General features: G+C 49.2%; 1 protein-coding gene and 1 long non-coding RNA gene across 5 annotated transcripts; both read left to right on the forward strand.

Annotated features, from left to right (window-relative positions):
- The first annotated feature begins 20841 nt into the window (after positions 1-20841).
- LOC140410526 (uncharacterized) lies at positions 20842-21843 on the forward strand. The gene is made up of 2 exons (XR_011940680.1): positions 20842-21017; positions 21405-21843. It is a non-coding gene; the product is annotated as an uncharacterized lncRNA (long non-coding RNA).
- A 32475-nt stretch (positions 21844-54318) lies between these two features.
- Positions 54319-120476, forward strand: LOC140410525 (uncharacterized). Of its 4 annotated transcripts, none has more exons than XM_072498736.1 (12): positions 54319-54390; positions 55522-55590; positions 58613-58787; positions 60662-60774; positions 65136-65224; positions 65927-66089; positions 73351-73402; positions 76816-77220; positions 87090-87437; positions 92402-92761; positions 95372-95519; positions 120074-120476. In XM_072498736.1, exons 4-12 carry the CDS (start codon positions 60712-60714, stop codon positions 120345-120347), a joined length of 1902 nt encoding a protein of 633 aa, XP_072354837.1. In that variant the 5' UTR covers positions 54319-54390; positions 55522-55590; positions 58613-58787; positions 60662-60711; the 3' UTR covers positions 120348-120476. The 4 variants fall into 4 exon arrangements, with proteins under 4 accessions (XP_072354837.1, XP_072354840.1, XP_072354839.1 ...); XM_072498739.1 differs by lacking the exon at positions 120074-120476 and adding an exon at positions 101239-102473 and having other exon boundaries at positions 54322-54390; XM_072498738.1 differs by lacking the exons at positions 54319-54390; positions 55522-55590; positions 58613-58787; positions 60662-60774; positions 65136-65224 and adding an exon at positions 65674-65714.
- The last annotated feature ends 10385 nt before the right edge of the window (positions 120477-130861 follow it).

Here is a 130861-nt window from a genome sequence, read left to right on the forward strand (position 1 = left end):
GCAGCAGGGATGGATGCCAGGACCGGGGGCACCGGCGGTGATGGGGTGCGGGTGTGCGAGACATGCGTGGCTGGGGTGTGCGGTGACAACCGGGGCCACCGTGTAGCCCATGGTACCTGGTTATGCATGGGTGTATACACCATGATGACATGTTTTCCCCTTACCCCCTGCAGATTATCATGTTTGGTCACCAACCAGCGATGTTGGCCGCTATTGAGGCGGCCGCTGCCCTGCATTCAGCCCTGTGGCAACGTCAGCGGGAGTGGCTCAGAGAGGCAGCAGAGGCTGCAGCAGAGGGGGGGCTGCAGAGTCGCAGGTGGCAGCCGCTCAGGCTGCAGAGCCGGCAGCCCAACAGGATGAGGGGGAGGAAGAGGAGGACCAGGTCAACCAGCGGGCTTCGCTGCCGTCGACGGGATGGTCCCGGGGGTCATCGATGGGGTGCATGTTGTTGCTAACTTTTGGTTGGCTCTCACAGGGTGCACTTGACGGGGGTGAGGTTGAGTAGGTTCTTTGGGGTAGAGGACAGATGTGGAAGGTGTTCAGGGAGTCCGGCGAACCATGTCCATATGTTTTGGTCATGCCCGGCATTGGAGGGGTTCTGGAGAGGAGTGTCGGGAGCAATATTACGGGTATTATACAAGTATTATACAAGTATTACGGGTAAGGCAGATGAACTTAGAGCTTGGATTAGTACTTGGAACTATGATGTTGTTGCCATTACAGAGACCTGGTTGAGGGAAGGGCAGGATTGGCAGCTAAACGTTCCAGGATTTAGATGTTTCAGGCGGGATAGAGGGGGATGTAAAAGGGGAGGCGGAGTTGCGCTACTGGTTCGGGAGAATATCACAGCTGTACTGCGAGAGGACACCTCAGAGGGCAGTGAGGCTATATGGGTAGAGATCAGGAATAAGAAGGGTGCAGTCACAATGTTGGGAGTTTACTACAGGCCTCCCAACAGCCAGCGGGAGATAGAGGAGCAGATAGGTAGACAGATTTTGGAAAAGAGTAAAAACAACAGGGTTGTGGTGATGGGAGACTTCAACTTCCCCAATATTGACTGGGACTCACTTAGTGCCAGGGGCTTCGACGGGGCGGAATTTGTAAGGAGCATCCAGGAGGGCTTCTTAAAACAATATGTAGACAGTCCAACTAGGGAAGGGGCGGTACTGGACCTGGTATTGGGGAATGAGCCCGGCCAGGTGGTAGATGTTTCAGTAGGGGAGCATTTCGGTAACAGTGACCACAATTCAGTAAGTTTTAAAGTACTGGTGTACAAGGATAAGAGTGGTCCTAGGATGAATGTGCTAAATTGGGGGAAGGCTAATTATAACAATATTAGGCGGGAACTGAAGAACATAGATTGGGGGCGGATGTTTGAGGGCAAATCAACATCTGACATGTGGGAGGCTTTCAAGTGGCAGTTGAAAGGAATTCAGGACCGGCATGTTCCTGTGAGGAAGAAGGATAAATACGGCAATTTTCGGGAACCTTGGATGACGAGAGATATTGTAGGCCTCGTCAAAAAGAAAAAGGAGGCATTTGTCAGGGCTAAAAGGCTGGGAACAGATGAAGCCTGCGTGGAATATAAGGAAAGTAGGAAGGAACTTAAGCAAGGAGTCAGGAGGGCTAGAAGGGGTCACGAAAAGTCATTGGCAAATAGGGTTAAGGAAAATCCCAAGACTTTTTACACGTACATAAAAAGCAAGAGGGTAGCCAGGGAAAGGGTTGGCCCACTGAAGGATAGGCAAGGGAATCTATGTGTGGAGCCAGAGGAAATGGGCGAGGTACTAAATGAATATTTTGCATCAGTATTCACCAAAGAGAAGAAATTGGTGGATGTTGAGTCTGGAGAAGGGTGTGTAGATAGCCTGGGTCACATTGAGATCCAAAAAGACGAGGTGTTGGGTGTCTTAAAAAATATTAAGGTAGATAAGTCCCCGGGGCCTGATGGGATCTACCCCAGAATACTGAAGGAGGCTGGAGAGGAAATTGCTGAGGCCTTGACAGAAATCTTTGGATCCTCGCTGTCTTCAGGGGATGTCCCGGAGGACTGGAGAATAGCCAATGTTGTTCCTCTGTTTAAGAAGGGTAGCAAGGATAATCCCGGGAACTACAGGCCGGTGAGCCTTACTTCAGTGGTAGGGAAATTACTGGAGAGAATTCTTCGAGACAGGATCTACTCCCATTTGGAAGCAAATGGACATATTAGTGAGAGGCAGCACGGTTTTGTGAAGGGGAGGTCGTGTCTCACTAACTTGATAGAGTTTTTCGAGGAGGTCACGATGATTGATGCAGGTAGGGCAGTGGATGTTGTCTATATGGACTTCAGTAAGGCCTTTGACAAGGTCCGTCATGGTAGACTAGTACAAAAGGTGAAGTCACACGGGATCAGGGGTGAGCTGGCAAGGTGGATACAGAACTGGCTAGGCCATAGAAGGCAGAGAGTAGCAATGGAAGGATGCTTTTCTCATTGGAGGGCTGTGACCAGTGGTGTTCCACAGGGATCAGTGCTGGGACCTTTGCTCTTTGTAGTATATATAAATGATTTGGAGGAAAATGTAACTGGTCTGATTAGTAAGTTTGCAGACGACACAAAGGTTGGTGGAATTGCGGATAGCGATGAGGACTGTCGGAGGATACAGCAGGATTTAGATTGTTTGGAGACTTGGGCGGAGAGATGGCAGATGGTGTTTAATCCGGACAAATGTGAGGTAATGCATTTTGGAAGGTCTAATGCAGGTAGGGAATATACAGTGAATGGTAGAACCCTCAAGAGTATTGAAAGTCAAAGAGATCTAGGAGTACAGGTCCACAGGTCATTGAAAGGGGCAACACAGGTGGAGAAGGTAGTCAAGAAGGCATACGGCATGCTTGCCTTCATTGGCCGGGGCATTGAGTATAAGAATTGGCAAGTCATGTTGCAGCTGTATAGAACCTTAGTTAGGCCACACTTGGAGTAAAGTGTTCAATTCTGGTCGCCGCACTACCAGAAGGATGTGGAGGCTTTAGAGAGGGTGCAGAAGAGATTTACCAGAATGTTGCCTGGTATGGAGGACATTAGCTATGAGGAGCGGTTGAATAAACTCGGTTTGTTCTCACTGGAACGAAGGAGGTTGAGGGGAGACCTGATAGAAGTATACAAAATTATGAGGGGCATAGACAGAGTGGATAGTCAGAGGCTTTTCCCCAGGGTAGAGGGGTCAATTACTAGGGGGCATAGGTTTAAGGTGAGAGGGGCAAGGTTTAGAGTAGATGTACGAGGCAAGTTTTTTACGCAGAGGGTAGTAGGTGCCTGGAACTCGCTACCGGAGGAGGTGGTGGAAGCAGGGACGATAGTGACATTTAAGGGGCATCTTGACAAATACATGAATAGGATGGGAATAGAGGGATACGGACCCAGGAAGTGTAGAAGATTGTAGTTTAGTCGGGCAGCATGGTCGGCACGGGCTTGGAGGGCCGAAGGGCCTGTTCCTGTGCTGTACATTTCTTTGTTCTTTGTTCTTTGTTCTAATATCTCAGGTGGTGAAAGTCCGGGTCAAGCCAAGCTGGGGGCTAGCAATATTCGGAGTAGTGGATGAGCCGGGAGTGCAGGAGGCGAAAGAGGCCGGAATTCTGGCCTTTGCGTCCCTAGTAGCCCGGCGAAGGACCTTGTTATTGTGGAAGGAGGCGAAGCCCCCTAGCCTGGAGGCCTGGATAAACGACATGGCCGGGTTCATTAAGTTGGAAAGGATTAAGTTTGCCTTGAGAGGGTCTGCGCAGGGGTTCTACAGGCGGTGGAAACCGTTCCCAGACTGCCTCACTCAGCCTTAGAGGAAGGCCGGTCAGCAGCAGCAGCAACCCTGGGGGAGGGGGGGGGAACGAGAGACTGTTTGAGGGGAATGGATGAGCGGGAGATAACATGGAGGGTGGGGGAAACTGGCACGTGCGGGCGAGAGCCAGTGTATAAAGCTATGTAAATATACCATCTTGCCATGTATATATCTTGCTCAATGCGATTTTATGTTATTTTGTTACGGGGGGTTATTGTTTGTAAGGGGAAAAATTGTGTTGTCAAAAAATCTTAATAAATATATATTTTTAAAAAACTTTTGGTTGGCTCTTAATTTGTAATTTGCTCTGTCTGTTTAACCTTTGTTCTAGAGTCGCCAGGTATCTTTGTGATACTGCCACGAGGTTCAAGTTCAAGTAATGATCAATAACTCAACACACCAATTAGTAAGATTCAAATCAAAACACATTTATTATATACAGTAAGTCACTACTTATGCATATAACTCTACTTTCTAGACTATTTCTATCACTAAAAGGTCTATACTTAGCTTCGGAATTGTCCCACCAGGTCAGGGGAACAAATCGCCTTTCGTTCAGGTGCTGAGTCTGCAGGATTCAAAAGCTGGTATGGACTTATAGCTAGGAGCGCCTATCTCGTAGCGCGCATTGACTTGAGACTTACTTGGTTGGTGCGGCAGCTGGCAGTTCGCTCTCGGGGGTTGATTCGCGTTGTTGAGTGACCCTGCCAAGAAGGACGATTTGAACTTGGTGGCTTTACTTTATAGTCCCCAGGGGCTTCCCACCTTTCAGGGCGGACCCTGTACCTGGTTCCAAGTGATTGGACTGCAAGTGATTGGAAGGGCAGCACCGTAGCATTGTGGATAGCACAATTGCTTCACAGCTCCAGGGTCCCAGGTTCGATTTCGGCTTGGGTCACTGTCTGTGTGGAGTCTGCACATCCTCCCCGTGTGTGCGTGGGTTTCCTCCGGGTGCTCCGGTTTCCTCCCACAGTCCAAAGATGTGCAGGTTAGGTGGATTGGCCATGATAAATTGCCCTTAGTGTCCAAAATTGCCCTTAGTGTTGGGTGAGGTTACTGGGTTATGGGGATAGAATGGAGATGTTGACCTTGGGTAGGGTGCTCTTTCCAAGAGCCGGAGCAAACTCGATGGGCCGAATGGCCTCCTTCTGCACTGTAAATTCTATGATAATCTATGATTCCGATCACTTGGATCGATTTCTCCAATACTGGAGTTGTTCCCTGATCGTTGGGCGGTCCCTAAATGTCCGTTGGCCTTCCTCTGTCTTGACTCCTGCTGGCGCCGAGGAGTCTGGCTTGGCCTTATTCACCTTAAGTGTATCTATTGTGCCTTGGAATTGCTCATTACTATGCAGATGGCTGCTGGTTTCAGTGCTGTCTGGTTTTTGCAAGTTCCAATACATAGGATTTCTGCACTTGCTCCTTTTTGCCTGTGTTGGCTAAATTTCCCTTTAGTCTTTGCGGTTCTCCATTTTAAGTCGGGAAGTGGCCAACCCAGGTGGCTACAATGTCGCCCTGCGGCCACCAGCGGATAACAGGCAGCTGTTCACGAACAGGAAGGGGTACCACTCCATGAACGTTCAGGTGACCACCAGATGAGGGTCCTGCATGTCTGCGCCCGATTTCCGGGCAGTGTGCATGACTCGTTCGTGTTGGCACAATCTGTGATCCCCGATATGTTCGAGGGACACCCCGCCAGCTGAGGGTCTGGTTGCTGGGAGACAGGGGTTACCCGTTGCGGTCGTGGCTGATGATGCCTAGAAGGAAGTCACAGGCTGACGCGGAGACCCGCTACAATGATGCCCATTGAGCAACCAGGGATGTTGTCGAGAGGTGCTTTGAGGTCCCGAAGATGCGTTTCAGGTGCCTGGACCACTCTGGAGGGGCCCTCCAGTGTGAGGCAAGGAGGGTCGGACGCATCGTTGTGGTCTGCTACGTCCTCCACAATATAGCCCAGCAGAGGGGCGATGTGCTGGAGGAGGATGAGGAGCAAGGGCAGGCCTCGTCAGACGAGGAGGATGAGGGGCAGGGAGATAATGAGCGGGACATGGGAGCTGGCCGGGCACGGGAGGCCACACAATGCTACTGGCAGGGACAGCGAGCATGGGACACATTAGGCAACACACAGTTCACCAACTAGGAGTGAGGGGGGTTGCTGGGCAGGGGCCACACCCCCGACCACCCTCACATCCACACCACCAAACTACCCGCATGCACACCCCCTCCGTTTTATATATACCTGTGGCACAATGAGCTGGGGCACTGAGTTGGCAGTGACAGCGGGTCTGGTCCATGGTATGGAGGATGATTATAGCCCGCTCTGCGATGAGCTCCATGCTCCACATCGTTAGACAATGATTGACTCATGCTAACGGTAGCACCTTCCACCTGTGTGATCCCTGCAGGCGAGCTGGCCAGTCCGTCACACGGCCCTGTCGAATACCTGGGGACGGGGTGATGTGGATGATCGGGGGAGGGGGCTACACAGTCCACCCACTGGGCCTCACTCATCCAGCACCCCTCACTCCCAGTGGCCATCACTGACCGCCCCACCCACCACACCCATCAGACAGAGCACAGAGGCAAGTTTCAACGGTGTTAACATGAGTTTAATGTGAAGAGGTATATACAGTCTGTGCCCGAACCCCTATATCTAAGCTGTGCCCTGCACCTGTGCCAACTTAACCGGTGTCTAACTTCCTTGCCTTGCGAGCCCTACCACTACGCCTTTGTGGTTCTCCAGACGGTACAGCAGGAGTGGAGGCAGCCTGCTGTGACTCCTGCCCTGCGACGAGGGTCCCCGTTGGCGCATGTCTCCTGGGGCGGCCCGGCCTGGATGGGCCCGGCTGCTCCTCGATCGTCCCGGGGTGTGTGGTGCTGCCCTGTTCTGCCCGCTGCCCACCAGGTGCACCAGGGACAGAATTGGGGGGGGGGGGGGTCCGAGGTGCTGCGGTGTACCAGGACGTCCCCTGCAGGAATCACCGGCACGGGCCTCCAGCACCTCCTCCTCCCTCGGGGTGCCCGATGGTGCCTGGCGTCACCTTAGGATGGGGGTGCGAAAGGAGCCAACCCCCAAGGCGCCCCTCCCGACACCTGGCACTGCCCGTTCTGGTATCGACAAGAGTCTGAAGGTTAGCGGCCATGGAGCACAGGGTGCGCCACCTCCCTCTGAGACTGGACCACCTCCCTCTGAGACTGGACCACCTCCCTCTGAGACTGGACCACCTCCCTCTGTGTCTGTGCGACACGGCCAGCACCTGGGCAATGCCTCCGATGCTCTCGTGGTGGGACAGAGTGTGCAATGGCCTGCTGAGACTGGGCCATCACTTGGGCAATGCCTCCGATGCTCTCAGCAATAGCCTGCTGAGACTTGGCCATACTGAGGAGCGCCGCTGCAATCTCCAGGTAGCTCTGGCACTTGGTTGCCTGTAAGTGGGCAGCCCTGTCCTGGGCCACGGCCCCGCCTGCACAGAATGAACCAGGCCTTGCACACTCTGTCCCATGACCAAAACCGTCACACCCATTACCTCCACTGTGGACGCCACCCGTGCGGTTTCGGCCTGGATCGCACGCATGACCAGCCCCACTCCCTACTCCTGCAGGCGGATGGACTCCTCCACCTGCACCTGGAAGCCGGCCGTCATTTCCTCCTCTAGTCCCTGGGTCTCTGACTGCACCTGTACCATGTGTGGGACTGGGTGTTCCAGGAGCCCGGGGCCCGCCTGGGCGGCAGCTGGTTGCTGGGGCCAGCCTGCCCTCCGACCGTACAGCCCCTCGGCTGCTCCTACTTGCACCTGCTGTACCGGATGTGATGTGTGGTGCGCACCAGTGAGTGTCCCAGAAGCCTCTCCACTAATTTGTCCAACCGAGGTGATAGTCTCTGAAATGGTGGAGGGAGTTGGAGACAGAAGAGACGGAAAGTCAGTGTCCTCATCCAACCCAAACTCCGGGGTCTCCTGGGTCGTGGCGTCCTGGGCCGTGGTGTCCTGGGTCGTGGTGTCCTGGGTCGTGGTGTCCTGGGTCGTGGTGTCCTGTGCCGCGGTGTCCTGGGTCGTGGTGTCCTGTGCCGTGGTGTCCTGGGTCGTGGTGTCCTGTGTCGTGGTGTCCTGTGTCGTGGTGTCCTGTGTCCTGTGTCGTGGTGTCCTGTGTCGTGGTGTCCTGGGTTGTGGTGTCCTGTGTCGTGGTGTCCTGGGTTGTGGTGTCCTGGGTTGTGGTGTCCTTGGTCGTGGTGTCCTGGGTCGTGGTGTCCTGTGCCGTGGTGTCCTGTGTCGTGGTGTCCTTGGTCGTGGTGTCCTGGGTCGTGGTGTCCTGTGCCGTGGTGTCCTGTGTCGTGGTGTCCTGTGTCGTGGTGTCCAGTGTCGTGGTGTCCTGTGTCGTGGTGTCCTTGGTCGTGGTGCCCTGGGTTGTGGTGTCCTTGGTCGTGGTGTCCTGTGCCGTGGTGTCCTGGGTCGTGGTGTCCTGTGTCGTAGTGTCCTGTGCCGTGGTGTCCTGGGTCGTGGTGTCCTGTGTCGTAGTGTCCTTGGTCGTGGTGTCCTGGGTCGTGGTGTCCTGTGCCGTGGTGTCCTGGGTCGTGGTGTCCTGGGTCGTGGTGTCCTGGGTCGTGGTGTCCTGGGTTGTGGTGTCCTTGGTCGTGGTGTCCTGTGCCGTGGTGTCCTGAGTCGTGGTGTCCTGTGTCGTAGTGTCCTTGGTCGTGGTGTCCTGGGTCGTGGTGCCCTGGGTTGTGGTGTCCTGTGTCGTGGTGTCCTGGGTCGTGGTGTCCTGTGTCGTGGTGTCCTGGGTCGTGGTGTCCTGGGTCGTGGTGTCCTGTGTCGTGGTGTCCTGTGCCGTGGTGTCCTGGGTCGTGGTGTCCTGGGTCGTGGTGTCCTGGGTCGTCTCGGGCAGAGGGCTGGTGTTCTGGCTGCTCTCCCTGTCGGTGCTTGGACGCCTTGGGGCACCGGCTCTGGCACTTGCTGGGGGCGGGTTAGGGTGCTTGGTCCAGAGGCACAGTGCTGAGTACTCACGCTGGCCGTCCTGAGGAGGTTGTGCCGTTTCTTCCTGCACTGGTCTGCAGTCGGGGCCACCACCCTGACCGTGCCTGCCACCTCTGCCCAGGCACGGCGAACGATGGCGCCTACTGGCCTCCGTCCCGGCCTGGGTATAGTATCCTCCACGGAGTCAAGGAGGGTCTCCAGTTCGGCGTGCCGGAATCGCAGCGCTGCTCTCCTTGTGGCCATCTTGGCTGTGACGCTTGTGTGTGGGAGGGGCAGAATGAGTTATGTGCAGCCGCTGCGTCGCGTCAATCACGGAACCGGCGAATCGGCCGCCCGTCCGTTAATATATTGATGAGTTTCACAATCCGCCCGATCTAGACCTTTGGAAGCGGTTGAATCGCTGCAGCTGGGGCCTCGATCACGCCGTCGCGAAACTCCACCGTTTTCACGACGGCGTCAACACTTAGTCTCAGGAACGGAGAATCCAGCCCGAGGTTTTTGAGATCTCATGAGATGATAAATCAAGGCCCCAACGTCCTTTCAGGTTGATGTAAAATAATCCATGGAACTACTTTGAAGGTGAGCATGGCAGTTATCCCAACGTCCTGACAAACATTTATACTTCAACCAACATTGAAAGCTCCTGGATAATCTAGCCATTATCAGTGTTTTTGATTGGAGTTTGCTGTGCACAAATTGGCAATTACAACAAAACTTCTGCTACACTTCAGAAAAATACTTAATTGGCTGTAAAGTGGTTTGGGACATCTTGAAAGGTGCTATATAAATGCATGTTTTCCTTCTTCCTTAAATCTCACAACTAAAGAGGTCCTTACTGAGTTAGATAATTGCCCTTTGTGCAACAAGCATATTCATGTTAACCACACAAATACAATCATTTCTTGAAGCTCATGAGATAGTTAACAGCAAGTTCCTACTTTCATGGAGTTAATGGCAAGCGCAACATATCATCCAGAATTCTGTGGAAAATTATGATTCGCATCATATCTCTTTCCCTGCCACAAATTCCTGGGTTATTTCAAAATTTAAACCTGTGAAATCATTTATCTCACCATTTCATTCCCAGCAAATCCGGGACCATTAGTTCATGTTTGTTGACAATTAGATGCTTGTACTCTAATGTTCCATAAACTCAAGCCCATTCCAACGTCCCTCTCTGTATACAAACTCACAATCGCGGCTGAGGCGCTCAGCTTTGAACCTCCCTGCATAAATCTCTCTGTCACTTTCCTCCTTTAAGATGCTCTTTGAAATCGATCTCTTTGACCCATCTTTTGGTCTTCTGGTTTAATATTTTGTTGACAAATTTTATTTAAAATCCCACCTGTAAAGCACCTTGGGACATTTAACTATAAGTGTGGATTATTATTTATTTAGCATGCAGGAAAGTTGTACATTGTGTGAGATGTTTGGCATCAAGTCAATTTTACTTCCACTGTTAGCAACCTGAGTTTCAAGTGTTTGGGCATTACTATGTCATCTAACTTGTTTTATTTTTAAATGTATTTTATTACAAACATGTATTAAAACAGGTTACAACAAATAAACACCCCGGGAAACATACACCTCCGCAATCAACTATACAGTCTGTACAAAATGTTCTCACCCCTCCACCCCCCCCCCCCCCCCCGCAATGATCAGCCCCTCAAACACGGTCACAAACATCCCCCACCTTTCCTTACTCCCCTCTGCAGAACCCCTTAACCCATGCTTTATCTTCTCCAACTGTAGGAAGTCACATAGGTCACCCAACCAAGCCGCTACCCCCGGTGCCGATGCCGACCACCACTCCAATAGAATTCGCCGCCGTGCAATCAGAGAGGCGAAGGCCACGACATCGGCCTTCCTCCTCTCCATGAGCTCCGACTTCTCTGAAACCCCAAATATTGCCACCAAAGGGTCCGGGTCCACCTCCTCCTCCACTATTCTCGCTAAGACCACAAACACTTCTGCCCAGAATCTTCCCAATTTTTCGCAACCCCAAAACATGTGCGTGTGATTCGCTGGTTCCCACCCACACCTCTCACACTCATCTATGGCAGGGATCAGTTCTGGGTCCTCTGCTGTTTGTGATTTTCATTAATGACTTGGATGAGGGAGTTGAAGGGTGGGTCAGTAAATTTGCAGACGATACGAAGATTGGTGGAGTTGTGGATAGTAAGGAGGGCTGTTGTCGGCTGCAAAGAGACATAGATAGGATGCAGAGCTGGGCTGAGAAGTGGCAGATGGAGTTTAACCCTGAAAAGTGTGAGGTTGTCCATTTTGGAAGGACAAATATGAATGCGGAATACAGGGTTAACGGTAGAGTTCTTGGCATTGTGGAGGAGCAGAGAGACCTTGGGGTCTATGTTCATACATCTTTGAAAGTTGCCACTCAAGTGGATAGAGCTGTGAAGAAGGCCTATGGTGTGCTCGCGTTCATTAACAGAGGGATTGAATTTAAGAGCCATGAGGTAATGATGCAGCTGTACAAAACCTTGGTAAGGCCACATTTAGGAGTACTGTGTACAGTTCTGGTCGCCTCATTTTAGGAAGGATGTGGAAGCTCTGGAAAAGGTGCAAAGAAGATTTACCAGGATGTTGCCTGAAATGGAGAGTAGGTCTTACGAGGAAAGGTTGAGGGTGCTAGGCCTTTTCTCATTAGAGCGGAGAAGGATGAGGGGCGACTTGATAGAGGTTTATAAGATGATCAGGGGAATAGATAGAGTAGACAGTCAGAGACTTTTTCCCCAGGTGGAACACACCATTACAAGGGGACATAAATTTAAGGTGAAAGGTGGAAGATATAGGAGGGATATCAGAGGTAGGTTCTTTACCCAGAGAGTAGTGGGGGCATGGAATGCACTGCCTGTGGAAGTAGTTGAGTCGGAAACATTAGGGACCTTCAAGCAGCTGTTGGATAGGTACATGGATTACGGGAAAATGATATAGTGTAGATTTATTTGTTCTTAAGGGCAGCACGGTAGCATTGTGGGTAGCACAATTGCTTCACAGATCCATGGTCCCAGGTTCGATTCCAGCTTGGGTCATTGTCTGTGCGGAGTCTGCACGTCCTCCCCGTGTCTGCGTGGGTTTCCTCCGGGTGCTCCGGTTTCCTCCCACAGTCCAAAGATGTGCGGGTTAGGTGAATTGGCCAATGATAAATTGCCCTTAATGTCCAAATTGCCCTTGGTGGTGGGTGGAGGTGTTGAGTTTGGGTAGGGTGCTCTTTCCAAGAGCTGGTGCAGACTCAAGGGGCCGAATGGCCACCTTCTGCACTGTAAATTCAATGATAATCTATGATTAATCTAGGACAAAGGTTCGGCACAACATCGTGGGCCGAAGGGCCTGTTCTGTGCTGTATTTTCTATATGTTCTATGATCTACAATCCCCTGAAAGAACTCACTCATTCTTGCCCCACTCATTCACCCTGTGCACCACCTGAAACTGTATCAGACTCATCCTTGCACAAGAGGAGGTCCCGTCTACCCTACGCAGTGCCTCACTCCATACTCCCTAATTAATCTTCCCTTCCAACTCCCCTTCCCATTTCTCCTTGATCTTCACCACCCACTCGCCTCCCTGCTCCCCATCCCAAATTCTTCCCTATCCTTCCACATCCGGAAGCAGCAGCCGCTGCAGCAGGAGGGTGTACCCAGGTAACTTAGGGAACCCCTTCCAGACCTTTCGCGCAAACTCCCTAACCGGCAGATACCTGAACTCACTCCCCCTCGGCAGCTCTACCCTCTCCCTTAGCTCCTCCAGACTGGCAAACCCTTCCTCCAAATACAGATCCCTCATCTTGGCCAGCCCCACTTCCCCTCCCGCCTTCTGTATACACTATCCACCACACCCCCCCCCCCCCCCCCCGCCCCCCGGCTCAATGGTTCTTGCACAGCGGCGTTAACACTACCATCCCTTCTACTCTAACATGCTGCCTCAACTGATTCCATATCTTCACCATTGATTGCACCACCGGGCTCCCTGAATACCTATCGGAACCAGTCATCTCACTTGTTTACTACTTTTTCTTTATTATTGTCACCAGTACAAGGTGTGCCATGGTGGTCATAGAAACATAGAAAGTAGGAACAGGAGGAGGCCATTCAATCCTTACAGCCTGCTCTGCCATTCATTATGATCATGGCTGATCATCCAACTCAATAGCCTAATCTCGCCTTCCCACCATATCCTTTGATGCCCTTCGCCCCAAGTGCTATATCTAATTGCTTCTTGAAAGCATATAATTCTTTGGCCTCAATTACTTTCTATCGTCATGATTTCCACAGGCTTACCACTCTCTGCCTGTAGAAATTTCTCCTCATCTCTGTCTTAAGTAGTTTACCCAGTATCCTCAGACTGTGATCCCTGGTTCTGGACACCCCTACCATTGGAAACATCTTTCTTGCATCTTGATCTATTTGTCAATTATCTGAAATATTCACTGTCATTTAACAAGTCTTCGACTTTTCCTACCCAAGCAGATAGTAAGCTATAAATTATGCAGGCATTGTTCAAGTTACAGACACCCCCCTCCATAAATCCTGATTGTTAATACGCAGATGTTTAATCGTTTATTAGACTAGATGTCTTATGCACAGTATGCGGTGGAGGGTATAAATGTTGGTTGCCCACTTTTGATTTATACTGACAAAAGCATGCTCATTTCTTCAAGCCAAACAGCGCTTTCAAGGCCAATGCAGGCCATTGCCCACCATGTCTCATAGGTAAGCCTTGTTACTACTGTCATGAACTGTTTGAATACATGGACGCTGTGGGTGATGATTCACAGGAGATCAGGAATTCCCACAAATGAGATGCAGCTCATTCAAAACCAACTTTTACAGTAGCAGCAAATGAAATTATGCAGGAGCCAACAGTTGGTTCGATGAGTAAGAGGAAAGGTCAGGGCTGGGCCACCATGGATTGGTGTAAATGATTGATCGTCAGGGATAAAAAGGGAGCAATCAACACTTCACAGTATTTGTTGCACTTTGAAGCATTTTTGGAGTACGCTTTTACTTAAAAATATTGGCCATCTTGGATTCTGGATTGAAATAAGGATTTACTGTTAGAAATTAGATTTATGTCACAATAAAGGCGGAAAATTATAACATTTTCAGGACAAAGTTTGATCTTTCACTAATCAAATTTGCATTTAAAATGTCTGTAACAATGTTTTCCATTGGAGGCATGTGCTTACATGAGAAACATCAGACTGGAGTTACCTGCCACACACACACCCTGCCATCTCCAACACCCACCCCTCCAGCCTTTCAACAGTGTAATCTTTGATAAATAGTGAAACATGCTCTAGAAGAACTGCTCATTGGTTCTTAATGAACAATGTCTCTGCAAGATATTCTTTTCATAAGTGATTGAAGCACAAAATATGCTGTAGAAATTTAGAAAGCATATGAAAAGTAGTGAAAAATGTTTTTCCACAACTGAAATATCTGTTATGAGCTATTTTCATCATTGCCCCCCGTTAATTTATTTTAATCCACCCTCAATGTTTTGAACTGTGCCTTTATTAAAGTCACGGGCTTTTGATTTGACCGTTATTGATGCATATTGCCAGTTAATCTTAAATTTAATCATATTGTGGTCACTAATCCCCAAAGGCTCCACTACTTGTAGATTATGAATGTAATCACTCATAAAATAGATCTAGAAGGGAATTATACATAGCTCTGCAACTAGGTCAGAAACCAATCCAATAGTAAGAAATTATTTGTTCATCAAGAGATATAGTTATTAAAATAATTTTGTGAATCAAATTTCAATCCTTGCTAAAATTAGCAAAAAAGACAAAAAGATTAACCTACTTTTTCATTAAAATGATCAAACACAAAATTTACTCCTCCCCCACCCAGTGTGTCATGATAGTGGGAGGGATGCATTTTATTGTTCATCAACAGTTGCTAAGAAATATGATACATAGTTGTTTGTTTAAGGGTTATCTTTTAAACACCGGATAATTAACGAACCTTAGCCTATTTGTTTTGGACTAACTCAGTAGTCCAAAGAGTAACTGACGTGTAATACAGGGCCACAGAATTTTAGTCCCTGGGAAAAGGATGAATAACATAGTGACAGTGTTCCAACATTTTATGTTGAAAGATTGGAGCAGAAGTTGAACTATGCATGTCTTGAGCGGAATTATACAAATCTCTGAACTCTAGAACTTAAATGACTGAAATTGGCTTTTGGAACTCATTTTCAGCCAGTTAGGGGCAGTTTGCATGATATGGTCCAATTCCAAAATAAATAAGAGACTCCACATATATTTTTGCATTTGAAAGCATAGGGATCCCAGAGGCTGAACAATGGAACAATAAAGGTGTTTATTTGCATTTAAAATGTCTGTAACAATGTTTTCCATTGGAGGCATGTGCTTACATGAGAAACATCAGACTGGAGTTACCTGCCCCACACACACCCTGCCATCTCCAACACCCACGCCTACAGTCTTTCAACATTATAATTTTTTTAAAGTGTGCCAAACATTTTAGGGGAGCTAGCAATTAATCCATTAGGATGGAGAAGAAGGGGAAAAGGGATTGTCATAATCTTTACAGCAACAACTTGAACTGAGAATTATGTTTATGAAAGAGAAATGGACAGTGTTTAAGTAAAAAGACCTGTCAACAAATTTGGTGAGCTGAAACTGAGGAAGTGAAAGTCATTTGCATTTAAATAACATAGTAAGCAGTCTTACAACACCAGGTTAAAGTCCAATAGGTTTGTTTTGAATCACTAGCTTTCGGAGCACAGCTCCTTCATCACTACAAAAGCGAGTAATTCAAAACAAACCTGTTGGACTTGAACCGGGTGTTGAAAGACTTCTTACTGTGTCCAGCCCAGTACAATGCTGGCATCCCCACATCATGGCTTTAAATAACATGTTTGACTTAGTAACTGTCCCAAAATGCTTCACAGAGGTTTAATTAAAAAATTAATGTTAAGCAAATAAAGGAGCTGCTTGGAGGGTTGGCTCTGGTTCCCATGCCTCCCAGACTGTACAGAAGCTCCAGGAATGGAAGAGTGATTGTAGACCTTCTTATACAGAAAGGTTTGTGAAATATTACGGTTTTATTCATTGAGAAAAGTTGAATGCCTGTACCACTAAAAGGTAACATTACCATCCCAGCTTCCGGATCACTGTCATCATATATTGAAGTGCAGCAACTGCATGCAATCTATTAGAAAATTGGTAACTTTAAGACCAATTTTGCCAAACTTGCTGGGCCTTTTTGAGAAGCACTGCCCACCCTAATTGCCAATCCCTGCAGAGTTGGAACTGTCGTGGTTAAGATTTTACTTAATTTAACTCCATTATTAAGACCTTTTAAAGGACAGTGCCTGGGCTGTCTTGGGTGAACATGGCTCCACCTCCTACAATGAAGACCACAACATAGACTGTAACCAGCAACAGCACCCATTTTATAACCTTCTTCCATCCCTCCTTTTTTCTCTCGGTTTCTCTTTCCCATTATTTGGTTTTCCTGTTTATTGCTATTGTAATCCTCAGATGGCGTGGAAGGGAGCAGACCACGATCATTCCCATTCTAAGGGAATGGTGGTCATTCCTTTCATTTTGCTGCCCTTCTGTGCAGCCAGCGGCAGTCTTTGATCTGGGAATTAAGGAGCGGTGTGCCTCGCCTGACCTCAATGCCAATTCCATCTTTGCCGGTGGCAAGGTCTGTAAAAAAAAACATGTGGCAGTGGCTGACTCTGCTGCTACTACTGCTCCAGTAGCCCTGTCACCATTTAACCAGATAACCAAAAAGCTTGGAGTGAAGAGCTACACCCACCCCCACCATGATAATTGAGGCATGTGTGAAATCCATGGCGGAGGCTGTCAACCCCTCAGCCATTGCTGCTGCTTCAAAAATGCATGAGAAGCAGTGTTCTTTCTGGAAACTAAGAGGTTAATACACCTAGCCTTTGAGAGGAGACTCGCTGTGAACTGAACACTCCTGTCAGTGGATGCTTTCGAGGCAAACTATATGTCATAATTTCCAATGTCCTGCCCTTTGTTCTGGATGAGTTCTTCCTTCCCATCTTTGTTAACTGGGGTAGCATTGATCTTGTTCGACTTTAGGAAGGAGACAAGCATTGGCACCTGTTCTCTTTCTGTCGCCAGGTTTTCTACTGGGGTGGGGATTGTTCTCCATTGAGCACCAGAGGCCCGCCAATCATCTCTTCAGGACAATAGACGGTGTGTTGTGCCACACACTTAAGGAAATGGGGCATGTTTGAAAAAACTCCCCTGCCTTCCAAGGCTACCAAAACTACCCAGGCAGCCAAGGCTGGCACTGTCACACCTCTCCCACTCTCCCATCACAGCCCTCAGGTGTGAAGTCAGTGATGGCAGCCAATATCAGCTGCCAGCAGGGAGAGGAAATTGTCCATGCAGAAGGAAGGTCTAGCATAAATCCAAAAACATTTGAGGTCTGTCCCTGAGAAAATACTGGCTGGGCTACCGGTGAGCCCATGTGAGCTGTAAGGGGTGCTGTCCACCTCAGGAGGGTGAGACTCCCAAGGCTGCACCTCTTGGCCTTGCGAGGGATCTCCTACTTAACTATGGGGTGGAGGGTCCACCCAGATGTCATGGTCATTATAACCACCCAGATCACCCGTCTGGGAGGCTGAGATGGGCAAGGTCCTTGAGGCTCAACTTGTCCAGCAACATGTTGACATCCCCAGGGACCTACATGACCTGGCCAAAGACCATACTGAAACTGCTCTATACTCTGGGTCACTGTGCAGTGGTCAGGGAGGGAAGAGTCCCCTTTCTCTGACTTTGGTCATAAAGTGCATTGGTATTGGAAATGGAACTCTTCCCCAGACATCTTGTGAGCCGGAGCAAGACCCCCAGAATACCCAGTGAGCCCTCGGAGGACCTTTCAATCCTAGGAGTGAGATGGAGATGGGGCCTTCTGGCACGACCTGGCCGCCCACTGCACTTGCAGGAGGATGGTGGTGTGGTGGAGGACACTGGGGATGATTTGGAGTTCACTGCCAGTGAGGTAGTGATTACCCTCGTGCCCCCTACCCGGTCTCCCCCATCCCCTTGGGAGTTCTGGGAATTCCAGGCTGATAAGGTTCAGCTGGCCTTCCATAGTTGGCTAGAGCTGGTGCTGCTCCTCATCGGGTTTGTCCGCCATCCCCTGACGATCAGGACCATGAGTAAGGCTGGCTCAGCCTTATGGGGGATCAAAAGCGTCTCCGTGTCTCTATACAGTAAAGTGTTGATGAATATCGAACTCTTGTCATGAAGACAATCATCGCCAGTCTCAAAACTTCACAACTTCTCATTCCTTAGTGAAGGGAAGATTGTCGTGTGCTTTCAGCAGGAATCCCACACAATTCCGGAAGACAAAGCTATGTGGTTCCTGGAGTTGCAGGAATGGGTCTACTTGATTCCCCTTTTAATAACCAAATGATCACCTGTCAGTACTAAATTCACACAATAATGACAGAAGTTATTTATCCTGTTTCATTGGTGCCAAACGCAAGGGAGGGGAGCGCTAATTTCAGCATATCTGAGCATAGCACTCCCTTGCGTTCATTACCAACAAAAACACCTACAATACTTCGGTTTTCCAGTACAATATAGCGACTGAGCAGCAGAGAGCAGTAACAGCAACATTTTCTAAAAGTCCTGTATCTGTTAATTCATCAAACACATCTCCGTAATTTTTGACACACGGAAGGAAACACAGCATTACAACCAATGTGTTAATATATAGTCCTGGAATCAAAGCGAAATAAAGCTTTACTAAGTATATTTTCTAAGGGTCTTTTTATATTTACAAGTGACTACAAGTTCTGTAAATCTACAAATCAACGTAGTTGAATTCTATGAATTTATGAAAGTAATTCTGATGATAATAAAGGGCATTTTTTAAAAAAGACTATGTTTCACTGTGTCAACCAGGCTGCACTGCAACGTCTATTCACAGGCGCGATCCGACTACTGATAGGCACGGGGGCTTTGACCTGCTCCGTTTCCGACCTGGGCCGATTCACCCCTCTTTACACGACCTGGTGATCCCGGATTCCTCCGGGGACACCATATCGATGCCCAGCTTAGCGAGGACACCTGATCGGCATAGTCCGCAGCAGCCCAGAACTCCTGATCTCAAGCAATCCGATAGCCTCAGCCTCCGAGTCGCCGGATTACAGGCGCGCGCCACCGCGCCCGGCGAGGATTCCACTCACTAAAAGGAGACTTCAACCTAACGTCACAGAAGCTGTGCGTATGATGTAAGTACGTTTGCCGGAGAGTCACTGGAGGGGGCGGAGCTCCGGCGGTGACGTTTATTAATATTAATGCAGGGGCGGAGCTTCAGCGGTAGACGCGCGTTCTGCTCATCAATATTAGTATAGGTGGCAGCAGAGCTGGGGAACTTGCAGAAGTCAGTGCTGCGGGGTTGGGCGCGCAGTAGAATGTTTTAATTTTTACCTTGACATTTCTTTATAGATTTTAAATATTCACTGTAGTAAAATGAATGTCGTATATTGCAATATTTGAAATTGTGAAACTAGACCTGGGTTTTCCTATGGAATAAAGAATGTGTGTGGTGTGGTGGGGCGGGATGGATATTGGTGGATTCATTTTACTGCTGTTGGAGGCTGCAAATAGGCAGTTGTCACTAATGCACATCAGCTTTCGGGATGGTGTCAGATTTTATCCTTGCAGCACTTGCATATCCACGTTGCTGCCAAGGTGGCAGATCTTAGAACCCTCCCAGCTCATCTCTGCTCAAATTGTTTAAAGGCTGTAGAAAATCTGATACAGAGACATAACATGCTTAGATACTCAGCAGGTTGGGAGCATCATAAGGGGTAGCAAATTTAAAACAGCTGAGAAGAAACTACTTCTCCCAAAGGGTTGTGAATCTGTAGGATTCGCTACCCCAGAGTGCGGTGGATGCTGGGGCAGTGAGTAAATTTAAGGAGGAGTTAGACAGATTTTAACTTGGTAATGGGTTGAAGGATTTTGGAGAACGTGTAGGACAACACAGTTAAGGCCAAGATGAGATCAGACTTGAGCGAATGGCAGAGCAGACCTGATGGGCCAAATGGCCTAATTCTGCAGCTATATCAAATAAACTTATCTGTGGAGTGAAGGGACCCGGGTTTGATTCTCAGCTTGGGTAACTGTGCGGAGTCTGCACATTCTACCCGTGTCTGCGTGTGTTTCCTCCGGGTGCTCCAGTTTCCTCTCGTAAGTCCTGAAAGATGTGCTTGTTAGGTGAATTGGACATTATGAATTCTCCCTCAGTGTACCCGAACAGGTGCCGGAATGGCGACTAGGGGATTTTCACAGTAACTTCATTGCAGTGTTAATGTAAGCCTACTTGTGACACTGATAAAGATTATTATTATTACAACAGCCTCAGATCTGTGTTTCAGCTTCTGATAAAAGGTCATTTCAAAATTCTGGGAAAACTCAACAGTTCAGGCAGCATCAATGGAGAAAACATTTCAGGCCAATCGCCTTTCAGCGTTTCTGATGAAATGTTGTCAACGTTTCCCTTCTAACATAATTTTGACAGGTGGAAAGGTTTAAATGTTGGATTGATGGTGTTTTCTCCTAGCCATCATTCCACCACCACTCCAGGCATGCTTCCTCCTTGGACTCTTTTCAGTTTAGTCCTGAAAGGTTCTCTCTTCAAAGATTCTGCACAGAGAAAAGCAAGTATAAACCTGGTTGTTAACTTTATTCATCAGTGGTATTTGAAATATGTTGGTTTGCTTAATTGGAATTAGTAGCAGGTTTCGGATACAAGTTTTTTTTTAACTTAAGAACTGTTGTAACTGTTAGTAAAGCTATTTCTTTGTTGCTTCTGTAGTTATTTATTTAAATTAAAGTTTATTTCAATATAAAAATAGCTATGGATCAGTTTTATCACTTCTGTGGTGCAGTAACCTTTCCTCACAGTTTTACAAATTGCAACTAGCTGGGTTCTCATCTGGGGTCCTAACAGTGATGATAACTGAAGTCTATTTTTGACACTTTCCTCTTCTAGCATGCTTAAAACATAAACCCAGCCCACTAAAAGAGCAAAGGAAGTGAAATTTTGTTTGGAATATTATATTGTGTTTAGATGTGAATGTGCCCATGTCCCATTTGAATCAAAATGGCAGGGAGTGAATTACACCAGAAAGTCAGCTGGAAAGATCATGGAAACATCTGATGCTAATGAGTGTATCGCCTGAATGGTAAGTGCTTCCTAGCCTCAGTATGTCCCGAATGACAGATGGTATATTGTACTGATGGTTCGTTCAGTGCACTCTACTTTTGCATTTGGCGATCTGTGTTCAGATCTTGCTGAAAAAGATCCAATGAACACCTCCTATCTAGGTTATAATGGTGAAAGTGTTTGAAATTAGTTTTTTTGCTATTTTTAATCCATTTGATTCAACACTGCTCATAATTTAGACAGTTTTACACAGAGAAGTCACATGAGCAGCTGGCCTGGGAAATAGCGATAAATACAGTGTATAATCTCTCTGGTAACTGGTGAACACATAATGGACATATCACATGAGTAGGCATGTTTGAGTTAATGAGTTCTGTATATTTAATATTGAATTTATTTTATTCAGTGCAGATATTCCAGTGCTTATTGATTGAAGGGGAGAATGCTAGAAAAGAAGCCCTGAGACATGCAGAAACATTTATTATCAGCAGCGAAGCCCTTCGGAGATTTTTGGTGAGGCATAAAGAGATCAAGTGCCTCATGCCTGAATCGAATTAAAAGGTAAAATGTTGTAGGAATAGAAACAGAACTTGGAGTCCCACTTGAGTAGCGAAATTAGTTGAGGGAAGCTTCTTGAGCTTTGCTTTACATTTATGCTCACCAGCCATCAGCCTCCACCTTCTGCGAAAAGTGATTTGTTTACTGCATAATCTACTGTCATAGGTTTAGCTTTGTTCTTCACCACTGGCAGCGAGCAGTGGACCTGACGCAATATGTGACAGTTACAGTCACATCTGGGACCTGAGTCCATCATTTTGATGTCAATAAAAAAACCTCTAACTCTGTGGTCTGGATAGTCTCTTTTCATTTAAAACTAGAAAAATGTACAAAGTGGGACTCCTCCAATGAACCCTGCCTAGAATGACAACAATTCACATGAGTGCTGCCATTGTGAGGTCCCAACATAGATATAAAAGCACCTCAAGTTCAAAGAACAAGGGAATCAATTTGACGCTAAAGCTACTTGCACAGATTCCCATCTAGAAACAGGATAAGATTATCTAATCAATTTGTTTAAGGTTCTCCTGGCTGACGAAAAGAGCACCCCACTTTATAAGCTGGACTTCAGTTAACACACAAACCCATTGTGTCAATCGTCATTTATTATAGGACTTCATACCCGCACAGCTGGTAAACATGTATATGCATTTGTTTCAAATGTCAACTGGGCCAAGTTTTCTGACCACTAAGTGTGAGAAGCACAAATTAATTTAAGCTCCAGACTGAAACTCATAAACCATGCCCTATCAAAATAATTATTGATTTTGTTTTGTCTGAATGAGAGGTGTAAAAAATAATGCGACACTGTTCAGAGCAAAGTTCCCTGAAGTGTTCTATTTTATGTGGACTTTCATATTCTGTCACTTCTTTTAACTTCCCATACTTTGCCCCGGGTACAAACTCTAAGTAGGTTTTGCTTGTCACTGGCTGTAAAAAACATGCTTGCCAGGAGCTGATGTTGCTATCACAACCAATGGCCCCCAGGAGGGGGCGCATGCGGTCGGGGTTGGGCCCAAGGACTTTGTGTTCCACGATGTAGCTGAGGATAGCCAGGCGGGTTGTGCGAAAGACGCATTTCTCTCTATTATAAGTGAGGTTCAGGAGTTTTGCGGTGTGGAGGAAACACCGGAGGTTCTCGTCATGGTCCTGCTGGTCACGGCCGCAGATGGTGACGTTGTCTAGGTACGGGAACGTGGCCCACAGCCTGTACTTGTCAACCATTCGTCCATTTCCCTTTGGAAGACCGAGACCCCGTTGGTGACGCCGCAGGGAACCCTGAGGAAGTGATGGAGGCTGCCGTCTGCCTCGAAGGCAGTGTATTGGTGGTCCTCCGGGCGGATAGGGGTGGTACACAGACTTCAAGTCGACTGTAGAGAAGACTCGATACTGCACAATCTGATTGACCATGTCAGATATGCGGGGAAGGGGGTACGCATCGAGCTGCGTGTACCGGTTGATGGTCTGGCTATAATCGATGACCATCCGGTGCTTCACCCCAGTCTTGACGACCACCACTTGGGCTCTCCAGGGGCTATTACTAGCCTCAATGATCACCTCTCGCAGGAGTCGCTGGACCTCTGACCTGACGAAGGCCCTGTCCTGGGAACTACCGTCTGCTTCTGGTAGCGACGGGCTTACAGTCCGGGGTGAGATTTGCGAAGAGGGAGGGTGGAGCGACCTTAAGGGTCGCGAGGCTACAGACGGTGAGGGAGGGCAGGGGTCCGTTGAACTTTACGGTAAGGTTCTGGAGGTGGCACTGGAAGTCGAGCCCCAGTAATAGGGCAGCGCAGAGATGGGGGAGGGCGTAGAGCCTAAAGTTGGTGTACTCTACACCTTGCACAGTGAGGGTCATGACACAGTACCCCTGGATCTCCACTGCGTGGGATCCGGAAGTCGGAGATTTTCTGGGTTGCGGGTAGGATGGGGAGGGAGCAGCGCCTTACCGTATCTGGGTGCATGAAGCTGTCCGTGCTCCCGGAGTTGAAAGGCAGGCCGTCTTGAGCCCATTGATCCGGACGGTCATTGTAGACTTTGCGAGGTGGTGCAGCCAGGATGGGTCCAGTGTGATGGAGGCGAGTGTCGGAAAAAGGTCGGCGGACCGGTCGCCGGTACCAGCGGCCAGCGTATGGTTGGGCGAACTGGGTTCCCGGGAGGCACCAAGATGGCGGCCCCCATGAGACGCACGTGGCGGACGAGGTGCAAGAAGGCGTCCAAAATGGCGGCCCCCGTGGGTCGCACGTGTCGGCTGAGATTAAAGATGGCGTCGCCCACGGGTCGCACAAGGCGAGTGGCGCGGCAGCTGGGGGTGGCCCCGACCGGCAGCAGGCAGCACTGCTGGGCCTAGAAGATTTAGGGGGGGGTCGGGCCTAGCAGGCTTTTGCGAAGTGGCCCTTCTTCCCACAGCCGTTACAAGTAGCGTTCCGTGCTGGGCAGCGTTGTCAGGGGTGAGTACCCTGGCAGCAGAGTAGCACTTCGGGCCTCCGGCATTGACGGGCCGCTGCGAGGCGCAGGCTTGCGTCGCGCCCAGGTCGGTTCATGGCTGTGCCCACGAGGCCCACGAGGGTGCCGCGCAGTCAGGGGTGTAGGCCCCCATGTCCTGGGAGGCCACCTCCAGTGAGTTGGAGAGCTGGACTGTCTCTGGGAGGCCGAGTGTCCCCCTTCTAATAAACGCTGGCAGATATAGTTTGAGTGCATGCCCTTGACATAGGCTTCCCTGATCAGCAGCTCCGCGTGCTGGGTAGCCGATATCGCCCGGCAGTCACAAGGCACACAGGAATTCCATGAGTGATTCCCCAGGGCGTTGGCGTCTCGTGGCGAGGAGGTGCCTAGCATATACCTGGTTGGCGGATTTCATATAATGTCCTTTTAGCAGCATTATCGCCTCCACGTACGAGGGGGCGTCCCTGATGAGGTTAAAGACTCTTGGGCTCACCTGTGCGTGGAGGACCTGCTTCTTCTGGAGGTCCGTGAAGTCTTCGTTGAAAGATGCGAGGTAGGCCTCGAAGCAGCTTAGCCAGTGTTCAAAAGTCTCTATAGCGTCAGCTGCTTGTGGGTCCAGGTGCAATCGATCAGGCTTGAGTGAGGAGTTCATCTTGAGTGAAGCGTCCACCTTTCGAAGTTTAGTGTATTAAATTGATACACCATCAATAATAGCCGACGAGTGATAAACACAACTGAGGCTTTAATACACTAAACAGCAAGCCTCCTGCCTCTGGACCCGAACTGGGTCCGGAGGCGGAGACTTACCACTTTTATACAGAAGCCCCGAGGGGAGGAGGCACAGGCGGAGCCAGCATGGACAAGCCCAGGCATGTACAACACAGCACAGTGAATATAATACAATAAACACAATAACGTGGTTTACCACACACTGATATGATTAGTATTCCATCTAATGATATGGTTCTGACTGCTGTCTGATCTAATATGCTTTGAGGAGGACCATTTTGAATTTCAGTTAATATACATGATTATGATATAACTCTGACACTAACGAGATCAAGGCCAAGGCGTTGCAGTACCAGCGGCGGATCAGGTTTGGGGTGCTCGACCCGGCAAAAGTATGGGTGACGTTCGGAGGCGGGGAGTATTATTTCGAGACCCGAGAAGCGGCCAACGACTTCATTGCGGAGCATAAACTGGGGGAAGAACTGAGTTGACAATGCTTGGTATCCGGGGTGCTCGCACTTCATAATGGTTGGGAACATGTTCGAAGTGGGGGTAAGGATTGGGGGATTTTCGTCCCCTCCAGTTTGGAGGGGGTCCTTCTTTGGTTTTGCTGTTTATTGTTGGGATTGTAAGGGAGGTAGGGGTGAAAGGTTTATGGGAGGATGGATGTTTCCATATCCCCCTCCTGTATTATGGGACTGTTTGTGTTTAGCATTTGTTTGTTTGCTTTTGGGGGAGGCAGTCTGGGATTCGGCAGAAGTCTTTGTTTGGATGGGGAGGGTAAGGTTAGCAGGCAGCCTTCTTTCTTGAGCTGAGGAGTAGGCGGAGGGGAGGTAATTGGGAGGTGCCTTTGGGCAGGGGCTGTCACGCCAGCAGGTGATGCTGGTGAACGGAAGTGAGTTGGTGGGGGAGAAGGCCGAGAAGAATGGCTGGTGGGGGAGGGGGGGAGGTGGAGGTTGTTGCATATGTGACAGGGATGAGAGATGATATGGTCAGGGGCGGAGAAGGGGCCACCTGGGAGGGCTAGGTATAGAGAGAAATTAAGGGGCGAGAGTTAAGTGGGGAAGATGATGGACGGTAGAGGGGATTGAAGGCGTAAGCCTCCGGTAAGGCTGGTCACGTGGAATGTCCGGGGACTGAGTGGGCCGGTTAAAAGGTCCCGGGTGTTCGTGCACCGCAGGAGCTTGAAAGCGGGGGTGGTCTTTCTGCAGGAGATGCACCTTCGTGTGAAGGACCAGGTTAGGTTAAGGAAGGGCAGGTTTTCCATTCAGGGTTTGATTCGAAATCGAGGAGTGGTGATTTTAATGAACAAAATAATGGGATTTGAGTGCGAAGAAGGTGAAGGATCCAGGTGGGAGATATGTGATTTTGAGTGGGGTATTGGAAGGGGAGCAGATGGTGTTGGTCAATGTGTACGCCCCAATTGTGATGATGTGGATTTTATGAGGGGGTTGTTGGCAGCGATCCCGGATTTGGCCACGCACCAGTTGATCATGGGAGGAGATTTTAACCGAGGGTGGATAGGTCAGCCCCAGGTCGATGGGTGATGCGACCATCAATTCACTCGAAGACACGTGGAGAAGTAAACCGTGGTTTTAATCAGCTTAGAACTGAGCCTGCCTGTGACCGGTACAATACTGAAGGCGGCCCCGCAGGTCGGCAGCTCTTATACTTCCTGTAAAGGGGATGGAGCCATGGGCGGAGCCCGTCCATGCTCCAACACACCCCCTGTGGGTGAAGCCACACAATGGCCCATAGGTAGAGCCCAAAGGGTTAATCACATAACACAGTGCACTGGTGAATTATCAGTAATTATACATTCACCACATTTACCCCCTGATTAAAAAATGAAGTCCAGCGGGGGTGACAGGCTCATAGATTCAGTCGGTCCGGTGGCCGGATCGTACGTTGCGACCGCCGAAGCACTGGTGTTGCAGCCACTTCAGGTGGCTGTTGAAGTGGGTCCGGAGCAGGCACAGGCGTGGACTCCGGGAGCAGCTCTACCGGAGCTTCATCCCTGTGGACCGGTGCGGCGGGTGGGAGGGAGCGCGGGAACCATATAGGGGTGGGGGCGCTGAACATGGGAGGTTGGACGGGACATAGTGTGGGGGATGCAGTAGTGGGAGTAGTGTTGGAGCCTGCGGGCGCCAGGTCCCGGAGGGAGACGGTATCTTGCCGGCCATCGGGGTGTTCGACGTACGCATAGTGTGGGTTGGAGTGCAGGGGCTGGACCCTCTCTACCAGGGGGTCGGTCTTTTGGCTCCGAACGTGTTTTCGGAGGACGACTGGACCCGGTGTCATCAGCCAGGGTGGAAGCGAGGCCCCTGAGATAGCTCCCCTAGGGAAAACAAACAAACGGTCATGAGGGGTCTGGTTTGTGGCCATGGAAAGGAGGGACCTAATAGAGTGGAGCGCATCGGGGAGGACCTCCTGCCAGTGAGAAACCAGGAGATTCCTGGACCGTAGGGTCCGTAGGGTCAGTAGGACGGTCTTCCAGACCGTCGCGTTCTCCCTCTCCTGCCCGTTTCCCCTGGGGTTATAACTGGTCGTCCTGCTCGAGGCGATGCCCTTACTGAGCAGGTACTGACGCAGTTCGTCACTCATGAATGACGAGCCCCTGTCGCTGTGGACATAACTGGGGAAACCAAACAGGGTGAAGACACTATGCAGGGCTTTAATGACAGTGGGGGTGGTCATATCAGGGCAGGCGATGGCAAACGGGAAGCGGGGGAACTCATCTATGATGTTAAGGAAGTACGTGTTGCGGTTATTGGGGGGGAAGGGGCCCTTTGAAATCGATACTGAGGCGCTCAAAGGGCCAGGATGCCTTTACCAGGTGGGCCTTATCCGGTCGATAGAAGTGCGGTTTACACTCCGCACAGATTTGGCAGTCTCTGATTATAGCTCTGACCTCCTCGGTGGAGTAAGGCAGGTTGCGGGCCTTGATGTAATGGGCGAGCTGGGTGACCACCGAGTGGCAGAGGTCATCGTGGATAGCCCGTAGTCGGTCATCTTGCGCGCTGGCGCATGTGCCGCGATCTGGGGGCTCGTTGAGCTTCCCAGGACGATAAACTATATCGTAGTTATAGGTGGAGAGTTCGATTCTCCACCTCAAGAACCTATCATTCTTGACCTTGCCCCGCTGCGTATTGTCAAACATGAAGGCAACCGACCGTTGATCGGTGATGAGGGTAAACCTCCTACCAGCGAGGTAGTGCCTCCAGTGCCACACGGCTTGGCTTCCACGATGGCTTGGGCTTCTTTTTCGACTGAGTGTCGGATTTCGGAGGTGGTGATGGTGCGTGAAAAAAACGCCACCGGTCTGCCTGCTTGGTTGAGGGTGACGGCGAGAGCGACCTCTGAAGCGTCGCTCTCCACCTGGAAGGGGACGGACTCGTCCACATCGCAGCTTTGGCGATGTCCGCCTTGATGCAGTTGAAGGCCTGGCGGGCCTCGGCTGCCAGTGGAAAGAGGGTGGCCTTAAATAGTGGGCGGGCTTTGTCCGCATACTGGGGGACCCACTGGGCGAAATAGGAGAACAATCCAAGGCACCTCTTCAGGGCCTTGGGACAGTGAGGGAGAGGGAGTTGTAGGAGGGGGCGCATACGGTCAGGGTCGGGCCCTCGGACCCCGTTTTCCACGACGTAGCCGAGGATGGCTAGCCTGGTTGTGCGGAAAACGCATTTCTCCTTGTTGTAGGTGAGGTTGAATTTTTGGGCGGTTTGGAGAAATCGGTGGAGTTTGGCGTTGTGGTCCTGCTGATCATGGCCGCAGATGGTGACATTGTCCAAGTACGGAAACGTGGCCCGCAGCCCGTACTAGTCCACCATTCGGTCCATCGCTCATTGGAACACCAAAACCCCATTTGTGACATCAAAGGGGACCCAGAGGAAATGAAAAAGGCGGCTGTCTGCCTCAAACGCCGTGTAGTGGCGGTCCTCCGGGCGGATTGGGAGCTGGTGGCATGCAGACTTCAGATCCACCGTGGAGAACACGCGGTAGTGCGCGATCTGATTTACCGTGTCTGCAATCCGTGGAAGGGGGTACGCATCGAGTTGCGCAAACCGGCTAATGGTCTGGCTGTAATCAACCACCATCCGGAATTTTCCCCGGTCTTGACGACCACCACCTGAGCTCTCCAGGGGTTATTGCTGGCCTCTATGACCCCCTCCCGCAAGAGACGCTGGACCTCGGACCTAATGAACGTCCTGTCCTGCATGCTATACCGCCTGCTTCTGGTGGCTACTGGCTTGCAATCCAGGTGAGGTTTGCGAAGGGGGGGGGGTCGATTTTTAGGGTCGCGAGGCTGCATATGGTGAGCGGGGGCAGGGGCCCCCCGAACTTAAGAGTGAGGCTCTTGAGGTTGCACGGGAAGTCGAGTCCCAATAGGAGAGGAGCGCAGAGGTCTGGGAGCACATATAGTTGAAAATTAGCGTCCTCAGCTCCCTGTATCGCTAGGGTTGCAGTAGTGCACCCTTGGATTTGCACCGAGTGTGACCCAGAGGCGAGGAATACGGTTTGTTGCGTCAGGAATATTGGGAGCGAGCAGCGTCTTACCATGTCCGGGTGAATGGAGCTCTCCATACTCCCGGAGTCGAAAAGGCAAGGTGTCTCATACCCGTTAACCCGGACGGCTATCATGGTCGCGACTAGTCCAGGGTGACCACACTGAGGTGTGGATAGCTGGCGGCGTGATCGGAGATGCTGGGGCGGCCCCGCGATGGCTGTCCGTGTAGGTCGTACGCGTCGAGCGGCGCGGCAGATGGCGGCCAAGGTGGCGGTCAAGATGGCTAGTTGGTCGAGCGTGGCGGGCGGTGAGGAATATGGCGTCCAAGGTGGCAGCCCCCATGGATCGCACGTGGCCACCCGCGTGGGGGAGGATGACCAAGATGGCGGCCCCCATGAGTCGCACTTGTTATGCGGAGGCGGAGTCGGCAGACATGCTGCCACCTTGCAGGGTCTGCGGGTCTATGAGTCTGTGGGTTGGGTCTGTGAGTTCGAGTTCTTAGATCTGGCCAGGCAGACCTTGGCGAAGTGTCCTTTTCGCCCGCAGCTGCTGCAGTTTGCGTTGCGGGCCGGGCAGTGCAGTCAGGGGTGTTGGGACTGGCCACAAAAGTAACAGGGTAGCCCCCCATGATGGGCGGGCGGCTGCGCGGCACAGACCTGGGGTAGTCGCGTGATCGGCCGGGGCGCAGTATGGCTCTGAAAAGCGGCCTCCAGAGAGGTAGCCAGTTTTACCGTGTCTACAAGGTGTATTGAAGGATTGATTACTTTGTAGTGAGTCGGGAGGTGTTGGTTGGGGTAGAGGGGGCAGAGTATGTAGGGATAGTTATCTTGGACCATGCTGGCTGGAGATTCAGTTTAGAGCTAGACTAGAGCAGCGGCCGGGTTGGAGGTGACTTGGGGTTGTTGGTGGATGGAGGTTTTTGTGATAAGGTGCGAGCGGCGATTAAGGAGTATGTGGAGTTGAATCAGAATGGGGAGGTGTCGGTGGCCATTTTCTGGGAAGCACTGAAGGCTTCTGGGGGGAAATTATTTCATTTAAGACTCGTGCGGAGAGGGAAAGGAGGGAGGAACATGACCGTCTAGTGAGCAGGATAGAGGAGATGGACAGGGAGTATTCGAGGGTGCCGACGGCAGAGGGACTAGCGAGGGGGAAAAAGTTGCAGGAGCAGTTTGACAGGTTGTTAACGGGGAGGGCAATGACGTAGGGCAAGAGGGGTGCAATACATGTATGGGGAGAAAGTGAGCCGCATGCTGGCACACCAGCTGCAGAGGCAGGCCGCGTCCAGGGAAATATTGCAGATACGGACTGGTGCTGAGGATGTGGTTTCAGAGCCGGGGAAGATAACGGAGGCGTTTAGGGAGTACTACCAGGGACTGTACGAGGTGAACCCGGCGGAGAGAGAGGAGGGCGACATGGGGTTTCTGGACGAGCTGGAATTTCTCCAGGTGGAGGAAGCAAAGAGGCAGGCGTTGGAGGAGCCCCTGGGGCTGAGGGAGGTGCTGGATAGTATCAGGGGCTGAAATCAGGAAGGCCCCAGAGCCAGATGGGTACCTGGAGGAATTTTATAAGGAATTTGCGACAGACCTGGCACCACATCTGTTGGGGGCGTTAAATGAAGCGCTAGTTAAGGGGGAGCTACCGGAGATGATGACGCAGACAGTGATCACAATAATCCCGAAAAAGGTGAAGGACCCGGTGGAATGTGGGTTGTATAGGCCCATATCAGTATTGAACATGTATGTGAAAGTATTGGCTAAGATGTTGGTGGGGAGAATGGAGGATTGTGTCCCGGGGGTGGTTGCTGAAGATCAAATAGACTTCACGAAGGACAGGCAGCTAGCGAGTAATATCGGCTGATGAATGTAGTGATGAATCCGTCGGGGGCTCTGGTACCGGAGGTGGTGGTGTTCATGGATGCGGAGAAGGTATTTGATCGGGTGGAGTGGCGGTACCTGTTCGCGTATTTGGGAAGGTTTGGGTTTGGGCCGTGATTTGTGGCATGGGTGCGGTTGCTGTATGTGGCACCAAAGGCGAGTGTGAGGATGAATAATATGAGTTCGCAAAGCTTTGACACACAGGGGTACAAGGCAGGGGTGCTGTTATAACCTGCCTGCTTACCATTGGCTGGGGACTAATGACAATCCCACAATCCTGTGGGAGTATGAGCTTCCCCAATGAGGGGGGCGGAGAAATCATTAGCAGACTCCCTGTATAAATAAAGCTGGCCAGTTTGGAACCAGCAGAAAGGAGTAAGCAGCAAGCAAGGTTGCTGCTGTTGTGTATATATATGTTATTGTAAATAAATGTTATTTCTTTGTATCTTTGAAATTCGTGCTGGATCCTTCGTAGCCCTCACAAAACTGGCGACGAGGGTTAAAGTGAATAGCTGTCGACACTGCTGAAGCCACCTCCCTGGATTTTTGTTGGATACATGTTGGAAGTTGTTTTCTATTACACCATGCCTCTGGACAGACGTTTGGATGTTTTTGATGCTGTGCTGGAACCAGTACGCACAACGGATGCGTTACTATTTCCGGGCAAACAATATCACCGAAAACGAGCGCCAGGTGGTCATACTGCTCACCGCCTGCGGCCCGTATACATTTGGGGTGATTAGGAGCCTTAGGTACCCAGCTGCGCCGGACACCAAATCGTTTGATGAACTTGTGAATTTAGTGGGGCAACATTTTAACCCAACCCCGTCCACGATAGTCCAACGTTACCGGTTTAATACCGCTGAGAGGACCCCAGGAGAATCCCTTGCCGACTTTCTATCCAGGCTACGCAGGATTGCGGAGTAGTATGACTATGGTGAGACCTTGTCAGAAATGTTACGCGACCGTTTGGTTTGCGGTATTAACAATGTGGCCACCCAGAGAAAGTTGTTAACTGAGCCAACATTGACTTTTCAACAGGCCATTCAAATAGTATTGTCCCGAGAGAGCGCAGAGTGAGGAGTACAGGAGCTACAGGGAATGGAAATGCATGCTTCGGGGCGCAACCCTTTCCGTCCGAAAACGTCCCCCCGCACTCCTGTGGTACCTTGGGCGAGACGACGTCCGGATCGACGGCAGTGGCCATTGGACATTCCTCCCCGAAGGGATCCTTCTCCAGAACCAATGGATGAGGAGTTCCTCCCCAATCTGGCAACTACGCTGGCCCCTTTGCACCTTCTGCTAAAGAAAAATCACACCTGGGTTTGGGGTCAGCCGCAAGAAACCGCTTTCCGGCGGGTAAAGCAACAATTGTCGTCGTCTGGGTTACTACCCACTATGATCCTGGAAAGCCTTTGCTCGTCACATGTGATGCATCCCCGTATGGTATTGGGGCCGTCCTGTCCCACAAGATGGAGAACGGGGCCGAGCGGCCGATAGCTTTCGCCTCCCGCACATTGACTGCAGCGGAAAAAAAGTACTCGCAGATCGAGAAGGAGGGCCTGGCGGTGGTCTTTGCGGTCAAACGTTTCTACTAGTACGTGTATGGCCGCCACTTCACTATCGTGACTGATCATAAGCCTCTGCTGGGACTTTTCAGAGAGGATAAGCCAATACCGCCCATTGCTTCCACACGGATCCAGATCTGGGCTTTGTTGCTCGCTGCATACGAGTATTCTCTGGAGCACAACCCAGGAACGCAGATAGCGAATGCCAACGCACTGAGCCGATTACCTTTATCGACCGGCCCCATGTCGACCCCCCACGACCGGTGAGGTGTTTGCAACCCTAAATTTTATGGACACCTTGCCTGTTACGGCATCACAGATCCGTGAATGGACCCAGACGGAGCCAGTCCTGTCAAAGGTTCGACACATAGTCCTGTATCGTGGGCAGCATAGAGAGCTCCGAGGCGAGTTACGGGCATTTTCCTCCAAGCTGCCAGAATTCAGCGTGGAAGACGGCATCCTCTTGTGGGGGACGCGTGTGATTGTCCCGGAAAAAGGACAGGAGCTGATACTAAGAGACTTGCACAATGGGCATCCAGGTGTGACCAAAATGAAAATGTTGGCCCGGAGTTATGTCTGGTGGCCAGGCCTCGACACCGACATTGTGAAGGTGGCCCAAAACTGCTCCATTTGTCAGGAGCATCAGAAGCTTCCGCCGGCCGCGCCCCTACATCACTGGGAATGGCCAGGGCGGCCTTGGGCGCGCTTGCATGCGGATTTCGCCGGCCCTTTTCAAGGATCCATTTTCCTTTTATTAATCAACGCCCAGTCTAAATGGCTAGAGGTGCATAAGATGCTAGGCACAACATCCTGCGCAACAATTGAGAAGATGCGTTTGTTCTTTAGTACACACTGCCTCCCCGAGGTGCTAGTCACGGATAACGGCACTCCATTCACCAGTGAGGAGTTTGCGAGGTTCATGAAGATGAACGGCATACGCCTTATCCGCACTGCCCCTTACCACTCAGCTTCAAATGGGTTGGCGGAGCGCGCAGTGCAGACATTCAAACGAGGCCTAAAGAAGCAGTCTTCCGGGTCAATGGGCACAAGACTGGCTCGTTTTTGTTTTCGTATAGGACCACCCCTCATGCGGTGACTGGAGTAGCTCCCGCAGAACTCCTAATGGGCCGGAGACTTCGCACCTGCCCTAGTATGGTTTTCCCGGACATTGGCGCAAAAGTACGCCGCACACAAGAACGGCAGGGACAGGATTTTTCTCGGCATCGGCCGATTCGACAGTTTGCGCCCGGTGACCCAGTGTTCGTTTGCAATTTTGCTGATGGTGCCCAGTGGGTCCCTGGCATAATCGTTCGCCAAATGAGCCCTATATCTTACTAGGTGCAAGCCGAGGGTCGTCTCCAGCGCAAACATGTAGACCACGTTCGGTCCAGAAGACTATCCCTTCCAAAGATTCCCCGCCCCCCGGAGCTCAGTTCTACAGCCGCAGAGACCAGAGACAATGGAAACTAGTCCTCACAATCTTCCTCTGGTGCCTCACTCAAAGCCTGCGCAGGTCGTTACAGAACCGCGCGGAGATAGAGACGCCGAGATGACAGAGGCAGCAGACTCTGACTCCGAGATGGAGACACAGGACGCATCAGAGGGGGAATCCTCGGGCCCACGGGCCGTGGATGTACAACCGTTACGCCGTTCATCACGGAAGCGCCGGTCTCTGTCTCGTTACACGCCGCCCGATCCAGGGCCTCTTGCAAATGGTGTCCGGCCTGCGACAAAACGAGTCCGACGCCCTCCTTCGCCAGGGTCTTCGGTGGATTCCTTGGACTTTGCGGGGCGGGGGGGGAGGGATGTTATAATCTGCCTGCTTACCATTGGCTGGGGACTAATGACAATCCCACAATCCTGTGGGAGTATGAGCTTCCCCAATGAGGGGGGTGGAGAAATCATTCGCAGACTCCCTGTATTAAATAAAGCTGGCCAGTTTGGAACCAGCAGGAAGGAGTAAGCAGCAAGCGAGGTTGCTGCTGTTGTGTATATATATGTTATTGTAAATAAATGTTATTTCTTTGTATCCTTGAAACTCGTGCTGGATTCTTTGTGGCCCTCACAAAAGGTGCCCACTGTCGCCATTGATGTTTGCACTGGCCATTGGCAATGGCTCTCGGGGTCGGCGGAGTGGCACGGGATTATGAGGGGACAGAGGGAGCATTGGATGTCACCCTATGCCGGTGACCTGTTGCTGTATGTTTCGGATCCGTTGGAGAATATGGGAAGGATTATGGGCCTGCTTGGAGGTTTGGGGGTTTTCGCGGTATAATCTGAAGGTAGCGAAAAGCGAGGTTTTCCCGGTGAATGAGCTGGGATGGTGGGCAGATTTGGGGGGAATGCCGTTGAAGTAGGAAATGGTTCAGAAGGGCACTTGGCACAGAAGATGGCTGCCTGACACACAAGATGGAGACACAGAGAATAAAGCAGACATAACTGATGCCTGGAGCCCAGCGGGGTGCCAGTAGGACAGATAGATCCAGGACAAAGGGAGCCAGACAGGAAGATTAAGAAATACATAAATGCGGGACACCACTTGAATAAAGCTGACTTCAGCCAAGGTGTACACAATGATATGCTAATACGAATGTCTTGGGCCATTTCCTAAAACAAAGGGACAATCGATACTGCTTTCCTGCTGCTGCCTGTAACCTGTAAAACCTCTTTAACTATAACCATGTGTAAATGGCAAACCGCTTACAAATAGCGATGTACAATCTATAAAATGTTTAAAGATAACAAAGTGATAATTGTTTTGTATCTGGGCCCATTGTGAACCCAAAGTATAAAATGAATGACTGCCATTCAAACCGGGAGAAAGGCTGGCTACTGTACCACGGGGTACGTACGCTTTCTCCTGAAGCTTCGTGTAACAATAAACTGCACTGATTGAACACAGCAAGTCTGACTCCTGAAGTGGTTGATTTTTCCCACAACATATTGGTGTAGCCGGCAGGATCTTACTTCTGGTGAGTTCCGATCGAAGGCCTCGATCGGAAAGCCGGGGTAAAGATCGTTTCGAATCTGCAGGAATCAGACAGGTCAAAAAGTGCAGTTTAAAATAAGGTACCTATAGTGATACGCATAGTGATATACGTCTTGACTGTATAGTGACATGATAATAGATCAGGTTTGGTACTAACTGCTGATAGTATGAAGGATTTGTGGCTTGTGCTGATCAACAAATGGACAAGGTAGTGCTGCCCCAAACGCACAGACTTAGACTGGCTGTCAAGAGGAGGAATCTCCCACGCGAAGGTCAGGATTTGAAGTGGGTATTGAGGCACCAAAGGCACTAAGGATTGTGAAGCAGAAGTGGCAGAAATCGGCTAACCCCGAACTCTGTAGTGGCGAACAAACGCAGAGTTCTTGTATGAAAGCAGAGCATAAGTTGGGTACTGGGCTGTCCAATGTCTTATTAGCGGTGAGGAAAAGGAGCTGATCAACTCTGACCTAGAGCCGAACTCCGGTGGAGAAGCACGTTGCCGAGGTGGTAATAGTGGACACCGTGAGTATAAGTCAAACCCTGAGAGACGGTAGCGATAGCGCGGCGCTGGAATAGTAATAGTGGCTGGGGGGTAGTGAAGTCCCTTCAGTAGAGAGCACACTTTGCTAGGAGGCAGCTGCGGCCGTACAGACGGTGTTAGGGTAGTAATAGTGGCTGGGGGGTAGTGAAGTCCCTCCAGTAGAGAGCACCACTACTCATAGTAACCGGGGGTATTGAAGTCTGCGAGATGGCAGGCACTAATATAAAAAGGGGATCTGCAGGTTCTCTTATCGAGACATATATGACAGACAGACAAGAGTTGATAAAAAAAGATGAAGAATGACGGCTGGGACACTTCCCAGACCTTAGAACAACAGAGGGGTTGGATAGACAAAGAGAAGAGAAACAAGACTAAAAAGATAGGGATAATGTTAGTACATCAGTTAGCAGGACTAATTGAACAAGTAGGCACCTCTACTGAAAAGTGGAAGGAAGACAAAGAGAAGATCAGGGAATTAGAATCCAGAGTAAGGGAACTGGAGAAACACAACCACGTGTTGAGAGAACAACAAGGGAGGGGGGAAACTGATCCCCTACCCCCTTACGAGCCCACACAGCAGGGGCCAACCGCCCCTCCGGCAGGGTGGGGTGCGTTAGAATACAATTTAGCGCCAGTAACCCGAGGGGGAACAGATGCGCAGCCAAAAGCGAATTATAAACCCTTTACCCCAGGTGAGAGACAGCAGATAATGGCTTCCCTGGGCAAATTACAACCTAGAAGCGCAAACACCAAATTCTGGGAAGAATTAGACACAATCTGGGTAGGACACCAGTTACACCTAAGAGACGTACACCAGCTGGTCAGGGCAGCCTGTCCAGCAGATAAGTGGAGGCAGGTAGCTGGCGGACCCGCCACTCATGCAGCCCAGGATTATAACGGGGGACGGTGGACACATGCCGTCGCTTTAACAGCAGAGATAGATGCACAGCAGGACCCCTTCGCCCAATTTAAAATGGAAATCCAGAGAGTGTTAGGGAACGCTCCCACTAACTGGAGCAAGATCACTACCACAAGTCAGCAGAAAGGGGAAGGAGCTTCTGAACATGGGGAACGATTGTTCCACGTGTACCAAGAGTGCTCAGGGCAAGGGAACCCATGCCGTGGGGATCGGGCGTTCATCCAAGCTTTTAAAGATTGTCTCTCTAGTGCCCACCAGGCTATCCTAAAAATGGGAGTGATTATGTCCCAGGATTATGATGAGTTGGTAGAGTGGGCTAGCGGTGTACAGATAGAGGAGACATCCCAAGTCAGAGCAAGACCAGAAAGAGTAGCAACCCCCAGTAACGGGAACTGGGCCAAGCCGAAACTGACCTGCCACAATTGTGGCCGGCAAGGGCACCATGCGAGGGATTGCGGGGCCCCACAGAAAGGAGACAGACCAGGAGTCAGTGGGAAGCATTGCAGCCACTGTAGTAAGTATGGACACTCAGAGGCAGTGTGTTGGGAGAAGCATGGGAGACCCCCGACCCGATCCAGGACCACCACAGAACCGGAGGGATCACGGAACCTCCGACGTCAGCAGGACTGACTGTCTGCAGCCCCCACTCACAAGGGTAAAAAGGAGGGAAGAATTTATGTGTCTGCACTAGTAGGGGGGCAGACAATGTGAGATGCTAGTGGACACAGGAGCGTCCATATCTGTTACCAACCTACCCTTACCCCATACAAACAAAATGATTCACCTAACCGGGATAGGTGGGAACAAAACACCCGCCTACCTGAGCGAAATCACGCTAGTAGAAATAAATAATTTGTATATACCCATGAGATTCTATGTATGTCAAAATAACAAGGGTACAATAATGGGAAATGATTTAATGAAGGAATATAAAGTGTTAATAGATTGTGGAAAGGGAGAATTGATTTGACCAAGACAGGACGGTCGGAAAACTAAAATATGGAAACTTACAAATCACTTGGAAACCATTAAGGTGGCCACAGTCACCGCCAGAAATTGGGAATTGGAGACGGGGGGTTCGGAGCCATCTGTGCTTCCATCCCCAGAGTGTGGGCGGAGACAATATTAGATACTGGACTGACTAAAACGGACCCGATAAGGGTACCAGGACCAGAGCATAAGCCCCACCGACAGTATCCAATTAAGCCAGAGGCAGAAAAGGCCGTAGTAGAAATAGTCAAAGGGTTAGTGGAGAAGTGAATCCTAAGGGAGACCACAAGCACCAGTAACTCCCCAACCTGGCCAGTAATCAAGCTTGATGGGAGCTATAGGCTCACGATAGACTATACCGGACTTAATAAAGTCACGCCCAAATTGCACCCCTTTGTAGCAAACCCCTCGACAATCCTGAACGGACTGTCGCAGGAACATAAAATATTCACAGTATTGGACATAGCCAATGGATTCTGGTCCCTACCATTGGATCCAGAATCCCAGGACAAATTTGCCTTTACAGTAGGGGACAGACAATACACGTGGACTCGCCTACCACAGGGATTCCACAACAGCCCTGCTATCTTCCATCGGGTAATGAGTGACATCCTGAGTAGGGTAGAACTACCAGAGGGCAGCACGGCCCTACAGTATGTAGGCGATATCCTAATCGCTTCAGGGTCCAAGTCGGGACACCAGGAAGCACTGTACCTAATCCAACACGAGTTAGAAACTGCAGGGTTAAAGGTAAGCCCCAAGAAGGCACAAATCGGGAAGGCACAGGTCCTATATCTAGGACACCTTATATCCCAAGGACTTAAAGAAATACCAGCAGATCGGAAGCAGGCAATTCAACAAATGCCGCGACCCGTCACCATAAGAGGGGTCAGGAAGGTGTTAGGGTTATTCAACTATAGCCGAAGTTTTATCCCGGGGTTCGCAAAATTGGCCGAACCAATACAGGGACTAGTCAAAGGGGGAAAACCAGCGTTAGAGCCCGTAAAATGGGGACCGGAGCAGGAAGAGGCTTACAGTAAACTAAAAACAGAACTAATATCAGCCCCTCGACTGGGGTTACCAGATTTGAATAAAGACTTTCATATCCATTGTAGCAATGAGGGAGGATTCTATTCCGCAGTAGTGACACAGGACCATGGCGACAAGAGGAGACCCATCGGGTACTATTCGACTGCAGAGGGACCGACAGTCACCGGGTTGCCAAGATGCATAGCCGCTTTAGATTGTGCCGCCTGGGCCGTAAGAATTAGCGAACCAGTAGTGATGGCAGGGAACATAATCCTCCACACCAAGCACACCTTGGTGGAAATGTTAAATACGGGGAAATTGAGGTCAGTCTCGAACATAAGGAGGGCCAAGTGGGAAGCTGTCCTCCTACCCCCAAGCAAGTCCGTAGTAATAAGAGATATAGGAGAGATTCCAGCAGAAGGGATTTTAGATACAGGAGAGCCACACACCTGTGGAGATGTAGAAAGAGATGAAGGAGAAGGTAGAATAAAAGACACATCATTAACAACAGCTGAGGAGACCCTCTTTGTAGATGGGTCACGAAAATATGTGGAAGGATAACCCCGGACAGGGTGGGCAGTAGTGAATGATAAGTTAGAAACCATAAGGTCAGGACGGATTGACAGAGGTCAATCCGCGCAAGTAGCTGAGCTAGTGGCGCTCACACAGGCACCAGAGTTATCTGAGGGAAAAACCGTGAACATATACACGGATAGCCGCTATGCATTTGGAATTATACATGATTACATGACAACATGGGGAAGGAGAGGGTTCATAACCACTGGCGGAACCCCTATCAAGCATCAGCAAAGAATTAAGACGCTATTAAAAGCCAGTGAGAACCCCCGAGAAGCCGCAGTAATCTAAATTAAAGCGCACCAGAAGGAGCCAGGAAGAGACAACCCGGATTGGTTGAATTTCAAAGGAAACCAAGCAGCTGATGCAGCAGCACAACTGCCTCCAGAACAAAAAACAATTAGCGAGCTACCAATAGCAGCTATAGAACCAGTAGAAGAAGATATAGATATTAGGGAATTACAGGAGAACACCCCAAGTGAGGAGAGAGATGGGAAGCACAAGGTGCAGCCAAAGGAGCTGATAATGTTTGGAGACGAGAGGATAAGGTGATAGCACCGGAATGCATACAGAACACCCTATTGGAATTACACCATGGGCTCTCGCATGTGGGTAGAGAGGCCATGATAACCAGCTTAGGAAGAGAATGGTGGTGGAAAGGGATGGGAAGAGACGTAGCCCGACACTGCCACCGATGTGTGATATGTGCACAACACAACCCTGGTAAACCCATAAAAATTAAAATGGGACACCAATCCAGACCCAAGGGACCCTGGGAACACTTGCAAATGGATTTCACAGGGCCACTACCACAATCCCATGGAAAAACTTATTGTCTGGTCATTATAGACCAATTCACCCGGTGGGTAGAAGCATTCCCTACCAGAAATTGTGCTGCTACCATGGTAGCCAGAATATTGGCAGAGGAAGTAATCCCTAGATGGGGAGTGCCCCTACAAATTGATTCGGACCAGGGGACACACTTCACTGGGAAAGTGATGAAAACAGTATGTAAGCTGATGGGGATAAAACAAAAATTCCATATCCCCTATCATCCACAGAATTCTGGGATGGTGGAACGTATGAATAGAACACTTAAGAATACATTAGCTAAAGCCATGCAAACATCGGGAAAAATGTGGACAGAGGTGTTGCCCACTATACTAATGAGGCTAAGAGCTACCACAAACCGGACAACCGGATTAACCCCTTATGAGCTAATGACAGGACGGGCGATGCAATTACCAGAAAGCATCATAACAGGTGGGACCGATGTAGGTCCGCTAAAAGACAGAATCAGGAGATATGTTTCGGAACTGAGCACCCAACTAAAAGGGATGCGCAAATTCGTAAAAGACAATCAGGAACAAAAAGACACACAAACGGAGCTTGAAATATTCCCTGATGTCCCAGCAGCGGGAAGTCACGTCCTAATAAAAACACTATCTGTTAAGCCAGGATTTGCCCCAAAATGGAATGGGCCACATGAAGTCATAATTAGTGGAGACACCTGTGCCTATATTGACATAAGAGGGAAGGGAACAAGGAAACACGACCCAGCTAAAATTGTATAAACCTGAACATGAATGAACTAATCCGATTGCTTTCCCCCAAACACAGGAGGAGACCGCGAGCGAAGGACCAGTGTGCTCGGAAAGTGTAGAACAATTCTGCAACCAAGCAGACAGACAGATTATAAACTATAGTGTTAGAATTGATACTTGCTCGTTGTAAAAATGTGTGTAACCACGGGTATGATTATGATACTTTGCGTTGTCGTGACTGTAAATTTGACTGGGCTAGAGGATAATCTATTTCACAAAGCCCACATAAACTTACATGGGAATCGAACTGTATGCTACCCATTAGCACAGTCGGTAGAAGCCCTATTTGTAGCCACCCCTGGGTGGATCCCGAGCAATTTATATACAGTTGATACATCAGGTGCACCCTGTAAGGGAGAAATTGGAAAGTATAAAAAGGAGATTCAGGGGAGATGTGTGAAACTTGTAAATCCCACCAACTCTGGAGGTGGGGAGCTCCAAAAGGAGGGAGGGAAAGCTGGTCAAGATACAGCAAGCTATCCGCTTTGTTTCACAGGGCAGGGATGGGGATGTGCCTATGCCCTGGTCCCCACAAATAATTCCTGCATACAGACGCAGTGCATCCGCCAGCATTGTCGGGTTTATAAAGGACAGTTTACTTGCACCTGCAATGAACTGAAATGCATGAACATAACCGCAGGAAGACAGCTCATGTGTGGGCAGTGCAATGGGACTCACGTAAGCTCAACCACATGGACATACCCATTTGATACTTACCATGTGGTGGAATCCAGGCCTTTTGTTCCTGATTGTCTTTTACGAATTTGCGCATCCCTTTTAGCTGGGTGCTCAGTTCCGAAACATATCTCCTGATTCTGTCTTTCATTCAGGGGAACCGAGAAATTGGGAATGCAGGCAGACTCTTAACCAGGGCACTACATGCTACCGGGCAAAGGAGGGATACGTGTTCCTCTTCAATGGAACGTACGCGACAGAAACACTAGATCTCCCAGGCCTTTTTGCAGTGGGAACCATAGGACCACTCACCGTACCATGCCCTCAGAAGGGACATATTCGGAGAAGAATAGTGACTCGGGCTATCAGCAAGGTATTCTGTGCTGATTGGGAAACCCCGGGCACATTAGGATCATCCCTGGGGTACGGGTTCCTCGGGACTCTATCTCTGGGGGGAGCAGCAGGAGTGATTAGTGCTAAGAACAGAAATGTAATTGTTTGTGGATTAGCAATCTTGGAAAACAGTACCTCAAAATCGCTAGAGGCTGTCAACCAAGAAATGGCTGAACTCAGATTATATGCACAACAGACACGGTATGCAGTAGACTACCAGTTAGCCCAACAAGGGGGAGTGTGTACAATCATAGGAGATAAATGCATAACCCATGTCATAGACAAACCCTATAATATTACAGAGGCCATTCACAATATCAGGGAACAACTGGATAACTTCAGACAGGGACCCACATAAGGGAGTAGCTGGCTAGAGTGGCTAGTGGGAAATATCTGGGGACCCTATTTAATCCACGGACTGGTCATGTTCATATCGGTCACACTGGTGTGCTGCCTTAGCTTTGGGTGTCTAAAAATCTGCTGTAATACTGTAACAAAGGTTGTGTCAGGAGCCAGTGTCACCCTTAACGAAACCACGATATTCCCCGAAGACTCCAGGAGATGCGGAGAAAGACGGGAAGTTGTTGACCTGTACCTATGAGAGGTACCGTTGTGTTGGTCTATGGGGCTGTTGGGGCGACAACAGCCCGGACCAAAAGGAGGGGTTGGAGTGGGAAATGGTTCAGAAGGGCACTTGGCACAGAAGATGGCTGCCTGACACACAAGGTGGAGACACAGAGAATAAAGCAGACATAACTGATGCCTGGAGTCCAGCGGGGTGCCAGTGGGACAGATAGGAACAGATCCAGGACAAAGGGAGCCAGACTGGAAGATTAAGAAATACATAAATGCGGGACACCACTTGAATAAAGCTGACTTCAGCCAAGGTGTACACAATGATATGCTAATACGAATGTCTTGGGCCATTTCCTAAAACAAAGGGACAATCGATACTGCTTTCCTGTTGCCGCCTGTAACCTGTAAAACCTCTTTGACTGTGGCCATGTGTAAATGGCAAAACGCTTACAAATAGCGATGTACAATCTATAAAATGTTTAAAGATAACAAAGTGATAATTGTTTTGTATCTGGGCTCATTGTGAACCCAAAGTATAAAATGAATGACTGCCATTCAAACCGGGAGAAAGACTGGCTACTGTACCGCGGGGTACGTACGCTTTCTCCCGAAGCTTCGTGTAACAATAAACTGCACTGATTTGAACACAGCAAGTCTGACTCCTGAAGTGGTTGATTTTTCCCACAACATATTGGTGTAGCCGGCAGGATGTTACTTCTGGTGAGTTCCGATCGAAGGCCATTTACGGTCGCAAGGGATAGGTTTAGGTATGTGGGGATTTAGGTAGCAAGGGAATGGGCGGGGCACCATAAGTGGAACTTAACAAAGCTAGTGGAGAAAGACGGGGAAGATCTTAAGAGGCGATATACACTGCTGTTATACGGTGACACGGTAGCACAGTGGTTAACACTGTTGCTTCACAGGTCCAATTGTCTGTGCGGAGTCTGCACGTTCTCCCTGTGTCTGCGTTTTCCTCCCACAAGTCCTGAAAGACGTGTTTTTTTTAATAAACATTTTATTGAGGTATTTATGGTTTTACAACAACAATATAAACAATGTACATGAATTGATAAACATAGTGCAAAAGCCATCTTCCTCCCTTATAGGTCCCACCTTTATTAACTCCCTACTCTAAACTAAGCTAACCCACAGACCCCTCCCCCCCCCCCCTCTGCTGACGGTGAATTTTCCGCAAAGAAGTCGACGAACGGCTGCCACATCCAGGCGAACCGTAACATTGACCCTCGCAAGGCAAACTTGATTTTCTCCAAACAGAGAAGGCTAGCCATGTCAGTTAGTCAGGTCTCCGTCGTCAGGGGCTTTGGGTCCTGCCCAGCTAATAGAATCCATGTGGTAGTCGGTATTAGAGGTATTATGGTACCCTGTAATGCTGTAAGACCATTGGTGTAGGAGGTACTGTTTTCATTGGTTGAGCCTGCCTGCTGGTTCCACCCAGTAAGGCGGAGTATAAGAGCCCGTGTCTCCCCAGCAGTTGCCTTCTGTACCTGCGCTGCTGGGGGAAACAACTAGTGTAATAAAGCCTTCAATTGTCTCCAATCTCGCTTCTGGGATTATTGATCGAGCATCAATTTATTACACTAGATTTTAAAGAATGGAGCTCCGAATCAAGCCGGAGTGTCTGCAACTCAGCCCACACGCGGAAAACTCAGCGGCAACCTTCAAGCACTGGCTGGCATGTTTCAATGGATATCTCAGGACGGCCACAATTACACCCACAGAGGACCAGGAAATGCAAGTTCTGCACTCGAGGGTGAGCCCAGAGATCCACACTCTCATCGAGGACGCGGACGATTTTGAGGCCGCAATAAATCTGCTGAAAGGACACTAAATTTTCCCTGTAAACCAGGTCTACGCTCAACATCTACTAGCGACGAGGCGACAAATCCCTGGGAAATCGCTGGAGGAGTTCTACCGTGCGCTCCTGGTATTGGGGAAGAACTGTAACTGCCCGCAAGTTTCGGCCAGTGGCCACACATAATTTTTGACACGGGACGCATTTGTTGCAGGTATGCTGTCCTCCCAAATCCGCCAGCGATTGCTGGAGAAAGAGACACTAGGCCTCAAGGAGGCACGGGCCCTTGCTAGCTCCCTGGATATGGTCTCCCGAAATGCCCACGCTTACGTCCCCGACAGCGCGGCAGCCCCTTGGGCAGCGTGGAATCCCCCCTCGACATACTCCGATGCATCCCCCATCCCCCCACAAGCTTGTGCTGCGAGACTGCCAGGCAACCCCGGGGGGCCCCGCTGCTATTTGTGCGGGCAAGCCAAGCACCCCCGGTAGCACTGTCCGACCCGCTCATCCCTCTGCAAAGGATGCGGCAAAAAGGGCCACTTTGTGGCGGTATGCCAGGCTCGGGCAGTCGCTGCAGTCTCCGGAGGCGAATCGGGACCACCACCACAACCCACTCCAAGGGCCACGTGCGGCCAGCGGGCGCCGCCATCTTCCTCCTTCAGGGCCACGTGTGGCCTCCTGGCACCGCCATCTTGTCTCTCGGACACCACATGTGATGGGCACCCCCAGCCATGTGCGACCAGTGGGCGTCGCCATCTTAGCTGGACTCTCAGGACCCCGACTCGGATGACCACATACCGCCCGATGAGAACATCCAACTTCTGCCACGACTAGCCTCAGTGACCGTGGACCAGTCTTGGCCCCGAACACTCTCGACTGCAACGACGACCGTGCTCATCAATGGGCATGAAACATCCTGTCTGATCGACTCTGGGAGCACGGAGTGCTTCATACACCCCAACACGGTAAGGCGCTGTTCTCTCCCCATTCACCCAGTTAACCAAAAAATCTCCCTGGCCTCCGGGTCTCATTCAGTGGAGATCAAGGGGTTCTACATAGCGAACCTCACGGTCCAGGAAGGAAGTTTAAAAATTACCGGCTCTACGTCCTTCCCCACCTCCTAGGGTTAGATTTTCAATGCAACCTCCAAAGCTTAACCTTCAAATTCGGCGGCCCTACACCCCCCCTCACTGTCTGCAGCCTCGCGACCCTCAAGGTCGATTCGCCTTCCCTGTTTGCGAACCTCACCCCGGATTGCAAACCCGTCGCCACCAGGAGCAGACGGTACAGTGCCCAGGATCGGACATTTATTAGGTCAGAGGTCCAAAGGCTACTGAGTGAAGGTGTCATTGAGGCTAGCAACAGTCCCTGGAGAGCTCAAGTAGTCGTTGTAAAGACTGGGGAGAAGCATAGGATGGTCATCGATTATAGGCAGACCATCAACAGGTATACACAGCTTGACGCGTACCCTCTCCCCGCATATCCGATCTGGTTAACAGGATCGCACAATACAAGGTCTTTTCCACAATCTAAAGTCCGCCTATCACCAGCTCCCCATCCGCCCAAGCGACTGCTTTCGAAGCAGATGGGCGGCTCTACCACTTCCTAAGGGTTCCCTTCGGTGTCACTACTGGAGTCTCGGTCTTCCAACGGGAGATGGACCGAATGGTTGACCGGTACGGCTTGCGGGCCACGTTTCCGTACCTCGATAATGCAACCATCTGCGGCCACGACCAGCAGGACCATGACCCCAACCGCAAATTCCTCCAGACCGCAAAAATCCTTAATCTCACATATAACAAGGATAAATGCGTGTTAAGCACCGACCGTCTAGCCATCCTCGGCTACGTAGTGCATGATGGAGTTATATGCCAAGACCCTGAACGCAGGCGCCCCCACATGGAGTTCCCCCTCCCTCACTGCTCCAAGGCCCTGAAACGCTGCCTGGGATTTTTCTCTTATTATGCCCAGTGGGTCCCCAACTATGCGGACAACTATGCCCGCTAATCCAATCCACTGTTTTTCCCCCGTCGACAGAGGCCCGCCAGGCCTTCAGCCGCATCAAAGCGGACATCGCTAAGGCCACGATGCACGCCATCGACGAGCCCCTCCCCTTCCAAGTCGAGAGCAATGCGTCCGACGTAGCTCTGGCGGCCACCCTCAACCAAGCGGGCAGACCCGTGGCCTTCTTCTCACGCACCCTCCACGCTTCAGAAATCTGCCATTCCTCAGTTGAAAAGGAGGCCCAGGCCACAGTAGAAGCTGTGCAACATTGGAGGCATTACCTGGCCGGTAGGAGATTCACTCTCCTCACTGACCAACGGTCGGTGGCTTTCATGTTCGATAATGCACAGCGGGGCAAGATAAAGAACGGCAAGATCTTACGGTGGAGGATCAAACTCTCCATCTACAACTATGAGATCTTATATCGTCCAGCGAAGCTAAACGAGCCTCCTGATGCCCTATCAAGCGACACATGTGCCAACGCACAAGTGAACCGCCTCCGAGCCCTCCACAAGGACCTCTGCCACCCGGGTGTCACTCGATTCTTCCATTTCATCAAGACGCGCAACCTGCCCTACTCCATCGAGGAGGTCAGGACCGCCACCAGGAACTGCCAAATCTGTGCGGAGTGCAAACCGCACTTCTACCGGCCAGAGAAAGCGCACCTGATAAAGGCTTCCCGTTCCTTTGAACGCCTCAGTATGGACTTCAAAGGGCCCCTCCCCTCCACCGACCGCAACACATACTTCCTGAACGTGATTGACGAGTACTCCCGGTTCCCATTCGCCATCCCCTGCCCCGACAAGACCGCAGCCACCGTCATAAAAGCCCTCCACAGTATCTTTACGCTGTTCGGTTTCCCCGCCTATATACACAGCGATAGGGGGTCCTCCTTTATAAGCGACGAACTGCGTCAATTCCTGCTCAGCAAGGGCATTGCCTCGAGCAGGACGACCAGTTACAACCCCCGGGGAAACGGACAGGTAGAGAGGGAGAACGGAACAGTCTGGAAGACCGTCCTACTGGCCTTACGGTCCAGGAATCTCCCAGTCTCCCGCTGGCAGGAGGTCCTCCTGGATGCCCTCCACTCCATCTGGTCACTGCTGTGTACCATGACCAACCAAGCACCTCACGAACGTCTCCTTGTCTTCCCTAGGAAGTCCTCCTCTGGGACCTCGCTCCCAACCTGGCTGGCAGCTCCTGGACCCATCCTGCTCCGCAAACACATACGGGCACACAAGTCGGACCCATTGGTCGAGAGGGTCTATCTCCTCCACGCTAACCCTCAGTACGCCTACGTGGCGTACCCTGACGGCCGACAGGATACGGTCTCCCTACGGGACCTGGCACCCACTGGATCCCCACTCACACCCCCACCACCAATCCCACCCTCCCTCCCACCGGTGCACCCCACAGCCACCCCCTTCCCAGGTGGATCGGTCCTCCCACCGGTCCCATCTAGGGGTGATGAAGCTGCCGAAGAAGCCGAAGCCACGCTCCCGGAGACACAGATGTCCGTGCAGGCGCCTGCATCACCACCGAAGCTACGACGATCGCAGAGGACGACCAGGGCCCCCGATCAACTAATTGCTTCATTCTGAACTGTAAATAAATTTAGTAAATAGTTGCAATGTAACGAGTCAAAACCACTGTACTGATGTATACCGGGTACCTCCATAACCTTAACCTCTACCACTGTGTAATGCGAGGCCACCACCCCCGCCAGATTCTTTTTTTAACAGGGGGTGAATGTGGTAGTCGGTATTAGAGGTATTACAGTGCCTGTAAGACCATTGGTGTAGGAGGTACTGTTTTCATTGGTTAAGCCTGCTTGCTGGTTCGTCCCAGTAAAGCGGAGTATAAGAGCCCGATCTCCCCAGCAGCTGCCTTCTGTACCTGTGCTGCTAGGGGAAACATCTAGTGTAAAAAAGCCTTCAATTGTCTCCAATCTCGCAAATCTGGGGTTATTGATCGAGCATCAATCTGTCTCCGGGCTACCAGGGAAGCAAAGGCTAGAACGTCTGCCTCTTTCTCCTCCTGGATGCCCTGATCTTCCGATACTCCGAAAATCGGCACCTCTGGACTCAGTGCCACCCTTGTTTTTAACACTTTGGACATGAAGTCCGCAAACCTCAGCCAAAATCCCCTAAGCTTCGGGCATGCCCAGAACATATGGACCTGGTTCGCTGGCCCTCCCGCACACCTTGCCCACCTATCTTCTACCCCAAAGAACCTGCTCATCCGGGCCACTGTCATGTGGGCCCGGTGAACGACCTTAAATTGTATCAGGCTGAGCCTGGCACATGCTGTGGACGCGTTGACTCTACTCAATGCATCCGCCCATAGACCATCCTCTTCCTCTCCTCCCAACTCCTCTTCCTACTTGCGCTTCAGCTCCTCGGTCTGCGTCTCCTCTGACCCCAGGAGTTCCTTCTAAATGTCAAAAACCCTCCCTTCTCCCACCCACACTCTAGAAACTACCCTGTCCTGTATCCCCCTTGGTGGTAGGAGCTGGAAGGTTGAGACGGGAGATTTAGGCAGGTACCTAAATTCATTTGACCTCGCCAATCCAAATTTCTCCTCCAGCTCCCTCAGGCTAGAAAAATTCCCCTCTATAAACATATCCTCCATCCTCTCAATTCCTGCCCTCTGCTATCTCCGGAACCCTCCATCCAGCCTTCCCGGGGCAAACCGGTGATTATTACTAATTGGAGACCACACCAATGCTCCATCCGCTCCCACATTTCTCCTCCATTGCCCCCAGACCCTCAGGGCCGCCACCACCACGGGCCTGGTGGAGTACCGTGTCGGCGGGAACGGCAGAGGTGCCGTTACCAATGTCCCCAAACTGGTGCCCTTGCATGAAGCCGCCTCCACACTCCCATACAGACCCCCCTCCCCTCCACCACCCACTTCCTAATCATGGCTATATTCGCCGCCCAGTAATAATGACTAAAGTTTGGCAGCGCCAGCCCGCCCTCTCCCCGGCTCCGCTGAAGCATCCTCTTTTTTACTCAGGGGGTCTTACACGCCCATACAAAGCCAGTGATCACCTTATTGACCCGTTTAAAGAAGGACCGTGGAATAAAGATGGGGAGACACTGAAACACAAACAGGAATCTCGGGAGGACGGTCATTTTCACTGTCTGCACCCCCCCAGCTAGTGACAACGGAAACGCGTCCCATCTCCAAAAATCGAAGACGCGTTTGTTAGGGTGAATTGAACCTTCTGAATTCTCCCTCTGTGTACCCGAATAGGCGCCGGAGTGTGGGACTAGGGGATTTTTACAGTAACTTCATTGCAGTGCTGATGTAAGCCTACTTGTGACGCTAATTAAAAATATTGTTGTATTATTATTATGTTGGCGGGGAGGATTCAAGTGGTGAAAATGAATATTCTGCCGAGGTTCTTGTTTATTTTTACCAAAGGCCTTTTTTCAGAAATTGGACACGATCATTTCGGACTTTTTATGGGCGGGGAAAGTCCCGAGGGTGGGGAGGACCCTGCTACAGAGGCTGTGGCAGCAGCAGGGGTTGGCATTACCGAACCTGCTTCATTATTATTGGGCGGCGAATGTGGACAAGGTGCGGTGGTGGTGGGAAGGAGAAGGGGTAGAGTGGGTTAGGATGGAGGAGGAATCTTATAAGGGGTCTAGTTTGAGGACTATGGTGATGGCAGCGTTGCCAATGGCTCCGAGTAAGAGTTCAGGGAGCCCGGTGGTGCTGTTCATGGTGAAGATATAGAATCAGTTGAGGAGGTATTTTAGGATGTCGGTGCTAACGCCGCTGTGCGAGAATCATGGGTTTGAGCCGGGGGGGATGGATAGTGTATACAGGAGGTGGAGGGAAGTGGGGCTGGTTAAGGTAAGGGATCTGTATTTGGAGGAAGGGTTCGTCAGTCTGGAGGAGCTAAGGAAGAGGGTAGAGCTGCCGAGGTGGAGTGAGCTCAGGTATCTGCAGGTTAGGGACTTTGAGCAAAAGGTCTGGAGGGGGTTCCCTAGGTTACCGGGATACACCCTGCTGGAGCAACTTCCGGATGTGGAGGAAGAGGGAAGAATTAGGGATATATACAAATGGCTAGGTGGGCAGGGAGTCGAGCAGGTGGTGAAGATCATGGAGAAATGCGAAGAGGTGTTGGGAGAGGAGGTCAATTGGGGAGTATGGAGTGAAGCACTGCATAGGGTAAATGGGACCGCCTCCTGTGCAAGGATGAGCATGATACAGTTTAAAGTAGTGCATAGGGTGCATATGACTCGGGCGAGAATGAGTGGGTTCTTTCAAGGGATAGCAGATGAGTGTGAGGGGTGTGGGCGGGGGCCAGCGAATCACGCACACATGTTTTGGGGTTGCGAAAAATTGGAAAGATTCTGGCCGGGAGTGTTCACGGTCTTAGCCAGGATAGTGGAGGAGGAGGTGAATCTGGACCCTTTGGTGGCACTATTTGGGGTTTCAGGTGTTGCCAATTCGCACCGGAGACGCCAATAATGTTGCTCTTTTTAACTGGATACTGATATGACGGTTATTAATGATGATATTGCTTTTCAGTGTCGCCAGGTATCAAATGATACCAACACAAGGTTTTACCAAATATCGATCAAAGACCAAACAACCAGGTAGTTAGTTCAAGTTCAATGATAGTTTATTTACACACAAGAATTACTTCGACATGCAACATAAAACACTACAAGTTAAATTACACCTAACACTACAACAACCTGTACTTAACTTCAGGCACCCGGCTTTATGCAGAGGAACAAGGCCTTTGTTCGGATCTTGCGTGGCTGGGTCTGGACAAGTGACTTTGTTTCTGCTGGGCTCATCCATCTAGCAGCGATCGTTGGTCTTGAACTTGTCTTCTGGTCGTGATGCTACACTTGGTTAGGCATAGGTTGGGGCCAAGAGAGACCGAGCGCCGGGGCCAAGAGAGACTGAACACATGGCAGTGTCTCTCTTTATCTTTCTGGGGTTTTGCGCTCTTTTGGGCGGTCCTTAGCTTTGGACCCAATAATTCGGCAGGCTTCGATTACTGCCTTTGATTTTGGCCTTGATGGTGGGGCGTGTCCTGAGCGGTCATTGACCTTGGCTTTTTGGGCTCCCTGAGCAAAGGGAGTGGCGCCGATGAGTCTGTTTCTGTATCTGTTAACTGAGTACAGGTCTTTTGTTCTGGGGAAATGGGCCAATAGAATGCAAAGGAGCTGGGGATTTCGATAGAGTCTAGTTATCTGAGTTGCGAATATACATAAGCTCTGAGCGCCTGAGTCCTGGGTTGACCATATTTCCCATGGTCCTTTGCAGGTGCCCATATTTCCCGGGATCCTTTATAAGTGACCATCCCAGATGGCTACACAGGGAAGCCAGAGCTCATGGAGAGGAGGAAGGCTGATGTCATGGCCTTCGCCTCTCTGATTGCACAGCGGTGAATTTTGCTGGAGTGGGGGTTGGCATCCGCACCGGGGGTAGCGGCTTAGTTGAGTGACCTATGCGACTTCCTGTAGTTGGAGAAGATGAAATATGAGTTAAGGGGCTCAGCGGGGGGTTTGGGAAAAGGTGGGGGATGTTTTTGACTGTGGTTGAGGAGCTGTTCGTCGCAGGGGGGTGGGGGGAGGGATGGGGGAGGGGGGAGAGTGCAAAAGGGGGGAAAATTTGTACAGACTGCATAGTTGATTGCTGGGAAGTATGTTTCCTGGGGTGTTTGTGTTGTAACCTGTTTTGATACATGTTTGTAATAAAATACATTAAAAAAAAATAAAGGAGGAAGAAGTACGAATAAAATTGGAAGGGTTATATGCTGGGCGGCCAGTAGTAGTGGTTAGCCCTGTTTCTTCACAGCACCAGGGACCCAGGTTCGTTTCCCGGCTTGGGTGTGTTTGTGTGGAGTCTGCGCGTTCCCTGTGTCTGCGTGGGTTTCCTTTGGGTGCTCCGGTGTCCTCCTATAAGTCCTGAAAGATGTGCTTGATATGTGAATTGGACATTCTGAATTCTCCCTCAGTGTACCCGAACAGGCGCCAGAGTGTGGCGGCTTGGGGATTTTCACAATAACTTCATTGTTCGAAAAGTCTGAAATAGTAATTTTAAGGACAGCACGGTGGCGCAGTGGTTAGCCCTGCTGCCTCATGGCGTCGAGGTCCCAGGTGCGATCCCGGCTCTGGGTCACTGTCCGTGTGGATTGTTTGCACATTCTCCCCATGTTTGCGCGGGTTTTGCCCCCATAACCCAAAGATGTGCAATTGGCCACGCTAAATTGCCCCTTAATTGGAAAAAATGAATTGCGTACTCTAAATTTATTTTAAAATTTATTTTTAACATAGTAATTCTAAAATGGAGTACAAAGGGAAGCTTGTAGAAAGTCTAACAACAAAATTTAGGGAGTTAGAAGCAATTGCCTTCTATATGTATATATCGGGCATATGATTTGGTGGGACGGGAAGTATGGAAGATGAATTTTGCCACAATTTCATTTGGAGTTGTAACTGCTGGGGCTTGGGCTACTCCCAGCTGAAGGTGTGACTATAGGATGTGGAAGGGAGCAAAGTCACAGCCTTTGCAATGAAGCAATGGGCTTGTTCCTTATAAACAGCTGCTGAAAAGCTGGGTTAATCGGACAAAAGCAACATACTACACATGCTGGAGATCTGAAATAAAAACAGAAAATGTTGGAAAAATCTGTTTCTGTGGCAAAAGAAAAAATAGCAAGTGTTTTGGGTCAATGATCTTTTCACAAAATGTTGTTTTTACTGCGTGTATTAAGTCACATTTTGGCTTAAATATAAATTATAACTGTACCAATATGGGGCCAGTTTTGGAATATTAAACAGATAACATTTTGCCACCACTGGTGGCCACTAGGGATAATGAAAGATTACATTAATGAGCTTCTGCCTAATGTGAATTTTAATCATTTCACAACACATTAACGCTAGAGACAACATAGCATAATCAGGCTATGTTTAGGACTATTTTATTTGCTTCCTCTTACTGAGAGACACACACTGTTCACACAGCCTTGTAATAATGAAAGGTTACTTAACTGAAATATTGAGGTCCTTCACAGAATTTGGATGTAAAAAGTATTTCATTAGAGCACCACGTTCACAGTGGTTAGCACTGCTGCCTCCGGTGCTGAGGACCCGGGTTCGAATCCCGGCCCTGGGTCACTATCGGTGTGGAGTTTGCACATTCTCCTGGTGTCTGCGTGGGTTTCACCCACAGAACCCAAAGATGTGCAGGTTAGGTGGATTGGCCATGCTAAATTGCCCCTTAATTGGAAAGAATAATAATTGGGTACTCTAAATTTCTATAAAAAATAATTTATTTCATTGACGTACTGATTTTTCTACAAGTTTGAGTAAAAGAAAATGCCATGAGTGAGGTACAATGATGCCTGTATCATCAAGATTATGTCATCCCATTGTCAGATGTATCATCATATTTACCTCTGCTTATGTAACAAATGCATTGTTTTGCAAGGCAGTTTGTCAAATGAGAAGGCTTTTTTTTTCAATGTGCATCTATCTGACTAAATGTAGTTGATGTAAAAAAATGGTATTTCTGGTGAATCAAACACTTTCCCATCTCATTCAAGGCGTCGCCATCAAGCAGCCCCAGGTCAGGTATACCATATCTGTACCCCGGAAATATTGCTGTGGGAGAGCTCTGCTTAATGATCTTTCCATTTATGGCATCACCACGGTTTCAAAAATTGTTAAACTGGTTTAGAATTTCATTGTGGAAAACACCGATGAGCAGCAGAGGGAAGATCCTATCATCAGAGACAGGTTCAAGACTATAGATCCTAGGTGTTCCAATTTATGTAATGTACTTCTCAAGAAAAAGATATCTCACCTCAGAAAAATTTGAACTCAAATTCAAATCTCTTATTTGATTTAATTATGCATGTTAAAGTAAGATTTTTTTCAGGAACAGCTTGCTGTTCTCTTGTGAGAATGATATTAGACAGGGAATATGATGTGATATGTGTGTCTGTCGATTTATACACATATGCTGTCATTTTCCTTTATGACATCAGAAAAAAAATCATATAATATTATAACCCAGAAACAGGCTATTCACAGCCCCTCAAGTCCACGCTGACGATCTTTTCCATCTAAAGCAACCCCTTAATATAATCCTACTCTTCTGTCTGTTCCCCATGCCGTTTGATATTTTTGCCAAGTGGCTGTTGAATTCTCTTTTAGCACATTTTACGAGCTCTGCTTTGGCAATGGTTTGATGTAGAGAATTCACAAACTAATTTTTTTGGTCCCTTTCATTCTTTTTGCAGTTGAACTAGTTCTTTTCAATATGTACCTTGATCTTTTTTATGCTTTCACTACAGCAGAAGATGCTATGGTTTGAGATGAGCCTAGTTGATCATAAAGCATGTTCATTCCACTGGCTACTCTACAATTGTGTTAAACATAAGTGCTCTGCAGCTAATTTTTATAGATAATTACCTTTCTATACAAACTTCATTTTGAGAAACGCTAATGCTTAAACGTCTGAATATATCATGGCTGGAATTCCCTCGCCGTTGCGATTCATTTTTCCCGCCGCCATCAGATCCCCGCTCATGGGTTTCCTGACGACGCGGGTTGGTGGCTTCAATGGGAAATCCCATTGACGTGGCGGGATCCACCAGCGAATGGCGGGCCGCTGAGAACCCGGGGCTGGGGGAGCGGAGAATCGAGCCCCCTGTGAAGACTGTCATCTTATATTTCTTTGAATTTTTCATAATAGGCCCAATCCAAAAGACCAGCCAAGAAGTAAACAGAATGGGGCTTGCCTGTTTTTCAGAATATTCAACTGGTAAGCAGTCTATTACCATTGTAGATGCATAACTGCTGTCCTAAATATAATGCAGCTTGTGTTATGAAGATTGGTTGGTGATATGACGAGTGCCCTGTTGTCTGGTTCAGTTATTTAACCACAATTAACTCAGTTTGTTTTTCTGAAGTGTCTTTTTTCCATAATGGGCATCCTTTACAGGAACGAGCCTTGCAGCCCTAAGAGGGAGGCTGTCATCTCTTCCTGATGCTAGCCACTCTGCCATTGCAGTTCCAGCTGCTCTTGGACGACCGGTCCCAGGGGTAGGTTTTCGGACAGGTGTTCGCAATGTCCTGGGCTTTGGTATCCCTCCGCATGCTGAATCCCTGGGACATCACTGCCTCCGCCTGCTGCGGATCTTCAGGTGTGAGGTGCTCACCAGTGAGTGACTCAGAAGCCTGTCTACCAGTTATTCCCACTGAGGTGTGAATATCTGCGCTGGTGGAGGGGACGGGTGACAGATGTGCCACCTTCTCGATGCTTGTATCTGAGTTGTCTCCCTTGGAGCTACATGGGTCTGTGGTGTCCAGAAGGCAGGGCAGTGGTCTAGTTTGGTCGACTGATTAACCTACAAGGAAAGTGAGATGGCATTAGTGCATCACAGGGGCATTCTGATTGGAGAACATTGATGCTTGAGCTATGACTCTTGCGCAGCACAGTGACACAGTGGTTAGCACTACTGCCTCACAATGCCAGGGACCCAGGTTCAATTCCAACCTTGGGTGACTGTGTGGAGTTTGCACTTTCTCCCCATGTCTGCATGGGTTTCCTCCGGGTGCCCCGGTTTCATCCCACAGTCCAAAGATGTGCAGGTTAGTTTATGGGGCTACGGAGATAGGGCTGGTTGGGGGTGGAGTGGTCCTAAATAGGGTGTTCTTCCAGAGGGTTGCTGCAGAGTCACTGAGTTGAATGGCCCCCTTCTGCACTGTAAGGGTTCTATGATTCTATGAGGCTTCTCACTTTTGTCTGCTGCCCCCACTTTGCCCTCAGCGCAGGTGCGGTCCTGCTCCTTGGTGGGTAACTCAAGGGCTCTTTCCTCAAAGGGCATGAGGCATCTGAGCTTAGGCATGACTCCAGCTGGCTGTGCCCGTTCACATTGGTTATGCTTGAGTTCATGCTGCAATGAGACAGACGGGGGGGGGGGGGGGGGGGGGGGGGGGGGGGGATTCTCCAATCCCGCGGCAGAGTGTCCGCGTTATTGTAAACGCCGTCACGTTTTACGACGGTGTGAACGGGCCGCTCCCATGTCTAATTCTGGCCCCTACAGGCGGCCAGCACGCCGCTGGAGCAGTTCGCGCCGCGGGATCCGCGGATGCGCAGTTGTGCCGGCGCCAACGAGAACATATGCAGTGGCGCCGGCGCCGACACGAGCATGCGCAGCGGCCTCAATGTGCCGGCCCCGACGCAACATGGCCGGGCTACAGGCCGGCGCGAAGGAAGGAGGGCCCCAGCCACAGAGGCCGGCCTGCCGATCGGTGGGTCCCGATCGCGGGCCAGGTCACATCGGAGGCCCCCCCACCCCCGGGATCGGAACCCCCCCCCCCCACAGGCCGCCACCCGACCCTTACACGCCGAGGTCGCGCCGGCCCAGGGCAGGTTAGAATGGCGCCGGCGGGACTCGGCTCTTTTCCTACGGAGAATCGGCAAGCCGGCCGCGTAGAGCTGCCCGTGACCGGTGCCGCGCCAACCACCCTGGCGCCAATGGCGCCAATTCTACGCAAAATGTGGAGACAGGACGAGGGAACACTAACGGACAGTGACATGTACACGGATGACAGAAAAGCGTAGCGACCCTGGGGGAACTCACGGACAGGTTACAACTACCAAAAGAGTTTGAAATGAGACATACACAGATCAAACACTTCCTCCATAAGGAAATGACAACATAGCCCAGATACCAGGACATCCGCTAATTTTTTAAAAATACATTTGGGGTATTTGGAGTATCCAATTAAGGGGCAATTTAGCCTTACAAGTGAGGGTGATGCCAAGTCCAGAGGTGGCGATCTTTGCTGTGTCAGAAGACCCGGGAGCCCATGGGGTGAGAGAGGCCGATGTCCTGGCCTTTGCCTCCCTGGTGACCCGGAGACGGATCTTACTAGGATGGAGGGACTCGGAACCCCTGAAGTCGGGGGTGAGGGTTAACGACATGGTGGGAGAAAATTTAATTCGCCTTGAGGGGTTCGTTGCAGGGGTTTGCTCGGAGGTGGCAGCCGTTCATCAACTTCTTTGAGAAAATTTAAGCTGTCAGCAGGGAGGGAAGGGGAGGCATGGAAGAGCCGAGTAAGGACAGGAGAACCAACGGAGGGGTAGTTGGGGAAGGTGACACTGTTTGTGTCAGTCATGTTGGCTGGGGTTTGTGCTCAGAGGGTTTGTTGGTTATATTGTTGTGTTTTTGTTGAATTTTGACGTTTAAAATTGTTAAAATGATAAATGCGTCAATAAAATATTTTCTAAAAAGAGGGTATGGATCCATAAATGCCTTTACCAAAATGGTGTCCTGTACACTTCCTGTCTGAATCATCTTGAATCCCAATTTCAATCCTTGCTCAGTGTCTAAATAATGGGTGCTGCATGGCTTAATTTAGCCTCCTGCTGTACCCAATGTGCATAAATTATTATATGAAAATAATTTTGAAAGAGGGGTTTAAAGAAGGAATGTTTATATTGATTTTTACTTGTTTTTTCATTCTGGCATTTTCTAATGAGATTCTCTCGAGAGCTTGGTGTAACTCGCCAGTTATGTTGTTTCAGAAAGTATGGGCTCGTGTGGAATCTCATTGTAATGGATTTTCGACGTGTAAAAGATGCATCTCGGATTTGGTGCAGATTTATCAGCATTAAACCTTTCAACATAGATTCTTGAATCAGTTTATTTGAAAGTTGGGCTTTATTCTGTTTGTAGGCCTTACTGAGGAGCTGAAGTATTTCCGATAAAATGTTTCTTCCCATAATCACTTAATATTAAAGTGAATATAACTTGCTGCCTTTTTTTGACTTTTAGGAACACTTTAAACCTGACCTTAAACCTGCTGCCCAGTTTATATTCCCAGCCATTGCTTTCACGTGGGGCTGATTTTGAAGATCTCTCCACTCCAGTGACCTGTGCAGTTCCAAAGTTGGAAGGTAAAGGATGTGAACCACAGGAAGAGATGTTCACAGAAGAAATGCCTGTGCAGGTAGGTTGAAGCACCTTTCTTCTGTGTAGGCAGCCCGCATTAGGCTTAGTATCAGATCTTGGTACATGTGCTTTGAACTGTGAGTGCAATTGCAGGATGGTGAAGGGCCGAACGGAACACCCTGGTTGCTTCAAAGTCTTCAGTGTTGAAGCTACCTGCACTTTCTGTGGATTCGTCCAAAAGGTTCCAATAGCACAGAAAAAATAATTCAGGCCCAGTCCAGAGTGCACGTAAGCCTATAAATGAGAGGGACTGTAATAGGGTATCCAATATAGGATTTGCAACAAGTGTCTTTTTTTCCCAGGTCTCCGTCTTTTCATTTTAAAAATAAATTTATTGAAACTAATTATTATTTTTTCCGATTAAGGGCCAATTTAGCGTGGCCAATCCACCTACCCTGCACATCTTTGGGTTGTGGGGGTGAGACCCATGCAGATACGGGGAGAATGTGCAAACTCCACATGGACAGTGACCCGGGGCTGGGATTGAACCTGGATCCTCGGTGCTGTGAGGCAGCAGTGCTAACACTGTGCCACCATGCCGCCGGTCTCCTTTTCACATTGGCTATTGCATGCACAGTAAATGTAGGCGTGACCACAACATTTATGCTTCTGATTCAGTTAAGTTTCTGAGTAATGGTGAACTCTAGGAGGTTGAAGATGGCGGAACACCAACCCTCCAAGTTACACGCAAACCTGACCTGGAAATTTATCACAGTTCTCATCAGTGATTCAAAATCCTGAAACTCCCTACCTTACAGTACCGTGAGTGTACCTACACTACACGATTACAGTGGTTCAGGAAGATAGCTCATCACCATCATCTCAAGGGAAATTAGGGATGGGAAATGGACACCATGGCTGGGATTTTCTGCAATACCTCCCTACGCACCCCCCGCCCTAGGTGGCGGGTTTTCCGACGGCAGAGGTGGATTGCCATTGGCCGCTGGTGGGACTGGAATCAATGGCTACTTGCTTTGCTCACTGGCCACGCCACGGGGAAACCCGTCGTGAAGGTTACCTTCAGTGGGACTGGAAGATCACGCTGGCGGGAAAGTCTGAATAAACCCACCCCATGTCTTGTAGTGATGCTCACAGCTCATGAACGAATGAATTTTTTAAAAACCAAATGATCCACCTCTGCTGCTGTGGCACCTGGAATTGTTGGTAAACCTGGAGCCTGTCGGCGAGATATTTGGTTTCACTTCACATTTTGTTTATTGAATTTTCTAGTCTGTTCCCATCCCTGGGTTCTTTTCCATGGAGAGACAGATTTCATGACCCTCGGATCTGCTACACCGCCAGCCTGCAGGGAGTGAGGTGGCTCCTGTTGGATCACAGTGCCTGGGAAATCACACCCCAATGGGAGGGATTTGTGTCCTGCAGACCCCTGTCCAGGAACACCGCACCATATGTTGCAAGGGGTCCATCAGCACTCATCAGTATCCGATATCAGTGAACGAGATGTGCTTTTACCTGGTGCAGGTCCCAGCTTATGTCTACTCGGGAGTTCTTTACCTAACATCCACACTGGCCGAGGAACTGCTTCATTCCAGAGCTAGAGATGTTTCTCTGCTGCTGAGGATACTGGGAAAAGAGTTTGCCATTTGTTTCATCAGCTGCCACCTCACCATAACCTCCATGCCTTCCGTCTTAAGCTGCAAAGAGATTTGGTGCATTTTAGCATGTCCATGGTTTGAAATTTGAGAGTGTTAAAGGTTCAAGGTGCAGCTTGAATTTGTTGCAACGTCAGTTATTTGGTGTGGTCAATAAACATTCTCTCTTCACTGGTGTCTGTTTGTGCAGGACTCGATATCTGCTGTCTTTCTTTTCAAAGCTCACCAAGTTTCCACTCCAAGTTGTTGCTTTCACTAGGTGCCCAATTTCAAGATCTGTCAATCCCAGTGACCCATGCAGTTCAGCAGATGGTGGAAATTAAAGAATGTGAACAACAGAAAGAGGAGCCGGTGGAGGAAATGCCTGTGCAGGTAAGCTGGAGTCGTTGTATGCAGCCAGTGTTCGGGTAAGGTTTTGGTTGAAGGGATTTGAAGTGTGGAAGTGATGGCAGTATGGTACAGGACAGGATAAAGCATCATGGTTGTTTGAAAGATTTTAACGTCGAGACATTTTGCACTTTTCTGGGGATTTTTCAAGTACATACCCATATCCCAGAAATGCTCCTTCAGGCACTGGGTGACGGGAGATGTATAAAAATATTGGTCTGATTCCTTTCTCTCTACTGGCTAGGCTTCAGAGAGAAACAAGCTGGCAGCAAAGTTAAGATAGCTAAACAAATCGAGCTGCCTGCTTGCTGCTCAAGTTCTGCCAATTCCAAATTTTCTCAGGACCTCAGTTTAAGTTGGAATGGGCGACGCCTCATTTTTATTCGCAAAATGAACTCCAAGGACATTGTCAGGACCTCGGTGCCATTTTCATCCTCATCTGCATTGCTGCCACCCTCAACCCACCCGCAAACACTGGCCGCTACAAGTCTAGAGAACGAACCTTCGCTTCAGTTAGGGAAAGATGAAAGTCGGTCTGCTCTTTATTTTTACTGTTGGTCACTCTCATGTTTTGAACCTTAACAGCTTCCAATATGTCCCCTCCTTGTTGGCAGGATTGGAAACATTTCCCTGCTGCTGTAAACTGCTGCCTCATTTCACTCCCCGGCACTTTCACCCGTCCCCTCTGAGGTGCTGCACTCGGCTGATTTCTGATCAGCTGCCCCATCAGATTCCCCACCCTCCCAATCATCGAGCTGCTGATGAACACGGTGATTAGTGCTGGCAGCTCAGCTATTCAGTGTAAATGAGGCCTGACCACAAACATTGACTGGGTGAAGCAGCTGGACCCGCCCACAGCCCACCCAATATGGAAGTGGCCCCGAATTTACCTTTGAACTTTGTGTTTGAATCCAGTTTCTGATGGGGTGAGAAACTTCTTATGCTGCATCCTATATGCAATTCATTTGCACAGTTTTAACATGATTCCTGGTGAATGAGAGCCCAGAGCATCAGGTTGGCCATCTTGGAAAAAACGCAGGGACATTGGGCCAGAATTTCAAAGTGGGACCGGTAACCCAATTTGTGGATAAATTCTAAATCCTGATCTCACACCTCAGGTACGTTGCTAACGTGATCCTATTTTGAAGTGCAAATGCTCCAATTGGGCAGAAGGGGAGCTCATCACCCAATCAGGCCGCTGTATTGCCACTGAGATCAGCCAGCTCCTCAGCGTACCAGTAGCATTAACGGGAAGAAGAGTGACCATAAGGCCGAAATGGAGGTAGTGGACATGTCCCAGCTCAAGACTGCCATCAATGGACACTTTTTATCCAGTTAAAAAAGAACTTTCTGATCACCACACTCTGAATCTGACAGTTGAGAACTAATGTGCACCAGACTGTTCAGGTTCACCAAAATCCCTTTTGAAATTTTCCCTTCCTGGCTCCTTCGCAAACTCCGAAAGGAGGTTAATGGACTGCTGTTTGGAGGCGAGGGGGTTCCTGTTCCTTCCCATTCCCCTCCTCCCCCAGCACTTTAATAATTGTCTCGGGAGCATTGGAATCCAGAGACGATCTCTGGGCCTCTGACCTTGTGCACCAGGTGCCGACCTCCCAGCGTTTGAAAATTTGGCCCAGAGAAAAAAATTAAAATGCTGCACTGGCATAAACCAGGATTCTGTTTTGAAGTTCAGGGGACCTGTAAGTGTTTCATGTGCTGATTGGTTCAGTGATAATATGTGTGTTCCATCTCTCACCAATAGAGTAATCTTCCTTCCACCTTATTTTGCATGAGGAAGGCTGTAACGTCAGTCTTCATCTGGCACTGCATAGGGACATCCCTCTCAAATACATTCTGAAATTCTGACATTGCAATGTAAGAAACATAAATACTCTGCCATATGGGAGCTTGTTAAAGAATTCGACCAAGTTAGTCAGACTGGGTTTTTCCTTAACGAGTTCATGCTAACTTTCCTTGATTAATCTGTGCCTTTCAATATAATGATTTACAGTGACTCTTAAAAATCTTTCCACTAATTTGGTCTTCAATCGAGGTTAGGTTGACTGGCCTGCAATTACTTTGGCTATACCTTCCTCCATTTTTTGAACAACAGTACAACATTAGTAGTCCTCCTGTACTTTGGCGCCACACAAGTCGTCATAACGTATTGGAATATGGTAGTCAGAGCTTTTGCAGCCTGGGATATTTTTCATTATAAAGGTAAATGACCACTTGGATGATCATAGTCAGCATGGATTTACAAATCGAAAATCATGTTTGTTGGGATTTTTGAGGATGTTACTAACAAAATTGATAAAGGAGAGTTGGTGGACATAGTATATTTCGATTTTCAGAAGGCTTTTGGATAAAGTCCCCACAGGAAGTTGATGAGCAAATTAAAAGTACATGGGATAGGAGGTGGTATACTGGCATTGATAATAGGATTGACTAACAGGCAGAAAACAGAAAGTAGGAATAAACGGGCCATTCTTGTGTTGGCAGGCTGTGGCTTGTGGGGTACGGCAACGATCATTACTAAGGCCCCAGCCATTCACAATATCGATCAATGATTTGGATGTAGGGACCAAATGTAATATTTTGAAGTTCACAGATGATACGAAAGTAGGTTGGAATGTATATTATGTGGAAAGTGCAAAACGACTACAGGAGGATTTGGAGAGACTTGGTGAGTGGGCAAGAACATGGTAGATGGAAGGTATTGTGGAAAAATGTGAGGTAATGCACTTCGGTGGAAGGAGCAGATGTGCAGAGTACTTCCGAAATGGTAGGAAATTAGGAAGTGTCGATGTACAAAGGGACCTTATGTCCTTGTCCATAAGCCACTGAAGTCTAGCATGCAGGTGAAGTAGGCTATTAGGAAGACAAATGGAATATTAGCCTTTATTGCAAGAGGATTTGCGTACATGGCTAGTGAAGCCTTGCTTCAATTGTATAGAAGCTTGTTAGACAGCACCTAGAATACTGTGTTCAGTTTTGGTCCCCTTACCTCAGAAAATATATTATTGCCATAGAGGGAGTGCAGCAAAGTTCGCCAGACTTGTTCCGGAGATGGCGGGACTACCTTATGAAGAGAGATTTGCCAAACTAGGCCTGTATTCCCTAGAGTTTTGATGAATGAGAGGTGATTTAATTGAAACCTACAAAATACTGAAATGAAAAGAAAGGGTAGATGCAGGTAAGATGGTTCTCTTGGTTCGGGAGTCTAGAACCAGGGAGCATGATGTCAAAGTCAGGGGGAAGCCACTAAGGACCGAGATGAGGAGAAAGTTCTTTACCCATAGGGTTATGAATCTTTGGAATTCTCTACACCAGAAGACTGTGGAAGCTCAGTCATTGAGCATGTTAACGGTAGAGATGGATAGATTTCTGATGAACAATAACGTTAAGGGTTATGGGTATTGAAGTTTCCGATCAGCCATGATTGTGTTGAATGGTGGAGATGGCTCCACGGGCTGAATGGCCTACTCATATTCCTATGGGTGGGATTCTCCGGTCTCCCAAATGCGTGTTTCTAGGCAGCACCTGTTCACTGGTCGGTGGATTCTCTGCTCCCACCGCAGTCAATGGGAATTCCCATTGAAGCCACCCACGCCCCTGGGAAACCAGGGATGCGCTGCTGACGGGACTACAGGATCCCACCGCCAGAGAATGGATGGAGAATTTCGGCCTATTTGGACTTGGTGACATATCCACTTCCAAGGATGCTAAACACCTTCACATTTCCTCCCTCATTATATTTATCACATTCAATATTTCACACTCCTCCTTAACAACAATGTTTGTTTCATCGCTCCCACTTTAGGCGGCACAGTAGCACAGTGGTTTGCACTGTTGCTTAACAGTGCCAGGGACCCGGGTTCGATTCCCGGCTTGGATCACTGTCTGTGTGGAGTCTGCACATTCTCCCCATGCCTGCGTGGGTTTCCTTCGGGTGCTCTGGTTTTCTCCCACAAGTCCTGAAAGACGTGCTTGTTAGGTGAATTGGACATTCTGAATTATCCCTCAGTGTACCCGAACAGGCGCCGGAATGTGGCGACTGAGGGATTTTCACAGTAACTTCATTGCAATGTTAATGTAACCCTACTTGTGACAATAATAAATATTCTTATTATTGTGAAAAAAGCCGCAAAACAGTGCTTCACGGCCATGCTCACATCTTCTGACTCCACAAATTAGTTATCTTTTTAGTCTTTAATTGACTCTACTCTTAGTTATCTTCTTGCTCTTTGGGTTTCCCTTGTTTGCATTGCTGTTTTTTTGCTGGAGTGTAAATCGCACAGCAGTGCAGAGAGAATCAAATCAACTCTACGTCTGTTTATTTGCAGGATCCAGCGGCCTCCACTTGTGTTTCAATTGATAAAGTGCCCCGCAAGCGATTGGCTGAAACACCAATCAATGAAATTGCACCTAAAAGGTTTTCTACTGCCTTTCATTTCTCGTTTTGAGTAACATTTAATAATTAACAACTGCTGAAAGGTTAAGTTAATAAAGGAACATGTTCATTTGGAGACTTTCCATTAGTAGCTTGTTAAAAACATGTATTTTCATTATGTCCAATGCTTTTGTATTACCATAAAAGCATTTATTTAATGAGAATGTGGTAAATTGCTGAATAATAAGGACGCTCTGTGAATGAATATAACTCCACTTTATATTCCATCTGATCGTAGGTCACTCTGGAATGTTACATCAACTTTGTAACAGAGTTGGAAAATTACACTTCCACCGCTCTGTGTCCTGGTTTCCACCCTGTTCTCTGTTCAACTTTGGATATGCTCCTTCTGTCAACTACTAATGAAGCTGTCACTGTTTAATTCTGTTTAACATCACTTATGCCACTTCTAAATTCATATTTATTGCAGAGTATATTAATGTCCTAAATCTAATGGTAATCATATGACCAGGTATTCTTGAATTCTTTTTTAACTGCAGTAAAGCTTTTTGCAGCTGTTTTTGCATGAGCTGAAGTGCTGATTGCGAACATTTCTTGTCACACACAATGGCCAAATTATCATTGTATACAGATTGCAGACTTGTGAAAATGAATGTAAAAGTTTCAAAGGTTTTATGATACGCTACAATAATTATACTCATTTCGGCTGTTACTATTTTACAGAGAACTAAGTTGCTCAACCTCTTGTTCCAAAGTACAATCAGTACACACTCTCAGGACAGGCTGTAAAGACGTGATAAAGAAGAGCCCTCGACCAAATAGGATCAGCACTGGTCACTTCACAGCATGGGGTGTCGAAGATAATGAAGTCCTATACTACATGCTGGTAACCTAGATAATGGCTGCTGAATCAGCAATCCACCCTGTCATGGGTTAAAAGCCTTAATTTAATAGAAGTTTTTGTTTTCTATGCTCCTGTGTTCCAAACCACAAGCTGGTAATTGATTTTTGCAAAACATTTATTTTAGTTGGAAAATCTAGTTCCTGAGCCCATATTGCTGATGATTCAAAGCTAGGTAAGGAAAGTTAGCTGTGAAGAGGACAGAGGGCTCCACAGAGGGGTAGAGGTAGGTTAATTGAGTAAGCAGACGTTTGGCAGATAGTGTATCTCTGCTTTTTCAAGAAGAATAGGGAAGCAGCATATTATTTGAATAGGGATAAAGTGCAGAGGGCTCTGGGTGTCCTGGGTCATGGATCACAGAAATTCAATGTGCAGGTACAGCAAGTAATTAGGAAGGCGAATGGAATGTTGTTTATTGCAAGGGAAATGTAATATGAAAGTACTACCGTTTTACTACAGCTGCACAGGGCACTGGTGAGAGACCTGGGGCGGGATTCTCCCCTACCCGGCGGGGCGGGGGGTCCCGACGGGATGGAGTGGCGTGAACCACTCCGGCGTCGGGCCGCCCCAAAGGTGGGGATTCCTCCGCACCTTTAGGGGCCAAGCCCGCACCAGGGAGTGGTTGGTGCCCCGCCGGCCGGTGGACGACCTTTGGCGCCACGCCAGCTGGGGCCAAAGTGACTCCGCCGGCCAGCGGGAGCCCACGCATGCGCGGGAGCGTCAGCGGCTGCTGCCGTCATCCCGGCGCATGCGCATGGGGGGGTCACTTACGCGCCGGCCATCGCGGAGACCTACACGGCCGACGCGTGGTAAAAGAGTGCCCCCACGGCACAGGCCCGCCCGCGGATCGGTGGGCGGGCCAGGCCACCGTGGGGGCACCCCCCGGGGCCAGATCGCCCCGCGCGCCCCCCCCCCCCCGGGGCTCCAGGTGGGGGGGTTGGAGAATCCCGCCCCACATATGGAGTACTGTGCACACTTCTCTTTTCCTTATTTAAGAAAGTAGTTTAGAGAAGGTTCACTTGACTGATTCTTGGGATGAAGGTTTGTCTTATGAGGAAAGGTTGGAGTTTATAAGAATGAAAGTAGATCTAATTGAAATATTTCAGATTCCGAGGGGGCTTGACAGACTGGAAACTGAGCGGATACGCCCCCTTGTGGGAAAGACCGGAACTGAGGGGATGCAGTTTAATAAATAAGGGCCAGGATTCTCTGAACGCGCCGTCTTGGAGAATCGGTGTTGACGCCGAGAACACCGCGATGCTGGTCCGATATCGGGACGCGATTCTCCGGCAACCAGAGAAACGCTTCCAGCCGCGCGCGTGCGGTCGTCGCAGCGCCGGCCGGGGGCCGTTGAAAGAGTCCCCCGCTGCGATTCTCCGCGTTCGACCGGCCGCGTTCCTGTTGAGTTCCGCTTGCGTGGTTCCCCTATGGTTCCACCCAGCGGGAGCTCGGACCCGCGGCCGCAGTGGCCGTCCTGGTGGGGCAGCGTGGGGGGGATTAGAATCTGGGGTGGGCCTCCATGATGGCCAGGCCCGCGATCGGGGGGGGGGGGGCTACCTCCTTCCGCGCCAGCCCGCTGTGTGGCTCGGCCATGTTGCCCGGTGCTCGGACCCGCGGCCGCTGTCGCATGTGCGGAACAGCCGCGCGCATACGCGAACCCCCGGCGAGCAGTGCAGGGCCGCGTACGGCAGCTGGAGCAGCGCAGAGCACTCCAGCGCCTTGCTGCCCCCCTGTGAGCAACAGAATCGCTGAGCCAAGAGGTCCATTGATGCCGGCGAGAACACTTAGCCGCATTTTCAGAGAATCCCGGCCACGGGGTCTCCCATTTAAGATGGGGATGAGGACCACTTTTCTCTCTCAGTGGGTCGTAAGTCTGTGGAAATCTCTTCCCCAGAGGGTGGTAGGGGCAGGGTCATTGAACATTTTTAAGGCAGTGGTAGATAGATTCTCGGGAAACAAAGGAGTTAAAGGTTATTGGGGGAAGTGGAGTTGAGGTCACAATCAGATCAGTCATGATTTTATTCAATGGCGGAGTAGGCTCAGGGCGGCCGAATGCCCTACACCTGCTCCTAATTTGTTTGTTTGATGTACGTATGGATGTTCATATTGAAGAGTATACCAATTACTATCCCGACGGCAGCTTGTTTCTGAGAAAGAAGCACTCTCATATTAAGTCAACCATCTGCGTTGACTTAACTAGTCTGAGCAAATGCAGAAGTGGTGCTCCCGCAATTGACCTCTGCAAGCAAAATAGGTCAGCATTCCCATTTCTAATCATGGGACAGCCAAGCTGACGTGATGTGGATGCTGAAGGATGTCAAGCGAGGACTGGGTCAGGCAGAACTGTGCTGTCCTCTACAATTCCATAGCTATCTGGTGCTTACCGTTGAGCAGGGTGTCACGCAAGAGTGAAGTGTAGTTGAGCAAAGTGTCGGAGAATCTCAACTGTTCACCAGTGATGGTTTCAAAATATTTATATATATATTTTTAAAGTTATAAGCATCCTTTCAATATACATAAAGCGTTGTTCCTAAACTTTCAAATTCTAGCTTGAGTATAGATGTTTTAAATTCCATACTGTTTAAATATTCATTAATTCAAATTCTTGTTGTTCGTCGGAATTCAATGCGGGCACCACATTGCTTGTTCATTGAAAATCACATGCAAATGAGTAATTAACAATGGACAAGAAAAATAACATCTTCACAAAAAACTGCCTCTGATTAGATATATCTTTCAGATATTTCAGAGTGTTTAAAATAATCGATGAGGCAATGAAGCCAGAAAAATCACATAAATTGAACCGATGTCCATCAAAATTTTCCAAGATTCCTTTAGGTGTGATTCTCCGACCGCATTGCGCTTTAGCGAGAGCACAACGCGTCTGGAGAATATGGGAGAGACCTGCAATGAGCAGCTCGACAAGCTCCGCGCCTTGCGAGATTCTCTTAAGATGCAACAATGGCACCGAGGAGACCGGCCCCAAGATTCGGGGATGCTGACCTGAGGAGGCTACTGGATGCCGGTGGAGGCCAGGAGGGATGTCCTGTTCCCCCGAGAGTCCCAGGGGGTGTGCCACAAGGCAGCCAGTGCTGCCTGGGAGGAGGTGGCGGCAGCTGTCAGCTCGGGCAGTCTGACCAGGAGCACTGGCCTCCAGTGTCGGAAGAAGGTCAATGACCTACACCGGGCAGCACGAGTGAGCTGACACCATTGGGGGAGTGGGGACCTGTATTGAACAATAAAGACCCTTGTGCACAATCAGTAGGAAGCCTCTGTCACTCTCTTCCACAATGCATCACCGCATGCAGGAGATGGGTGTGAGCGAGCACTCAGCAGACAGGCAGGCTGTGGCCTAGATTGAGGAGCACCAGCGCCCAGCTCTCTGCGGGTTATCATCACCCCCCTGCCCTCGACAGTGACCCACGGTCAGTGCCGACACAGTCCCAGCACCCTGAAGTGATGTGACACATACCCTGGGAGGGTGGGAAATGGGGGTGGGTGGGTAAGAAAGCAACGATGGTCCAGGCCATGTCCTTGGTGAATCGGGTCAGTATGAGGGCCTCCGTGGCCCTCTGAGCTTGCCAGACCCTCACTGCCGCCTGTCCTGCAGCCTCCGGCTGGGCCTCAGGTTCTTCCCCGTGTCACACACGTGCATTATCTTCATCTGGTGGTGGCAGACGAGTTGAATGTTGAGGGAGTGGAACCCCTTTCTGTTGATATAGGGCACCCCCAGATGGCCCGGTGACCGCAGGGCAATATGTGTGGCTTCTATGATCCCCTGGACCTGGGGCATTCCGGCGATGGCAGAGAATCACCAGACATCCCGGGCATCCTCCTGGGCTTGGTCCATGTCTAACACGGTGTAGTCTTCTGCCCGGGCATACAGGGCATTCGTTACCTGCCGGATGCACCTGTGGGCTGTGGCCTGTGAGATCCACACAGGTCCCCGCCCGAGCCCGAGGCATAAATGTTCAGGGCTGCGATGACCTTGACAGCCACCGGGAGCGGGTATCGTCTTCCGCCACGTGCCGCCAAGTCTGTGAGGACATGGCACAGGTGTCACACCATCTCCTTGTTGTGGCGGAGCCTCCTGCACCACGCGCTGTCCATCATTTGTTCAAAGGACCAGCAGCACCTGTACACCCTGGGCCGTCGCGGGACTCCATCTCTGGGTCCCTCCCTGGCCTGATGGGCGGCTGGGTCCTCAGGGTGTGGGGCGGGGTCCGGCACATGAGCTGCCGCCTCGAGCATCTGTAGACGCTGCTGCCGCCGGTTTCTCCTGCATAGGCCGCATCGCGTAACACCAGCACCACTAGGGCAACCTCTGTGTCCAACATCCCTGCCATAGTGTTCAAAATCGGTAAAGAAGTGGGAGAGGGTGTTAGACCGACAAACAGTGGTGGCTTCCACCCCGGGACCCTCCATTCCCCCCACTGATCCCCCAAGCCCCCCCCCTACCCAGAATGCCCTGCCCACGCCCACCCAGCAACAGTGGGCATCCCTCTCTGGACTCTAGACCCTGTACCCCAGACACCCGCATATGTCAACCGGATTGGGCGCTGGTCCCCTCCCCTTGACACTCACCCACCCTCCGGCTCTGGACATGTCCCCTGGAGCTGTGTCCAATCCCTGCGTGTTTAGATGTTGGATGTTGCTTGTGTGGTGTTGCCCCTCCGCAGTATTAAAATACAGCGTCCAGGCATCAAAGTGTGGTTGGGATGCTAGGCAATGACTCCCACATGCTACATGGCCCGCTCACCCATGGGAATCAACTTGGCATCTGTGAAGTGCTCACTTAACCACGGTTGCCAATTCCCTATTAGCAATAGCCTTCAATCGCACATCCAGAGGCCTCGGCAGTCGATGGGGGTTATGGGTGATCGGTGGGTCAGACGGGTAGGAACAAGGGTTGCCCCAGGAACGGGTACACACGATCCAGGGATTGGCATGGTGGTGCAGCGAGTGGTTGCCCCATGTTTGCCCCCCCACCCCACGCCCTCCCACCTTCCATGGCCGCCCACCACTGCAGAGGGTCCCCCATCCCCTGCCGAGCATTTGATAATGAGTAGCTCTCGATAATTCAATGGAAATGGGGCTTAAGGGTGATAATTGGATTCTCGCCACTCTCTGGCGAGATCCCGATTTCATCTATGGAAGCGGACCGGTTGCATCACGAGTTGTTTGGCGCCTGGTGTGGATCTTGTTTTCGGCCTCTCCACCTTGCAGATGGTACACACGGCTGTCACTGTTCATCGGTGGTGGAGGGTTTGAATGTTTGTGGAAGGGAGAGAAATCAAGCGGACTGCTCTGTTCTGGATGGTGTCAAGTTTCTTGAGTGTTGTTGGAGCTGCACTCATCTAGGCAAGTGGAGAGTGTTCCGTTACACTCCTGACTTGTGCCTTGTAGATGGTGGGTAGGCTTTGGAGGATCAGGAGATGCGTTACTCGCTATAGGATTCCTAGCCTTGAACCTGTCCTGGTAGCCACAGTATTAATGTGGCTAGTCCAGTTCAGTTTCTGATCAATGGTAACCTCAAGACGTTGATTGTGGGGTTTTCAGCAATGGTAATGCCATTGAATGTCAAGGGGTGGTGATTAGATCCTCTCTTATATGGGATGATCATTGCCTGGCACTTGTGTGGCATGAATGTAACTTGCCAATTGTCAGCCCAAGCCTGGATATTGTCCAGGTCTTGCTGCATTTGGACATGTACTGCTTCAGCAGTTCAAATCTGCTTCATGGACTTGCGCAAGTGTAATAGGCAACAAGCCCCAGGACAATAAGTCATTAAACATGTCTAAAATTAGAGGGACTAACTGTTCTGCAAGCTTCTTTTAAAATTCAATGGGGAAAACATCAGGGCAGAAACTTTACCTGCCTGCATCAACCTGATATAATTGTTCTCACTGGAACGAAGGAGGTTGAGGGGCGACCTGATAGAGGTATACAAAATTATGAGGGGCATAGACAGAGTGGATAGTCAGAGGCTTTTCCCCAGGGTAGAGGGGTCAATTACTAGGGGGCATAGGTTTAAGGTGAGAGGGGCAAAGTTTAGAGTAGATGTACGAGGCAAGTTTTTTACGCAGAGGGTAGTGGGTGCCTGGAACTCACTACCGGAGGAGGTAGTGGAGGCAGGGACGATAGGGACATTTAAGGGGCATCTTGACAAATATATGAATAGGATGGGAATAGAAGGATACGGACCCAGGAAGTGTAGAAGATTGTAGTTTAGTCGGGCAGTATGGTCGGCACGGGCTTGGAGGGCCGAAGGGCCTGTTCCTGTGCTGTACATTTCTTTGTTCTTTGTTCTTTGTTCTTTGTTAATTCCTAATGTCCTCTGGGTCCAACACGGATTCCACATCTTCACACCTCTCTATCTCCACCACTGGGATGGATAGCTCATCCAAAACATCTGTCATGACCGAACTCCCCGCTGGGGACACCGATAAAATGTTTCAAAAGCTGCATTGACCTGAGATGGGGCAGAAACAAGGCTGCCACTCGAATCCTGTATCTGCACGATCTCCCAGGAAGCCGCCTGAAGCCCCAGCTGGTGAACCAAAAAGCGACTGGCCCTCTCTCCGTGTTCAGTCTTGTTTCCCCCTGGTTCTTCTGGGCATTTCTCACAAGTGGATTTTTAAACAAAAATAACCTCTGAAACTAGATGAAAAAGGCTGAAAGAACAGTACCCTATTGGGAGCTCCTGCGTGCACACCTTCCCCCTGCATAACGCCACAGGAAGGCTCTCGCAGTGTCTTAGTCATTCACATACTCTGGCAAATGTTAATATAAGATCCTAGTTTAGAGATGTACTCGGTAATGTGAGCAAGGATCCTGTTGGTATTGGAAAATGTTTGGTGCCATGAAATAATAGTCAGGTATGAAGGAAATTCATTCATGTGTATTCTTCCTGAAGACAGCACATTGTCTATTGATGCTTAACTTTCTGAGCCGTTTGTTTGGCAGTTTTTCTGTCAGTGGTGTTTCACCATTGCCTTCCATTCTCAGGGGCAGAGTGAGGAGGCAGTCCCAAGTCTACCTCAGCTAGAACAGGAATTGAATCTATGCTGCCGATGTTGTTCTGAACCACATGTTGGCCATCTAAGCTAACCAGCCCCCACTATGGCGAATACCAGTATAACCGGGAACTTTCACAATGATGATCTGAAGGCAACTCTTAACAGCTGAAGTAGCCTGGATCTGACTGAGAGCCAGTCATTTCATTCTGTCTCTTCTTCTTTAACAGAAAGATGGTCAATCTGTGGGTACTGCATTTGTTCCAACATCTTGTGAAGAAGGTAAACATTACTAAAAACTTTGTGAAAATTCTGATTATTTATCAGCTGTATCTTATTCCTTAAACTTAATGGAGATAAGTGTATGTATTTGATTTCCGCATGCTTGCCTGGACCACAGGTGAACTGTTTTGGGTTGTTGTCTTTAAGGTAAATTTATTACGAGATGAATTTGTAAATTGTCTTGAAGCGTGGATTGGCCAGCAGGGACAGTGATGGAGTGACTTTAACAATTTGTCTGCAACTCTGGTGCTTTAAAAAATGTAATAGGTTTTATCAACCAGTCGTGGTCAAGGAGAAGCCACAGGTAGGACAAGGAGGCGGATACCAATTCCACCCCAGCTGGAACAAGGATTGAAGCCCATGCTATTGGCATTAATCTTGTTCACACCGGCTGCCCAGCCAACTGAGCGAACCAGCCCCAAAAAGGAATGCCTATAAATGAAAGTCAGCACGGATTTGTAAAAAGCAAATTATGTTTGATTAAGTTTACCAAGTTCTATGATGGAGTAATTGAGAGAGTTAATGTGGGTAGTATGGTTATTATCGTCAAAAACTCTTTGACAAAATATTGCACCTTGTTTGCAAAATTAAAACCCATGAGATTAAAGGAGCAATGACAGGATGGATATAAAATTGGTGAAGGGACAGAAAGCAGCAACTAGTGGTGAATGGTAGCTATTCAGAAAGTATACTATGGTGTTCCCCAAGTTTCAATATTGGGATCACTGCTCCTTTTAATATATTAATTATCTGGACAATACATAGGGTCTAACTTCAAAGTTTGTAAATGACACAATGTTCAGAAGTGCAGTAAACAATGGAGAGAATAGTAACAAACTTCGAGGGTACAGTCTGGTGAAATTTAAAGACATGGTAGATTAGATTTAATACCAAGAGGTGTGAAGTGAAACATTCTTGTTGGAAGAAAGAGAGACAATGTGATCCAATTTGTGCAATCTCCAAGGTGGGGCTGGTGGGGTAGTGGGTGCAAGAACACAGAGACCCTGGGGTGTATGTATATACAAGAAGACAAGAAATAGCAGGAGGAGGCCAAACGGCCTGTCGAGCCTGCTCCGCTACTCAATACAACCATGGCTGATCTTGGCCTTCAACTCCACCTTCCTGCCTGATTCCTTTATCCTTTGGTGAGACCAAAAATGTGGCTATCATAGATTCACGACAGTGCAGAAGGGGGCCATTCAGCCCATTGAGTCTGCACCAAATCTCCGGAAGAGCACCCGATCTAGGCCTATGCCCTCATCATGGGCAGGATTCTCTGATCCTGAGGCTAAGTGTTGACGCCGTCGTAAACGCCGTCGCGTTTCACGATGGCGTCAACATGCCCTCAGGAGCAGCGATTCTGACCCCTACAGGGGGCCAGCATGGCACTGGAGCAACCCACGCCGCTCCAGCTGCCGGTGCCGGCCTCAGATGGGCACCGTGGGTCTGCGAATGCGCAGTGGGACCGGTGCCAATGTGGAGGCCCCCCACAACCAGGCAGCCCCCGGATGCATTCACGCCAAGTTCCGCCGAGTAAGACCACACGTGGAGCAGCCCCTGACCGGCGCCGCGTCGACCCCACCAGTGCCAATGGCACCGATTCTCCGCTCTCCAGAGAATCGGCGGACCGGCGTCGGGGAGGCGTCGCATGATTCGCGCCCGTCCCGGTGATTCTCCAGTCCGGCCTGGGCTGAGAGAATCCCGCCTCCTATCTCCGTAACCCCAACTAATATTTTGGACACTACGGGGCAATTTAGTATGGCCAACCACCTAACCGGCATATCTTTGGACATGAAGGTGCAATTTATCATGGCCAATCCATCTAACCTTCACATCTTTGGACTGTGGGAGGAAACCAGAGCACCCGGAGGAAACCCACGCACACACAGGGAGAATGTGTATAGTCCACACATACAGTGACACAAGGCTGGAATTAAACCGGGTCCTGGCGCTGTGAGGCAGCAGTGCTAATCACCGTGCCATTGTGCTGCCCTCATCCAGCCATTAGTATAGTCAGCCATGGATCATCCACAACCCTCTGGGGCAGAGATTCCCAAGACTCACAACTCTTTGAGTGAAGAAATTTCTCTTCATCTCAGTCCTGAATGATCGACCCTTTACCCTGAGACTGTACCCCTGTGGCATAAATCTTTGAAGTTGACATGACTGTTGGAAATGCATAAGGGAAAAGCAGGGAAGCTATGCTAAACTGTTCTAAAATCCAGGTTAGGCCTCAGCTGAAGTGTTGTGTTCAGCTCGAGGCACCACACTTTAGTAAGGATGCTAAGGCCTTGGAGAAGATGCAGAAGAACTTTACTGAAATGGTACCAGCGATGAGGCATTTTCATGGATGAACTGGAGCAACTGGAGTTGTTGTTCTTCGAGCAGAGAAGGATAAGGGGAGATTTCACAGAGATGTTCAAAACCATGAATGTTTTTGATAGAGTGAATAAGGAGGAACTTTTTCCAATGGCAAACGCAATCACAGGACGCAGATTTAAGATGATCAGTCAGTCGCATGCTAAACAAACCAGAGGCACCATGAGAAAGCACTGGTCCTGATCTTCCGGTCTCTGCTACCCCTAAACATACATGCAGGACTCATCAGAAGTCACAACGTAAGCACATCCCCAGTAGTATATGGGAAGTTTAAACTTCCAATTGATGGTTTTACACTGCCCAGATTACCCCATGATTGGCCAGAACCACATAGACTTCAGTTGCTCTCCTTATTTTCACCCTGGATTTTGCATGGATTTACTTAACTTAATAGTGATAAAACCAACAAAACTCTGAGTAAATTAACTAGAGTGTTAAAGCTCACAGCAATGTTTATCCTTCCCACATAGTACTCACTCCCACTCCCCAACTACCCACCACCCCCAACTCATCACCCGACACCCCCACGCCCTGACAACCCTCCTGAGCACCCGACCCCCCCAACTCCCCAATCCCCAACTACTATTGCCTGAGCACCCAACCCCCCAACCCTGACTACCTCCTAAGCACCGACACCCCCAACCCCAGACTAACCCCTTGAGCTCTTGACACCCTAAGCATCTGACCGCCCCCCCCCCCCCTACCTGCCCATAAATGTCAGGACCATTGTAATGATTTAAAGTTATTCATGCCTTTGCTTCCATAACCTTTTAGAGTTGAGGACAATCAATGTTTTGGATTAATGAGGTGTTTGCGATAACCCATTTTGCTTTACTTTTCCAACAGCTTTTAAAAGTTTTGTGTGGTTTGCACTGTGGTAGTTAAATTTGCTGTAACGCTCTTTGGGTTGTGAAAGGTGAAATATAAATCAGTGACAGTATTAAAATAGTAAAATTAACATCTATGATTGACCACTGCAGCTCGCTTTGAATAGAGGCAGTTTTGATGCCTACCATTTTCTGTTCGTTTATTAGGGCCCAAGTCCTCGCAAAGGTTACAGAATTACAACAACAACTGTAGAAATGAAGAAGAGAGATATACCATCTCCCCATTTAGAGCGATTCAGACCAAAGTAAAGCGTAAGCACTTTGCAACTTGGATGACTTCTGACTCAAGGACAAACCCCAAAACGTTGTTTTATTCTCACTTTAGTGAAAAACCAGTCAATAAGTCAGTGACCAGCTTTTCCAAAGCATCCAGTAAGTGCGTTGAGAGAAACTCTCCCAATTCATTAGGTGTATGGATTTGCGACACTTGTTCAATCAACAATGCAGCTCCTGCAGTGAGATGTAGAGGCTGTGAAGTACTGAAATGTGGAATAGCACTACAAAGACAATGGACTCCTGCAGCTGATGAGAGTAAAGGGACCCAAACAAATGGTAAATATTAATACAAAAAAATAGTTCTACAAGTTCAAATAGTTTTCTCAATATGGTGGAGTTAATAGAGATGCCCGCTTTAATGTTGCTAAGTACTCAGCCTTATAAACCATGTTTAAATTGGACCAGGCTGTGCCCATTTTTATGAATTATGCATGAGACTAAATAAAGTTCAAAAATGAGGTCCAAGATACAGGTGCACACTTGTGATGGGAATGTGCAGACAGGACCTTGTTGGAGGTTTGCATGCTGTGCCTAACCAGTAAGAGCATGCAAAAATGTTAAAGTGATGGCATGAAATTTGAAATCACCACTTGCGTTTTTGAAATTTAGTCAACAACCTATCTTATTCTTGGGCAGATGAACACAGTATTAAAAAGAGTGCATCCATCACTACCGCACCATGAGGTACATTGAGGTTTTTGTTGGAATATGTCTTCTGGTTGCTGATACAATCAGCATTTTTGGAGATTTCTTACTCGGTCAAATGCAACCTTGCGGGTTAATTTTACAGTGTGGGGGTTACGAATTACTTCCAAACTGATTGGCTTTAAAAAGGTCTGAACCTGCAGTGATATTATGTTGTGGGTAGCTTTACGCCCTAACAAGCAGAGAGTGGGAGTTCTGCTGTTCAGTGGTAAGAAGCCTGGCCCTTGAGAATTTCTGGACAATTTGATTGGTCAACAGCTCATGCAGTCCTAATGACACCAGAAGAGATTAGTAGATACTGGGCACTGCCGGGACTTCAAGGAGGTCCGTGAAGAAGATCGATGGCAACCAGACCCAGGTAAATCCCAGTTTCTTTTGAGTGAGGGAGGTATTGGGCATCACGGGGCACAAAGTGGGGGGGTTGTGGCGTGGGGGAGCAGTATGATCTTAGTGGGAGCTACACCATGTGTACAGGGAACCCCACAAAGGATGTACCTTTCCTCTTCCCTCCTGCCCATTCACCAGCCTTCGTGAGAAGAATGGCCTTTCTCCTCTTGCCCGCTTTCCACTGACGAGTGTCTCATTGCAGTGGAGGTGCATCAAGGTCCTTCCATGGCCATTAATTGTTTTATGGAGGCTGTGTTGTGGCTGGCTGAGAAGGAGGTGGGCTAGCAATGGACCTACTTTGCATCCAATCATTCATCTTCACTGGAAAGAAGCCAGTTGACGTGGTGGGGTTTGTAAAATCCAGCATCAAGGGCAGTTACTTTCACTTCACTTCTGGAATATGGTGTTTTGCCCAAGTTTGTACCAATGCTGTCGTGATGCCTAAAGCTGACAGAACCCAAACTAGAATAAAAACAGAAAATGCTGGGGAAATTCAACAGGTCTGGGAGCATCATTTTTGCTGAGTATGTTTGGCTTGATAGGACTGTTGATGACACCTTCCATTACTTTGCTGATGTTGGAGAGTAAAATAATGGGGTGATAACTGGGCAGATTGGGTTTGTCTCACTTTTTGTGGGCAGGACATTCCGTTCTGTCAGGTAGAGAAGTTTGCAGAGCAGTGCTGTAGGTCACAAATGCTCTATACACCCAGAGAAACAGTTTAATCTAATTTCTTCTTGTCATGGAGTGAGCACAAGGACTGGTTTCCCCGGGTGCATGGTGCTATTGACTTGATCCTTGCACATCATGTTATCCTGGTCATTTTCATGTACCAAAAGTAATTCTGTTCCCTGTGCAGCTGGTGTGTGACCATGGGGAGCATATCATAAGGTTGTTATCATAGCAGCAGTCATCAGTGGCGTGCAAGGTACAAGAGGGACGGTTAGCTTTGTTGGCTGGGCACTGGTTTGTGATGCAGAGTGATGCCAACAGTGTGCGTTCATTTCCCGTACCTGCTGAGGTTGTCCATGAAAGCCCTGCCTTCTCAACCTTGCCCCTCACCTGAGGTGTGGTAACCCTCAGGTTAAACCATCACCAGTCTGCTCTCTCTCAAAGGGGGGAGCAGCCTTTGGGACTGTGGTGACATTATTCTTACATTTACATTTGCAAGATAATTGCATGCTGCAGCCCCTTGGCCCAATTGTTAAGGTTATACCATTTAATGCTTGTTATGGCTATGTTTGGACTATTGTATGCAACTCTGCTTGCTGTTCTATGACAAGGCAACTCAGAAAAGAGCAATCAAATGGAGCCAGGTTAAAATATATGAACCATGAGAAGCAGGAAGAATTTGGTATTGTTAGAGGAAAGAGGTCCCTTCTGAGGTATTCAAGATCCTTAAGGACGCAGGTAATTTGAACTCGAGCAAGATGGTCACGGTTTCCATAACCCCTGGAACTGTGAACTTGGGGCCTCAAACCTAGAAGAAGAAAGGTGCACAAACAATTTAGACTTAACTATTTTACATAGTGGGCAAATTGAAGCTTAAAATTGATTTTGATTGTATTTATTGTGCTGGTCAATAAAATATAGATGGTGCTTTTTATGTTTGGATCAATATTTAGTAGTTGTGGTTAAATCAGCATTCTTCCACATTCCCTCAGGAACACCAAACAATAGGAAAACATGGGAAATTATTTGATGTATTGGAATTGAGCACTTATATTAAATTGACAATTTATTTTAAGGGGACACCAAATAAATATCTAATGTTATGGGCCAGGGTTTAGAGAACCCCAAAGTGTATCATGGAGTTCACCTGACTCACAACTTTTAATAGATTGTAGTATGGGGAGCACACGGCCCACTCTAGGGCAGCACAGTAGCATTGTGGATAGCACAACTGCTTCACAGCTCCAGGGACCCAGGTTCGATTCCCAGCTTGGGTCACTGTCTGTGCGGAGTCTGCACGTTCTCCCCGTGTGTGCGTGGGTTTTCTCCGGGTGCTCCGGTTTCCTCCCACAGTCCAAAGATGTGCGGGTTAGGTGGATTGGTCATGCTAAATTACTCTTAGTGTCCAAAATTGCCCTTAGTGTTGGGTGGGGTTATTGGGTTATGGGGATCGGGTGGAGGTGTGGACCTTGGGTAGGGTGCTCTTTCCAAGAGCCGGTGCAGACTTGATGGGCTGAATGGCCTCCTTCTGCACTGTAAATTCTATGTTCTACGGGTGTGGTACAGCAGAAATGGAAAAGTATTTTTTTAAAGCAAAAGAATGATTATTCTATGAACTCAAGTTAACCTTTTTAAAACATACAGTGAATATCTTAGCAACCATTAATTCAAATACAACCCCCAAAGAATACAACACTAAGTAATCCTTTAACTTTCCTTTAAACATCCATAAGACTTAAAGCAAAACCTTTAAAGAAGCACATCAGGTTAAAGTCACTACTGAGAGCAGTTATTTGTTTTAAATCACCAAAGTATCGATTTACAGTTTTTAGATTACAGAGAGAGAGACTCATGCACCTTCTGGCTGTGACTGCAGCTATCCAGGTCTGAAAACAAAGCTAAAACACACCCTGCAGCAAACAGCCTAAAACAAAAGTAAAAAGCTGACAGACAGCCCAGCTCCACCCACACTCTGACATCACTGATAAACACCCATTTCTTTTTCTTTTTTTAAATAATTTTTATTCAAATGTTCACAATATATCAGCAACAAAATACAGAAAGAAAAGACAACCCCCCCTCCCCCCCATATACATAAATAATAAAAAACTAACAGCCTTTATCCACACAAAGGCAAAAATACATGCCCATTCAAGAAAAAACGAAAAACGAACCAACCCCCCCCCCCCCCCCCGGTTGCTGCCGCTGACCATTTTCTAACGTTCTGCCAGGAAGTCCAAGAACGGTTGCCACCGCCTGAAGAACCCTTGTACCGATCCCCTTAAGGCGAATTTCACCCTCTCCAATTTAATAAATCCCGCCATATCGCTGATCCAGGATTCCACGCTTGGGGGCCTCGCATCCTTCCACTGAAGAAGAATCCTTCACCGGGCTACCAGGGACGCAAAGGCCAGAATACCGGCCTCTTTCGCCTCCTGCACTCCCGGCTCCTCTGGCACCCCAAATATTGCGAGCCACCAGCCCGGCTTGACCCTGGAACCTACCACCTCCGACACCGTCCTCGCTGCATCCTTCCAAAAGTCCTCCACGCTGGGCAGGCCCAGAACATGTGGGTGTGATTTTCTGGGCTCCCTGATCACCGAACACACCTGTCCTCGCACCCAAAGAACCGGCTTATCCTTGCCCTGGTCATGTGAGCCCTATGCAGCACCTTAAATTGTATGAGGCTAAGCCTCGCGCAAGAGGAGGAAGAGTTCACCCTCCCTAGGGCATCCGCCCACATCCCCTCGTCAATCTCCTCACCCAACTCCTCCTCCCACTTACCCTTTAGCTCCTCCACCGAGTCCTCCTCCTCCTCCTGCATCACCTGATACGTTGCCGAGATCCTTCCCTCTCCAACCCACACCCCCGACAGCACCCTGTCCTGGACCCTGCTTGGCGGCAGCCGTGGGAACTCCACCACCTGCCGCCGAACAAACGCCCTTACCTGCATATATCTGAAGGTGTTCCCCGGGGGGAGCCCAAACTTCTCCTCCAGCTCACCCAGACTAGCGAACTTCCCGCTCACAAACAGGTCCCCCATCCTTCTAATACCTACCCTGTGCCAGCTCAGAAACCCTCCGTCCATCCTCCCCGGGACAAACCGATGGTTCCCCCGAATCAGGGACCACACCGAGGCCCCCACCTCCCCCTGTGATGTCTCCATTGCCCCCAAATTTTGAGGGTAGGCGCCACCACCGGGCTCGCGGTGTACCTCGTTGGAGGAAGCGGCAGCGGCGCCGTCACCAGCGCCTTCAGGCTCGTGCCCACACAGGACGCAATCTCCAGCCTCTTCCACGCCGCCTCATCCCCCTCCATCACCCACTTACGCACCATCGCCATGTCGGCGGCCCAATAATTCCCACAGAGGTTAGGCAGCGCCACCCCCCCCCCCCCCCCCATCCCTGCACCGCTCCAGGAACACCCTTCTCACCCTCGGGGTCCTCTGCACCCATACAAGCCCCATAACGCGCCTGTTAACCCGCCTGAAGAAGGCCCTAGAGATCAGGATGGGGAGGCACTGGAACAGGAACAAAAACCTTGGGAGCACCGGCATTTTAACTGACTGCACTCTACCCGCCAGGGAGAGTGGCAGCACGTCCCACCTCTTAAACTCCTCCTCCATCTGCTCCACCAACCTCGTGAAGTTAAGCTTATGCAAGGCCCCCCAGCTCCTTGCCACCTGGACCCCCAGGTACCTGAAACTCCTCTCCGCCCTTTTTAGTGGAGCTCACCAATCTCCCTCTCCTGGTCCCCCGGGTGCACTACGAACAACTCACTCTTCCCCATATTAAGCTTGTACCCGGATAAATCTCCAAACTCCCTAAGGATCCTCATCACCTTCGGCATTCCCCCCCCGGGGTCCGCCACATATAGCAGCAAATCATCCGCATAGAGCGACACCCGTTGCTCCTCCCCACCCCGCACCAGCCCCCTCCAGTTCCTCGACTCCCTCAACGCTATGGCCAGGGGTTCAATCGCCAGTGCAAAGAGCAGGGGGGACAGGGGACACCCCTGCCTCGTCCCCCGGTGTAGCCGGAAATACTCTGACCTCCTTCTGTTCGTGGCCACACTCGCCACTGGAGCCTCATACAGCAGCCTCACCCACCTGACGAACCCCTCCCCGAACCCGAACCTTTTCAACACCTCCCACAGGTACCCCCACTCCACCCTATCAAAGGCCTTCTCCGCATCCATCGCCAGCACTATCTCTGCCTCCCCTTCCATCACTGGCATCATTATAACATTCAAGAGCCTCCGTACATTGGTGTTCAACTTCCTCCCCTTCACAAACCCCGTCTGATCCTTGTGTATGACCTGTGGCACACAGTCCTCTATCCTCATGGCCAAGATCTTTGCCAGCAACTTTGCGTCTACATTTAAGAGTGAGATCGGCCTGGATGACCCACACTGTAGGGGATCCTTGTCCCGCTTCAGGATCACGGAAATCAGCACTCCAGACATCGTCAGGGGCAGAGCCCCCCCTTCCCTTGCCTCGTTAAAGGTCCTTACCAACAGCGGGCCCAGCAGGTCCGCATATTTCTTGCAGAATTCAACCGGGAACCCATCCGGCCCCAGTGCCTTCCCCGCCTGCATGTACCCTATCCCTTTGACCAACTCCTTCAACCCAACCGGCGCCCCCAACTCCGCCACCTGCCCCTCCTCCACCCTCGGAAACCTCAGCTGATCCAGGAAACGACCCATCCGTCCCTCTTCCAGTGGGGGCTCAGACCGGTACAGTTCCTCGTAGAAGTCCCTGAAGACACCATTGATACCCACCGCACTTCGCACCGTGTTCCCTCCTCCATCCCTAACTCCCCCAATCTCCCTAGCTGCCTCTCGCTTCCAAAGCTGGTGCGCCAGCAGATGGCTCACCTTTTCTCCGTATTCATATACCGCCCCCTGCGCCTTCCTCCACTGCGCCTCCGCCTTCCTGGTGGTCAACAAATCGAACTCTGCCTGGAGGCTACTCTGCTCCCTAAGCAATCCCTCCTCTGGGGCCTCCGCGTACCTCCTATCCACCCTCACCATCTCCTCCACCAACCTCTCCCTCTCTCTCCTCTCCCCCCTCTCCTTGTCTGCCCTAATGGAGATCAGCTCTCCTCTGACCACCGCCTTCAGCGCCTCCCAGACCACCCCTACTTGCACCTCCCCATTGTCATTAGCCTCCAGGTACCTCTCTATACACTTCTGGATCCGCCAGCTCACCTCCTCGTCCGCCAGCAACCCCATCTCTAAGCGCCACAACGGGCGCTGGTCCCTCTCCTCCCTCAACTCGAGGTCCACCCAGTGTGGAGCATGATCAAAAATGGCTATCGCCGAGTACTCTGTATCCTCCACCCTCGGAATCAGCGCCTTGCTCATGACAAAAAAGTCAATCCGGGAGTAGGCCTTGTGAACATGGGAGAAGAATGAGAATTCCCTAGCTCCCGGCCTTGCAAACCTCCATGGATCCACCCCTCCCTTCTGGTCCATGAACCCCCTCAGCACCTTGGCCGCCGCCGGCCTCCTGCCCGTCCTAGACCTGGAGCGATCCAGTGCCGGGTCCAACACCGTGTTAAAGTCTCCCCTCATTATCAGGCCCCCTGTCTCCAGGTCCGGAATCCAGCCCAGCATACGCCGCATGAACCCCGCATCGTCCCAATTCGGGGCATATACATTGACCGACACCACCCGCTTCCCCTGCAGCTTGCCACTTACCATCACATACCAACCGCCATTGTCTGCCACAATGCTCGACGCCTCGAACGACACTCTCTTCCCCACCAAGATCGCCACCCCCCGATTTTTTGCATCCAAACCCGAATGAAACACCTGCCCTACCCACCCCTTTCCCAACCTTACCTGATCCGCCACCCTCAGGTGCGTCTCCTGAAGCATGGCCACATCCGCCTTCAGCCCCTTCAGGTGCGCGAACACCCGGGCCCGCTTGACCGGCTCATTCAGTCCCCTTACATTCCAGGTTACCAGTCGGATCAGGGGGCTACTCACCCCTCTCCCCCGCCAACTAGCCATATCCCTTCCTAGGCCAGTCACGTGCCCACGCCCCCCGCACAGCCCATTCCCCACAGCGGCAGCCCCCCGCCCCGACCTCCTCTACGAACTCCAGCTCTCCCTTGGTCATTCCAGCAGCAACCCGGCCCCCCCCCCCCTGCCCCAGCTGGGTCCCCCCCTAGCTGCATTGCTCCCCCCATTGCACTCCCGTAAGTCAGCTGGCTCCTGCTGACCCCGGCCACTCCCGCCGCTCCATCGACCCCCCCCCCTCCAGTGTGGAACTTCCCCTCCCCCCCCCTGTCCACCAGCGGGTTCTCATTCATTCCACTCCCAGCGCGGGAGAAAAAGCCCGCGCTTCCCAGCTCCGGCCCCGCCCCTTCAGCCCTAAACACGGGGAAAAAAGCCCGCGCTTTCCACTCGCTTTGCCCCGCCTCCCCTGGCACAGCACCCGGTCCCACTACCCCTAACTCAGGCCTCTCCCCCCCCCCCCGCGGAGCCCCATCTCCCCTACCGACCATCAACCCCTCCAAGCAGTTTACCTACCCGCCCCCCCCCAACGAGCCCGCCCAGCAGACCTAATTAAAACAATGCCCAATCAACCCCAAAAAACAAAGAACCCCCCCCTCAAAACACAACCCAACAATCCCCAACCATCCCTCCATCGTGACCCCTCATCCCCAACCCTTAGTCTGAGTCCAGTTTTTCGGCCTGAACAAAGGCCCACACCTCCTCCGGGGACTCAAAATAGTAGTGTCGATCCTTATAGGTGACCCACAGATGCGCCGGCTGCAGCATACCGAACTTCACCCCCTTCCTGTGCAGCACTGCCTTCGCCCGGTTGTAGCCGGCCCTCTTCTTCTCCACCTCCGCACTCCAATCCTGGTAGATCCGGACCTCCGCGTTCTCCCACCTGCTGCTCCGCTCCTTCTTGGCCCACCTTAACACACACTCTCGATCAGCAAACCAGTGGAACCGCATCAGCAACGCCCGCGGCGGCTCGCTGTGCTTGGGCCTCCTCGCCAGCACTTGGTGGGCCCCCTCCAGCTCCAAGGGCCCCTGAAAGGCCCCCGCTCCCATCAGTGAATTCAGCATGGTGACCACGTAGGCCCCCACGTCCGGTCCCTCCGGGAGACCAAGGATCCGCAGGTTTTTCCGCCTCGACCGGTTCTCCATCTCCTCGAACCTCGCCTGCCATTTCTTGTGGAGCGCCTCGTGCGCCTCCACCTTCACCGCCAGGCCCAGGATCTCGTCCTTATTCTCCGAGTCCTTCTGCCGGACCTCCCGGATCACCGCCCCTTGGGCTGTCTGGGTCTCCAGCAGCTTATCGATTGAAGCCTTCATTGGCTCCAGCAGCTCTGCTTTCAGTTCCTTAAAACAGTGCTGGAGAAGCTCCTGCTGCTCTTGGGCCCACTGCCTCCACGCTGCCTGGTCTCCGCCCGCCGCCATCTTGGTCCTCCTCCCTCGCACCTTTCTTTGCTTCAATGCCACTTTTTAAATCGCCCCACTCCTGGTCCACTCCATACACTATCGGGGGAATGTTGCTGTCCCCTTCCCACACCGGGAAACGTCGAACAAGTGCCGTTACGGGCCCTAAAAAGAGCCCAAAAGTATGTTTTTAACGGGACCTGCCGAACGTGCGACTTAACTCCGCATAGCCGCAACCGGAAGTCATAAACACCCATTTCTTAAAGGTACATTTCTTAAACCCTCATTCCTTAAAGCTATTCTCACTACAGATATTTATATACACATCCATTTATAAACACCCATTTCTTAAAGGTACTCTCACATGACTCTAAGTTAGACATGACATCTATTGTGTATACAAGTGGTATAAAGTTTGTGCAGTTCATTTAAAATCAGATGCGTCAATTTTACATTATTACTTCAAACATCATTTAGAGGCAGGTGGATGGATCTTTGTCACACTTTGCAATGTAATCTTGCGCAACATCTGTGCATCCACATTTTTAATACACAATTCTGCCATGGTGCCATTTGGTGGATCCTCACAGTGGCATTCTAATGTAGTTGAAAGGTGGAGCATCTATAACTTCGACATAAACCAATGTTGGATTGATTTGGATTTGTTTATTGTCACAGGTACCGAGGTCTGCAGTCCAGGCCAATCATTCCATACATGAAAAGAAAACATAGGGCATACATAAATGCACAACGTAAATACATAGATAAATAGTGTTTGGCCAAAGAGTGAATGATAAAAAATAATAGAATCCATCCTTTAAATCAGGACAAATCTTACTGAAAGGCAGACTTTAGCACATGGAATTGAAAATTTGTACATAGTTGAAATGCTAAAGCCTTACATGTTTGTAGAAATCATCGTCACTCTTCTGAGAAAAACTACTGTGACTTCTTATTTACAGAAATGAACACCCAGGCACAAAGTAGCGACATATGCGTAGTAACAATCCCTCAGAATATTGATGTAACAGAGATGCTTGCACCCTTGGCAACCTCCTCCTGTTCTCACATAACTGAAGTAATTTGTCCTGTCCCACAAACGGTCGCTTCAGCTAACACGTCAAGCATCAGCATAGTTGAACTTCTTCCAGCTGGCTCAGAGTGTGTAAACGTCCTGTTACCCACTGAAGTAAACCCTACTGCCTGCTTGCTCGCTGCGTCTGCTGGGTCAGGACATGATGAAAATCTCCCCCGAGGAAAGCGGAAACAACAGAAAAGTGTACAAAAGGATAGAAATTCCCTCACTCCAGGTTTGTGACATTGTTTCATGGCTCAGTTGAATTTCATTTAAAAAAAAATCTTTCATGCGATGTGGACATCACCGTTTCCCACCCCAAATTGCCCTTGAAATCCAATTGCTTGCCAGGCCGTTTCAGAGGGCAGTTAAGAGTCGACCGCATTTCTGGGGATCTGGAGTCACATGCAGGCCAGACCAGGTGAGATGGCAGTGAAATTTCCTGCCTTACAGGACATTAGTGAAACAGATGGAGTTTTTTTTAAGACAATGACCATCGCCATTACTGAAATTAGCTTTCAATTCCAGACATTTTTTTAAAATTTAAATTCCGTCAGCTGGTGAGATTTGAACCCGTGTCCCCCGAGCATTAGCCTGGGCCTTTGGGTTACTAGTCCAGTGACATCACAACTGTGACACCATCTCCCAAATGATGATAAAGCGTAATAATTTATTTTGTCAATTTTGTAAGAGTTTTCCATTAAATAATCATTCAGCAGTTCCCCCCCCCTTAAAGCGCTATTGTTGGCTGGCTGGATAAAGTGAAAGAGGAGAAGTATGGGCGGCACAGTAGCATAGTGGTTAGCACAATTGCTTCACAGCTCCTGGGTCCCAGGTTCGATTCCCGGCTGGGTCACAGTCTGTGCGGAGTCTGCACGTTCTCCCCGTGTGTGCGTGGGTTTCCTCCGGGTGCTCTGGTTTCCTCCCACAGTCCAAAGATGTGTGAGTTAGGTCGATTGGCCATGCTAAATTGCCCTTAGTGTCCACAAAATGTTAAGTGGGGGTTACTGGGTTACAGGGATAGGGTGGATACATGGGCTTCAGTAGGGTGCTCTTTGCAAGGGGCGGTGCAGACTCGATGGGCTGAATGGCCTCCTTCTGCACTGTAAATTCTATGAAATCTATGAATGTATTGATAAGAGTTAGAGATGACCTGCATCTATCTTTCCAAGATCCCCATGTCCACTGGGATATCCCATTAACATTCATTCACAATTGAGATTGTACTGTATTCACTTAAAACTTACATCTTTTCCTTGTCTAATCTATCACAAAACATGTTTGTTAAAATAAGCAAAATACTGGAATCTGAAACAAGAACAGAGGATGCTGGAAAAGCCCAGCAGCATCTGTAAGGAGAGAGAAACAGAGTTGACGCTTGAGTCCTTTTGGCTCTTTGTCAGAACTGAAGGGAGGGAAAATGTGTTAGATATTAAAGTGGTGCTTTAAGAGAGATTGCAACAAAATGTAGCAACTTTAAGAACAAAAGTCGTTTGCATTGAGGCAACACATGTATGGGATATTTTAAAAAGGACATTTAAAAAACATCCTTGTCGACTTGTTTCAGTGAATTCTATCAGCTGGCATCTCAGTGTTGAGCAATTTTTCTAAACACTGAAGTTCTGTTTTGGGTTATAAATGCTCTCAACATTTGCAATTTACACTCCCAATTTTGACACCACTACCACAAATTATCTCCTGAGTTTTGGGTTATGATGTAGGTGCTTACTACAGCCAGATGAGGATTTCATAAAACTGCAAAAGCTGGGAACCTATGAAGCAATTGGGACATGGATGCAATTGGGAATGAACAGCATCTTGTTTTGGGCGTATATACAGGGTGTTTCTCGGCACCGCGAACAACACTGCTATCAAACGGGACTCTTTTCTTTTTAACCTCGCAGAGGTCGCACTTAACTCACTTCCTGCACTGTCGAGCTCATCAGTGCAGGAAGAGATTGGGGCGCCATTTTTAAATGCCGCCCCGATCTCTTGGTCTCCCTCGGATGCCCCACCACAGCCTCTGGATTCCCTCCCCATCACCCAGGGCCAAATCACTGGCATGAGCAACCTGGCACCTTGGTACTGCCAGCCTGACGTCCTTACAGTGCTACCTGGGCACCCTGGCCCTGCCAGGATGGCACTGCCAAGGTGCCTAGGTGCCAGCAGCAATGTCAGGATACCACCCTTCTCAGAGCCCGACCACCCTTGGGGGACCTCCAATGGCCTAGGAGATCCCCCAAGATGCCGATACACCTGGTCCATGTTTGTGTGGACCAGTGCTAAACAGCGGTGAGATCTCCCAGGCATGGGTGTTCATTCCCGGGACCCAGGAGAGTCGGGAGGCAACATATTTAAATTAGCCTTTTGGCTCACTTAAATATGTAAATCTGGATCTCGTCCAGCGAGGGCGAGGTCCAGATCTCGACAGGTTCCGAGCATCGCAAATCTTGCGAGAGGGCTCTCGCCAGGCCTCGTTGAGTCACCAAGTTGGGCGTAACGAGGCCATTCGATCGCATGCATTGTAACTGATAATGGCATTATATCAATGATTGCCAAAACCTCCAATTAATAATATTAATAATATTAATCACTCCTGGTGCAAAGTGACTTTGCCTGCATCGGAATTAAATGCACTGCTAAAAAAGGCACTGGTCCATGGCAATTAAAGCTGGCGGCAAAGAGGGTTTGTGGTATCATAGATTATCAGAGAATTTACAGTGCAGAAGGAGGCCATTCGGCCCATCGAGTCTGCACCAGTTCTTGGAAAGAGCACCCTACCCAGGTCAACACCTCCACCCTATCCCCAGAACCCAGTAACCCCACCCAACAATAAGGGCAATTTTGGACATTAAGGGCAATTTATCATGGCCAATCCACCTAACCTGCACATCTTTGGACTGTGGGAGGAAACCGGAGCACCCGGAGAAAACCCACGCACATACGGGGAGGATGTGCAGACTCCGCACAGACAGTGACCCAAGCCGGAATCGAACCTGGGACCCTGGAGCTGTGAAGCAATTGTGCTTTCCACAATGCTACCGTGCTATAAAGAGGTCCAAGAATTAAATTTCCTCATGTTATATTCAATTATGGTTTCCATGTGGAGTAGGATAGTTCCTTTTTTTTTCAATTCATTTTCCGGGAAGTGAGCATTGCTGACTGGTCCAACATTTATTGCTATCCCTATCTGCCCTCCATTTCAGAGGGTATTTGAGAGTCAACCAACCACATTACTGTTGATACATGTTCACACTGTGCTGAGTATCACCTTTCGAGTAATTTAAGGGTGTGTTTCTCACTCACTTTGCAATATAATAATTCAAGATCTACAGGGAAACCTTGGGTCTTACCTACACCCACAGACTGCAACATCCTCCCAAGTCAAATACTCCGTTGCCACTCACTGCCTTGTCTCGCAAAGAACAGTTAATTCAGTAAAACATTGGCATTAGTAATGTAACAAAGAGCCATTGCTAGCAGACAAACATTGGCGGGAATAAGAATGGAAAATAAATGAGAAATTTCTACATGTTGCACATTGAAGACAGCTTGGAAGTGTATGTTATATATTGCCGGTTTCACCTTTCGAGTTCCTATGCAGCTTTATGCAATGAGAGTGCTTGTCAATGATTTTCACCCATTAATTTAAGTGTTCAAATCTCTTTGGCCCAGACATTTGTCACGACAGACAGTTTCTGTCATGGGACAATCCCGGAAATGGCCAGAAATTCCTGCACCGAAATGGCCAGAAATTCCTGCACCGAAATCGGCATGTTCCATTTTTGCATAGGCGAGAGTGGAGTCTGGCCAGGGATAACACATGTGCAGTACACAGAGACAGCTGGCCATTTAAATCACCAGCCGCCTCCATAAATGGCATTTTGGTGGAGATTAGACCAGGTAAAAGGAGGTGTGAACTTGGTAGAGGGGCTTAGGGAATATGGGGGCCATGTAGAGTTTGTTGGAGTCTAGGGGTGGCATATGGTCGTATAGGTAGATCATGGGGAGTGTGGGGGGAGCTGAATAATGGTTCGGCGTGAGGGCTGGAGGGATTTTTTTGTTTACATTTTTAAAAAATGTAATTCAACAGTGGCAGTGGCATAGTGGTATTGTCACTGGACTAGTAATGCAGAAACCCAGAGTAATGCTCTGGGGACCTGGGTTCGAATCCCGCCATGGCAGATGGTGAAATTTGAATTCAATAAAAAAAATCTGGAATTAAAGTCTAAAGATAACCATGAAACCATTATCGATTGTCTAAAAAAACCATCTGGTTCACTAATGTCCTTTAGGGAAAGAAATCTGTCATCCTTACCTGATCTGGCCTACATGTATCTCCAGATCCACAGCAATGTGGTTGTCTCTTAAATGCCCTCAAGGATGGGCAATAAGTGCTGGTCAACGAACAAATTTAAAAAAAAACATTGCTGGAGCACAGAGGCATGCCTTCTGCCCCCACTACCACACCCGACAGCCTCCATTCTATCCAACCTGCTCCCCTGAATAAAAATCCCACCCTGGCCATTTTTAAAGGTTGCATACACAGACCAGGAATTCACATTTTGACCGACTGTACACCTAACCCAGGAGCCGAAATCTGGGCCTTTCTACAGTTGAAAACTGTTGTGCATCTAACTCTATGTTGGTTAAGCAAATTAAAAAAGAATTGGCCATCTTTTTAAAGAAAGGGGAGGAACAGATGAGAATCAAATCAGTATCTCTAACTAAAATTAAACTATTTGACACAAGCCACTAAAAGAGAAAATAAGTAGTGTAACAATTGACTGTTCAGATTGCAACTGAGGTAATATTGTGAAGCAACTAGTATCTAAATTTGCAACTTTGTCACCCTCTCTCATTTTGTCATTCTTGATAAGCTTTGAAAATATGTATTTTCTTTCCATGAGTAATTTCTTCGGGATTTCCTAAAGATGGATTCTCTCATTGTGCTGATGAATCACCTTCTGAGTAATTCCAGGGGATTTTTATTACTCACTTTTCAATATGATAATTCAAAATCTACATGGAAACTCTGGTGCTCCCTGCCTTAGGCTTACCAACACCCACAGATTTCACCTTCCTCCCAAGTCAAATATCCTGCTCGCACTCAATGTCTTGCCCCACAAATGAACAGTCAATTGGGAAAAACGTTGTCAATTTATTGAAAATAATGTGAATTTTCCTATTTGTTTGCAGATAAATCTGACACAAGAAAGTCCTGCAACATCCAAGAATCATCGATCTCCATATCTTTCCCGCGTGTTTTTGGCCCACCATCTAACTACACGACAAATAGTTGTACAGGACTATCAATGGTTGCTTGCCCTGCGTCATCCAAGTCAGACATGACCACAACAGCGGTTGCTAGCACATCGTTTCAGGTCCCAACTTTTATCTTTGGATGCTCTAACGAAGCAGGCAGAAACAATATTAATTCTGAAACATTTGCATCCTCTGTCACCTTCCCTTCTGTCTTTGGCCAGACATGCTCAACATTGACTAGTGGAGTGGTTAATGCTGGTCTCACTGACAATCCTTCATCAGCTCAATTTACTGGTATGCTCTGCGCTGTGAAAGTTTTGAATGTTTTGCGGCAATTAGCTTTTCTTTTTAAAAAAATATATATTTATTATAGTTTTTTAACCAACACAATTTTTTCCCCTTACAAACAATAACTACCCCCCCCCCCCCCCCCCACCACCCCGTAACAAAATAACACAAAAACGCACTGAGCAAGATATATACATGGCAAAATGGTATATTTGCATAGCTTTATACACTAGCTCTCACTAGCTCTCCCGCACGTGCCAGTATCCCCCACCCTTCATGTTATCTCCTGTTCCTCCAACCCCCCAAGCAATCCCCACCCCCCCCCCCCCCACCCCACCCCCCCCCCCCCCCACCCCCCCGGGTTGCTGCTGCTGCTGACCGGCCTTCCTCTAACGCTCCGCGAGATAGTCTAGGAACAGTTGGCACCGCCTGTAGAACCACTGCGCAGACCCCCTTAAGGCAAACTTAATCCTCTCCGGCTTTATGAACCCAGCCATGTTGTTTATCCAGGCCTCCACGCGAGGGGCCTTCGCCTCCTTCCACATTCGCAAGATCCTTCACCGGGCTACTAGGGACGCAAAGGCCAGAATGCCAGCCTCTTTCGCCTCCTGCACTCCCGGCTCGTCCACTACTCCAAATATTGCTAGCCCCCAGCTTGGCTTGACCCGGACTTTCACCACCTGAGGTATTGCTCCCGCCACTCCTCTCCAGAACCCCTCCAATGCCGGGCATGACCAAAACATATGGACATGGTTCGCCGGACTCCCTGAACATCTTCCGCATCTGTCCTCTACCCCAAAGAACCTACTCAGCCTCGCCCCGTCAAGTGCGCTCTGTGAACCACCTTAAATTGTATCAGGCTGAGCCTGGCACGTGAGGAGGAGGAATTAACCCTACCCAGGGCATCAGCCCACAAACCTTCCTCGATCTCCTCCCCCAGCTCCTCCTCCCATTTACCCTTCAACTCTTCTGCTAGCACTTCCCCCTCTTCTTTCATTTCTTGGTGTATTGCCGAAACCTTGCTCTCCCCGACCCATACACCCGAGATCACCCTGTCTTGAATTTCTTGTGCCGGGAGCAACGGGAATTCCCTGACCTGTCGCCTCACAAAAGCCCTCACCTGCATATATCTAAATGCATTTCCCGGGAGTAGCTCAAACTTCTCCTCCAGTGCCCCTGGGCTCGCAAATGTCCCGTTCAATGAACAGGTCTCCCATTCTTCTAATCCCCGCCCGATGCCAGCCCTGGAACCCCCCCGTCCATCTTTACCGGGACAAACCAGTGGTTACCCCTGATCGGGGACCACACCGAGGCTCCCACTGCACCCCTGTGCCGTCTCCACTGGCCCCAGATCCTTAGCGTTGCCGCCACCACCGGAATTGTGGTATATTTTGACGGCAAGAACGGCAGCGGTGCCGTCACCAACGCCCCCAAGCTCGTTCCTTTACAGGACGCCATCTCCATCCTCTTCCATGCCGCCCCCTCTCACTCCATAACCCACTTGCGGATCATCGCCACATTTGCTGCCCAGTAGTAGCTCCCTAGGTTTGGCAGCGCCAACCCTCCTCGGTCCCTGCTGCGTTCCAGGAACCCTCTCCTTACCTTCTGGGTCTTATTTGCCCACACAAACCCCATAATACTCCTACCTACTCTCTTGAAAAAGCCCTTGGTGATCACGATGGGAAGGCACTGAAACACAAACAAAAACCTCGGAAGGACCACCACTTTGACCGACAGCACTCTACCTGCCAGCGAGAGCGGCAACATTTCCCATCTTTTGAAGTCCTCCTCCATTTGGTCCACCAACCTCGTCAGATTCAGTTTAGCAATTAGCTTTTCTAAAGACTGTTTGAAATTTTAATTTTTCCAAATAAGGGGCAATTTTGCGTGACCGATCCACCTACCCTGCACATCTTTTGGATTGTGGGGGTGAGACCCAGGCAGACACTGGAGAATGTGCAAACTCCACACATTCAGTGACCCGGGGCCAGAATCGAAGCTGGGTCCTCAGTGCCATGAGGCAGCAGTGCTAACCACTGTGCCATTCTAAAAACTTTTCAGTAACTTTCTTATGGGGGCATCTTTAATTCCCTTTTCTTAATTTTGGCATAAGACTTTTTAAAAACAACACTTAAAGAATATTCAAGTTCAGAGGCTTCAATTTAACAACATTTAATTTTGTTAACCTCAGTAGGATTACGAATGATTAATGACATTTAAGACCGATTTTCTGGGCATTATCACAGTATTGGTTGTGGATTTTTGCCGTGTACAATTTGAGTGTCACTTTTTCTATTTTATAACAATGAGTTCAAAAGTATTTAACTGGCTCTAAATATCCTGGGACATCATGGGATTGTGAAAAGTAAAACTTCTTATTTCGATAGCATCAATAACTGTGGACACATAAAAGTTTTCTGTTTATAAAATACTCAATTCCGTTACTGAATCAGCTTACAATATTTATATAGACAAATATGAATATTGTATATTTATATATAAATAATGTATTGAAAATGAATTGACTATAAATAATTTTATAGAAATGTTTTGTATGATGGCATTTTTTGAATGCAGCTTGAAAAATGGCAACATTTGTTTTCAATTTCATTGTAGGAGCTGGTTTCCACTTCTCTGGTAACATGGTACCAAATTGTAACTTTAGTAGTCCAACCAATAACAATGTCTTTCAATTTGGAGCAAATGTCCCAACGCAGCCAACTTGCCAGGAATCGTTCCATCTTTCACCAATCACCACTACTCGGTAAGTTTAGTGTGGTAACACTTTCCTGTTTGTCCATTCTCAACACTGCAGTAACACACTCCTGTTATAGTGACTTTTCTGAAAGGTTTTGTATAGTCATGCTCCAAATGTTCAATTGTCATGTTTACATTGGACATAGAGTCAAAAGTCTCCAAATTTGGTAAAAGTTTAAGTAGCTATCATGCTGTTACTAATTTTTTACTAATAGTATGATATAATAGTACAATGCAGAATAAGGCTATTTGGCCCGGCGATTCTGCACTAATGACCATATTTGTGTAATTACGCACCTGAATCCAGATCTACCTTGTTTATTCACTCAGTGAATACTGAATAATACTTACAAAATATTTTTTTTAACATATTTTTTAAATTAAAATTTTCAATATTTTAACATTTATACAAAGAATAAACACAAACCCACCATGCCCTGACGGCAACCAGATCCCCAAAGTGTAAGGTAATCAAACCCCATCTCTGGTGCCCCCCTCCCCCCTCCTCAGAGTAAATTTCACCTTCTCCAAGTATAGAAACTCCAAACTCCATTAGATCCCCCAGCTACACTGAGGCACAGGGGGAGGGAGAAGCTGACCTCCACCCCAACATGATCCCCCCTGCGAGCAATCAACGAGGCGAAGACAAAGACATCTGTCCCCGCCCTCATCTGCAACTCCGGCATATCTGACACCCCAAAATGACCTCCAGGGGACCCGGCTCCAAATCTAAGTGTAGGACAATGGTGCTGAAAACAACCCCCAAAATTTCTCCAAGTTCGAGCAGGACCAGAACATAAGTTCATGATTAGCTGGGCCCCTCCTGCACTGTTCGGAGCTATCCTCCATCCTCTCAAACAGCTGGCTCATCCTCGCCTTCATTAAGTGCGCCTTAAACTCCTCCCACAAGTGACCTCTTACCTTTCCTATTTCTCATCTCTACCCAAATTGATTCTACATCTTGCTCTTTCGAGATAAGGTCATCCAGTGTATTTGGAACAATTTCTTAGAGCAGTTTTAGATTAGCCTCCAGGCAATGGTGATCATAACTTGATTGCATTTTATGGTCAATTTGAAGGTGAGAACTGTGGATCTAAGACTAGTGTTTTAAACCTAAGTAAAGGTAGTTGTAAGGGTATGGAGGAAAAGTTGACTAAAGTGAACTGGCAAACTTGGTTAAAGGGCAGTACAGTAGAGATGCAGTGGCAGATTTTTAAAGAGATATTTAACAACTCTAAGCAAAGATTTATCCCAGTAAGAAAGAAAGGCTGAGAAGGGTGCATCGTTTGTCCTAAATAAGATAATTAAGGATAGTATCAAATTGAAAGAAACACTACACAAATCTTTAAACTTCGGCGGAATGTCAGAAGATTGAACACATTTTAAAAACCAGCAAAAATGGCTTTAAAAAATAATAAAGAGGGAGAAATTAGAGCATGAGAGAATGCTAACTGGAAGTATAAAACAGATATAAAAGTTTCGACAAGTATTTAAATAGGAAAAGGGAGTTCTGGTTCTCGAAAGTGTGAGTATGGGGAGTTAATAATGGAATTTTGCAGCTGTATAGAACCTTAGTTGGGCCACACTTGGAGTATAGTGTTCAATTCTGGTCGCCACACTACCAGAAGGATGTGGAGGCTTTAGAGAGGGTGCAGAAGAGATTTACCAGGATGTTGCCTGGTATGGAGGGCATTAGCTATGAGGAGAGGGTGAATAAACTTGGTTTGTTCTCACTGGAACGATGGAGTTTGAGGGGTGACCTGATAAAGGTCGACAAAATTATGAGGGGTATAGACAGGGTGGATAGTCAGAGACTTTTTCCCAGGGTAGAGTGGTCAATTACTACGGGGCACAGGTTTAAGGTGCAAGGGATAAGGTTTAGAGGAGATGTACGAGGCAAGTTTTTTCCACAGAGGGTAGTGGGTGCCTGGAACTCGCTGCCGGGGGAGGTGGTGGAAGTAGGGACGATAGTGACGTTCAAGGGGCATCTTAACAAATACATGAATAGGATGGGAATAGAGGGATACGGACCCCGGAAGTGTAGAAGATTTTAGTTTAGACGGGCAGCATGGTCGGCGCAGACTTGGAGGGCCAAAGGGCCTGTTCCTGTGCTGTACTTTTCTTTGTTCTTTGAAAACAAGGAAATGGCGGAAAGGTTGGACAGATAGTTCCTGTCTGTCTTCACTTTAGAAGACTCAGAGAACTTCTTAAAGATACTTGAAAATCAGAAGGGCAAAGGGGGTGGCGGGGGGGTGGGTGGCGGGGGGGGGGGGGGGGGGGGGGGGGTGGAACTCAACCACCATCGCCAGGGAAAAGGTACAAAAAACAATCATCTCACAGTCCAAGCGGTGGCAAGGTGGTAGGTACACTCCCAACAATTGCCGCCAGGGTGTCAAGGCAACTCCCACAGCTGCACTATCTAGGGAGAAATTGAGACAAAGAGGCAGACTCATTAAAAAAAACTGGTTAGGAAAACACCTGCTATAAATAAACAGTCTGAATCTGCCCCCCAAAACTGCCTCGACCTCTCAGTCAGAAAGCTTTCAGCAGGCAATGGGGCATGACATTGAATGTAAACAATGCAGATCAACACTTTTAGCCTTCTAGGCATTGACACAGACTTAAGGGCTATTAAATTGAATGTGTGAAAACAGATTCAGAGGGATTACCTTTACCTTCACCTCACAGACTTTTAAACCTGGCATACTGACGGACCTTTGAAGGGTTTAGGGGTACAGAGGAGAACACTTTCACTTTATTACAAGAAACCTTTAATTTTTACATGTTGGCTGACTGTTTAAAGGGTTTATTGGCTACAGATGGGGAGAGCAATGAAATGAAGAGTCAGTGCCCCTCCACCCCAGCACAAGCCCCCCCTAACCCCCACTTCTCATGAAGGACCCCTCTTGGCACCCTGGTGGCAATTATTGAGAGAGTACTTACCACCTTGCCATCCCTTGGACTGCAAGCCACCAGGTCCACGTTCCTCAATACTTGCACCATTTCATGCCAGCGGAATTCTCGGCTGGGGGAGGGGGTGGTGGCTGGAGTATCCCAGCTGGCTGGTGAATGGTGCGTCCTGCCTGTCAATGAGAAGTAAAATAGCTTTAAGAACTATTTGCGAGGTCCCATCGGATGGGGTGGGAAGTTCGATGGGGACGTCGGGAAACCCGCTAAGGCCAACGGGGCAGGCGTGCAGACTCGTAATAGGTCTGCCACCTGGGGTGAATCCCCATTTTGGCCCAACGCGCTGTTCTGCGGCCAATCGCGAATCCCGATTCTAACAGGCAGACCCAGAGAATCCTGGTAATAATCTTCCAAAATTCGTTAGGTTTTGGAAAGGTCCAAGCAGATTGGGAAATAGAAAATGTAAAATTTTATTTAAGAAAGGAGGGAGAGAGAAAGCACAAAACTATAGACCAGTTAGCCTACAATCTGTCATGGGGAAATTGCTGGAATCCATTGTTGAGGAGCGTATAACAGGATATGTGCAAGATCATTCTCAGATTAGCAGAGTCCACATGGTTTTCAGAAATTGTGTTTCACTAATTTATTTGAATACCTTGGGGAAATAATAAACAAGGTCGGAACCTATAGATGTGATGACTTGGATTTCCAACCTTCTAAAAGATGAGGTGCCACAAAGGATACTACACAAAATAAGAACTCAAGATGTAAGGGTAGCATATAAGCATGGATAAAGGATTGGTTAGCTAAGAGGGAGCAGACAATAGCAATAAATTGGTCTTTTTTGGGTTGACAAGTTGTGACCAATGGAGTGCCGCAGGGATCAGTTCAGGGGCCTCAACCATTTATAATCAATATCAGCGATTTAGGTGAAGGGACTGAATATATGTTAGCTAAATTTGCTGAAGACACTAAGATAGATGGGAAAGTAAGTTGTCAAAGGGAGGTGGGCTAACTGGCGCCAACGACTCCGGCGTCAACGGACCCCCAAAGTAAGGAATTTTCACCTGTCTCGGGGGCTAGGTGGATGGCGGAGGGGTTGGCGCCGGTCCAGCCGGCACCGAAGGGACTGCGTGAGTTCGCGCGCGAATGCGTGGAACGGCCGTTGTGATCTCGTGCATGCGGGAACCGACGGCGTGATTCCCCGCATGCGTTGATCGGCCATCGTATTTTGGTGCATGTGCGCGGGGGGTTCTCTTCTCCGCGGCGGCCATGGCGGAGCCCTACAGGGGCCGGCGCGGAAGGAAGAAGTGCTCCCACGGAACAGGCCCACCCACAGATCGGTGGGCCCCGATCGCGGGCCAGGCCACCGTGGGGGCCCCCCCCGGGGTCGGATCCCCCCACGCCCCACAAGGACCGCCCCTGCCGACTTACCTGCCAGGTCCTGCCCTGTGGGATCATGCGTAACCCACGCCGGCGGGACTGGCCAAAAGCGGACGGCTGCTCGGCCCATCGGGGCCCGGAGAATTGCCTGGGGGGGCGAGCGCTGCCAAAGGCCCCCGACTGGCATGGCGTAAACCCTGCCCTTGCCTGAAAAAGGGCGCTGAAAAATATGGCAGCCGGCGGTGGGGCAGGGCAGGATCTGGGCATCCTGGTGCTTGAATCACAAAAAGTTGGTATCCAGGTACAGTGAGTGATTAGAAAGGCAAAGAGAATAGTACCGTGTATTGAAAGGGAAATGGAATATAAAACTAAGGATGTTTTACTGCTGCTGTACAGGGTATTGTGAGACTGTATCAGGAATACTGTGTAGACCTTTGGTTTCCCCATTGGAACAAGGATATAATTGCATCAGAAGTAGTTCAAAGAAGGTTCACTTCACTCATTTCTGCAATGAAGAGTTTATAATATGAAGAAGGGTGACAAGGTGGTGCAGTGGTTAGCACTGCTGCCTCAGGGCGCCAAGGACCTGGGTTCGATCCCAACCTGGAGTTTGCACATTCTCCCTATGTTTGCGTGGGTCTCACCCCCCAGAACCCAAAGATGTGCAGGCTAGGTGGATTGGCCATGCTAAATTGCCCCTTAATTGGAGAAAAACATTTTTTTCAATAAAAAGCAATATCAAGAAAGCTGAACAGGTTGGGCCTGAGGTGATCTTAATTAAATATCTAAGATTATGAGGAAGCTTGATAAGGTGGGTGCTGGGAGGATATTTCCTCTTATGGGGGAGGCTAGAACTAGGGAAAAAGTTTTAGAATAAGAGGTCTCCCTTTCAAGACAGATGAAGAGAAATGTTTCCCTCTGGAGGTCATTCAGCATTGAATTTATTCAAGGATGAGTTAAGTAGATTTTTGATTGACAAGTGTGTCAAGGCGTATGGAGGGCAAACAGGAAAGTGGAGTTGAGGCCACAATTGGATCAGTCACGATCTTATTGAATGGCAGAGGAGGCTCAAAGGGACAACTGGCCATCTCCTGCTCCTATGTCCTAGATTAATTACCAGACGTCCTTCTTCAAAATAATAATTACTGGTGGGGCAGATATTGCTTCATTAGCTTTGCATTTGCAGAATGCATTTTTCAAATGTCAGAAATAGTCAAATTAAATATTTCGGTAATTTCTTCCTGACTTCTATTGGAAAGAAGCTGAGGCAGAGGACCCGGCATACTTCAGGAGATGATGGGACTTTAAAGCAACTAACCACCATCTTTAAACAAAACCTGCAAGCAGGCAACTAAACTGTCCCTCTGTAACTTGTAGGGAATTACTGAGTTCCAATTTGCTGAAATAGATGCTCTCCATTTTTCCTCTTGCATTAGGGCACCAAGACTGCCAAACTCAGTTCAATCCAGTGGCTTCACCCATCGAAAAATAAAAACTGCCGTATACAGAAGAAAGTGAAACTACCAGTGCAACTTGCCTAGCTAGTGTCTGATCTTCACATGCATTGCATAGACCATCGTGTACTGTTTCCTCTCATTTAGCTTGTTGCTGCATCAATATAAACAAAAGAGACACGCTCTTTTTAAAAAATCCTGCTTCTTCCTGATGTTTGGATATGTTTCATGCAGTTGAAGACTATAGAGAGCTAATTGAGTAACTGAACTCAGTAATACCGAGGATAAAATAATTCAATTTTATTACTGCATCAAGCCAAATGTTATTATACTATTTGCAAGTTATGCATATTATTCTAAATAAGACACAGAAAGCATTTAATGCAAAATATCAATATTTTTATCACTGCAAATTATTTCTGTCACTCTGGGTTTAGGAGATATTATCTACAATTTACGGGTTAACTGAGTTCTTTATACACATTAAGCACGTTGCAACACTACTTTAAGCATCAAATTACTTATTGCTACTTTATTTTCACTAAAAGTTAATACTTGCATGTGCTAGTATTGTTTCTGTTCAGGATTCTTAAATTTCTTGATATGCCCATAAATTGAACCAGATCATTTCCACATTAAGATGCTTTCTACATTTTAACAGTCACTTTGCAGAGGAAATAATTGAGGTCCAGATTCTAATCACAGCACTGTCAACACACACTATCAGTATGCAGTTTGCTCAAATAGGATTGAAGAAGAATCTTGAGAAATGTTTTAGAAGAACCAGTTAATAGCATCTTTAAAGAGTGGCACATGGGCTTTTTACATCTACTTTTGAACTTAAAATAGTTAAACCAGTCAGTACTTTGTATGTTTATTTGTGGCTATATTCAAGCTCTCAATACAACACAACGTCCAGTGGTTAGCACTGTTGCTTCACAGCGCCGGGGACCCGAGTTCGATTCCCATCTTGGGACACTGTCTAAGCGGAGTCTGTATGCTCTCCCCGTGTCTGTGTGGGTTTCCTCCGGGTGCTCCGGTTTCCTCCCACAAGTCCCGAAAGACGTGCTTGTTAGGTAAATTGAACATTCTGAATTCTCCCTCAGTGCACCCGAACAGGCGCCGGAGTGTGGCGACTAGGAGATTTTCACAGTAACTTCATTGCAGTGATAATGTAAGCCTACTTGTGACACTAATAAAGATTATTATTATTATTATTTTGAAATTGTTTACTATTTTATCCTGTTCAGTGCAAATAGATTTACTACAATTCCTATTGTTAGATATCTGCCTCCTGTGCATCTCATTGTTCAGGTGGTAAGATAGATCTACAATGTCATGGGTGGACAGATAAGCGATGCAATGCCATTGAACCATAACCATGCTTTACTGTTTAAAGCTGATCATTGATTTGAATGAAGTGGCTTGGCTAAATAGCCACCAGCTACTCATATGCTCAGAGTTTTGGGCTGGATGTGGCACTATTGTTGGCAGAGTTTTAGACGCCAGGTATGCTATTTCCCATTAATCAACTGTTGAATATCTGTGGCAATAAACTTAATTCAATGTGGATGCAATCACACATCAATGAACAGCTTCTGGACATAATTTACTCTCCTTGTCGTGCCCAACTTGCTGTATTGCCGCAGGATTTAGCACAGTGGTTAGCACAGTTGCTTCACAGCTCCAGGGTCCCAGGTTCGATTCCCGGCTTGGGTCACGGTCTGTGCGGAGTCTGCACGTTCTCCCCGTGTCTGCATGGGTTTCCTCCGGGTGCTCCGGTTTCCTTCCACAAGTCCCAAAAGACGTGCTGTTAGGTGAATTGGACATTCTGAATTCTCCTTCTGTGTACCCGAACAGACGCCGAAGTGTGGCGACTAGGGGATTTTCACAGTAACTTCATTGCAGCGTTAATGTAAGCCTACTTGTGACACCAATAAAGATTATTATTATTATTGTGGGATTCGTGACGCTCGAGACGTCTCGCAATATTCAACCGAACCTAACAAGACGTCGCAATCTGGATCTCGCCCGGAAACTAAAAGCCCCCCCAGTGAGGCCTCGACCGTCCCCGCTTAGTATTGATCAACACAAACTGGACCAGGTGTAAAGGCACCGAGGGGGTCTCACAGGCCACTAGAGACCCCTGGGTAGTTGGGGACAAGGCAGGGTGGTCCATCTGGCTCTCCCTCTTGCACCGGGGCACCTTAGCACTGCCACCCTGGCACTTCCAGGGTTCCTGGGTGACACTGCCTGGATGGAAAGGGCACTGCCAGGGTGGCACTACCTGAGAGGGCCATGCCCATGAAAGAAGGGGATGAGGAAGATATGAAGGGTGGGGTCCTGAAAGATGGTGGGCCCGAAAGGGGGGTGGGTAGGCCTGAAAAGGGGGTCCTCAGTGACCATATAGAGGGGTGTGCTCACTTTGGGAGGGGTGGGGGGGGGGTGGGGGTGGGGGGGGGGGGATGCATTGTCCGTGGGTGGCAGGTGTGGGTGAACCTCAAGCTAATAAGGTGTGGGTACCAGAGAAATAGGTCAGAAGGTGATAAAATTGAGGGTGAACTAGGGAGAACTAGGGAAAAGGGCCAATATGGCTCTGAGGAAGAGCAGACAGGGAGATGTTGCTGAAAACAGCGGGACTGGTGGCCTGAAGTGCATATATTTTAATGCAAGAAGTATAACATGTAACGCAGATGAACTTAGAGCTTGGATTAGTACTTGGAACTATGATGTTGTTGCCATTACAGAGACCTGGTTGAGGGAAGGACAGGATTGGCCGCTAAACGTTCCAGGATTTAGATGTTTCAGGCTGGATAGAGGGGGATGTAAAAGGGGTGGAGGAGTTGCACTACTGGTTAGGGAGAATATCACAGCTGTACTGCGGGAGGACACCTCAGAGGGCAGCAAGGCTATATGGGTAGAGATCAGGAATAAGAAGGGTGCACCACAGGCCACCCAACAGCCAGCGGAAGATAGAGGAGCAGATAGGTAGACAGATTTTGGAAAGGAGTAAAAACAACAGAGTTGTTGTGATGGGAGACTTTAACTTCCCCAATATTGACTGGGACTCACTTAGTGCTCGGGGCTTGGGCGGGGCAGAGTTTGTAAGGAGCATCCAGGAGAGCTTCTTAAAACAATATGTAGATAGTCCAACTAGGGAAGGGGCTATACTGGACCTGGTATTGGTGAATGAGCATGGCCAGGTGGTAGAAGTTTCAGTAGGGGAGCATTTCGGGAACAGTGACCACAATTCAGTAAGTTTAAAAGTGCTGGTGGACAAGGATAAGAGTGGTCCTAGGATTAATGTGCTAAATTGGGGGAAGGATAATTATAACAATATTAGGCGGGAACTGAAGAACCTAGATTGGGGGCGGATGTTTGAGGGTAAATCAACATCTGACATGTGGGAGGCTTTCAAATGTCAGTTGAAAGGAATTCAGGACCGGCATGTTCCTGTGCGGAAGAAGGATAAATATGGCAAATTTCGGGAACCTTGGATAACGACAGATATTGTCCAGCCTCTTCAAAAAGAAAAAGGAGGCATTTGTCAGGGCTAGAAGGCTGGAATATAAGGAAAGTAGGAAGGAACTTAAGCAAGGAGCCAGGAGGGCTAAAAGGGGTCATGAAAAGTCATTGGCAAATAGGGTTAAGGAAAATCCCAAGGCTTTTTACACGTACATAAAAAGCAAGAGGGTAGCAAGGGAAAGGGTTGGCCCACTGAAGGACTGGTGAGGGAATCTATGTGTGGAGCCAGAGGAAATGGGCGAGGTACTAAATGCATACTTTGCATCAGTATTCACCAAAGAGAAGGAATTGATGGATGGTAAGTCTGGAAAAGGGTGTGTAGATAGTCTGGGCCACAGTGAGATCCAAAAAGACGAGGTGTTGGGCGTCTTGAAAAATATTAAGGTGGATAAGTCCCCAGGGCCTGATGGGATCTACCCCAGAATACTGAAGGAGGCAAGAGAGGAAATTACTGAGGCCCTGACAGAAATCTTTGGATCATCACTGTCTTCAGGTGATGTCCCGGAGGACTGGAGAACAGCCAATGTTGTTCCTTTGTTTAAGAAGGGTAGCAAGGATATTCCAGGGAACTACAGGCCGGTGAGCCTTACGTCAGTGGTAGGGAAATTACTGGAGAGAATTCTTCGAGACAGGATCTACTCCCATTTGGAAGCAATGGACGTATTAGCAAGAAGCAGCACGGTTTTGTGAAGGGGAGGTCGTGTCTCACTAACTTGATAGAGTTTTTCGCGGAGATCACAAAGATGATTGATGCAGATAGGGCAGTGGATGTTGTCTACATGGACTTCATTAAGGCCTTTGACAACGTCCCTCATGGCAGACTGGTACAAAAGGTGAAGTCACACGGGATCAGGGGTGAGCTGGCAAGATGGATACAGAACTGGTTAGGTCATAGAGGGCAGAGAGTAGTAATGTTGGGGACAGGGCAGAGTGGTCCATCTGGCTCTCCCTCTTTTCTGATTGGAGGCTGTGATGAGTGGTGTTCCGCAGGGATCAGTGCTGGGACCTTTGCTGTTCATAATATATATAAATGATTTGGAGGAAAATGTAACTGGTCTGATTAGTAAGTTTGCAGACGACACAATGGTTGGTGGAATTGCGGATAGCGATGAGGAGGCGGAGAGATGGCAGGTGCAGTTTAATCCGGACAAATGTGAGGTAATGCATTTTGGAAGGTCTAATGCAGTTAGGGAATATATAGTGAATGGTAGAACCCTCAAGAGTATTGACAGTCAGAGAGATCTAGGTGTACAGGTCCACAGGTCACTGAATGGGGCAACACAGGTGGAGAAGGTAGTCAAGAAGGCTTAGGGCATGCTTGCCTTCATTGGCCGGGGCATTGAGTATAAAAATTGGCAAGTCATGTTGTAGCTGTATAGAACCTTAGTTAGGCCACACTTGGAGTATAGTGTTGAATTCTTGTCGCCACACTACCAGAAGGATGTGGAGGCTTTAGAGAGGGTGCAGAAGAGATTTACCAGGATGTTGCCTGGTATGGAGGGCATTAGCTATGAGGAGAGGTTGAATAAACTCGGTTTGTTCTCACTGGAACGACGGAGGTTGAGGGGCGACCTGATAGAGGTCTACAAAATTATGAGGGGCATAGACAGAGTGGATAGTCAGAGGCTTTTCCCCAGGGTAGAGGTGTCAATTACTAGGGGGCATAGGTTTAAGGTGCGAGGGGCAAGGTTTAGAGGAGATGTACGAGGGAAGTTTTTTACACAGAGGGTAGTGGGTGCCTGGAACTCGCTGCCGGAGGAGGTGGTGGAAGCAGGGACGATAGTGACTTTTAAGGGGCATCTTGACAAATACATGAATAGGATGGGAATAGAGGGATACGGACTCCGGAAGTGCAGAAGATTTTAGTTTAGACGGGCAGCATGGTCGGCGCAGGCTTGGAGGGCTGAAGGGCCTGTTCCTGTGCTGTACATTTCTTTGTTCTTTGTTCTTACAGAACGGGCACCCTTTCAAAATGGTGGCACCTTTAGTGATGGGTGTGAGCTAGCACTTAACAGACAGACAGGAGTCAGACTGTGGTATAGATTGAGGAACACCAGTGCTCAGCTCTCAACAGGTTATCATCACCCCCCCTGCTACAAATAGTGACCCGCTGACAGTACTGACACGGTCCCATCACCCTAGGGTGTTCACACAGATCCTGGGAGGGTGGTACAGGGTGGCGGGGGGTTGTAATGGGTGGGGGAGGGAGGGGAGGGAGGGGTGGATGATGGATTAAGCCACGTCCTTTTAGGTGGGTGAGGATGAGGGCCTCCCTGGCCCTCTGAGCTTGCTGGACCCTCGCCGCTGCCGCCTGTCCTCCATCCTCTGGCTTGTCCTCCAGCCCCTCCTCCTCAGTGGCAGCATGTTGCCCTGCTGCTGTGCCAAGCTGTGGAGGGTGCAGTAGACCACCACAAAGTGGGTGACCCTTTTTGGGGGGGTGGGAGAGAGAGAGGTACTGCAGTGCAAAACCAGAGCGGTCGAGGCATTGGAACCTCATTTTGAGGAGTCCGATGCACCGCTCAATCACAGGCCGGGTGGGCACATTGGTTTCGCTGTATTGGGGTGCTGCATTGGTCTCCGGCCACCATACTGGCGTCAATAGCAATGTCCTCAGTGGGTAGCCTTTATCCCCCAAGAGCCAACAGGCCATCCTGGAGTGGTCCTCAAAAAGACCGGGGATGTCCGATTGCTCCAGGATGTCGCTGTCGTGCACACTCCTGGGGAATCGTGCACACACATGTATGACCTTCATGGGGTGGTCGCACATGAGCTAGATGTTCAAGAAGTGGAACCCCTTCCTGGTGATGAAGGGCACTCCCAGTCGGCCCTGTGCGCGCAAGGTGACATGCATGCCATCTATTACCCCCGGACCTGGGGCATCCCGCCGATGGCAGAGAATCCTGCTGCCCGGACACCTTGTTGGGCATGGTCCAAGTCAAAGTTTATCTAGTTTGCTTCCAGGTCAAACAGGGCGTCCATGGCTTCACGGATGCACTTGTGGGCTGTAGCTTGTGAGATGCCGCACAAATCCCTGCTCAAGCCCTGGAGTGACCCTGAGGCGTAGAAGTTCAGACTGCGGTGACCTTGATGGCCACTGGGAACGGGCATCCTGCTCCACGTGCTGACAAGTCCGCAAGGACATGGCAGAGGTGCCGTGCTGTCCCCTTGTTGAGGCGGAGACTTCTGCAGGACATGCTATCTGTCATCTGTTCGAAAGACCAGCGATGCCTGAACTGCGTGGGCCGTCTCCAGCCTTCCCCTCTGGGCCCCGCCCTGGCCACATGGGCAGCCGGGTGCTCAGGGTGTGGGGCGGACCCTGCATATGGGCCCCCATCTCAAGCCTCTGTTGAGGCTGCTGCCTCATCCAGCGTCTGGCCACCTGGGTCCAGGATATCATCCATCTCATGTAATATCCAAAAGGAATTGGAGAGGGTGAGAGACTGACAACCAGCAGTATCTTTCACCTGGGACCCTCTGCTTCACCATTGCTCCAGTGGTTAGCACTGCTACCTCACAGCGTCCGGGACCCGGGTTCAATTCCGGCCTTGGGTGATGTCTGTGTGGAGTTCGCACTTTCTCTCCGTGTGTGCGTGGGTTTCCTCCGGGTGCTCTGCTTTCCTCCCACAGTCCAAAGATGTGCAGGTTAGGTGGACTTACTGAGATAGAGTGTGGAGTGAGACTAGGTAGGGTGCTCTTTCAGATGGGCTGAATGGCCTTCTTCTGCATTGTAGCGATTCTGTTCTGTGAATCTCAACGTACTTCACAACTTTTTTGAAGTGTAGTGACTGTTGTTATGTAGGAAAAATGCCTGTCAATTTTCACCCAGAAAACAATACAAACAGCAATGTGATAATGTGATAATCTGTTTTTATGGAACATTATTGAGAAATCAATATTGGTCAGGATATTGGGAATAACTCTCTTCCTCTTCTTCAAAGTGATGCCATGGGATCTTTTACATTCATCTGAGGTATCTCTGGACTTGGTTTAATATCTCTGCAGAAAGACAGCACCTCTAATAATGCAGTGCTTGTTCAGTACTGTATTGGAGTGCTAGCCTGTGCTCAAACCCTGAAGAGGATGAATCTAGAATTGTTTGATCCTGTTATTTCACTGAGCTATTAAAGGTCTTGTGACTGCAACCAGTTGCTACTGAAAATTATATGTTGGTTGCGATTTTCCTACCGCATTGCACCCAGCGCCGATCCTGTTGCGCCATGTGCAGGGCAGGAGTGGCCGACTCTCTCCGCCTGGTGTGACCTGGATCATGCCCTCGCTTATTTAAATGAGCGATCATTTCTGGGAGCTATATCGGAATGCCCCACCAGAGCAGTCCAGACATCGGAAGCGCATCGGGCACTCCGATCCACCATTCCATGACATTCCTGGTTGCTGCTAGAGCGTTATTATAATGGTTCTCTGCCTTGGTCTGCAGCCTCTGCACAGGTGCCATTAGCCCAATGGAGCACCTTGAAAGTGCTGGGAACCGACGCATGCGCCAGGATGTATGCATCATGCACACTGCCTGAGTATCAGGCACAGACGTGCATGATGTGCAGCTGGTGGTCATACTCCAACTGCACATTCCTGGAGTGGCAGCTCTTCCTATTGATGAAGGGCACCCTTTGTTGAACTGATGCTCAGAGAGTGCCATGCGTGCTAAAGATCACCCTCTGAACTTGGGATGCCAACGATGGCAGTAAATCCTGCTGCTCGGGCATCTTGTTGGGTCTGGTCCAGGTTGAAGGTGATGTAGTCCGATGCCTGGCGCAGAGGGCATCCACGAAAGCGCAGAGGCACCTGTGTACGGACGCTTGCGAGATCCCATACAGGTCCCTGCTCGAGCCCTGGAATGAACCAGAGGTATAAAGGTTCAGGGCGACCCTCACCATGACGGCAACCGGGAGCGGGTGTCCTCCTCCATGCCGGCGCAGTGCCAGGTGTGTCACCATCTGGCACAAGTGGCTCACGTTCTCCCTGAAGAGCCGAGTTGTTGGCAACATACGTGGTCCGGCAGCTCCTTGAAGGACAGGTGTCGACAGGACACGTGGCCTGAAGCAGACCTCCTCGATCTGTTGGATGGCCGGGATTTGAGCCTCACTGGCCGAACCTGCTCTTCTGGGGCAAGCATCTGTTGTGCAGGGTGCTCGCTGGTCTGGCAATGGCCAGACAACCGCAATGGTAGCAGCGGCCATGTAGATCGTGAGCATTGCTGGCTGCAGTCCGAAACCCATGCAAATCTGAGATGTTGAAGAAGCTTTCTTACCTCCTTGCTCCCCCTCAATGGCCCTGGTGCCCATACCCCACTTGTAAATACTTGCATCAATTCACACCCGCGTGATTCCAGGCTGAGAGGGCTGGTGCATCACGGAGGGGTGGAGATTCGGGTTTCCAGCCCATTAATGAGATTAAAATCCATGCCGGTCACTGTTTCACGTGGTCCTGCTGTGCCGGGTATGCAGCTTACTGCTGGCGCCAGCGGGGGACCAGAGCACCAGAACAGGTTTGGTGGCCAGCGCCGATCCTGTTTTTCGGCTGATGCTCCATTCTCTGCCAGATCTGGAAACCCACAACCAACGGTGGGCAGCGGTGAATCAACCCATCATGTCCATCTTGTTAATCACTCTGATGAAAACTGAGAGAAATAAACTGTTCAATATTTCTTCCATTTCGACTTCCGGTGGCGGCTATGAAGGAGTAAGTCGCACATTTGGTGGCTCCCGCTCTGGTCGGATTTCTGGACCTTTTCCTCCGATTTTGAATTGTAAAACTGAAGACAGTGGCAATTGTGTACTGAATTCCCACATCGATGCATGGAGAGAAGGACTAGAAGTGCTCGTAAAGGCAGAAACAGAAAGACAGAGAAGGCTTGGGGTGAAGATGCAGCGGGAGACAGCATGGCGAAGGACCGGACCTCTGGTTTGTCGACCCAGCGGTCAACGGAGCAGCTGATGCAAGTTATTCAGGAAGGCTTTGCTAAGCAGAAACGGGGCTGCTTGGACCCGATAAAAGAATCGATTGAGCGGCTGGAGCTTAGATTGGACGCCCAAGATCGGGCGATCCAGAAGGTGGAGAAGGCGCTGGCTGAGCTGGAGGAACATCAAACCGCGGTGGAGTTGGAGGTGGGGATGCTGAGAGACCAGCAGAAGAAGCTCCTGGAGAAGGTGGAGGACCTAGAGAATAGGTCCCGCCGGCAGAACTTGAGAATCGTTGGGCTCCCGGAGGGGTCCGAAGGAGCGGACGCTGGGGCATACATCGCAGACATGTTTGAGAAACTGCTGGGGGATGGGGCATTCTCCTGTCCCTTGGAGGTGGACTGGGCTCACAGAGCACTCGTGAGGAAGTCGCGAATGGGAGACCCCCCGAGGGCAATGGTGGTGAGATTCCACAGGTACTTGGATAAGGAGCGCATTCTACAGTGGGCCAAGCAGACACGGAGCTGTAAGTGGGACAACAGTATCCTGCGGGTCTACCAAGACCTGAGTGTGGAGGTGGCCAGGAGGAGAGCAGGATTCAACCAGATTAGGTTGATCCTTTTAAAGAAAAAGGTGAAGTTCGGACTGTTGTATCCGGCCCATCTCTGGGTCACGTATGAGGAATAGCACTTTTATTTTGAGTCGCCTGAGGACGCGCTGGACTTACATAGAACATAGAATATAGAACGATACAGCGCAGTACAGGCCCTTTGGCCCACGATGTTGCACCGACATGGGAAGTCAAAAAACAAAAGCCATCTAACCTACACTATGCCATTATCATACATATGCTTATCCAATAAACTTTTAAATGCCCTCAATGTTGGCGAGTTCACTACTGTTGCAGGTAGGGCATTCCACGGCCTCACCACTCTTTGCGTAAAGAACCTACCTCTGACCTCTGTCCTATATCTATTACCCCTCAGTCTAGCCATTTCCATCCACGGGAGAAGGCTCTCACTGTCCACCCTATCTAACCCTCTGATCATTTTGTATGCCTCTATTAAGTCTCCTCTTAACCTTCATCTCTCTAATGAAAACAACCTCAAGTCCATCAGCCTTTCCTCATAAGATTTTTCCTCCATACCAGGCAACATCCTGGTAAATCTCCTCTGCACCCGTTCCAAAGCTTCCACGTCCTTCCTATAATGAGGTGACCAGAACTGTACGCTATACTCCAAATGTGGCCGTACCAGAGTTTTGTACAGCTGCAACATGACCTCATGACTCCGGAACTCAATCCCTCTACCAATAAAAGCCAACACACCGTAGGCCTTCTTCACAACCCTATCAACCTGGGTGGCAACTTTCAGGGATCTATGTACATAGACACCGAGATCCCTCTGCTCATCCACACTTCCAAGAATTTTACCATTAGCCAAATATTCCGCATTCCTGTTATTCCTTCCAAAGTGAATCATCTCACACTTCTCTACATTAAACTCCATTTGCCACCTCTCAGCCCAGCTCTGCAGCTTATCTATGTCCCTCTGTAACCTGCAACATCCTTCCGCACTGTCGACAACACCACCGACTTTAGCATCGTCTGCAAATTTACTCACCCACCCTTCTGCGCCCTCCTCTAGGTCATTTATAAAAATGACAAACAGCAACGGCCCCAGAACAGATCCTTGTGGTACGCCACTTGTAACTGAACTCCATTCTGAACATTTCCCATCAACCACCACCCTCTGTCTTCTTTCAGCTAGCCAATTTCTGATCCACATCTCTAAATCACCCTCAATCCCCAGCCTCCGTATTTTCTGCAATAGCCTACCGTAGGGAACCTTATCAAACGCTTTACTGAAATCCATATACACCACATCAACTGCTCTACCCTCGTCTACCTGTTCAGTCACCTTCTCAAAGAACTCGATAAGGTTTGTGAATACCCTTCACAAAGCCATGCTGACTATCCCTAATCATATTATTCCTATCTAGATGATTATAAATCTTGTCTCTTATAATCCCCTCCAAGACTTTACCCACAACAGACGTGAGGCTCACCGGTCTATAGTTGCCGGGGTTGACTCTACTCCCCTTGTTGAACAAAGGGACCACATTTGCTATCCTCCCGTCCTCTGGCACTATTCCTGTAGCCAATGATGACATAGAAATCAAAGCCAAAGGCTCAGCAATCTCTTCCCTGGCTTCCCAGAGAATCCTAGGATAAATCCCATCAGGCCCCGGGGACTTATCTATTTTCCGTCTGTCCAGAATTGCCAACACCTCTTCCCTACGTACCTCAATGCCATCTATTCTAATAGCCTGGGTCTCAGCATTCTCCTCCACAACATTCTCTTTTTCCTGAGTGAATGCTGACGAAAAATATTCATTTAGTATCTCGCCTATCTCTTCAGACTCCACACACAACTTCCCATCCCTGTCCTTGACTGGCCCTACTCTTACCCTAGTCATTCTTTTATTCCTGACATACCTATAAAAAGCTTTTGGGTTTTCCTTGATCCTACCTGCCAAATACTTCTCATGTCCCCTCCTTGCTCGTCTTAGCTCTCTCTTTAGATCCTTCCTCGCTACCTTGTAACTATCAAGCGCCCCAACTGAAACTTCACACCTCATCTTCACATAGGCCTCCTCCTTCCACTTAACAAGAAATTCCACTTCTTTGGTAAACCACGGTTCCCTCGCTCGACGCCTTCCTCCCTGCCTGACCGGTACGTACTTATCAAGAACACGCAGTAGCTGTTCCTTGAACAAGCTCCACATATCCAGTGTGCCCAACACTTGCAGCCTACTTCTCCAACCTACCCCTCCCAAGTCATGTCTAATGGCATCATAATTGCCCTTCCCCCAGCTATAACTCTAGCTCTGCGGGGTATACTTATCCCTTTCCATCACTAACGTAAACGTCACCGAATTGTGGTCACTGTCCCCAAAGTGCTCACCTACTTCCAAATCTAACACCTGGCCTGGTTCATTACCCAAAACCAAATCCAATGTGGCCTCGCCTCTTGTTGGCCTGTCAACATATTGTGTCAGGAAACCCTCCTGCACACATTGTACAAAAAATGACCCATCTAATGTACTCGAACTATGTCTTTTCCAGTCAATATTTGGAAAGTTAAAGTCTCCCATAATAACTACCCTGTTACTTTCGCTCTTATCCAGAATCATCTTCGCCATCCTTTCCTCTACATCCCTAGAACTATTAGGAGGCCTATAGAAAACTCCCAACAGGGTGACCTCTCCTTTCCTGTTTCTAACCTCAGCCCATACTACCTCGGAAGAAGAGTCCCCATCTAGCATCCTCTCCGCCACCGTAATATTGTTCTTGACTAGCAGCGCCACACCTCCCCCTCTTTTGCCTCCTTCTCTGAGCTTACTAAAACACCTAAACCCCGGAACCTGCAACAACCATTCCTGTCCCTGCTCTATTCATGTCTCCGAAATGGCCACAACATCGAAGTCCCAGGTACCAACCCATGCTGCCAGTTCCCCTACCTTATTTCGTATACTCCTGGCATTGAAGTAGACACACTTCAAACCACCTACCTGAACACTGGCCCCCTCCTGCGACGTCAAATCTGTGCTCCTGACCTCTATACTCTCATTCTCCCTTACCCTAAAACTACAATCCAGGTTCCCATGCCCCTGCTGCATTAGTTTAAACCCCCCCAAAGATCACTAACAAATCTCCCCCCCAGGATATTTGTGCCCCTCAGGTTCAGATGTAGACCATCCTGTCTGTAGAGGTCCCACCTCCCCCAGAAAGAGCCCCAGTTATCCAGAAATCTGTATCCCTCCTGCCTGCACCACCCCTGTAGCCACCTGTTTAATTGCTCTCTCTCCCTATTCCTCATCTCATTATCACGTGGCACGGGCAACAACCCAGAGATAACAACTCTGTTTGTTCTCGTTCTGAGCTTCCATCCTAGCTCCCTGAAAGCCTGCCTGACATCCTTGTCCCCTTTCCTATCTATGTCGTTAGTGCCAATGTGGACCACGACTTGGGGCTGCTCCCCCTCCCCCTTAAGGACCCGGAAAACACGATCCGAGACATCACGTACCCTTGCACCTGGGAGGCAACATACCAAACGTGAGTCTCTCTCGCTCCCACAAAATCTCCTATCTGTGCCCCTGACTATCGAGTCCCCAATTACTAATGCTCTGCTCCTCTCCCCCCTTCCCTTCTGAGCAACAGGGACAGACTCCGTGCCAGCGGCCCGTATCCCATGGCTTATCCCTGGTAAGTCCCCCCCCCCACTTCGTGAAAAGGAAAGGACTGGTGGTGGACTGAGAACTTTTGAACGTTGCTGCAAAGTTCATGGGTTTTTTTTCTTTCTTTTTGTTTCTCTGTTCTTTAAAAAGTTTAGTGTTTTTCGTTTTGGGGAAGCTGTTTGTGATGCCTTCTGTATTGATTTGGGACCAGTGGCAGAGCTGAGTGAGTTAAGGTTTTCATTTGCACTGTTGGGGAATGGAAGTGTACTTGTTTAGATTTTGGTGTTTTTCTGTGGGGCAATGTGTGGGGATTGTTTGATGTTGGAGTATGTTTGTATGAGCAGGGAGGAGGGTGGGGAGGGAACAATAGGTGGGAGACTATCCGGCGCCAGGGATGGGGCCACCAAGCTAGCTGGGCGGGCTAGCGCACGGAAGCGCAGTGGGGTGTGTTCATATGTTCAATTTATCAAAGTGGTTGGGTTACAGAGTGATGTTACTAGGGGGTGGAGGGGGGAAAATGTTCTGCTGACGAGGGAGGGACTTGGGCCAAGGGACAGAGATGAGGTTGGGGGCGGTGGCCCCTATGGGGCCAGAGGGGATGAGGCACTTCTTGGGGGGGCTGAATTTCCCAAAGGTGGACGGGGAGCTGGTAGAAGGGCTCGGGGCCCCAATCGGGTTGGAAGAGATAGCGGAGGGTCTGAATGCCATGCAGGCGGGTAAAGCCCCGGGGCTGGACGGGTACCCAGTAGAGTTTTATAAAAGGTTCTCTGGGATATTGGGGCCGGTGTTGATGAGGATGTTCAATGAGGCAAGGGAAAGAGGGGTGCTACCCCCGATGATGTCACAGGCCACAATTTCACTGATTCTGAAGCGGGACAAGAACCCGGAGCTGTGTGGGTCCTACAGGCCAATATCCCTGTTGAATGTGGACGCCAACTGCTGGCCAAAATTTTGTCCTCCAGGATTGAGGATTGTGTTCCAGATGTTATTGGGGAGGACCAGACGGGGTTTGTTAAGGGTAGGCAGTTGGTGGCCAATGTAATAAGGTTGTTAAATGTGATCAGGATGCCCCTGGAAGGTAGGGAGGTGGAGGTAGTGATTGCAATGGATGCAGAAAAGGCTTTTGATCGGGTAGAATGTGATTATCTGTGGGAGGTACTGGGGCGGTTTGGATTTGGGCGGGGTTTTATTGACTGGGTCAGGTTGCTGTATCAGGCTCCTGTGACAAATGTACGGATGAATTGGACAACATCGGACTACTTTAGACTGAACCGGGATGCCCCCTATCCCCACTGTTGTTCACGCTAGCTATAGAGCCGTTGACAATTGCTCTGAGAGCCTCAAGGGGCTGGTCCGGGGGGGCGGGGGGGGGGGGGGGGGTGGAGCACAGAGTCTTGCTCTATGTAGACGATCTGCTTCTGTATGTATCGGACCCATTAGAGGAGATGGAAGAAATCATGAGGATTCTGGGGGAATTTGGCCGGTTTTCGGGGTATGAGCTAAATATGACTTGCGGTCCACGCGAGGGAACAGGAGAGGCGATTGGGGAGCTGCCGTTTAGATTAGCAGGGGGAAACTTTTGGTACCTAGGCATTCAAGTGGCGCGGGAATGGGAACGGCTGCATAAATTAAATCTGTCCCGGCTAGTCGACTAAATGAAGGATGATTTTCGGAGATGGGATGCGCTCCCGTTTTCATTAGCTGGGAGGGTGCAGACGGTCCTCCCGAGATTCCTGTTCGTGTTTCAATGTCTCCCCAGCTTTATTCCGCGGTCCTTTTTTAAACAGGTCAACAAAGTGATCTCTCACGGACGGCAGGGTCGCAACAATGGACAAACTGACAGAGAAATTCCAGCTAGCCAGGGGGAATGAGCTAAGGTACCTGCAACTCAAAAACTTCCTACAAAAGGAGACAAGGACGTATCCACAACCGCCACGACAGACATTACTGGAAGAGTTACTGGACGCAAGAATCCTAGATAAGGGGAACTGTAGCGACATGTATGGCCGTCTGGTAGAAAAGGCCGACACCGTACTGGACGCAACAAGAAAGAAATGGGAGGAAGACCTGGGGATTGAAATAGGGTGGGGTGGGGACTCTGGAGCGAAGTACTGCAAAGGGTCAAGTCCACCTCCATGTGTGCAAGGCTCAGCCTGACACAACTAAAAGTGGTGCATAGAGCCCACTTAACAAGAACCCGTATGAGTAGGTTCTTCCCGGAGGTGAAGGATAGATGTGAACGGTACCAAGGAGGCCCGGCCAACCACGCCCACATGTTCTGGTCTTGACCCAGACTTGCGGGGTACTGGACATTCGAGGCAACATCCAAAGTGGTGAGTGTCGTGTTGGATGTTCTGATGTACAAACGATCCAACACGGATGTAGATGGTGTAACTCAATTTTATGAACTACTCAACTGTAACAGCACACGGCTAACTTGGGTACGTGCATTACCAGCTAATCTGTGGACCCTGTCCTATCACTATCTGGGTGAGGCACTCAGCACATAGTGAATGTCTGAGTGGCAGGCTCTGAGCTCTGTGCTCTGAGCTGGCTGCTGCTGGAACGAGCGGGAACTGTAGTGTCCCCTGTTTTTATAGTGCGTGTGCTCTCACTGGTGATTGGCTGTGATGTTGTGTGTGTGTTGGTTGGTCCTACTGCATGTCAATCAGTGTGTGTGTGATTGCACAATGATATGCTGATCTAAATATCATGACATCCCCCCTTTTCGCAAAGAATATGTGCCTACATGATAATAAATAAAGAAGTGTAGTGAGTGCATCTAATCATGTGTGTGCAATATTTACAACAATATGTACATGTGGCTATACTATATACACAGGAAGGTGCCAGGTGCAGAAACTAACTATGTTACACCAAGAACAAAACCAATGTCATTAACAAACAATAACAAAATCTTAAACAGTATGGCAAAAAGTCTGAAACAGTAAGTCAGAACAAGTCAGTGAGTCCAATATGAAAAGGTTCATAAATTAAGTCTCTCAGGTGGGCGACGAATTCGGGTTGACCGTCAGGGTGGCACACCACTCGTCGTCCGGATCAATGCTGTGCACTGACAGCGGCTGGTGCGCTCGACTCGGGGACAGCTTGTTCTTGTTAATGACAGCAACGCGGAAGGGCTCCCTGTCCTCAATGTCACTGTTCTGTGTGATGTCGGGATCGGACTCGGTGAACGTGGGTTGAATTGCCCGAATGTTTCTGCGAGGCTGGTTAAACGGGTACGAGTTGGCAGGCTGAGCTGCTCGACAGCAGACAGCATTGTCGTGCTTTGGCAGGACATTGCCGCTTTAAATGGGCGGAGCCATAGTTGCCGCATGTCGTGCCGTCAGTACGTTCGTTGTGCCACCGCGCATGCGCGGTGCGGTCTTGCGTCGTGCGCGCCTGCGCATCGCGTTCCTCTGCCTCAGCATCCCCTCTTTTGGCGCGTACAAGCGCGGGAGGCCTCGGAAAGCGCGCGAAATGGTCGGCCTCCTCCAGGCCGCGGTCCGAGAGGTACTCGATCGTCAGGACCCGCTCCGCCTCGTGGGGCCCGTGCCGCGCCGTTTCGGCCGCCTGGATGTGCGAGTACTGGCTTGTGGCATTCTCATGCAGGACGCAGGTCTCGACGGCAGTCGCCAGGGTGAGTTGCTTGACCCGAAGGAGCTGCTGGCGCAGGGTGTCCGACATGACTCCGAAAACTATCTGGTCGCGTATCATGGAGTCAGAGGTGGTCCCATAGCCGCAGGACTGCGCGAGGATGCGGAGGTGTGTTAAATAAGAGTGGAAAGGTTCATCCTTACCCTGCAGCACTGCTGGAGCAGGAACCTTTCAAAGCTTTTGTTTACTTCAACGCTGAAGTGTTCGTCGAACTTCAGGAGCACCGTCTTGTATTTGGTTTTGTCCTCGCCGTCCGTAAATGTAAGGGAGTTAATGATGTGGATGGCGTGTTGCCCCGCCGTGGAGAGAAGAAGGGCAATCTTCCTGGTGTCCGATGCATTCTCCCTGTCTGTGGCCTCGAGGAAGAGTTGGAAGCGCTGCTTGAACAGTTTCCAATTGACCCCGAGATTGCCAGTGATTCGGAGCAGCGGCGGCGGGTTGATGTTCTCCATGGTGCAGGACGGCGGATTGCTGAAACGTTGCAGGTAGGTCTCACTGGCGCTGGTTTGCGTCTACTTCTGGTATCATGTCGTGTTGGATGTTCTGATGTACAAACGATCCAACACGGCCGGAGATGGCGTAACTCAATTTTATTAACTACTCAACTGTAACAGCACACTGCTAACTTGGGTACATGCATTACCAGCTGATCTGTGGACCCTGTCCTATCACTATCTGGGTGAGGCACTCAGCACATGGTGAATGTCTGAGTGGCAGGCTCTGAGCTCGGTGCTCTGAGCTGGCTGCTGCTGGAATGAGCGGGAACTGTAGTGTCCCCTGTTTTTATAGTGCCTGTGCTCTCACTGGTGATTGGCTGCGATGTTGTGTGTGTGTGTTGGTTGGTCCTACTGCATGTCCATCAGTGTGTGTGTGATTGCACCATGATATGCTGATCTAAATATCATGACAGTGGGGATGAGGGTGGACCCGGGCCCGAAAGTGGCGGTCTTCAGGGTTTCAGACCAGCCAGATCTATTTCTGGGGAGGAGGGCGGACACCCTTGCCTTTGCCTCCCTGATCGCCCACCGTAGAATCCTGTTCGGCTGGCGGTCAGCAGCACCACCCAAAGCTGCAGACTGGCTGGCCGACCTCTCAGAATCTCTCCAAATGGAGAAAATTAAATTCACCATCCGAGGGTCAGACGACGGCTTCCACAGAACGTGGGAGCCATTCACCCAATTGGTCAGAGACCTGTTTGTGGCCAACAAACAAGCAGAAGAATAGCCAGGTAGCCAGGAATCAGGGGAAAGCAGCCGGGGCGGGGGAGGGAGGAATAGACCCGGGGTGGGGGGGGGGGGGGTGGATAGCACATAAACCTAAGAGAAAAGAAAGGCGAACCACAGGAGAAGGGGAGGGGGGCAGGGGCTGGGAGAGGGAGGAGACAGGGAACATTAGAGGAGAACCAGTGAGGTGGGGGGGAGGCAAGGGAATGACAGCCGGAAGGAGGGCACGGGAAGCAATAACAAATTTGTCATCTACAGGAGCAGAGAACAAGGAAAATCCAGGCGAAAGACGGGACGAACGGCTGAAGCGGAGGTGATCGCGAGACGACAACGGCAGCAAAAACCGTCCGGGAGAAGCAAGCGGCAACACCAACACCAGATCCATTCGCGTATTGCCCTCTGTAATTGTTCTGTAATTGTTTACCCCGGCACCCAAATGTATATGTACCCCCCGTTTCCCCTCCCCCACAAACCGATGCCTACTTATGTGGTAAAAACAATACTGAGAATTGTACAGAGCGGCTGTTGTTGAGCCAGCACATAATACCTGACCAGTTATTATATTCTAACTTTTTTTGTTGTTTGTTTTGTTTTTTGTGCGTGTTCCCTTCTCTTGCATGTATATATATGTGTATTCTATTTTGTATACATAACGGTAAATATACTTTATTCAAAAATCCAGTAAAAAACATTTATATAAAAAAGAACAAAGTGATCACTGGCTTTGTTTGGGCGGGCAAGACCCCGTGGGTAAGGAAGGTAATGCTTGAGCGGAGTCGGGGAGAGGGCGGGCTGGCGCTGCCAAATTTTAGTAACTATTACTGGGCGGCGAATATAGCCATGATCAGGAAGTGAGTGGTGGGGGAGGGGTCGGCATGGGAGCGTATGGAGGCGGCTTGATGCAAGGGCACCAGCTTGGGGGCGTTGGTAACTGCGCCTCTGTCGATCCCACCAGCACGGTTCTCCACCAGCCCTGTGGTGGTGGTGTCCCTGAGAGTCTGGGGGCAATGGAGGAGACATGTGGGAGCAGAGGGAGCATCGGTCTGGTCCCCAATCTGTAATAATCACCGGTTTACCCTGGGGATAAATGTTAGTCAGTAAAATTGGATGGGGGGATAATTGACTAAAAGATATAGTTATGTTTCAAATGTCAAGACGGGGTGTAATTGAAAATATGGAAAGATGTGTCATTTGAAACATGGCTGTCTGGCAATACCTAATCTAAGAAACATGAGGGAATGTAGGGGAAAACCCCACGAAGGGTTAACAGCAGCTACAGAGAAGGATTGTAAAATGCAGATAGCCTTGGTCAAGCAGGCTTAGCAAACAAAATAAAACAGGATTTTAGTATACAGCTAAAAGTAATATTTCACACCTTAATTGAAGTTAATTATTTTTAAGTAGCTGGAAAAGAATGGATAAAGTTTTCAGTTGAATTAGTTGACAAATGTTTAAAACGGGCAGGTCTTTCAAGTCATAACCAAGTGGAATTTAGCATACAGCTAAAAGCAATGTTTCACACCTTCATTGAAATTAACTATCTTAGTAAGCAGATGGAAAATAATGGATGAGGTTTTCAGTTAAATTAGGTGACAATGTATAGGTGTGAAGCTCTGCTGACATCAGGTAAATGAAAGAAAACCGGAAACAAGAACACAAATTAGACCCAAATCAAAGACAAAATTATGAGCTGGGGACACAATTCGATAATAAAACTTTTGAAATGACAGGAACCAAAATTCACACCCCTATTGAAATCAAAGCATTTTTGACCATCACAAAGGATAGAATGTAATCAGATCTATGAGATGAGGTCATGTTCAAAATTAATACTTAGTCGTGTTAGAAAAATTAGTAAAGGTACCTTTTACAATCCAAGTGCAATAAAAGTTACTTTACAATAAAGTCATAAAAACTTAATAACTGTTAGAAAAATATATAAACCCTTAGAAAGGGGATGAGAAGCAGAGAGACAGAGAAGCAGAGCAGGAATCAGAGTCAGCTCTCATAACTCGGTACATGGGATCGACAAGACATAGCAACTGAGCTAACCAGCGAATACATCTAAAGAAGACCAGACTTTAAAGAAGATTGATTGTCAAGTTGGGCCTGAAGGTCCCTTCAACCAACCAGGAGGGTCCAGAAGCAAAATCCTTTTACTTTTCTGGAAAGACAGTGATTGCGGCTTTTTAAAAGAAAAAATATAATAATAAAATAACTTTAAAGTTTTAACCTGAAACAGTTGTTATTCCTAAGCCTACTTTACTTACTTAGCAATGCAGGACCCAGGACATCGATGCTACTAAGTGGTAAGTAGGTAAAATTCTTCTATGAAAATATGGGTTATACCGGGGGATAACTTGAAAATATAATTTGACCTGAATAGCACCCACCTAAACCTGCATAGGAGTCAGGGAGTGAGAATCCCTGTTCACTATTTAGAATATCGACCCTTTTTTTGGTATAGGGGGAATTCTAAGAATAGTGGTGAGTTTTCAACAACAACATAGTACGCTAAGTGGGATCTCTACAAGACAACCTACAATTTTAACATAACTGTTTTGTTATGCTCTTGACATAGCATAAACTGCTTCCTTGATGTGCACTCTGACAAAGGAAGGTTCAGACTTGGAGATAGCTTTAACAGGTTTATTGAACTATTAACAATTCTCCTACTTGGATTCAACGTTACTGTTAATCCTTCTATAGCTACTCAGACTGACGAACCAGTCTGCTACAATCCACGTGGTGGGTGTGATGTTCAATCAACCCTGTGTCTGTACTCACTGAGTGTCTCCACTGGAAAGAGACTGAGCATGTGTGATGTGTCCCTTTATATGGGCTGGTGTAATGCCCTCCTGTGGTAGTGTCACCTCTGTGTGTATCGTGACTGCCCATTGGTCGTGTCTTATCTTACTGACCAACTGGTTGACTGCCTGTGTGTCATGTCTCTGGTGTTGCCTCTAGTGTCTAGCTAGGTGTAGTGTATGTACATTAACCCTTTGTGTACTTACAGTGATGTATATCACCACAATAGCACAATTGCTTCACAGCTCCAGGGTCACAGGTTCGATTCCGGCTTGGGTCACTGTCTGTGCGGAGTCTGCATATCCTCCCTGTGTGCGCATGGGTTTCCTCCGGGTGCTCCGGTTTCCTCCCACAGTCCAAAGATGTGCAGGTTAGATGGATTGGCCATGATAAATTGCTCTTAGTGTCCAAAATTGCCCATAGTGTTGGGTGGGGTTACTGTGTTATGGGGATGGGTTGGAGGTGTTGACCTTGGGTAGGGTGCTCTTTCCAAGAGCCGGTGCAGACTCGATGGGCCGAATGGCCTCCTTCTGCACTGTAAATTCTATGATAACAATAACCTTCACCCTTTTGTATTCCAACCCTCTCCAGACAAAGCCAACATTCTATTAGCCCTCCTCATGTAGGGGCTGGTTTAGCACAGTGGGCTAAACAGCCTGCTTGTAATGCAGATCAAAACCAGCAGCACGGGTTCAATTCCCGTACCAGCCTCCCCGAACAGGCGCTGGAATGTGGCGACTAGGGGCTTTTCACAGTAACTTCATTGAAGCCTACTTGTGACAATAAGCGATTTTCATTTTCATTCATTTTTCATAACTGTCCAATATGTTTTAGTGATCTCTAAGTCTCCCTGCTCCTCTACAGTTTCTAACAACTCATTCAGAAAATACTCTGATACCCAAAAGGTCTCCTCTTTAAAGGAAGTCCATTGTTCCATTGCAATTTTGATCGTCCACCTACGATTCCAAGTTGTTTGGCCAGGTCTGTATTCATCCCACTGAAATTGGCCCTTTCCAACAGTGGAGGCACTGAATTAGAGATCTCCAGCATTAGTTGTCCCCTGGTTGACATGGTGCCATTTTTCAAGTTGGGTGAGACCAAGGGAGAAGGAGCATAAGCTCTCAGATGTGGCATTGGAGGTCCTGGTGGAGGAAGTCAGAGGCAGACTCTTCTGACCTTCTCTCCTGCAGCAACTGCTGCTACAGATGGTCTCATATCATCCACCCAATCCTTGTCTACACCAAATGGGACCCCCAGCAAGCCGCCAATGGCCAAGCACTTCTATTTTGTTTGGTGTACAGCCATGTGGAGTATAGCACAGCACTTAGTATTTTTAGGTGAGGTTCTCAGAGAATGTCCAGACTAAATGTTGGAAGAGTTAAAGTCTTGACAAGTTCCCCAGAAAGTCCCTTGATGTGTTTCAGAAATCTGGGGCGGGATTCTCCCCTACCCGGCGGGGCGGGAGGGTTCCGGCAGAATGGAATGGCGGGAACCACTCCTTTAGGGGCCAAGCCCTCACCTTGAGGGGCTAGGCCTGCGCCGGAGTGGTTTCTGCTCCACCGGCTGGCGGGAAAGGCCTTTGGCGCCACGCCAGCCGACGCTGAAAGGTCTTCGCCGGGCAACGCATGCGCGGGAGCATCAGTGACTGCTGACGTCATCCCCGCGCACGCGCAGGGGATGGGGTCTCTTCCGCCTCCGCCATAGTGAAGACCATGGCGAAGGCGGAAGAAAAAGAGTGCCATCACGGCACAGGCCCTTTGGGGGGTCGGAGAATCGTGCCCGTTTCACAACTCCAGCAGCAAGTGAACATGAAATGCTAAGTATGTCTTTAAGTATTGCTTTAAATTTACCTAATACTAATTTTGCTCACTGGTTGTGGCTAAGAGAAGTTGAAAGGCTCTCCACCAAAATGTTATATTGCCTGTTTAATGAGAGCTAGCAGATATTTAAGTGTCAATCTGCCTCTTGGTGGCCGTTCCTAGCACAGGATCAATCTTCGGTACTGTCATGATATTCAGATACACATATCATGGTGCAAACACACATACACACTGATGGACAGATCAACAGACCAATCAATGCACACGCAACATCACAGCCAATCACCAGTGAGAGCACACGCACTATAAAACGGGGAACACCACAGTTCCCGCACATTCCAGCAGGAGACAGCTCAGGGCACAGAGCTCACAGCGTGCCACTCAGATATACACCATGTGCTGAGTGCCTCTCTAAGGTAGTGTTAGGGCTAGGTCCACAGGTTAATGGGTAAAGTACGAACCACAGTGATACGTTTACAGATTACATATAGATTACATAGAACATACAGTGCAGAAGGAGGCCATTCGGCCCATCGAGTCTGCACCGACCCACATTAATCCCTCACTTCCACCTTATCCCCGCAACCCAATAACCCCTCCCAACCCTAATGGACACTACGGGTAATTTAGCATGGCCAATCCACCTAACCTGCACGTCTTTGGACTGTTGTTATCAAGAGTAATAAAACAGAGTTGTACCATCTACAACCGTGTTGGTTCGTTTGTATAGCGGAACACCCAACACGACAGGTACCAGAATGGCGTCTTGTACGAAACACAAGCTAAACCAGATTTGCAGCTTCAGAACTCATCTGGGGGAGGGGGAGGGGGGGACAAAGAAAGTTTTGTTCTAATGAGATGAAACTTTGTCTGCACAGAGGGATCAGTAGACTTTATTGCCTTTATGTCATGCGCTATGTAAGAATATAGATTGTTTTTACATTATTCAAATCAGAACAAAAGGAGACAAAACAGATTTGAACTGTGTGTTTACAGATTTTATTTTTTGACCGCAATGGCATTTATAACATTGGGGAGGATGCATTTTAGTGTAGAGGTCACTGTACACTAAGGCTAGGCAACTGTACATTATTAAATAAATGATTGGGTTAGCATAGGTTGTAAAATATGGAGCTAAAAGTGTTATAAAGTTAGTGTTATTTGATCGCAACACGTGAAGTGTAAAACAGAGAGATTATTATTGCTATATAATGGCACAATGGATTCTTTTTATAAAGCGGCATTTCTCCAATTTCTTTTGGCAGAAGGCCCTTTTTGAAACAGTAATTACAGGCCTCCATCTAAATTCCAACTCTGTATAATATTCACAACATGAAAGTGCTCCTGGAAAAGAGTGATTTAATAATGCTTCGAAGAAAGCAAGTATTTAAGTACAGTCATCAGGGAGATGGATGTGCTTGTTTCTCACTGCTGAGTTTTGCGATCCTTGTTGTGATGTTTGACAATGGCACTTGCAATCATTCTACATTTTCAGCGAGACCCGTACTTTATTTTCCTTGCTGACCATGAGCAGAAAGTGTAATTGCACAAATGTGCAGGGAAAGGAAAAATATGACGAGCCTCAGGGGCTAGGTGACCTATTCCTACATCCCTAAAGGTAGCAAACTGGACAGGTGTCTGTCCCTGAAACTGAATTCTCAGCGAGTGCCCACAGAGATGTTCCAACAGCTCTTCTGCTGTTTTTCCGCCAGGCAAATGTTGAAAATGGATTCACCAATCACACTTATTGGTGTTTATTTTTGAAATAAATACCGAGGTATTCTGCCAAGGTTGCAAGATGAGCAATGATCCTTTCTTTCAACATCCAGAAGCTCAAGTCAGTCGCAGAAACATATCTGAAACTGTATTGTTCAGCCTAGATTTTGACAAACTTGTCAATTACTTAATTACTTCAAGTATAATGGTATTGTCTTATTTTTAAATAACATTTTTTTTATTAAGTTATTTGTAATTTTATAATAACAGTAGCAACAACAATAAACAATGCAAATCCAAATATAAACATATTGCATAAATCATCTCCATCCCTAACACGTCCCTCCTATCCGAAACAGAAAATAGCCTAACACCCCCCGCCAACTCCTCCCCCCCCCCGCCACCCGCCCCCCACCGCCACCCCCCCCCCCCCCACCCTCTTTAAATGTTTTGCGTCTGCTGACAGTTAATTTTCCCCAAAGAAGTTGACAAACGGCTGCCACCTCCGGACGAACCCTAGCATTGACCCTCTTAGGGCAAACTTGATTTTCTCGAGACTGAGAAACCCAGCCATGTCGCTAACCCAGGTCTCCGATTTCGGGGGCTTCGAGTCCCTCCACGCGAGCAATATCCATCTCCGGGCTACCAGGGAGGCAAAGGCCAAGACGTCAGCCTCTCTCGCCCCCTGGACTCGATATAGATCGGAGCTCGCCGAAAGGCTTCTTGACGCACACCATGGAACTGACCCAGTCGGTTGGTTCCGTCACTCTGGAAAGCACTCCTTGGTCCTGGAGGTCATGCAGCTGCTGCTTGAGGCGGTCCTTGAGGGGTACTGGGGCTCTGCGAGGTGCATGAACCACAGGCGTGGCGTCCTGTTTGAGCAGGATTTTGTATGTGTAAGGAAGTGTGCCCATGCCTTCGAAGACATCTCGGTGTTGAGTGATGATGGCACTTAGTTCCGCCCTGAAGTCCGCATCTTGGAAGTCAGACGTGTCCTCTGGAGAGAGGGAATGTACGCGCTGCACGAGGTTGAGGATCTTGCACGCCTGTGCGCCTAGCAGGGAGTCCCTTGAGGAGCCCACGATCTCGAAGGGTAGGGAGGCTTTTTGCGAGTTGTGCGTCACCTCGAGTTGGCATGACCCGGTGGCGGGGATGACGTTACCATTATAGTCGACCGGTTGTCAATTGGATGGAAGACTTGTTGGTTTGACCCCCAGGGTTTGAAATGCTGACCATGCGAGGAGATTGGCGGAAGCACCAGTGTCCAGACGGAATCTGATCTGGGATCGGTTGACCGTCAGGGTGGCACACCACTCGTCGTCCGGATCAATGCTGTGCACCAACAGCGGCTGGTGCTTTCGATTCGGGGACAGCCTGATCTTGGTTATGACAGTGACTCGTAAATGCTCCCTGTCCTCATTGTCAGTGGTCTGCATGAAGTCAGGATCGGACTCGGTGAAGGTGGGCTGGATTGCCCGGACAGTCCTGCGAGGCTGGTTAAATCATTGCGAGTTGGCAGGCTGGGCTGCTCAACAGCAGGCAGCATAGTGGCCAAGCCTGCCACAGCATAGGCACTGTCGCGATTTTGCAGGGCATTGCTTGATGTCAGTGCTTTCGTTGCGCCACCGCGCATGTGTGGTACGGTCTTGCGTGGTGCGGGCCTGCGCATCGCATTCCTCCACGTCACCGTCCCCTCGTTTGGCGCGTACAAGCGCGGGAGGCATCGGAAAGCGCACAAAATGGCCGCCCTCCTCCAGACTGCGGCCCGGGAGGTGTTCGATCGTTTGGCCCCGTTCCGCCTCATGAGTCCCTTGCCACGCCGTTTCAGCTGCCTGTATGTAGGAGTACCGGCTGGTGGCATTCCCATGCAGGACACAGGTCTCGATGGCAGTCGCTAGGGTTAGTTGCTTAACTTTAAGGAGCTGCTGGCGCAGGGTGTCCAACATGACCCAAAAAACAATCTGGTCACGTATCATGGAGTCGGAGGTGGGCCCGTATCCGCAGGATTGCGCGAGGATGCGGAGGTGTGTTAAATAGGATTGGAAAGGCTCGTCCTTACCCTGCAAGTGCTGCTGGAACAGGTACCTTTCGAAGCTTTCGTTGACTTCACCACTGAAGTGTGTGTCGCATTTGAGGAGCACCGTCTTGTACTTGGTCTTGTCCTCGTCGTCCGCGAATGTCAGGGAGTTAAAATGTGGATGGCATGTTGCCCAGCCATGGAGAGAAGAAGGGCTATCATCGTGGTGTCCGATGCATTCTCCCGGTCCGTGGCCTCGAGGAAGAGCTGGAAGCGCTGGTTAAATATCTTCCAATTTACCCCGAGATTGCCAGCGATGCGGAACGGCGGCGGAGGGTTGATGTTCTCCATGCTGTAGGATGCCGGAATGCTGAGAAGTTGCAGGTAGGTCTCACAAGTGCTAGATTGCGGCCACTCCTTGTACCATGTCGTGTTGGGTGTTCTGGTTCACAAACAAGCCAACAATGCTGGAAGTGGTGTAACGCTATTTTATTAACTGTTCAACTCTGCTAACATACTGTAAACGTGGGTATAAGCAATACCAGCTTAACTGTGGACCCTTTCCTATCACTAGCTATGGTGAGGCACTCAGCACATGGTGAATGTCTGTGATGCAGGCTGTGAGCTCTGTACTCTGAGCTGGCTGCTGCTAGAATGAGTGGGAACTCTCCTGTCCCCTGTCTTTATAGTGCTTGTGCTCTCACTGGTGATTGGCTGCGGTGTTATGTATGCTGGTTGGTCCTACTGCATGTCCATTAGTGTGTGTATGTGATTGCACCATAATGTACTGATGTATATTATGACACATAGGGGAACATGTTGGGACATGTATGGGCTCTGCCCATGGCTCCTCCCTTTGAGGGGGGTATAAAGAGCAGTCGACCTGTAGGCGGTGCACAGTATTGGATCAGTCACAGGCATACAAGTTGATTAAAGCCACGGTTTACTTTTACTCTTGTCTCGAGTGAATTGATGGTCGCATCAATTTAATCAACTTAAACGCAACTATGGAATTGGCCCTCAAACCTGACCGACTGGAACTCGATCCGCAGGCCGCGGAGGCGAAAGAAATTTTTTCGCACTGGCTCCGATGCTTCAAGGCTTATCTTGCAGCTGCCTCCACGCCTTCCGTCACTGATGAACAGAAGCTGAGCCTCCTCCACGCACGGGTGAGCCATCGAATCTCTGTTCAACTCGACGAGGCCTCCTCCTACGCAGATGCCCTCGCGATGCTCGAACGCCTCTATGCGTGGCCCGTGAACGAGGTCTACGCACGACACATCCTCACCACTCGCTGCCAGCGTCCCGGGAGTCGCTAGATGACTACCTACGCGACCTCAAAGCCCTCGCGCGCAACTGTAACTACCAGGCCGTTACTGCCACTCAGCATATGGAACTCGCCATCCAAGACGTCTACGTGGCGGGAGTCCAGTCTAATTACGTGAGACAGCGTCGACTAAAAAAGGGGGCCCTGGACCTGGATGAGACGGTAAAGTTAGACTCCTCTCTGGAAGTAGCGTTATAAAGCCTTACTGCGTTCCCGGCTGACCACGCGACCCCCTCGTGGACCCCCGACCACAGACTACCCCAGGCCTGTGCCGCACGGCCGCCCGCCCATCATGGGGGACTACCCTGCTATGTCTGTGGCCAGTCCCAACACCCCCGGCAGCACTGCCCGGCCCGCAACGCGAACTGCAACAGCTGTGGGAGAAAAGGACATTTCGTCAAAGTTTGCCTGGCCAGGTCTAAGAACTCTCACTCACAGGCCCGATCCTCACAGGCCCGCAGACCCGCAGCGTGGTAGCGTGTCTGCCGACTCCGCCCCCCTCATCAGCCTCATGCTATCAGTGGGAGCAGCCATCTTCCAGTCCTCACAGCAAGTGCAACTCACGGGGGCAGCCACCTTGGCCATCCTCCCCCACGCGGCCGGCCACGTGCGATCCATGGGGGCTGCCATCTTGGATGCCATCTTCCTCGCCGCCTGCCACGCTCGACCAATGGAGGCCGCCATATTGGCCGCCATCTGCTATGCCGCTCGACGCGTACGATCAACATGGACAGTCATCGTGGAGCCGCCCCAGCACCTCCGACCACGCCGGCTACCCGCAACTCAGCGCGGTCACCCTGGACCAGTTGCGACCCAAGCACCTCCGGAGCTCCATGATGACTGTCCGGGTTAACGGGTACGAGACGCCTTGCCTCTTCGACTCCGGGAGCACAGAGAGCTTCACTCAGCCGGACATGGTAAGACTCTGCTCGCTCCCAATTTTCCCGGCGCAACAAAGCTCGCCTTTGGGTCGCACTTGGTGCAAATCCAAGTGTGCACTACCGCAACCCTAGCAATACAGGGCGCCGAGTACGCAAACTTTAAATTATATGTGCTCCCAGACTTCTGCGCTCCACTCCTATTGGGACTAGATTTCCAATGCAACCTCAGGAGCCTAACCCTGAAGCCCCTGCCCCCACTCACCATATGCAGCCTCGCGACCCTAAACGTCGACCCTCCCTCACTCTTCGCGAACCTCACTGCCGACTGCAAACCAGTAGCCACCTGAAGCAGGCGGTAAAGCATGCAGGACAGGACGTTCATTAGGTCCGAGGTCCAGCGTCTCTTGCGGGAGGGGGTAATAGAGGTCAGCAATAGCCCCTGGAGAGCTCAGGTGGTGGTCGTCAAGATCGGGGAGA

Source organism: Scyliorhinus torazame, chromosome 4 (assembly GCF_047496885.1).
Source record: "Scyliorhinus torazame isolate Kashiwa2021f chromosome 4, sScyTor2.1, whole genome shotgun sequence".
NCBI lineage: Eukaryota > Metazoa > Chordata > Chondrichthyes > Carcharhiniformes > Scyliorhinidae > Scyliorhinus > Scyliorhinus torazame.

Coding starts and splice junctions, on each gene's coding strand:
- LOC140410525 (XM_072498736.1), top strand. CDS start 60,712: ATGGTGGAAATTAAAGAATGTGAACAACAGAAAGAGGAGCCGGTGGAG. Junction 65,225..65,926: donor AATGAAATTGCACCTAAAAG/GTTTTCTACTGC, acceptor ACTATTTTACAG/AGAACTAAGTTGCTCAACCT. Junction 87,438..92,401: donor TAGAAATTCCCTCACTCCAG/GTTTGTGACATT, acceptor ATTTGTTTGCAG/ATAAATCTGACACAAGAAAG.